Source organism: Felis catus, chromosome D2, assembly GCF_018350175.1.
Source record: "Felis catus isolate Fca126 chromosome D2, F.catus_Fca126_mat1.0, whole genome shotgun sequence".
Classification (NCBI taxonomy): Eukaryota; Metazoa; Chordata; class Mammalia; order Carnivora; family Felidae; genus Felis; species Felis catus.
Window position 1 is genome coordinate 39,711,117 of NC_058378.1, and position 113,908 is coordinate 39,825,024.

Sequence of the window (113,908 nt, forward strand, 5' to 3'; positions counted from 1 at the left end):
CTGGTGCTCTAAACTTTGAGTTTTGCCACCTGGTCAGTAGCAGCAGCACCAACTATCCAGGGAATTTAAACTATATTAAAGTGACCTCCTCACGGGATAAAGTAAGAGGTTTTACATACACCTATTTCATCATTTAACAAACAGCGAGCTGGACCGCTCAGGCACAAGACTGCTGAAGGTTCGAAGAGAAAAAGCCACCGGGAAGGGATGGAAACATGAGGATCAAACAAGGACTTTAGACAACATAGCCTTGTCCTTGTCAGCACACAGGCGTCCTCCTGTTTGCACTTAAAATATTTCAACATCGCTGTCCCTTTGTAAATTTCTTCTGGGTACACTGGTTTCAAACCTGGAGGCAATATGAGCTAATGTTTAATGTGAACTGTAGACCTAGGTTAGCCTAGCAGCTAGAACTATAGCCATTACGTTCTAACTCTGCTTTAAGAGCGAGATGGGGTTTAAGTAGCAAGTACTCAACAGGGCCCTAGAGCTGGCAGTAAGTCAGAGAGCAAAGCCCAACTGCCCTCTGAATTCCAGAATGACTAAAAGCATGGAGTGGAGGGGTATGTCCTACACAGAGAAGTGGTGTGTCCAGAAACATATGAAGGAGGCTTCTGTAGCTTGGACACAAATTCAGAGTGAGGGAAGGATCTGGAAGCACGGAGTTCAGTCCCCATCTTATGTGTGAGTCTCGTATGACATCCCCACAAAATCTAGGCCACCTTATATTCTTTCAGCAGACAGAGGTTAGTTAACAAGCAGCACACAGAACACCGTGGATGAGAGTGTGGGCTTCTGGGCTGGAGTCCTGTGTGACCTCTAACCCACTGTCCACCGTGGGGCAGGCTTCCTAACCTCCCTCATCTGTAAAGCAGGTTAAGTAAGCATCATTGTGAGAAACAGAGGTGGCCATTGCGGTAGGATGAGTATTGAGCACAGAGCTGGTGCACGATAAGACTTCGATAAAATATTCCTTAAGCACCTTCCATGTACGTAATACGTGCTCTTCTTTTTTTTAATTTTAATGTTTATTTATTATTTTGAGAGAGACAGAGACAGAGGGTGAATGGGGGAGGGGCAGAGAGAGAGAGAGACAGAGATACAGAATCCGAAGCAGACTTTAGGCTCTGAATCGTCAGCACACAGCCCAACGTGGGGCTCAAACCCACAAACCGTGAGATCATGACCTGAGCCAAAGTCGGACGCTTAACTGACTGAGCCACCCAGGCGACCCAATATATGACCTTCTTATGGAAAAAGATAAAATGCAAGGCCCGAATAGTGCTGAATCAGTCGAAAGATATCCCTTTTGTACTAAATGTTACCTGATTTTGTACTAAATGTACTAAAAGAAATAGCACTTGAACCGAGAGTTAAAATAGTGGTTTCAATCTGCTCCCTTTAGAGAGAACTGGCAGACCTTGGCCAAGATCTAATACTTAGAAAACTGAATCTATGGGGACTTTGTATCCCTAATTTGACATCATAAACTCAAATTAAAACCTCCCTGGCGCACAGGCTGTCCCGCTCTCTCTTACGCATGAGTTGTCCTAATGTCCCCCCACCCCCACTGATTACCTAAGTCCAATTCAAGGTGTCAAAGGCCCACAGTTGATTTTACCTCTATGCAGCAACCTTCAACTCTGAAGCTTTGCTGACAAGCCTGTGAAGAAACTTGGCTTTGAAAACAAATAACGTTTTGGTCAGATTTACCCCTGATACTAAAATATAAAATACCAAATGAATATAAAATACCAAGCAAACGGCTGTGTTTCCAACGAGCAGTCTGTGTAAGCCACACTGACCAGTTTCATGAAGGGGCTTGGAGGGCACCCGACCCCCAGGTAACTAGTGGAGAGCACCTGGTCTGATAGTGCCTTTGGCCAGCTCCTACACTGTCATGCCTGATGGCTATGCCACAGTGCGGAGCCTGATGCAGGGCTCGATCCCACGAACTGTGCGATCATGACCTGAGCCAAAATCAAGACTCGGACACTTAACCGACTGAACCACCCAAGTGCAAACATTTCTGAACCTTGGTGAGAAGCTCCCTTAAACATCAATGACATAATAACCACATGGGATATTTTCCAAGGACTTACTACTTTTGCCCTCATTAATTTAAACACAAAGTCTTCCCACATACATCATCCGGAACGTGAATAACTTATTTACGAAAGAGAGATAAATAGATTCAGACTGTATATGTTTTTTTTTAATTTTAGGTAATTTCAACACTATATGACTTTGGTTCAGTAAAAAAAAAATCCACATATGCACTCCGTACACAACAGCTCTTCTGAAAAGGAAGAAAGAAATGTAGAAAGGTTTCATGGAGAAAGCAGAACTTGAGCTGGACCCCAAGGCAGCAGGGAGGCAGTAAGGACCTGGGGGCTTTACCAGCCAAGAAGCCACAGTGTGGGTTAGAGCTGGTGCAGCGGGGCATTGCCCCAACTTTACCTGGGGGGGGGTGTGGGGTAACTGGGCAGGGAAGGGGAGGGCCGGGAAAGCCAGGGGCTGGGGTTCAGGGCAGGAAGTAGCCATGCAGAGAGGCAAGAGAACAGGAGTTTCTATCTGACAGGAATGAAAGCTAGATTATAGAGGAAAAGGATTCCAAGATCAGAGAGAAGAGGTAAAACTCCTGCCTGGATCCAGGAGTAAACTAAAGAGGAACAAATGCTCAGATATTCATATAATGTGAATCTTGCTATGCATTGTCATTGTTCAAAACCCTGTTGCTTTTCTAACTGGAATCATCCCTTCCCCCAAACACATACACCCCAGCTTCTGAGACTTGTGATCCTGACAGCTTATTTCAATTTCCGATCGTTTATCATCTGTATCCAATTTCCCACAAAGCTTGCCAACGATTCTTTCTCAGTGGTGTTTTTGGAATTCTCCCCTTCCATGTTCATGTCCACAAACAGTCACCTCTACGCCCATTGTTGACATCTCACATTTGAGTTAGGCACCAGCTGGGCCCACCCTCCCGTACCAACATACCCTTCAGTGGTGGTACCATGCTACACATAGTAGGTGCCTTAAAGCAGCCTGCCAATTGGCACCTAGAAAAAATGAGCAGCCTCGTACACCACCTCACCTCAGTTAAGCTGTGCAAACAAAATATTTACACAAGAAGAGCTAGACGATCTCCCAGAAATACTCCTATGCTAGGATACCACTCAGCTGTCAAAACATTAACCACGATGTCACCTGCAAAAATATGGATGAATTGAAATAATATTCAGTGAAGCAGGGGCCAAAAGAGATATACAATATCCCTTTTAATAAAAAACAAAACAAGGTTTGTAACATTTACTTTTTAGGAATAGGTAAAGGTTCAATAAAGGATTCAAAAAGGAAAAGCAGGAAGTGATATCACTGAAAATGGTGGAGAAGAGAACCCAAAGCTTCCATCCTGCCACAAAGATCAACTAATAATGTGGGGGAAAAAAACTGTTTGAATCAACTTTTGCAAAATTCTGGAATCCAGTCAAGAATTTATAGGAAGCTTGCTAAAGAAAGAGGCTGTCACACTTACTGTGATACTTTGTATTGTCACACTGTAGTTAAGAGAATGCTGTTGTATCTTAAATTTCCCACCTTGTCCCTCACTCCCCAGATTGATGGTATCCATGAAGATGGTAACCCATACCCCCAATGCAGGTTGCTAGTACAAAGGGAGCAAAACAAACCTTATTCTCAAATAACTGAGGTTGTGTTTTCTGTTTGTTTGCCTCTTTACCTGTCTAGCAGCTCCCTAAAGGACTGGTATAAGGGCTGGCTTTTGTTTTGTTCCAACCCAGAACATTCCCAAGCGAGGGGCAGCTTCCCAGCTGTCATCTGCAGAAAGCATTTCAAGGCAAAAGTGTTGGCCACAAGCGACTGAGGCAATGGATAATACATGGACAAGTAATAAAAAGACCAAAAAGCCTGGAAAGAAAGAGGTTGGAAAAGAGATACATGGGGAAAGTACAGGATTTTCTTTTAAGCTACCATGGATACCAGGAAATTAAGAAAGAAGATTAAATTATTAAAACCAGAAATAGAGGTGATGGCATTACTACAGACCTTACAGAAATAAAAAGCATTATACGATGAACAACTGCATGCCAATTAGATAACCTAGATGGAATGAATTTCTAGAAGAACACGAACTACAACTGACTCAAGTGGCAAAAGAAAATCTAAATGTAACTATAACAGGTCAAGAGATTGAATCAGCAATTAAAATACGTTCTAACAAAAAGCTCAGGACCAGATGGCTTCACCAGTTCACTCTCCCAAACACTTAATTAAAGAAGAATTAACACCAGTCTTATCAAACTCTTCCAAAAAATAAGAGGAGACAACATTTCCTAATTCATTCTACTTGGCCAACATTATAATGATACCAAAGTCAGACAAAGATATCAGAAGAAAACTATAGACCCATATCCCTTCTGAATATAGATGAAATAATCCTCCATGAAATGCTGGCAAACAAATTTCAGGAATATATTAAAAGGATTATGCATCATGACCAAAGAGGATTTATCCCAAGAATGCAAGGCTGGTTAAAAAGAAGAAAATCAATGTAATATGCCATAGTGATAAAATGAAGGGGGAAAAACACACCTCTCATTTGATGCAGAAAAAGCATTTGAAAAATCTGATTCTCTTATGTGGTAAAAATATTCAACAAACTTGGGCTAGAAGGAAACTTGCTCAACATGACAAAGGACATTTATGAAAAATGTACAGTTAACATCATACTCGATGGTAAATAATGGAAAGCTTTCCCCCTAAGATCAGGAACAAAACAAGTATGCCTACTTTCGTGACTCTTATTCAATACTGTACTGGAAGTTCTAGCCAGAGCAAATCAGCAAGAAAAGAAAAAAAAAAAAAAGCACTGAAATTAGAAAGGAAGAAGTAAAACTATTTATTTGCAGATAACATCATCTTGTATAAAGAAAATCCTAAGGAATCCACACAAAATAAACTATTGGAGCTTATAAACTAATCCAGCAAAGTTTCAGGGTACATAATTAACACACACAAAAATAAGTTGATGTCCATACACTATCAATGAACAATTTGAGAAGGAAATTAAGAAAATTCCATTTATAAGAGTATCAGAAAGAATAAAATACTTAGGAAAAAATTAACTAAGGAGGTTCAAGACTTGTACACTGGACCCCACAAAACACTGCTGAAATGAATAAAACCAAAGTAAATGAAAAGACATTCCATATTCATGGATTAGAAGACAATATTGTTAAAATTACATATCACTGAAAGTGATCTACAGATTCAGTGCAATCTCTGTGAAGATCTCAGTGGCCTTTTTTCCAAATATGTAGAAGTTTATCCTAAAATTAATATGGAATTATAAAGGATCTCAAATAGCCAGAACAATCTTGAAAAGGAAAAATAAAGTTGGAAGACTCATATTTTCCAACTTCAAAACTTACTACAAAGCTCTGTAGGATACCTGCATAAGCAAAATGTTATCCAAATGGGAAAGCAATTAAACATCCCGAAACCTCTGGGCTTTCTGAGGCTGGTTTCTAAAATAAATATGAAAGTAAAATGTTTTGTGTTAACTGGTGCTGAGAGCTTCTAACTACAACATTCAATTGTATTGGGCTTCTTTTAAAAAGCAACATTTATTGGGTCTAATGCTGGTGTAATCTACGGTAACTGTGGAAAAATTTGGAAAATGGAAGGAAAAAAATACTATGGTCTTTCCATTCATAGATTGGTAAGCATAATTAACATGGTGTATTTTCCTCTTGAAGGAAACAGATTCATATGTTTATATAGGGATAGGCCCCGTGTGTATTATTTAGATAAAAACTTTAAAGTTAATGAAACATTTAGAGTTCCAGTTCCAGGTGGGATAGAATAAGCACAACATATTCCACCTCGACTCTGCCACTGAATACAGCCATAAAACCTGGATGGAATGCATGGAGTAACCATTTGCAGACTGTGAAAAGTAAACAGTCGTAAGCAAATAGGGGGGGTGACCAAAAATGCAAAGTGACACTGAAAAGGCAGTGAGGGTCCCACTGTTTTCCTCCCATATTCTGGATCCAAGGGCATGCCCCCCCAGAAGTGCGCATCTGACCACACAAAGAAAGTTGCAGGAGAGGCTCCCTTTCTCTGACCGCAGGGAGTGGAGGGAAATCCTCTGTATTTCTTTTTCTTTCTTCTATTCTCTTGAGCCCCAGCTCCCAGACAATTCCTTGGTGACAAAATTGGCAGTGGGGGTCTGCAAGCAACTAAAATTCTGAGGGAGGGGGAATTCTCTCATCAGAGGAGCTGTGATTCTCAAGAAAGTGGTGACAATCCCTACCGCTCTTCTCCATGCGTCTCCCGCCACTTGGCCACGGATGCAGGCATGGTCGTGGAAGGGGCGCAGCAGAGGAGAGTAACTGAAACCCAGCCTCTGGACAAAGGACCAAAAAGGGGAGGCCCAGAGTGGGAAAAAGGTGGGAAGCCCACAGAGAGATAGAGCTCAGGAAAAGGATCTCATGACTATAGTTATACCATACTAACGTAAGATGTTAATAATAAGGGAAACTGGGTCCAGGGTATACAGAAACTCTGTGCTATCATTGTAATAATTCTGCAAATTTAAAACCGTTCTACATTTTTTCTTTTATTTGAAAAAAAAAATTTTTAATGTTTATTTTGAAAGAGAGAGTGAGCAGGGGAGGGGCAGAGAGAGAGGGAGACACAGAATCTGAAGCAGGCTCCAGGCTCTGAGCTGTCAACACAGATCCCAACACGAGGCTCGAACCCACGACCCATGAGATCATGACCTTAGTTGAAGTCGGACACTCAACCGGCTGAGCCACCCGGGCACCCCTAAATTTTTTCTTTTAAAAAACGAAATATTTGCCTTGGCTCATTCATTCCTGTATTCATTCATGTAACTCACTGAACTATGGACTGAGCACCTACCATGTCCCAGGCGCTGCTCTAGTCTCTGGAAATACAAACAGCAAACAAAACCCACCAGGCTTCTTGCCATCAAGGAGCTTACAGTGCAGTGGAAAATGAAACAAACAACATTAAGGGGTTGAAGGAGGAAGTCTCTACTTTCAAAGTTAAAAATTATCTTCTCGAATCATTATAGAAGAACAATCTTTGAGAAGTTAAAAACCTGAGCTGAAGACTATACAGTCTGGCAATTCGACAACCAAGGAGCAGGGTATCCCAGGAGGGGCAAAAGGCTTGGCTCTGGAGCCAAATAAGGCCAATCCCCAGCAGGAGACCCGGCTTCCTGGCGGGAGCAAGAATATCTACCCTGAGTCTAGGCTTATGCCACAGAGCCAGGTTACCTGTCGGCTCCCCGGAAGGCAGAGCAGTGCCGGGAGAGAGATGTGACTAGAAAGCACTGTGCCCTGCTGGGTGCTATCTCAGCGGTAGCTGCACAGGTAGGACAGGCTGTGCCCCACTCACACAGGGCTCCACACATCCACCCACCCTCCCATCCTCACATTCCACTCATTCATTCTCTGGACACGAATTAAACACCTACTGTAGGCCGAGAACAGGGAAGGCCCTCTGCAGTGTTGACAAAAACAAATATGCCAGGCGATATGGGGAGAAAATATTCCAGGCAACCGGAAGAACATTTACCGAGGCCCACGAGCTAGCAAGGGCATGAAGCCTTCATGACACTTTAATTTTTTTATAATGTTTATGTATTTTTGAAAGAGAGACAGAGCGCAAGCAGGGGAAGGGTAGAGAGAGAAGGAGACACAGAATCTGAAGCAGGCTCTGGGCTCTGAGCGGATAGCACAGAGCCCGACGCAGGGCTTGAACCCACGAACAGTGAGATCGTGACCTGAGCTGAAGTCAGACACTTAATCGACTGAGCCACCCAGGGGCCTGCTTCATGACACTTTAAGTTGTTAGTGAGGCTGGGGCACGGAGCCTGGGTGGAAGGACGGGAAGAGGGAAGACTGGAGGTGGTGGCTGAGGCCAGATCATGAAGGGCTCGGAGGGTCCTGCAAGGAGTTTAGACTTTTTGCTAATGGCAAAGGGAAGCCAAGGAAGAGTTTCAAAAGCAAATGATGTGCACAGATGGGGCATGTGATCAGATGTAGACTTTTACCGAAACCATTTTGCAAGGTACTGCTGTCGTGTGGAGACCGGACTAGATTAGATCCACCCTGGAGTCCCGGAGTACATGACACAGTCAGAAGGTGGAGGCGGGACCTGAGACCTCACTGGATGTACGGAGAGAGCAGTGGGAGGACTCCCAGGTGACGTCTACGTTTCTGGCCCCGGGTGAATACTCGAGATGCCAGGGTAGAGTAATGACGACAAGGAACACAAACACTGTGTGTTCCCAGGGTGTGTTAGACGCTGAGTCTAACTGAGTGGGTGCCAGCGCCCTCAGGAGAACTCTGGTCCCCCACCCAGCAAATACTAGTGCTGCCTTTTATGTGCACCCCCAGGCCTTCTTCCAAGTAAACGTCTTGCTCAACAGGTCAGGATGGATTCAATGAGCATCCAAGAAGTTTAAAGTAAACATTCCTATTGATATAGAAACATGAAAAGGATCCCATACCCTGATAAATACGGCGATTTCTGTAAGGGTTTCTATACATACGGGATTCTATGTTATATATGCAATATTCTGACGGTTGTCGTGACCAAGTAAACAGCACTTAGTTTACATAAGCAAACACACTCACCAAGGTAAATATCCAACTGAAGTAAAAATGGAACCAACACAGGTGTGTTTCAAATTAGCCAGTAATCTCAGAGGACAAAGCAGGAAGTTGGGTGGGATGGGAGGGCAGCGTGTGATTGGCCAGTTGGTCTCCCAACACAGGCTAACCCCGGTGGCAGGGAAGGCAGGGGTGGATTAGACAAACCCAGTTGTCCTTAGGTGGGAAATCACCACCTGTGAGTACTACGGAATCCTCTACTTGGCTGGTAAGAGCTTTGCTGTACAATGACTTTTAGTATTTTTAAAGTAGAAAGATACTGAATCAAATACATGAGGCAACTCGTAGCCAACAACATGAATGTCAAATATAGCGTATAGGGCTTCAAGGAATCCATCACCCCTCAACTCTAAACTTAGACCATGGTTAGGATGCACTTTGACATTTGTCAGCCCCCCTAAAGACTACATGTATGCACACACTTTCCACTGTGAAATGAAATCATAATGGCCTTAGCCACTCCGTGTGAATCAGTCTTATTTTAAAAACTGAAGGTGGTCTCAATCGACTTTGTTAAATTCACATCAATTCCACATTGTCATCAATTCAACAGCACAGGCAGGAAATCTGGGATTTGGGATTGACAGAGAGCCATGTGACGTCAGTCCACACTTTACTTAGTGGGGTTAAATCACGGACCTGAGGTTTCACAACACAGACAAAGGGTATGGTAGAGACAGAAGTCAGGTTGTCTTTTCCCCAGAATACAATTTCTTCACTAAACAAATCTCTGTCCCAAACAAGTAAACTGGAGGCAGAACATTTTAGAGGCAAAAATCGGAGAGAAAGAAAACTAGAGTCATAAAATAAGCTGGCTTTAGTTTTCTCTTGATATTTTGCCTTCCCTTATTGGCCCTAGAAAAGTATTTTCACACGAATGATGTTAGTGGGGTCTAAATATTTTAAGTGAAATAAGAAACTAAAATAATTATTTAGGTCATTTGGGCCAAACAGACCCTCCCATTCAAAAATCAAATTTAACCAGAAGTGTTTCACGTTTGGAAGTGTCTATAACATTGTCTCATTTGGGGGTTGGAGCCTACATGGGGGCACCTGGGTGGCTCAGTCGGGTGAACGTCTGACTTTGGCTGAGGTCATGATCTCCTGATTCGTTAGTTTGAGGCCCGCATCAGGCTCACTGCTGTCAGTCAGCACAGAGCCCACGTTGGATCCTCTGTCTTCCTCTCTCTGCCTCTCCCCTGCTTGTACCCTCTCTCTATTAAAAAATAAAAAAAGATTTTTAAACATTAAATAAAAACCTATGTAGGGGCTGCCTTCCATCCCTACTCTGTCTCCGATACCAATTTTCCATGTTGATAAACACGTATAGACAATCTCGCCATTTACAAAGCACTCCTCTACAAATGTCATTCAGCTCTCACGATGACTCAGGCAGGGTACTGTCCCCATTTAACAGAGGAGGAAGCTGAGGCCCAGAGAGATTCAATGATTTATTTCGGGTCATAAGTGCTAAGTGACACCACACTCAAACTTGGCTCTCCCAAGGATCCTCTCCTTTTCCCACACTAAGATGCCTATTAAATCTGCTTCAATGTTTTCCTAATTCAAAATAACAAAAATTACCAACAATTGTGGTTACTTATCTGCTGCCAGCCGCTCTAATGCTTCCTGCTACCAGAGCTTAGAAGAAGCTTTTCCTAGCTTCATTTGCAGAAAGCTTGCTATTGAATGCTCCAGAACTATACCCAAAGGGTCCTTAGAGGGTGAGGCAAACACATCCCTAATTCCACTGTTCGGTGCGATCTGCTTCCGCTGGCTCTGGAGCCATGAGGGATTGTCTCCTGCAGCTCTGCGCCCAGTGAATCGTCAGATGCCATAAAGGAGAAAGTGACGCTGCCCACTTTTTTGCCTGTGCTCGGAATCTACAGCGTGAGCCAAAGGCACGGCCAGCACTGTGCCCACCACCCACCCACCCCCACCACCCAGGGGCCAAACAGACCCTCCCATCCTTAGATGGGAGCCACCTTCCTTAGAACTGCTGCACAGCTGCTCTGTCCTCAAACTTCTCCAGCCACCCAAGGGTCTAAACACTTTTCCTCCCCCACCCCCCCCATCCCCTGTCCAGCACATTCTCCACCATACACGGCCAAGTACGAGCCGGGCCCTTGGTATGCAGTGTGGTCCTCTAACTAGCAGCCTCAGCCTCACCTGCCTGCTTGTTAGAAATGCAGAATCTGGGGGGCGCCTGGGTGGCTCAGTCGGTTAAGCGGCCGACTTCGGCTCAGGTCATGATCTCGCGGTCCGTGAGCTCGAGCCCCGCGTCAGGCTCTGTGCTGACCGCTCAGAGCCTGGACCTTGTTTCAGATTCTGTGTCTCCCTCTCTCTCTGACCCTCCCCCGTTCATGCTCTGTCTCTCTCTGTCTCAAAAATAAATAAACGTTAAAAAAAAAATTAAAAAAAAAAGAAATGCAGAATCTGGGGGTCCACCCTAGACCCGGGAATTGGGGGTCCACCCTAGACCTGAGAATTAGAATCTATACTTTAACAAAAGTCCCCAGTAACTTGTGGGAAACTAAAATTTGGAAGCACCACCCTAGGAAAAAGGGCAAAGCCAGTGAACTTCCTCTTGTCTGGTTGCCCACCCCCTCCCCCCGTGCCGTCCGCAGGTACCAGTTCTTTAGGCTCTCAGAAGGTGTTAAGGCCAAGTTCAAACCCTCCAGTACCAGCCCACCTGCTCAGCTATTCCCCTCGTACATCCAATTCAACTAGCTTTATGGCTTATCAAAACAGCTTAGGCTACTTTACACTAAAATACGAGTAACTAATAATACCTACAAAGAGTAGGCTCTGGAGAAATGTTCCTGAGAACACAGTGGTAACCAGAAAATTTTAAAGCCAGAAAAATCTGTGTTTGCATATCAGCTCTCTCAATGATCAGCTTGGAGAATCTACCTTACAAAGGGATTAGAGGTAATGCAAAGCATTTTTTGCATACCACACAGGGCACATGGTAAGTGCTGTCTCTTCCTCTTGAACAAATAAACCATAACGTCACAGTTAACTGAATTCCAAAATAGTGTTGATGCAAATAAACGTCTAGCTGGTGTTGCCCCAGCCGGGGTGAGCACAGGGAGATAACCTGAAACGGGTCAGCATTTCTCGTGACTCATAAAATCGCATCTGCGGACCACCATCAGCCTAGCTACGCTGGAAGTCACTCCCTGTGTACCTTTCCCCCTTTTACTGCTCCTGCACTAACTTAGACTTTGGAGACTTCTGACCAAAAGCTCTTCTTCCTGTGTCCTTGAAGAAAGTGTTAATCATTCAATTAAAAGGCCAAAAATATTAACTGGGGGGAAAAATAGGTTGTGATGTTTAGACTGCAATAGATTCATTTTTGGCACTTAAAAAATCATTCCGGCATTATCGCTGATGTACAAGCAATGAACTAGAATTGTTTTTATTATTCTAACTGATTAATTATGCTTTACCTGATTTTTTAAATGTTTGGTTTTTTAATTTTTTAGAACATTTTTATTTATTTTTGAGAGACAGAGAGAGACAGAGCGTGAGCAGGGGAGGGGCAGAGAGAGGGAGACACAGAATCCAAAGCAGGCTCCAGGCTCTAAACTGTCAGCACAGAGCCCGACCCAGGGCTCGAACCCACAAACCGTGAGATCATAACCGGGCGCTTAACCGACTGAGCCACCCAGGCACCCCAAATGTTGTTTTACTTTTGAGAGAGAGAGACAGACAGAGACAGAGACAGAGACAGAGACAGAGGCATGAGTTGGGGAGGGGCAGAGAGAGGGAGACAGAAACCAAAGCAGGCTCCAGGCTCTGAGCTGTCAGCACAGCAGGGCTCAAACCCACAAACCCCGAGATCATAACCTGGAGCCAAAGTTGGGCTTTTAACCGACTAAGCCACCCAGGCGCCCCCTGGGGTTTTTTTTTTAAGATTTTATTTTTAGCTAATCTCTACACATCTGACGTAGGGCTCCAACACACAATCCTGAGACTGAGTCACACACTCCACTGACTGGACCAGCCAGGGACCCCATGCTTTACCTGATGTTTCAATTGTCAGTTTGATTATTGACTATACTTGAAAGCAATTAATTTGAGAACTCTAAAATACGTGAAATCATTGTTATAAAGATAATCTTTAAATCAGACTGACAACTAATAACGTTTCATGAATTTGTTAAGACAGTTTTAAAAAGCACAAGGTGTAAATGGGAAAAAAAAGGGTACATTTAACTGAAACAAAACTTAACATTTTTGCCCAACCATAAACACCATAAACCAAGTTAAAAGACAACCCACCACCTGGGAGATTTCCCAACACACATAATGGACAAAGAAAGTCAATAAGAAAGGAGACAAGCAAATCGATAGCAAATGTAAGCAAATAATACAAACACACAATTCCCAGAAGAGCAAACCCATTGTCCAAGGCACACAAAAAGATTTGTAACTTCGCTACTAATCAGGGGAAATGCAAATTAACCCTCCAAGAAGCCACCGCATTAGACATCTGTGATGGGCAAAAATATCCAGTGCGACATTACCCACTACTGGAAAGGAAATGGCACACTAGGAACGCCCGTGCCCTGCCAATAGGAGGACCTAGGAAACCCACGTGACCCCTTTGGAAAGCAATCTAGCTTTGTCTAGTGGCTGGAAAGTGGGTGCCGGGCAGAGCACAGGCTGGCCGTGGCTACGTCAGAGCATGTTTTCCAATGTATGATTGCTGGCAGCAGCACTGCTGGGGAGCTGGTTAGAAATGGAATTCTCTGGGAACGCAACCTGGTGCAGCCACTCTGGACAACAGTATGGAGGTTCCTCAAAAAACTAGAAATAGAACTAGCCTACGACCCAGCAATTGCACTACTAGGCATTTATCCAAGGGATACAGGTGTGCTGTTTCGAAGGGACACATGCACCCCCATGTTTATAGCAGCAGCATTATCCACAATAGCCGAAGTATGGAAAGAGCCCAAATTTCCACCAATGGATGAATGGATAAAGAAGATGTGGCATATATCTACACTGGAGTATTACTCGGCAATCAAAAAGAATGAAATCTTGCCATTTACAACTACGTGGATGGAACTGGAGGGTATTATGCTAAGTGAAATTAGTCAGAGAAAGACAAAAATCATATGACTTCGCTCATATGAGGACTTTAAGAGAAAAAAACAGATGAACATAAGGGAAGGGAAAAAATAATATAAAAACAGGGAGGGGGACAAAACAGAAGAGACCCATAAATATGGAGAACAAACTGAGGGTTACTGGAGGGGTTGTGGGAGGAGGGATGGGCTAAATGGGTAAGGGGCACTAAGGAATCTACTCCTGAAATCAGTGTTGCATTATATGCTAACTAATTTGGATGTAAATTTAAAAAATAAAATTAAAAATTAAAATAATAAAATAATAAAAAACAAAACAGGAAGAAAGAAAGAAAGAAAGAAAGAAAGAAAGAAAGAGAAAGAAAGAAAGAAAGAAAGAAAGAAAGAAAGAAAGAAAGAAAGAAAGAAAGAAAGAAAGAAAAAAAGAAAGAAAGAACTGGAATTCTCTAGTCCCAGCCCAAGACTGCCTTCCTTCCTGGGGGTGCATTTTAAGAAGCAAGCCCTCCAGCACATTGCGGCCCATGCCCAAGTTCAGAACCGCTGCCCCAGAGAAACTCACACCTCAGCTCCCACCTGTTTCAACAGGACATTGCTAGAATACTGGGGTCATGGTTCTGGATACATTGTCTACAGAGGTGGTCTGACAGATCTTGGCTTTACTGGGACAGAGTGTCATTGAAAGTTAAGGGACACTGTGAAGGCAATCCAGGTTTCCTCAAATGTACACATTTGCACAAAGAGATGTGTACAAGGATGAACGTATAAAAAATGAAGCATTTAAAACAGTGTCAACAGTGGCCAATAGAAGAGTAGGTACTATGGGACATTATAGAGCAGTTAAAATTAATGAGATCTACATGAATCAGCAGGGGTAAATCTTGAAAATATAATGCTGAATGAGAAAAAACAAGTGGCAGAATGACACCTACAGCAGGACACCACATAACACTAAGTTAAAATCTCACCCAAAAATCTACATTGTCTTTTGAGAAATACACAAACCCTTGTATGAAGACATCAGGGATGTATGTCTGGAAAGTACGCCTGCTGATCTTATTATGATAGTGGTTATCTGTGGGCAAGATACGAGAGGGATGGGATACAGGAGTACAAACAGAACATCAACTGTAAGATTTTTTTTTTAAGCTGTCAAATAGGGTAGAGGGTTAATATTTGTTAAACCTGAGTTGGGGTAAAACATATGGCTTATATTAATGTGTGTGCTCTTGTGCATATTCGAAGTATTTCATCATACTGATTTTAAGATTTGAAGTTCATTATATTTGTGAATACTAGAAAACTTTATCTCTGTACAAAAAGAAATCTTGTAAAGCTCAGCCTCAAGAGGTAGAGCTTTTAAAAACTGAATCTTTGTGACACCTAGTGGCAGCAGAAGGTTACAATCTAATACACGTTTAGAAACAAACTGGATTCAACATACCACAGATACCTGAATTCTTGGTTTAATTAACCTTTCACAAAATTTTTAGAGCTTGTGCTGTTTGTTTTGATTTGTGTTCTTAGTGGACCACATTTGAATATTAAAAAAAAATTTTTTAATCTTTATTTTTGAGAGAGAGCGAGCGAGCGAGCAACAGAGAGAAAGGGAGACACAGAATCCGAAGCAGGCTCCAGACTCTTGAGCTGTCAGCACAGAGCCCAACACGGGGCTCAAACTCACCAACCGCGAGATCATGACCTGAGCCAAAGTCCGACGCTTAACCGACTGAGCCACCCAGGCGCCCCTGAGTATCTTTAATGACACTTTGGAATATGGTATTGTCTTGTATACATTAGTCATGGGGCTCAGACTCTGGTCTCCTAAAAAAACATCAATTATGTCACTTCCGGTGTCTCCCACACAAGCCCCACCCCCCCCCGCCCCCACCCGGCCCTGCCACCCCACTCCCTGGGTCAGTGAGAGCAGCAGAGAGGAGCTCCGAGCTACACACCCAGCTGGCCAGGTGTCCATCCCTACCTCACACCAGTGCCCCCGCCTCATCTCCCCGAGCCCTCAATGGCCCTGTCAAGGTTCCAGATCCAGGTTTTTCCTATGCCCTCCACGTCCATTCAATCAGCTTCCAAGTCCACCTCTGGAATGTGTCAGACCCATCACTCACTTTCTCCCTGTGAGGGACGGGAGGCGGGACCATCAATCGCTCACATTCATGTTCCCCATAAGAACCTAGTTCAGTTCTTGGCGCGTGCGTGGTCAACCCAAGACAAATGTTCATGGAGTAGATTTCCACTGCCACAACCCAGGCTCAGACCCTCACTACCTCAGGCCTAGACTAGGACAACAGCAGCCTAAATACCATCCTTTAAAACCTCTTAAAACTTCTCCCTGTGACAGAGGGCCACATCCTCATCCCTCATTCCCAGTGAAGTTTGCCCACGTGCAGATCTCATTTCCACTTCCGTTGTCAGCAGACACGGTTTAAACTTCTCAGCTTGGGATGTAATGTGCTTCACAACCTGGTCCAGACCTGACGTTCCTCAACCTCCCTCCCCCAGACCCCTGCCCAGACCTACTATTCTTCAAGCTTCCTGAGGGTATTCCCATCTTCACTGCTCTGCTCACATGTTCCTCCTGCCCACCCACCATCAATTCTGCACCTTTGTTCTTGTGTGGGTGTCGTTTGCTCTGAGTCTTTCACTTCCATGCAGCTCTAGGTGGCGTCTCTCCATGTAAAAAGTGAATGGCACTACCTACCAAACTGGCCCTTTGGAGCTTGTGTCCTGATTTATCTGCTTGCTTGCGCCTTTGCCCGCCATCTGGAAGAGTGCATTTCAATGGTACTGACCGCCTCTCACGCTGGTTTGTGTTCTCAGAAACTAGCACAGTCCTCAGAGGGAAGCCAGCTCAGAGGGATCTGTGGAAATGAGAAGAATTAGATAAAGGGTGAATGGCCATTGATTGCAATTGGGATAAGCCCTTACAATCTTTAATCTGGAGGTAGCTGGCACAGGACTCTGAACAATGTGTTATACAATGTGTTATACAACGATCTCTTATATTTTGGCTAAGAAACCGATCACCTGTGGCTGTGGAACATGCGAGAAAAAGGAGCCGGTATCAGCCTCCCTGTATTGGGCTCGAAGAAGCACGGAGGGTCAAGGATGACTCCCACCTTCTAGATTGGGCACTTGGTTAGTAACAAAGCTACCTATCGTGCTGAAGAAATGAGGAAGGGGAAAAGCTACTAAGAAACTAGAGTCAACTCTATTTTAGACAAGGCTATTTTCTAATGCTCTTAGTATCCCACACACATTCAGTTGTTCTGTCAAACCGCATGGGGCAGTAAGGCCAGCTCCAAGGCTCATTAGTGAACAACTCTGAGTAGTTACTTTCTGAAACTTCATTCCTCCACACATTCAAACACAAGCTCATACCCACAGTCCCAAGAACTCCTGATAGAGCCTCCAGCATTAATAAGTGCTCCCTGTTAGTCCTCTCCCCTCTCCACCAATTTCAAGCCTTCCCACCCAGTCACAAGCCCCCTTCTGTCTTGCCCCAGTCCTTCCAGTTGGGATCAAAGCTGGACAATGGGCATTGACCCTGTTCCTAATTTATGGTCAAGTTCTTTGTAAGGGCCACAGCCTTCCTAAACACTGACTGCTTGGCTGGGCCAAACTCTTGCAGACGCCTCCCATGAGTTATGCCCCTTCTTGTCTCCTCGCCTACCTTGAGCACCGCCGCCCCCCATCACCACCTTTCCCTGGCTGGGAATCTGCTTTGAACAATGCCACTTACCTCTTTGCCTAGAGCCAAGTGCTGACACCCAGCTAATGGTGAACATGGTAGCCACACACTCCACTGCTGCTCGCACTTGACTTCAGATCCCGCCGGTCTTGTGACAGTCTGCCAATCCTCAATTCTAGCGTGCTTTACCCATGGATGCTGTTCTACCCTTGAGTTTGTTATGGGGCACTGGGGAATAGGACTGAAGAGCTCTAATGCAGACTCCACTTACCTAGCACAGTACCTGGCAGGTAAGACAGCAGCAGCAACAACTTCACTACCTGTTGAGTGCTTACTAAGGGCTAGGCACCCCTATGAAAACTTCACATGCATTGAGTCACTTCATCTTCAGAGCAATACTAAGAGGCAGGCACTATTACTTATTATCCAGATGCGGAAACTGAGGCAGAGAGTAAGCATCTATTAAGTGCTTTTTTATTTATTTTTTTAATGTTTATTTACTTTTGAGAGGGGCGGAGGGGCAGAGAGAGATTGGGAGACACAGAATCCAAAGCAGGCTCCAGGCTCTGAGCTCTCGGCACAGAGGCCGATACAGGGCTCGAACACACCGACCGCGAGATCATGAGTTGAGCCAAAGTCAGACGCTTAGCTGACTGAGCCACCCAGGCACCCCTATCAAGGGTTTTTGACTGAATGAACTTCCATTGGGCCCAAAGAGTTATCCAACATTAATTCTGTGGTCCATTCCCCTGGCAGATGTTTTATTTATTTATTTATTTTTTAATTTTTTTTTAAGCATTAAACAATAGATACTCATTAAAGGCTAAAATATCAACGTTCAGTTTATCCAAGGGTCATCAGGCCCTAGGATATATTAGGTCAAGACACCCAAAAGGCAATGATACCAAAAGGCAATTATACAATTTACAATGAAAAGAACAACTATTAAGTAGGCTGGTCTTTGTATTGGCTGGGTGACACGTTATTGCCACAGGGAAGAAGCTTTCTAGGGGAAGCAAGTTTAAAATTACAAGGTGTTTGCCCCCCACCCCCCAGCCGAAAGGCTTCTCCTCCATTACCTTTCCTCTTTTTCATTGCCAATTTTTTAAATATAGTCCAGCCTTTATTAAAACTGGGATGCTCTTTAAAATGCACATTTCTGGTTTTTGCTAAAACTAAGAACTTTTGCTAAAACTAGAACTTCTAAGACTGAGACCCAGAAATGTTTATATTTTAATAGCTTCACCACTCCATCCAAATGATTTTAACACGCATTAGAGAATCTTTTTCATAAATCTGTACCCACTTCCTCACTTCATGCTGTTTATTCATTTCTTTCTTCCTTTTTACTTAAATTGAAATCCAAGTTAGTTAATATATAGGGTTATAATGATTTCAGGAATACAATGTAGTGATTCATCACTTACATATAACATCCAGTGCTCATCCCCCAAGTGCCCTCCTCAATGCCCATCATCCATTTAGCCCATCTCTCCACCCAACACCCCACAAGCAACCCCCAGTTTGTTCTCTGTATTTAAGTCTCTTATGGTTTGTCTCCCTCTCTGTTTTTATCTTATTTTTCCTTCCCTTCCCCTATGTTCACCTGCTTTGTTTCTTAATTCCCCATATGAATGAAATCATAGGATATTTATATTTCTCTGACTTATTTTGCTTAGCATTAAATACACTCTAGTTCCATCCATGTTGTTGCAAATGGCAAGATGTCACTCTTTTTGATAGCTGAGTAATATTCCTATATATATATATATACACACACACACCACATCTTTAACCATTCATCAGTTGATGGACATTTGGGCTCTTTCCACAATTTGACTATTGTCGATAGTCCCCAGCACATGTTCGGTTTTTTTTTAATTTTTTTAACATTTATTTATTTTTGAGACAGAGAGAGAGCATGAACAGGGGAGGGTCAGAGAAAGAGGGAGACACAGAACGTGAAACAGGCTCCAGGCTCTGAGCTGTCAGCACAGAGCCCGACGCGGGGCTCGAACCCACGGACCGCGAGATCATGACCTGAGCCAAAGCTGGACGCTTAACCGACTGAGCCACCACCAAAACATGTTTTAAATGCATCCTCACTCATGTACCTGACCAGCCTCTGCCCTTCTCTCCTTCTTTACCAAAAGGATCAGAAGTAGAGAATCCTAGACTGTGTGCGCTGCTCCACTACCCTCAAATGTTCATCCCCTTCACTTAAAATGTCTCTCTCTACATTTTCCCCCTCCTGGGGGGAAAACATAATTTCAGAAGTGCTCTCCTCCCTCTTGTCAGTTTTGACCCACACTTAGTACTCCTGGATCCCTGCTCCAACCCTCCTGAGCCACACCTTCAGTCTCTACTTCTGGGCTCACCAACTTTCCTGTTTCCTATTGCCAGAGTACAAGCAAAGCCTCATTTCCAAGGAGAGCATCCCTGCTCAATCCTGCTACATTCTCCAGTCGCTCTCTCTTCGTCACCAAACTTCTCCAGAAGATCACCTCAGTCTTTTTCCTTTCCTTACCAAAATCCGTGCCCTTAGCCACATGATCTCAATTTCACTTCCACATCCTGAAAGGAAACTGTGAAAAGTCCTGAAAGGCCATCCTGGGTCTTTCCACACATCCCTCCCCGGCGTCAAGTACAGACTTTGGAGGCTGGTGTTCAGACCCTCCCCAGTCAGGTTCCTACCCATCTGTCTTTGGCCCAGTTTCCTTCTCATTTCCATGAATTTCACCCACTGAAAACTTACCTCTCCTTTAAGGTTCCTTTGGAAATGTTCTCGCTTTCATGAAGCTTGCTCCAATCTCATTCCCCTAAATTCTTAGCTTCTATTTGCACCAGGTACTTAGTTCCTATTATATGTGCACACAAGCTGTACTTGACCCAAAAGTGCTGTAGGGCAAAGGTCATGCCCTATTCTTATTCCCCATGGTAAATGGCAGGGCCAGGAGGAGGGCAAGGCAATCAGAGTTCCCCATAGCAAAATTTTAGAGGCGCTCATTCTCAGGTTCATGTTAACTGCAGAGATGGCACTTAGATTTGGTTCTCTAGGGGCCACACTTATGCCACCCTGGTGACTACTTATGACCCTTTGACATAGATTGAAAATAGATGAATCTATAAACTAATGAATCAGTAAGACGACAGTGTAATGATTCCTTATCTTCCTTGTGAATGAAATTGGAGAGAATAAATGTAGAATGCAATCATAATCAGTGAGACGGAAAGGCAAGTCTGCCGGGGAGTTTCTAGGAATATAAATAAAAACACCAGGCGGACTCTCCCCTCTTCTTCCATGAGGTGCTGTCATGGCTGAATATAGCACCTGGAATTATTGACGGCAGCCACACTGGGAAGAGCCCAAGGATGAGACCGGTGGAGACCAGAAAGGCAGAGCCAAGAGAGAGGGTGCCGGAGCCCTGACCCATTGCGTCTGCGGCCTGCCCATTCTCTGGACTTCTCGTGGGAGACGAGATCATTTGATCCATTAAGCCACTTGCATCAAGGGTGTCAGCCTGTTTCCAGGTCAGGGTTTTTGGTCACTTACGTCAGGCAAAATAATACTGAGAAGTGTCATTTCCCAGGAGAGAAGCGTGTGGCAGAACAGGGAGCCAGGCAATTTCTGCACCCTCTTCTCTTCCTTCTTTCAGGAGATGGGTGAATGGGTCTGGGTAAAGGCCCCACGCTCAACCTGGCCTCTCGACCTCTCACTCCTGAAGGTCTCGGGGATCAGGACCAGCCACAGCCCCACCGTGCTTCGGTCCTCCGCGTGAGAAGCAGATCAGGCGGGCTCTTCAGCTGACACAGAACTATTATTCTCCAGCGGCTTCTCTTCAAACTAGCCAGGAGGAACAGGATACTCAGCTTTGGCCTGGTGTCCTGCCCTCTCTGGTGGCCTTTTAGCATCTGTAAAGTTGATTCCTTGATTCCCGCTTGGCCCTTTCGGCCTGGTTCCAAGCAGGTTAAGAGACACAAGCCATTCGATACTTCCCAAACCCCCTAAATTCTTCTCAGAAAGTAACCACACTAAATTTCGCCAAATTAGGCAAGTTGAAGAAGCAAAGGAACAGGGATTTTCATGAGAAAATGTCTGTGGCATCTGAACTCTGGTTTCAGGCGAAGGTGGACCGACAGAGACAGGCCTTGCCCTCGCCTGTGAAACGATGAAAAACCAGCACCGCTTGGTGCGAAACAACAGCTGTTGGGACAGTGAACCTGAGGCAACAGAGGACAAAGACCTCTGAGGAACGGGAAACAGTGTTCCCTGCAACCGCATCAGCGCTCTGCCTTGTGGGTGAAGCCCAGTGGTCTCAGAGCCCAGAGTCCAGGGGTACCTCCAGAGGGTCCCCCTGAGTCTTCAGCTGAGTAATAAATGCATGCGGAGGAAGAAGTGATAAGAAGCCAAGGAAAGAAACTCTCAGATGACTGGAGGGCACACGAGCTCTCTCAAAGAGAGCTGGGAATAAGTTACCTTTCTGTCAACCATACCTCAGTAAAGTGGTCTAAAAATACAGTGAAGATAGTGTCTCTTTCCACAGCCAAAGTGACAGTTCTCATAATTCACTCAACATGGGGCAGTGTCCCTAGAGTGTGTGGCCTTAATGGTGGGACAAAACTTGCCCTAGACTCAATTCTTCTCTGGTCCCACCTAACAAAGCTTCTTGAAAGCAAGACCGGAAAGGATCAAATTATTCCCGAGTACCTTAACGGCATCCAGAAACAAAGCTCACAAATATTTACAGGGATAAAAATATCCAACACCCAAGAAGATAGAATTCACATCTCATCCAAAATTACTTGGCGTAGAAGAAGGTTGAGAGAAAAAAAAGCGTCATCTCCTTTTTCACCCCGTTCTACCTCCTCCCTCTTATGCCCAGATCTGGCTGGGGATGCTTCCAAGAGGGCTACCCTGTGTCCCAGAGCCACAGTGATTCACCCCGCGACTAGCAGACACTCACAGACTCTTGCTGTCAAGCCCCAGCACCAGACTGCCTGGGCTGCGCTGAGCCCAAGGGCCCCCTGAGCCCGCCCTTCCACCCCCAGCCCTCCACGGGGGTGCCCTCACAGGCCCAGGCTGGGGGGCGGGGGGACACGTGCTCTCTCGCTGCCTTAGACACCTGCCTGGCAGACTGAGACAGGTCATCCATGCTGGGGACACAGTGCCTGGTGGCCCAACTGACCTGGAAACCATCTCTCCAGGGTACCTGGGACTTCTTTCTAAAGAATATACAGAACTGATACGACGAGATAACATTTCTTTTTAATGAAACCAGTGCTTTCCCCATTATTTTTCCCCCTTTCTCTCTTCCCATTTAAGCAACTAGGCTGTTCTGTTCTCATTGCCTCAGGAAATATATATGATGACCAAAAGCAGATCTTTTAAATTTTTAATTAATTTATTTTTTATATAATTGTGTTAATGTTTATTTATATTTGAGAGAGAGAGACAGAGTGCAAGGGGGGGCGGGCAGAGAGAGGCTGAAGCAGGCTCCAGGCTCTGAGCTGTCTGCACAGAGTCCGACACTGGGGCTTGAACTCACAAACCATGAGATCATGACCTGAGCCGAAGTCGGATGCTTAACTTACTGAGCCACCAGGGAGCCCCTAAAATTTTATTTAAGAATCCTCTTCCTGGCATTTATGTTTCCATGCCTATACCCTTCCTTAAATAACAGAAAGGATTCAGAATAAAGACTTAGATTTGGAAGAATTTTAAAAAGGAAGCAAAGTTCTCCCTAAAGTTCAAGGTTGGGTGTGAAACTTCCAAGGGGCCAGGAGAGCAGTCAGGGCCCATGGACCACCCAGTGCCCACCCAAGGAAGCCCCCTGCATGGCCTGTGTCCAGCGAGAGCGTCTCTCCAACAGTATCACCAGAATGTCTGCCCACACTGGTTGATCCAGAAGAAATGCTGGGTCTTGGTACCCCAGAACTTGGCATCCTTCCCCATCCAGCCCTATCAGTAAGCGTGGATTAATGGTCCTACAAAGTATCACTGCCGAGCAAACTGGAGAAATCCTCACAGTCCACTTCCAGGGGGGAGCTCAGATCTAAGGCATGTCGAACACTCCCAAGTCCTGCACAGTGGCAGCCCCTTTCACTCTTCACAGACCATAACCTTCACCTCGGGCAATCTTGTTCTCACACACGCGCGCGCGCGCGCACACACACACACACACACACACACACAGTCTTTTCAGCTCATCTCCCATTTGCACCTTCCGGTTGCTTGGGCAAACTCTCTCTCTTGCTCTCTGAGGAATCCTACAAACAACCAGTTGCATCGGAGAATCCAAAACAACCTGTTAAGGCTACCCTTGAAAGCCCATTTATAAAGCTGTCTTTAGAGAAAAAAAAAAAAAAAGCAGACTTCAGGTTTGGAGGAAAAAAATACAGTTGGGAACCTCATGTTTTGAAACTTGAAACAAGCAGAAAAATGTATTGCTCTTGGGTTGGTTGATCTTACAAATCTTGATCAATGTTTAATGCAACCTAAAAGCAGAATAAAAAGTAAATATACTTTAATACAATCAGAATTGTGAAAAGGTACAATCCAAAGAAATCAGAGTTGGGGTCAATTCTATGTGACTATGTAAATGAAGCTTTTCGATAGTTTTCGAACTAGTTCAAGTAAGATCCAAACTCAGCATGATAACAACGGTGTTCTCAAGCACAGTGTTTATCAACCCATCCTTTCTTCTCCTTCTCTTGCTCCCCTCCCCCCTTTCTTACTGTTATCCCTACCATTCTTGTAGGGGTCCTCCTCCTGTGTCCACCCCTTAAATGATGGAATGTGTAATGGATGTGCCTGAGCCCCATCCTACACATTCTGCACGTTCTCCTAGGTACCCGACTCCCTCTCCTAGCTTCACCTAGCTCGTATGCCATGACTGCTATGTTCCTATCTCCTGCCTGGACATCTCTCTTGTCCTCTGAACCTGTACCGCACATCAACTGGTCTTTGGCCACTTACATCTGCGTATCTCAGGGTCACCTGAGACTCAACATGTCCACAACGGAAGCCATCATTTTCACAAAACCTACTTCCTCTTCTTACGTTCCTCACCTCAACAAATGGCTAAGCTCTGAGTCCGGTTGGTTGCCCATGGCAGAAACCTGGGCATCACCTCGACTTTCTTCTGTCCCTTATCCTCCCAGCCAATATCAAATCCACTGGGTTCTCCCCATCTCTGCTGTCTACACCCTGATCCTAGCCCTGGTCATCCTGCATCTGGACAATTATAAAACGGCCTAAGTGGTCTCTCTTTTCCACGCATGCCCACTCAAATCCTCTCTCTCCCCTCTAAAGCCACAGCTCCAGTCCTCACATAAACGCTTTCAGTGAATCCCACTGCACTTGCCATACAGAGCACAGTGTGATGTGGCCATTAGCCACTTCTCCAGCTTGGAGTTGCACCATCTCCAAGCTCCGCACAACCCAACCAGCGTCTGAGCTGGGCCATTCCGTTCTGTGGGAGTGTCTTGCTCTCCCTGTCTGCTGGGCTGAGCTCAGACTAACCCCTTAAGTTTCATTTCCTCAGGAAGACTCATCCAGGCTAGGTCTGTCCTCTTAGGTGCCCTTGGCCCACGCCACGCGCCACCCCACCCCGAGGGCAGGAGCCCCATCTGTTCTGTGCATTTGTCTTCGCTACCTCCCTGCGTGGTCCCAAAACACAGCAGACATTTAATGGAACATCTCTACTAACTGATTAGCACCAAGCCCTTCCAGTTCCCCCTTGTGAATAGGCCACCAATGCCATCTCTCTCTCAATTACTGCATCGGGTGTCCTCACCTCTCTCTCTCCATCCTCCCCTCCATGCTGCTGCCAGAGAGCTTTTCTAAAATGCAGGGCTGGGGCGCCTGGGTGGCGCAGTCGGTTAAGCGTCCGACTTCAGCCAGGTCACGATCTCGCGGTCCGGGAGTTCGAGCCCCGCGTCGGGCTCTGGGCTGATGGCTCAGAGCCTGGAGCCTGTTTCTGATTCTGTGTCTCCCTCTCTCTCTGCCCCTCCCCCGTTCATGCTCTCTCTCTGTCTCAAAAATAAATACACGTTGAAAAAAAAATTTAAAATGCAGGGCTGATAGCATCAGCCTCCATTGTCTTTAGGATAAAATCTACAGCTTCTGGGCACAAATTACCAGGCCTTTCACAGCCTGCTTCCTGTTCCCTCCCCTGCGTGGTCTCTCCTCCTCCCTGCCTCACACCCCCAACTCTCCCCTGTCAGGTCTCTAGCTGTCTTGTACTCTCACATCCTCCCCCTCGCACCCCCAGCAATCAGTCACCAACTTCCTTCAGGAAGCCTTCCCTGACAGGGCTCCTCCGCTGGGCTGGCTGTCCCATTTTGTCAGTGCGCATGGTTAGGTCACTAAATACATCCTCTGCCAGGACAGTCCTGGTCTATACCCACAGGTCTGGCTTAGATTAATAGCTCCCTTGTTCATTCTCAAAGCCTATTGCTCTGGGCAATAAACCACTTGTTCCCTCTAACAATGACTATCAATTGCTTATCCAATCGCCTATTTCCCCCCTAGACAAGGTAAAAAAAAAAAAAGAAAAAAAAAACTGTTTTATTCACAACAACATCAGGCACCATGCCTGGTACCTAGAAAACACTATGTGTTTATTAAACAAGCATGTGTACTTATATACTGTAAAAGCATGCACTTTCATTAGGATATTTATTTCATTCCAGTGTTTGCTCCTGAGAAACAATAAGCTGGCCCCCAACATTTAACTTAAAGATTATGTATTTCACCAAATGATTTTAAATCTATATCTTGAAGAGATTTTGAGATTTTCAAAGCCTAACTCCAAAATATATATACATCACCCTCTGATGGCACACCTGCATATGGCACACCATGACCTCAGCTCCAGCTTCCAGCTACTTTCCCATCAGTGCTGACACATTTGCAAGGAGCCAGACCTGCGCCCAGCCTGCCCCTGGTGGCCAGCAGCACGGGTCCACAAAAGGGCAGAAGGCCGATTGGGAATGTGGTCAGCACTCGGGGAACTGGTTTCTTTCTATGACAGTAAGGGCCCATTTGCCATCCAACCCAGGCCTCACAGGCACTAGGCTTTCCCAGAGTAAAACAAAACAAACAAACAAATCTGTTTTTCACAAAACACTTTCTTAAGGATACTTACATCAGATAGCATTGGCTCATCAAGTTCTTCCACTCTGCTCAGGTTAGGTGCCCCATATCGATCGCTAATTTCAGCTAGCGTTTTGCCTGAGTCTGGTGTTATATCCTACAATCATTAAAATTCATTTCTAATATTAGATGAGTTCAAAACGAATACGTTAATTTTCTTTGATTTTGGTAGGAGATTTCTGAATTACAACATCCAAATTCAGTGTCATTAATTAATGGAATGAACCAACACCTGTTAATGGAGAGAGAATTCTAGAGATAAATGCTAAGACTTACTTAAATTTAAGAAATTTAATTTAATACAGAAAATTAACATGTATCATTGGAAGTAAACATATGGTCAATAAATATCTCATGACATTCTGGTTTTTATTTATTTTTTTTTAATTTTTTTTTCAACATTTATTTATTTTTGGGACAGAGAGAGACAGAGCATGAACGGGGGAGGGGCAGAGAGAGAGGGAGACACAGAATCGGAAACAGGCTCCAGGCTCTGAGCCATCAGCCCAGAGCCTGGCGCGGGGCTCGAACCCACGGACCGCGAGATCGTGACCTGGCTGAAGTCGGACGCTTAACCAACTGCGCCACCCAGGCGCCCCATACATTCAGTTTTTAAAAATGGGTGATGGGCATTGAGGAGGGCACTTGTTGGGATGAGCACTGGGTGTTGTATGTAAGACATAAATCATGGGAATCTACCCCCAAAACCAAGAGCACACTGCACACACTGTATGTTAGCCAATTTGACAATAAATTAGATTTAAAAAAAATAAAAAATACAAACACAAACCAAAAGTCCAATTTTTATCCATTTTGAGATTTTGCTCTAAAGAACACTGTACTTGTGAACTGTTGTTACTAGAACACATACTTGGACTATCAAGTTTGATAATTTCCTTATTAAAAAGTTTAGCTCCTAATGCATCAAAGTTAAGCTTTGCCCCCCAGGACACTCATTCATTTCACGTGACACAGAATGATGTTTCCTTCTCACCTCTGAATGTGAACTATCTTCACTCGTAGGTATGTTTTCTATACTCATTGCCATCTCCTACAATATATAAAAATGAAGAAAAATATTTGAATATACTTTCCATTTTGATTCCATGTTTAATGTTCAAGAAGGTTTATTTTTACATAGTGCTACGATCAGTTTAAGAGCAAACATGTCATCACTTTTAAAAGGGTGACCTGAATACATTTAGTACAAAACTGCAGCTCACAGTCTCATTTAACACTTGACACTAATAGAAAACCATGTTTTATTTATAATTGAACACGACTCTTTAAAAAATGAAATGATCTGAGACATTAAACTGAAAGCCAAATTATTAGTCAGGGTGACCAGTGACAAAACAAAAACTTTCCTTCCATTTGACATCACTGAATCCTCACCAGAGAGAAAGGGGATATACGTCCCCATGTATTTAAAAAAAATTTTTTAACGTTTATTTATTTTTGAGACAGAGAGAGACAGAGCATGGACGGGGGAGGGGAAACAGGCTCCAGGCTCTGAGCTGTCAGCACAGAGCCCGACGCGGGGCTTGAACTCACGGACAGCAAGATCATGACCTGAACCGAAGTCAGCCGCTCAACCGACTGAGCCACCCAGGCGCCCCAACGTCCCCATGTATTTATGTGTGTGTGTGCACATGCATGTATAACCACATGCCCTCCAACATTCAGACTGAGATTACATCAGCATCTGTGTTTTTGTTAACTACCTGTGTTTTCAGACTATGTATAGGGTTTTGAATTTATCTTTTTTGTTTGTGTTTTATCTTAGTATTTTATTTTTTTAAGTAGGCTCCATGCCCAACACGTAGCCCAATGAGGAGCTTGAACTCAGCCCTGAGAGCTGAGATCAAGTGCCTGACACTTAACTGACTAAGCCACCAGGTGCCCCTTAATTTATCTTTTTAAGAATCTCATTTTTGATTTCAATCCATTCTTCCACCTTTCAAAAAAGTGCTCTAAATAATGATGTTCTCATCTAAGCCATGAATAGACACATTCAATGAAACCTACTTCTATTTTTCATTTTAATTGTGGAATAAATCGAGGCTGGTTATAAACATAGAATATAAAATATCCAGTTGAAAGGCATAACTCAGTCCTTCAGAAGTTTGGTCTATGTGACACACACATTTTGGATCCCAGGGAACATTGGCCAAACTAGAGGTCTGACATTATACAGACAGTCAATGGAAACAGACTTTTTTTTTTAATTATTTTTTTAATGTTTTTTATTTATTTTTGAGACAGAGACAGAGCATGAGCAGGGGAGGGGCAGAGAGAGAGGGAGACACAGAATCCCAAGCAGGCTCCAGGCTCTGAGCTGTAAGCACAGAGCCCGACGTGGGGCTGGAACTCACGAACTGTGAGATCATGACCTGAGCTGAAGTCAGACGCCCAACCAACTGAGCCACCCAGGCGCCCCGAAACAGATTTTTTAGCATAAGTCCCTGCGTAATTGAATGAAAGACATGAAACAGCCATATAAAAATATTTTGAAACGTAAAAATATTGTTGATAACACATCTAACACGAGGAAGAAATATGCGACTATCTCAGAGATCAGAACACCCTCAACGTTACAAAGAACTTAACCTTCAACATCAGCTACCATAGTCAAGGACAACTGTGCCTTGACTAACGTGTTGCTAACATCCCCAAGAGAGAACTCTACTGCTCACAAAGCAGTTTCACATATACGGTCTTGGCTGATCCTCATGACAAACCAGTAAGATAGTGCTAGTGATATCTTGTTATTCTTATTTTTCAAAAAAGGCAAAAGGAGACTAACAAGGTTATAAGACTTGTGTCAGTCACACAGCTAATGTGTAGCACGTCTATGAATCCCACATTATAACAGCTGGAAGAAACAGTTTGAGGGTTCTAAGAGGTTTTAAATAAAGCGGGCAGGTATAAAACTTCAAATTACCTTCTCTAATTGTTCCTGAGCTCTGTGTAGTTCTTCTACTCTTTGTCTCTCTTTTTCTTGCATTTCCAACTCCAGCTGGAATGCCAGCTGTTGCTGAATATTCAGAAATAAATAAGTCATGTTAAAGTCAGATCAACTGCCAGGAATTAACTCTAATCACTCTGAAATGTCCCAGGATAATTAAGTTTATACCTACGTAAATTTCAGACGCTTACGAGAATAAATGATCACAGCCGCCTAATACTTTAGCTTTTACAAATATTTCCTGAAGTCTAACATAAAAAAGGAAGCTTCCTTAATTGCTAATTTGCAGAAAAGAACAATCTGCACAAAATCATGTTATTTTCTCTGTTCTTCTTAGAGCAACAAATGAGATTGTCGTACTTTTTTTCAGATAAAATCTCTTCATCCATAGATACGTCTTCAAATAGCCAAACCTTGGTTACAGAAGAGTGGATGAGAAAACCTTAAGTATATTATCTGAAACCACAGATAATCAACAGCGTATTTGGTTCCAACTCAACAGACATGCCACACTAGAATAGGGGTCACCAAACTAAATTCTGTGGGCCACATCTGAACCCAGTCCTGTATTGTCCAGTCCATGAGCTAAGAAAGGTTTTACAGTTTTAAATGGCTGAAAAATACTGAAAGAATAATATTTCGCAATGCATGGAAATTACAGAAAATTCAAGTTTCGGTGCCTATAAACAAAAGTTTTGTTGAAACACTGCCAGGTTCATTTGCTTACTTATTGTCTGTGACTGGTTTTGCAGAACGGCGGCTGGGTAGTTGCAACAGGGACCATAGGTGGCACTCTCATCATTTTGTGCTCTGCTCAGCACACTACAAATCACAGTCATGCCATTTTATCTCAACAGTTCTTGGAGTGGCATGGTATCACCACACCATGACATTTTTTAAAACACTGCACACCCATCATGTCAAAACAAGAAAAGATGTGGATTTGGAATGTTGCTCTTTGAAGATACAGTGGAGAGTGGATTATTTTATTATCAAATTAAATGGCAAAGTATGGTGTTTACGAAGCAGTGATACTTTATTAAAAGAATGCAATACTCAGAATGCAAGCTGGTGCAGCCACTCTGGAAAACAGTATGGAGGTTCCTCAAAAAACTAAAAATAGAACTACCTTACGACCCAGCAATTGCACTACTAGGCATTTATCCAAGGGATACAGGTGTGCTGTTTCAAAGGGACATGTGCACCCCCATGTTTATAGCAGCACTATCAACAATAGCCAAAGTACGGAAGGAGCCCAAATGTCCATCAATGAATGAATGGATAAAGAAGATGTGGTATATCTATAGAATGGAGTACTACTCGGCAATCAAAAAGAATGAAATCTTGCCATCTGCGACTATGTGGATGGAACTGGAGGGTATCATGCTAAGTGAAATTAGTCAGTCAGAGAAAGACAAATATCCTATGACTTTACTCACATGAGGGCTTTAAGAGACAGAACAGATGAACATAAGGGAAGGGAAGCAAAAATAATATAAAAGCAGGGAGGGGACAAAGCATAAGAGACTCACAAATATGGAGAACAAACAGAGGGTTACTGGAAGGTGTGTGGGAGGGGGGATGGGCTAAATGGGTAAGGGGCACTAAGGAATCTACTCCTGAAGTCATTGTTGCACTGTATGCTAACTAATTTGGATGTAAATTTTAAAAAGTAAAATAAAAGGGCACATTTTGTAAAAAAAAAAAAAAAAAAAAAAGAATGCAATACTACCAGACTAAGCACATGTCATCACAATATTCTCAGCCCACATGAAAACAAAGGTCAGAAGTATTAGAAAATTTAAGCAGAATTACTTCATCACAGGATTTCTTCACAAAAAATTAAAAATAGAAATGAGACTGCAATGGAAGCAAGTTCCCAAGTGGTTCCTTTGTTAGCGAAGCAAAGACGCTCACTTACCAATGATGATTTAATGACGTGTTTTGATTTCAGTGTCCTGGGGGCAGGGGGTGGGGGGGGGGGACTTACATTAAGATTTTGGTGAAACAGTTGCTCAAAGAGTTGATGGCTTTGGGAGCAACATCAACAGGCAATTAAAAACAAGGCGAATTATTTTGAGCGATTTTCCTTGGCTCCTGATGGATAGACTAATGTTCCCAACACTGCTCAGGGGTTACTGTTTACTGGAATCAAGGCTGAGGGTTTTTGTTTTGTTTTGTTTTTTGGAGAGAGAGACAGGGGAGAGGGAGAGAGAGAGAATCTTCAGCAGGCTCCATGCTCAGCTCAGAGCCTGACTCGGGCTTGATCCCATGACCCTGGGATCACGACCCGAGCTGGAACCAAGAGTAAGACGCTCAACCGACTGAGCCACCCAGGCGCCCCAGGGCTGAGTCTGAAGTGACTGAAAGATCAGCCTCTATGAACAGTCTTCATGGGACAACTACGGGCAAGAATATTTTCAAAGAAGTCGAGAAACATTAATTCAGTACAACCAGCAGCGAAACCTGCTAAGATGTGTTACAACCAATGGTGAACGGAAAGAGGCTTAGTTGGACACGTTTACCAAGCTTGTGAAAACACAGCATGGAGAGCCTATGAGTCGTGGCCGTATTGCCCACCAGCAGGTGCTCTGCAGGAAGCGTCATGTGCTCTTGAGCCAGTGGGACCAGCAGCACCTTTCCTTCACCCTTACGAGCGTGCCCATCATCAGTTCTGTGAATTTGTGTCAGGAGCGGAAACCGAATAAATCTAGGCTTGCCCTACCACACAGCAGTTCCACGGCTTCACCGTGAAGCGGAAATTTGAATTTTCTATACTGGCCATGTATCATGAAATGAAAACACGGTAACAGTTTAGTGTGAACTTTGGGGCTCAGGACCAAGATTGAAATTTTTCTGAATGAGAAGAATCATGTTCAGTCACTATTATCAAACCGTAAATGGCTTTGGAAATAAGCTTTTGCTACGGACCTAATAATGTTTTTAAATCGATTCAAACTAAACATACAAGGTGAAACAGCACTAACATGTAAAAATTTAGCCCTGCAGGACAGACATTTCAACAACACCTAATGTTTGAATCACCATGTCAAGCTGCCTTATTCACTTCCCATGCAGGCAAAATCTAAAACAAGAAACTAGACCCCCATCCCCACACAAATCTGCAGCAGGTATATTTCCCAATCTCAAACTATAGATCCAGAGTTTTGTTGGGTTTTTTTTTTTTTTGGCCTTGATTTAAGTGCAAATTAAATTTCCATATCCCCAAATCCATTTAACTGTGTGATTGAGAAGCTTTTACCAACCTTCAATTGGAAGTGATTAATCTACAAGGTAATGACATGCCAAAAGGCAAAACAAGATAAAAATCTAACAGAATTCTACAAATGCATTCCAGGAGATACATGTGGTCAAAATTATATGCACATGGACTGATAATCAGTATTTGGCAGGAAGCATCTCTAAGCTATTTTCAAAGATGGAATACTAAAATCTCATTACAGATCAGCATTCACAGATAAATATTTTCAATCAATTTTGATGATAAGGAACATTAACTCTGAACTCCAACTAAGTGAAATATTATCTTTAAAAAATAATTTAAGTCTTCCAAGTAGTAAGCCGGATTCCAAAAAGAAAGTTATATTTTGCAGTCAATTTTATTTATTTTTTTATTTTATTTCATTGACACAACATTTGTGGAAATTTGTTCTCTCTTGCTATGTCTACATAATACTCCATAATACATACATATCCCATTAAGAGCACTTTAAAAATTTTTTTAACATTTATTTATTTTTGAGACAGAAACAGAGCATGAACAGGAGAGGGTCAGAGAGAGAGAGGGAGACACAGAATCTGAAACAGGCTCCAGGCCCTGAGCTGTCAGCACAGAGCCCGACGCAGGGCTCGAACTCACGGACCGCGAGATCATGGCTTGAGCTGAAGTCGGACGCCTAACCGACTGAGCCACCCAGGTGCCCCAAGAGCACTTTAAAGCTATGCTTTTAAAACACATCTTTTAAAAATAATACATTTTGACAAATAAAGAGATAATAAACAGGAGTTAATATTTATTTACGAAAGGTCGTTGAAGGGAATTTCTTGGTAATTTTGTATCGTGCACACTAGGATAAAAGTGATGGGTGAAAAAAAAAAACATTTAAAAAAAAAAAAAAGTGATGGGGTAGGTAGCCGAAGTGCAAGAACACATCATTCAATCCACTTGCAGATATTCGCAGAGGAAGTGAGATAACTAATCTCTCAACAACAATGCAAAATGTACTTGGCAAATACCAACCACATTGGTCATCAGAACCAGTGTAACATTTTCGGGAAAATTTCAAAACCTAATTCCCTTCTTCACACATGAGTAAAACCATTAGAAAAGGTATTCAAAAAATAAAACAAACAGACAGACAGACCAGCTTTTATACCTCCTCAGTAAGCTCTTAAGTAGAAAATGGCAGTAAAAATACTTCCCAGTTCACAAGGGCCCGGGGTTTACTGGAGAGTGCTTAAAAATCAGTAGCACTAATTGTGAGAGCAGGGAAGTGACCAGAGTCCCGAAGCCCAAGCTCACTTGATCCAATGGACTCCGAGCGCCTCTATGTTTCTTTGCATCTCGGTCTCACTCTCTCCCAAGCTCTTCTCTGGTGCTCCCTCCTCCCGACCCACGTGCTTCTTTTCCTCGTGTCATCTATTTCTGCCCACCAAGCTATTTCATTAACTGGTCATAGAATCTTCTGGAGACTATTACTGTTATCTTCCATTCCCCATACAATGCTCAGGGTTTAATGCACAGCGGATCACTTCACGCTGGTCAACAGGATACCGCAAGAGGAGTGTTTGATTTCTAGTACTGCCAACTTGGATCTAAGTAAGACAAAGCGGATGAGTCAAAGAACGTTAAGTGCCTCTACATTTGTGACGTAACTGCCTTGGGGAAGGAGAACTGCTGAGAGGTTCTCCTTATTCTGATAGAAGGGGGCAGACACTGGCTGTAGAACAAGGGCAGCTTCTCGAAAGTTGGGGCAACTACAGCAGACACTCACCCATTTGGATGATCGTTTGACACCCAACTCAATGCTCTGCCACCTCCTGATAGGAATTAGCCAAATGATTAGATAAAAAGAAGATTCGGAAGCAGTAAAGTTTTCAATAGCCATGTCTGTCTAAGGTGCCTAGAATGTTCTACCCAAGTATCAGGTATGAGAGTTTAGGCAGAGAAACTATTTGCCGTGTCTATACTCTCCTTCTTATCCACACACCCAAATCACGGGCTTCTTTCCCTTTCGCAAATGTGTAGCTGTGACTCGAGACTCTAGAGTTAAAGTACTACGTGGTAGAATGGTAAGGATAACCTAAATTTAGTTCAGAGGCTCTTCATAAATTAAATCGGTCCAGAAGCCACTCTGGAACTTTCCCTATCTTGTTTACACTCCAGGACTCATCCCTTAAACCGTTCTCTTACCAACATCTTCAGCTCCCTAATCCCGTTACCCCAAACCTACTCCAGTCAAGGGGTCTGCCCCTTCCACATCTTCACTCAAATATCTGGCCTAAGTGGAGAAAACCCATAATCATAAAACCAAACCAACTGGCAACATTATAAACGCCTGGTCTCTAACTCTAACAGGGTACTCCATGCCACCAAGCAATGCTAAGTTTCCCGGTCAACTGTAACATCCTCCAAAGCCACCATTTCAAACCCTCACCACTCTTCCCACACCTTCCACTTCATCGCCCCATTCTTGGAAGATGATCATGGTCTCTACTTCATAAAGAAGAAAGAGTCATTCAGAAACTGCTTTCAACTTTGTGCCACAAAACCTATACACCCACGTGTACCCAGACTATCCTCTCCCCATTTCTTAACGTCAACCACTCCCTTCCCTTCTGCTCCTAAAAAAAACCCAGCCTCCCTCCTTGAAAATCTCCTTGAAAGCATTACCTTCACTTACCGTCTCCTCTGTTATCCTCCCCCCTCCCCAACACACTGCTCCCATCAAGGTCACCAGTGGCCTTGAATGAGCACTTCACAGTCTTGCTCTCGCTCAACCAGCAATTGACTCCTCGCGTCTCACTGAGACGCTCTCTCCCCTTGGCTTCCATGAGAACACACTCCCTGGGTTTCCTCCTGCCCCAGCTGCTGCTGCTTCTCTAGCAAAGAAGGTGTAGATACAGAAACACAGAAACATGAAGAGAGAAGAAAGCCATTCCTAACTGACTAGCGATGGGGAGTTTTTTGCCATTTGGGTCGCACCACACTGAGGCTGACCCCACTGATTCCAGTCACCCCTGAACCCCCACGCTTGTCTCACCTGCTGAATCAGGAGCTCCTCTGCTTTGAGCCTCTCCATCATTTCCTGCTCTATCAAAGCCAGTTCTCTCTCACGCTCCAGGCTGGCCATTTCCTTCTGTCTCTAGCAGTGTTCAAAAATAATATCAAGTGACTAAGTGGAGATAAAACAATTTGTGAAAACAATCTTGAAAGCATGTTAGTCACCAACAATGGGGAAAGGGTAAGCAAATTTTACTTCACCCGTGTGGAAAATGTGTAACAATTTGGGGAAATGTGTGTTTTACTTGAACAAAGAGCATAAAATTAAAATTATACAGTGGGTATGTTCACGATTATGTAAAAAGAAAAACTACAAACGTATAGAAAATGTATAGAAAAAAGACTAGAAGAAAGAGGTCTTCTCTGGGTATTTGTTTATGTTTTTGATATTGTCCAAGTTGTTCTATAATAAACATGCTATTTTTATAAACAGAAAGAAAGAACACTTGAACTTTTTAAAAAAGCAAATCAGACCAATTATTTGACTCTTCTACTGTTTTTTAATGCTTATTTATTTATTTTGAGAGACAGCACATGCAAGTGTGCATGTGAGCAGGAGCAGGAGAGGGGCAGAGAGAGAGAGGAAGAGAGAGAATCCCAAGCAGGCTCCACGCTGTCAGCTCAGAGCCCACCAGACGCAGGGCTAGATCTCAGGAATCATGAGATCGTGACCTAGTTGGACACTCAACCAACTGGGGCATCCCTCACTCTTCTAATTTTCTACAAGAAGGTCCCCACTTACCAGCTGCTCCATGGTCACATTTTCCTTGTATTTGTAAATCCACAATGCTAAATATTCTATTGGATCCACTGGGCGAATTCTCGCCACTTCTGCAAGACCTTGAGTTAGACACGTCCCAAGGCACTTTTGAAGATATGTCGACTCCATTTCTCACCCCTAACCTCTAAAAGGTAAATGTTTTTGCATTAATGCAGGAAATGTTCAGTAAGGCACAATAAAAGTAGAAAGTAGAGTCTGGCGAGGCCAACAAAGCATTACATCCTGTCACCAGTCGTGGGCGCACCCCCCCCCCCCCCCCCCCCCGTCAGGGATGACACAAAAAAGCTGGCTCCGGGGAAACTTCTCACAGTTTCCAAAAAAGGCTCCACAGATGTCACTACGACTAACACTAAGACGCGCTCTCAAAATCCTGAAGGGCTTTCGAGTCCAGGAGTCAGAGAAGAGCAACAAACAAAACCCCCAACCAGCAAAAGGAAAGAAATAATAAAGATTAAAGCAGAAATAAATGATACAGAAACTAAACAGCAACAACAAAACAACGACAAAAAAAGAAAAAGGGTTACTGTCGTTGGGAGCTGACTATACGCCAAGCAATGCATGTGTCACTTAATCCTCACAACATGGGTAAAAAATCGGTATTATTTATCCCCACTGTGTGGATGAGGAAGCCCAGACACAAGGAGCATAAATCCATATGGTGGAGATGGGATTCATACCCAAATCTTCATTCCAGAGCCACTACCTTCATGACTAAGATGTTCCTCCCAAGCCATGGGGGTCCGTTTTAGAAAACATCACAATACTCCACCTCAAGAGACCACAGAAGTCCATGAATCTCTAAGGACAAAGAATAAAAAGAATTCAACCTTCAAAAGATAGCATAAGAGGCTCCTCATGCTTTGGCCCCAATTTCTTTGCCCGCTCACCTCCAGACATCTCCTCTGCCACCAGCACATCCTGGGCTCTGACTATACTGAACATTCTGCCATGCTGCCAGTCACACCTTGCACACTTCAGTCTCTAGGACTGTTGTGCATAATGATTCCTCGCCATCTCCCAGCCTGGGAAATGTCTCTCCTCACCCGCATGATGTAGGTCATCTCTCATTCCCTGAGCCTTCCCAAGCACCGTAAAGAAATTCTTCCTTCTCCAAGCAACTCACACAGCACCTGTCATACAACCTGAGAATCATCTGTGTACGCGCATGGCCGTCCTCCCTCTAGAAGACAAACTCCTCCAGCTCCTCAAGGAGTGTGTTTTAATCACAGGGCAGACACGCCGGTTTCCCATGGAGGCAAGTGAACGAGTTTCTCCATTCTCCCAATAATGTCCCAGTCTATTCAGTTATGAAGATGGACAGGAATAATCTTAGACCAGATTTAATTTTTTTTGAGAGAGAGACAGAGCATGAGCAGGGGAGGGAGAGAGGGAGACACCGAATTGGAAGCAGGCTCCAGGCTCTGAGCTATAAGTACAGAGCCCGATGCATACAGAACCCACGAACCGTGAGATCATGACCTGAGCCGAAGTCAGAGCATAACCGACTGAGCCACCCAGGTGCCCCAATCTTAGACCAGATTTAAAAGAGAGAAGAGAGAGAGAGAAAGAGAGAGAAGGAACGAAGGAGGAAGGAAGGAAGGAAGGAACAGGGGAAGGAAAGAAATGTAGCAACAACTGCATCTCAGGTGCTTTGAAAAAACTAATCACCCTCAAATTACCCTCACGGCGTCCAGTCTCTTCTGAGAATCTAATGAGATATAATCATTGTTCAACAAATATATACTGTGTGCCTATATGTCAGACATGAGCAATTATAGAGCAGAGAATGCCAGCATGTCTGGTCCTGTCCCTGGACAGATGCACCTAACATTCCGCCTAAAATTTCAGAAACAACAACCTCCTGAGGTTCATCCATAAGCCCCACCTCTTCTCTCTCATTTGATGGTGGTGAGCGTACAAAATGGTATAGTCCCCATGGAGAGGAATTTAGCAATATCTAGAGAATTAAACAGATATTTACCCTTTGAACTATCAGTCTCACTTCTGGGGATCCTATCTTGCAAAAATATGGAGTGATGATATATACACATAGTTATTTTGCACCGTTATTTAGAATAGTCAAACTGCAACTGTATCCAAAACTTCTTCATTAAGGGACTGACGAAATACAGCAACACAATGAATTACTGTGCATATAAAAGACACGAGGAAGGTCTCTAAAATAGGGAGTGACCTCCAGGACACTGGGAGAAAAAAAAAAAGCAAGGTGCAAAAACTGTACATAGTATGTTTTGCATTAACAACAGCAGTGGAGAAAGGAATGTGTATATGCGTACATAAGTGCAGCCATAAAAACTTAAACTCTAAAAACTGGCACAAATGAGCCTAATTCCCTATCGAGCTGGCATGGGTGTCTTAACCATACAGAGAGAATGACAGTATTACAGGTAGTTTGAGACACGGTATCTTCACTGTGCTTCTTCCGTGGGATATACTCTAAGGACAAAAATAACTACATTGACAGGTCAACGTCATCTGAAGTGGAGTAACACAAAACAGGCAACAGATTCCTGAAAATACATGGGAAAGGGACCATGTCCCCAAGGAAGAAACCTCTGGCCTAAGAGCGGCTCCCAATGGAGGGTCAGTCTCGGATCTATGGGCATGGCTTAGCAGAACCCAGGTAACATCTGCTACCTCGCTTGGCATGTTTCCTGTCCACGAAATGACAATACCCATACACAGGTTCTTGCAAGGAATGTTACTTATCATAAACACCAACGGGCGCATCGGCGCAATAGAAGAAAGCTCTTTCGCACAGAAACAGTTACCTCAAGCCCGTAGAAGTTGTCACAAGAAGTACAAAGAAGTCCTTTTGCCCATGCTTAGGAGAAAGCCGGCCGGCCTAGTGAGAAAGGAGGGACCCGGGTAGAGTTTCCAGTCCTCTCCACCCGGCGGCGCAGTGCCGCCAGCGGGGTTGAGGGGGAGGGGAGGGAAAGTAAGAGGCGGAGGAGGAGGCTGTAGCAACGGCGGCCGCCCCCAGGCGCTGCACTAACCTCGCTCTGCTCGGGGAGCCCAGGCGTCGCCTGAGCCCCACACCACTCACAAGGTCCAACGGCCCGAACCACCGCGCGCGCGGGACCCCAGCCAAGCGCCAGCAACAGGTCTGGGCGGCGCCCGCGCACTCAAAGTCGCTAGGCATCTCCCGTCGCTAGGCAACGAGCGCGCGCCTCGGGACGCGAGAAGGCGCGCTGCCGCGGGGAAGGGCCCCCGGCGCGGGGCGCGGGGCGCGCGCGGCAGTGAGCGGGGGCTCCCAGGTTGGGTGAGTCCGGGCGCCAGCGGGCTGGTGGGCGGGGGAGCGAGCTCGCGGCGGAGAGGAGCGTGCGCGAGACTGGGGCGCAGAAGGCGCGCGCGGGGTGTGGCGGGGGCGCCACGCAGATGGGGGAGCGCCGCCGTAGGTGAGCCGAGACTTTGCAACCTGGAGGCTGGGAGGAGCGGGAGGCCGAGAGGAGGAGTGGAGCGGCGGACAGGCCCGCGCTCCCTGGGAGAGACCTGTCCCCCAAGGGCGGGAAACCCCTACAGCCCCCAGCCAGAGGAGACAATCGCGGTAGTTCGACGGCCCCGATGTTTTCACAGCTTCGCACCTTTGCGAGTGCCGGTGACCTCTGCTTGGTTCCTATCAGAACCAGCTCAGGCGCTCCCACCTCCGGGAAGCCTTCCGACCTACGCCATTGCGGAGCCATTGCGGTCTTCCCAGGCCTAGTGGTTTGGGCACAGCGCTCTGCTAGCGTCTCCCAGGTTCTGTTTTAATTTATGTTGGGCAGTGCTGGGCAGGGGAAGCCTCACCAAACGTTGGTTGAAGCAGTAAGTACCAGACTGGGCACTGACAGATGGACGGGAGCTTGGGCTCTTGTCTAAGCTAGCACGCGCCAGGGCCCTCACTGATTAAGTCAAGAAATATTTCCTGAGCACCTACTGTGTGCTTAGCACTGGGAAGAGTGTCAACAAAGACCATCTCTATGCCGACTGAGTTGCAAGGCCGTGAGCAAGGAGGAGTAGTGTAAGCAGACTGTCAGAGGAGCTCTGGGGAAAAGAGCCCCCTCCCCTTTGGTAAGTGTGCCCTGAGTTTGTGGACAGAGGGCTGCGAAAGGCGTCCCTTTGGCCTCTCCCTCCCGAGGCCTCACACGGTGGTTCTGTTTTTCTGGCTCTACTGCCTTTGCAGCAAGGCCTTGTAACTGTCAGGTCTCCTATTTCATTGAGACCATTGTTGAAAAGGTGCAGTGTCCAGCAGATGCTCACTCCAGAAAGGGTTTGCCCCTCCTTTCCTGCGGAGAGACTGGTCCCGGAATGCAGAGTTGGTGATTCTGGCAGCTCTCCAGTGGTGAAAGCAAAGTAGGGCTGTAACAGAATCACCTGGGGATTTTGTTAAAATGCAGACTCTGAATATGGAGGTAGGAGGTGGGACCTGAGAATCTGCCTTTCGACGAGCCTCCAGGTGACGCAGTCCTGCAGATCACGGACCGAACTTTGAGTAAAAGGGGTGTAGAAGACAGCTTATCCAGGTGCATTGGTTCAGGTGGGCCGCACATTAACAGAAGTAGAACACCTCGTACCCCCACCCCCACCTTCCACTGTTATCCCAAACTTAGTAGCTTTAAACACACATTTATTCTCTTAGAGTTTTTGAAGCCAGAATCCAACTTGAGTCTTAAGAGGGCTAAAACCGACCCGTCCGCAGGGCTGGCTCCTTCTGCAGCCCCAGGGGAGAATCCGTTTCCTTGCCTTTCCCAGCTTCACAGGCTACCCACACTCCTTGGCTCCTGAATGACGTCACATTTTTGCCCTCAACTTCTGCCATCACACCTTGTTCCCTGTCTGACCTTAGCGTGTTCCTGTTATAAAGACCCTTGGGATTACAGTGTGCCTATCTGGATAATCCAGTATCGTCTTCCCAAATCAAAATCTTTAACTTCATCACACCCGCAAAGCCCCTTTGCCACAGAAGGTAACCTCTTCCATAGGTTCTGGTATTAAGACTTAGGCACTTTGGGGAGCCATTATTCAGACCTACTACACTGTGTAGTTCCTAAGAAAAAGCGCATTTTCTTACTCATATCTCAATGGCCAAAACCGGGAAATTTAACCTTGATACACTTCTATTATGCAACGACCATATTCCTATCTAGTTTCCCCAACAACATAATTTAAAAGAATTATGAAATTCTTTTTTTTTTTTTTGGTTCAGATTCAATCCAGAATCATGTGTTCGGTGCAGTTGTTAGGTCTGTGTAGGCCTCTTTGCTCTGGAATGGTTCCTCCTCTTTTCTTTGTCTTTCAAGATCTTGACATTTATAAGAGTAAAGGCCAGTTGCAAGACTGTCTCTCAACTTGGCTTTGTTTGTTATTTCCTCAATTAGATTTGAGGTTTGCATTTTGGGCAGGATCCACAGAAATGTATTTTATCCCACTAAGAAGTGCATCACATCAGGAGACACATGATGTCACTTTATCCCTTTATTAGTGGTGTTTACTTAGATCGCTTGATTAAAGTTGTATTGGGCAGGTCTCATCACTGTAAAGTTCTTGTATTTCCTTTTGGAATTAATACACAAATTGTGAGGAGAAACTTTGAGACTATATGAATATTCTGTTTATCAAATATTCACTGAGTTTTAGCACTCACTGATGTTTTGGCTTGATGAAGTTATACTGTGATGGGTACAAAATGTTGATTTTTTTTTAACGTTTATTCATTTTTGAGAGACAGAGTGCAAGTGGAGGAGGGGCAGAGAGAGAGGGAGACACAGAATCCGAAGCAGGCTCTACGCTCTGAGCTGTCAACACAGAGCCCAACTCAGGGTTCGACCTCACAAACCATGAGATCATGACCTGAGGCGAAGTCGGACGCTTAACCGACCGAGCCACCCAGGTGCCCCCAAAATGTTGATTTTTTAAATACTCCATTATTCCTTCTATGTTTATTAGTTGACATTCTACTTTTAGAACTTGCCCTACCTCGGGGCACCTGGGTGGCTCAGTTGGTTAAGCATCCAACTTTGGCTCAGGTCATGTCTCGTGGTTCACGAGTTCAAGCCCTATATCAGGCTCTGTGCTGCCAGCTCAGAGCCTGGAGCCTGCTTCGGGTTCTGTGTCTCCCTCTCTCTGCCCCTCCCCTGCTCGTACTCTGTCTCTCTCTCTCTCAAAAATAAATAAAACATTAAAAAAATAAGATAAAAATATTATTCACTTTATTATTTGCTCTTTGGGACATAAGATATGTAAACTTCAGAAATACAGAGTTGGTCCGAAATAGGCCAGGTGTCAGTCTATCTACTTTTATGTTATAGTCTTCCACTGTAATAGATACTATTTATTAAACACTTCCTGTGTGCCAAGCTAAGTGCTTTACATGTATTTATTATCTCTTTTAATCCCCACAATTATGAGGCACATACGTTTATTATTCTGTTCTACAGATGAGAAAATTGAGGCTCAGAGAGACCGGGTGAATTGTTGAAGATCACACAGCTAATAAATAGCGGCACCAGGACCGGAACTTGGTCTGTCTGTTCCCGAAGCCTGTGTTCAGACTGCTACACTACACTGCCATCCCTAACTTATGATCTGACTCAGCCTACACGGCCCCCAGCTCTTGAAATCTGACTAATAGCAAATACCGGGGCATTAACTCAAGCTCATGCAGTTTCTTGCTTGAGCACTAGACAGCAGAATATTTTATTAAGTGCTGGCAAGGCCCTGACTATGGGTAGCTGTGGCACCTGCCATGTTCCCTTCCTCTCCTCCCCAGGGCTTCTCAGTGGTCCCTTATGAAATAAATAAGTCTGTCTTATCTATGTCACAGATGACTGTAGCTTCCAAGCTCACAATAGCACAGCTTGCTGGGTCCTTAGAGCTGCTCTTGGACCTCCTGCCTGCTCAGTTATTTCCTCCCTACTCAAGGGTAGAGACATGGGGGTAAATGGAGACCTTAGCCTCCCCTAATCACCAATAAAGCAAGCTCCTCTCAGGCCTGATGACCCCCAAGATCTATTATTATCTGACTTAAAGACAGCTGGAGAGCTTTTAAAAAAGTCCATTTGAATATAAGAACGATAGGCAAATATGTATTTATGGGCTCTTTTGGGAGGGGTGGCGTCCCAAAGAATCTCAGAGTTATCCCGAAATGAATCCGAATTGATTAGAACGTGTCTATCTTTAAAATCAGATCAAATTCACAAAGTAGCGTGACTCTGCTTTGATGTTTCCCAGGCCCACAAGGATGGAAACGGACTACCTGAAGAGGTGCTTTGGAACCTGCCTGGGCCAGGCACTGGCAGAGGTGGCGAAGGTTCGGCCCAGTGACCCCATAGAGTACCTGGCTCACTGGCTTTATCATTACAGGAATACCTCTAGAGCAAAAGAAGAGGTGTGTGTGTGCACTGAGTCGTCTTGGGGACGGCTTCTCAGCTTCCTCACGGAAATTTGAAATCCAAAGCAGGATTCCAGAGCTAGCCCAAAAGGTTTCTTAGTTTATTCAACCCAGATATTCTTGAAGTCTGGGGCGTCTGGGGGCTGAAGAAGGAATCCAACTCAGAGGAGTTGTGGAATTGGTAGATTTGGAGGTACCAGCAGGCAAAAGCTAGTTACAGGAGCAAGTTTCAGAGGCCTACAGGACCCGAGTCTGTGGTCTATCCCAGCGAAGGCAGGCCTATTCGTACAGGCTTCCCAGGGACTGACCTGATTCAGCTCTTGTATCACCCCAGGATAGCCCAGAGAAGATCCGGCAGAAGGAAGAATATGATAATAGCCTCAAAGAAACCGAAATGACAGAAATGCTGAAGCAAGAAGAGTGTCAGATTCAACAGAAGTATGATAAGTGTCACCAGGTAGGGAGAAGGAACTCAGCAGTGGGGGTGTATGCATCCCAGTGATGGATATCTGGAAATCTGTAAGTCCTCTAGGCCCCAGTGCAAAGTGCATCACGGCTCCTGTAAGCCTACCTTTCCCTCCTTATTCATATGTTTATGTATAAACCCGTCTTATTGGCAATCCTTGTCAACGAAAAAAGAAAATGTTTAAAGGCAATTCCATTTTAGATTTCAGGAAATACCTTAGATGTTACTGGTTTTAAAAAATCAGATTTAAAAACAAATCTGCTCTCACTTAGAACAAATATGTTTCCTTACAAGATCCTTTGAACCCTTTTCAAGTATTATTCAGCATTCCAGAAACCAAATATGGTTATCAGTATATACTTCAAGTACATTATTGTATTCATTATATACTATTTACTTAAGTGTTTTATTTGCTCTGAACTACTTACTTATGTATCAAACCACAGATGCCTTCTCTGTGATGCTTTAATACTGGTCATAAATTGTTACCTTCTTGTAGCTGGAAACAGCTGTATGTTCATTAGTCTGCCAAGCTTATCTTTTATCTCCCGAGATTTTTGCCATAACCTTCTGAAAAACATCTTGTGCCTGTTTTGCGCTTTCTTCAAAGTGCGTGATATCTGGATAGGAAATTGACTTACTGGGCTCGATATCTGACGTCTTTCCACCTCTCACCGTATCCTGTGTGTTAAAATCTTTAGTGCAGTTTTGCACAATCCACTAGCTTTTGCTGGTTTCCAAAGCCACCTTTGATGAAGAGACATGGGACTATTTAGCTTATATACACTTAGGCTAATATGCTCAGCTCTCCTCATCATTAATAGGTTTATTTTTTTAAGTCTGGATGTTTTAAAGGTAAATCAAGTCAAAAGAAAGGTAGGTTCATACTCCTGTTTGTCAATAGTCCAAAGGAACTCTCACTCAGGAACATTTCATTCTTTTTCCTTTTCTTTTTCTTTTTTTTAAACTTTTTAAAGCTTATTTATTTATTTTGACAGAGAACAGAGCACACGAGTGGGGTAGGAGCAGAGAAAGACAGAGAGAGAGAATCCCCAAGCAGGCTTTGCGTGCAGTCAGCACAGAGCCCGATATGGGGCTCGAAGTCACAAACTGCGAGATCACGATCTGAGCCCAAGTCAAGAGCCGACACTTGACTGACTGAGCCACCCTGATGCCCCGGGGAACATTTCATTCTTTGAGCAGTTGCTGGGAGTTGGTAGTGGGGAGGTTGTGAAGCCGAAGCTGTCATCCCCTTACCGCCCCCCTCATCCTTTTCTAACATCGCGCTTCCCTGTTAATAGAAATATGAATATATAAGGCAGGGGAAGACTTCCAAAACTCCACCCTGGTTTTAGGATGCCTTTATTAAAGAAAACTTTGCTCACATGAATATTTTGAATCATCCCATTGTGTTGCGTGCAGGAGCTATGACACCCTGTAGCAATATTCCTTTGCAAGATTTAGATGAGTAAAAGGTATGCTGTTCTTTTGCCAAGTGTGAGACAAAGGCGATTGTGAGGGAAGATGGGCGGGGGAGCCAGCATGATGCCAGGACTAAGTGCCAAGATTTCAGTTTCAAGGAAGAATGCGTGTGCAAATCGTGATCATGGAAAGTGATGCCCTTTGTTAGAAGGAAGTAGAGAGACCCAACGATGATCGGGAAACGCTTCCCTTGAAGAGCCACATCATCCACAAGCAAGTTGCTCTCAGAGTATGAATTGAAGGAGCTGGGTAGAGAGGGCAAAGAAGTGGAGATACCTCAAATAAGATGAAATTCTAAGTTCTTGTTTCTCACCAACTCAAGGCAAATGGCAGACTATTCCTGGCTACTGGTCATTTTCAGATTTTGAGTCACTAGTACTCTGAAATCTGGTCTCAAATAGGCCCAGGAGGAGTGGAATAAGATTTCAGCAGGCCTGCCGATGGGCTTTTGTGCACGTACTCAAAGCTTTGCTAAACTTACCTTACTATCTTAAAACCATGATCGCTTGCATATACCTTAGAAAGCCTTTGAGTGCCCCAGATTGAATATTCCCAGTCCAGTCGATGCGTCAAAAAGAGGAGTACAGACAGCACTGCGTGTGGTAGAGCTCATAGCCAATTATAGCCATCAAGAAGAGGTGGCAAGAGAAGGTAGTATTTGAGTCAGGCCTAAAGGAAAGCTAGCAAAAGTTGCCCTTGTATTTCTCTTTATTAAGCTGAGGTAGTTTTAAGTAACTAAACCATAATTCTGTTTCTATGTTGGAAAACAATCCCTTTGTATATAGAGATGTGGCTATACAAATGTTTTATAATTACATTTTTATGGAATCAATACATAGATTTGCAGGGCACCTGGGTGGCTCAGTCGGTTGAGCCTGATTCTTGATTTCGGCTCAGGTCATGATCTCAGGGTTTGCGGGATGGAGCCCGGTGTTGGGCTGTGCGCTGCTTGGAATCCTTTTTCCCTCTCTCTCTGCCCCTCCCCTGTTCGTGCCCCTCTCTCTCTCAAAATAAATAAACATTAAAAAAAAAAAAAAAGATTCTTTCTCTCTCTCCGTCTGCTCCTCTCCCCACCCCATGTTTTCTGTCTTTAAAGACAAAAAACAAAAAAAACATAGATTTGCTGTGTAGATGCATAGCACTTTGAAGTTGGAAGGGTCTTTTCGATCTCATGGGACTGCAGTCACATAGATGCCAGACTGATACTGTGTCATAGGTCACTGAGACTAATTTATTTTTTCAGTCTTGACAATATTTGTGATAAGTGTTTTAAGCCCTTTGTCATTTTAAGGTCTCTTTCTATTACATACTTTTTCCCTAGATTATGATATGTATGTCTAGTAATTATTACTTATGTGCTGAACATTGTAGATGATACTTAGTAGGGAGCCTAGATTATGTAGTTTTCCTTTAAATGGTGTTGAGTTTTGTTCTGGCAGGCAGTAAAATTATTGGTGAATCACCCTGATCCTATCTGATTTGTTTTATACTTTGTGAGAGCAGATCTGTTTAATTTTGTTATTAGTCTTGGGCGTGAAAATGGCAGTGTTGTGTTCTTGGCATATTGAGTGTGTTTTAATCTCTGCTAATGAACTCTTTTCCTTTTTTGTTTTGTTTAGCCACTGGTATCTGTAGCTAGCTCCACAATGAAGACTGTATTCATACAAGAGAACACAAAACCCGTTGAGGAGGATGGCTTGAGGCAAGAATCTTGGCCAGGTACTTCCAATATGGTTCCCGGAATGCCTCAATAGATTCCTTCTTGAGAGACATCTGGCCAGGCTGACTGCAGTGTTGAAACTCCACAAGAAATAAATTCCTAGGCTTTTCGGCATAAAATTGCTCCCAGAATGCATCCTGGCTCCAAATCTCCTTAAGTTATCAAAAGGTGGCTGATTCTCAGGATGCTTCTCTCAAAGCTACAAGCTCAGAAAGGGGCCAGCTAGGGCTCTGACTGAAGATGGTAACTGTGTGAATTAAACCAAAATTTGAGGGACTGTGGAGGGGGTGTCTGCAGGGACTCTCCAGCCAAAGTTCTGTTCTGATAGCCATGAAAACCCCTTAATCATGTAAACATTTCAACTAGTGATAGGATAAAATAAACTCATGAGGATTTCAAATAAGTAACCAAAAGACTTTTTTCTCTTGATTTATCTTTTTTTTTTTTTTAGATTAGACAGTAAAAACATCCATTTCATGTGTTCGTGTCTTGACTTATAATTTTTTTTAATGTTTATTTTATTTTTGAGAGAAAGAGAGTACGAGCAGGGTAGGGGCAGAGAGAGAGAGAGACACAGAACCCAAAGCAGGCTCCAGGCTCTGAGCTGTCAGCACAGAGCCCGATGCGGGGCGTGAACTGAGCCGTGAGATCATGACCTGAGCCAAAGTTGGACACTTAACCAACTGCGCCATGCAGGAGCCCCGTGTCTTGACTTTAGATGAATTTTGCAGTCAGGTCCCCGAGTGTTTACACGTGTCCTAGAGCATACCCATGTCACTGACAACAGGTATTTTAAAACAGCTCCAATGACAGTAGAGCTCGGTGTGCCCACTTCCACGATGAGGCTTTTGGGGAAGAAGAGGACAAGCTTCCCATGCTTGCTTGAAAATGGCTTGAGATAACAAGGGGAGACTGGCTTGGGGTTTATAGTGTAGTTAGGGGTGGACCCACGTAGGAGTTCTGCCCTCGGGGAGAGGCTTGCGTGGCTTGAAACTCCCGCTGTGCCAAAGTTGGGAGCACCTGAGTTTATCAGTTTGCCCAGATGTGGGGCACAGTGGGGAAGGGGAAGAGTTGAAACCTAAAAGCTGTCGGCAGTCAGACGCCAAAAAGTGGAGTCAGACTTTATCACAGAGGGCAGACCTGGGAAACTTGGGAGTGGCCTTGACCCACTCAGTCTTTGAGTAAAGCAGGTGGTGAGGTCATTACTTCAAATTTGCACCTGGTGGGTAGACATGCAGCCACACTTTCCAGAGTAGCTGGGAAAAAGCCAGAGGATCCAAAAACCCACACACAGAAGCAAAGAGAGCTTTGTAGAGGACGCAGTGGAATCCTCGGTGGATGGGATGGTATCTGCAGCTCCCCAGCGGGAAGGTGAAGTCCTCTGCCTGGGAGTGGTTGTCCCTTGGACATCACAACCCATGTGAGGTGAGTTGTAACTTTTGTCTGCTTTAAGGGATTCCATACTTTTGCCTTTGACCGTTATTTAGCCCCAGTACGTGATCATGTTCCTGGCCCATGAAAGTGTAATCAATCCCTACTAATCTTTTTTCGCACTGTTTCCAAGTTTGGCTTTTTTTGTTGTTGTCATTTTGTTACCAGAAAGTTGTTACAATGAACTTTCCCATACACATATCTTAGAACATCTCTGCTGATAGATTTATAGATTGCTAAACTGAAAGATACTTGGGGGCGCCTGGGTGGCTCTGTCAGTTAAGCGTCCAACTTTGGCTCAGGTCATGATCTCACGGTTAGTGAATTCGAGCCCCTCATCGGGCTTTGTGCTGACAGAGCCTGGAGCCTGCTTCAGATTCTGTCTCCCTCTCTCTCTCTGCCCCTCCCCCACTTGCGTGCGCGCTCTCTCTCTCTCTCTCTCTCTCTCAAAAATAAATAAATAAACTTAAAAAAATCAATGATGGGGCGCCTGGGTGGCGCAGTCAGTTAAGCGTCCGACTTCAGCCAGGTCACGATCTCGCGGTCCGTGAGTTCGAGCCCCGCATCGGGCTCTGGGCTGATGGCTCAGAGCCTGGAGCCTGTTTCTGATTCTGTGTCTCCCTCTCTCTCTGCCCCTCCCCCGTTCATGCTCTGTCCCTCTGTCCCAAAAATAAATAAACGTTGAAAAAAAAAATCAATGATGCACCACCTCACGTTTGTCAGGATACCTAGAGTTAAAAAATAGTGACAACACTGAATACTAGTGAGGATGAGGAAAACCCAACTCACTCATACTTTGCTCCTGGAAATGTAACGTGGTACAATTACTCTGGAAGACAGTGTAGCAATCTCTAATAGAACTCAACATGCAGTTGCTACATAAGCCAGGATTTGTACTCTTGGACCCTTGTCCCAGAGGAACAAAAACTTACATTCATAGAGAAACCTGTATGTGAATGTTTATAAAAGCTTTATTCACAGTAGACAAAACCTGGAAATAACCCAGATGTTTTTCAATGGGTCAACAGTTAAACTGTAGTCCATCCGTATCTCAGAATACTACTCAGCAATAAAAAGGAATGAACTGGGGCGCCTGGGTGGCTCAGTCGGTTCAGTGTCCGGCTTCGGCTCAAGTCATGATCTCGAGGTTCGTGGGTTGAAGCCCCGCGTCGGGTTCTGTGCTGACGGCTCAGAGCCTGGAGCCTGCTTTGGATTCTGTGCCTCCCTCTCTCTCTGCCCCAACCCGCTCTCATTCTGTCTCTATCAAAAATAAACCTTAAAAAAAAAAAATTAAAAAGGAGTGAACTGGACGAATCTGAAGAGAAATCATGCCGAGTACAAAAGCTTGTAGGAAATTATGTCTAATCCCAAAAGGTAGCAGACTCTATGGTTCATTTATAAATAACCCCACAAAGGTGGAGGCTAGATTAGCAGTTGCCATGGCTTAGGGCAGGGGTTTGGGAGGGATGATGTCGTTATAAAAAACAAGAGGGGTTTTTGTGCTGATGGAGCTGTTTTGTATTTTGATTGCGGTAGTAGATCCGCAAACCTGCACATCTGAAAAAAAAAAATCGCTTGGAATTAAACACACCTACAGGCAAGTACAAGTCACCGGGAGAAATCTTGAATCTGATTGATTGGTTGGTTGTATCAGTGTCAATATCATGGCTCAACAGTTTTGTAAGATGTTACTATTTGGGGAAACTAGGTAAAGAATCCATGGATCTCTATATTATTTCATACAACTGCATGCACATCTGTAAGTATCTCAAAATAAACCGTTTAATTTTTTAATAGTTGATACACTTCTCACCTATGCTCCATTTTCAAATATCCTAAATTATCCCAATAATGTACTTTGGTTTTTATTTATTTTAAAAAGAAAACGTTATCTTTTATGTTGAATTGCAATCAGTTTTGCCTAATTGCCACCTAGAAAGCTAGACTAACATACACTCCCATTTCAAAGTGGCCATTTCTTGGGGCACCTGGGTACTTGGTCGGTTAAGGGGCTGACTTTGTTTGGCTCAGGTCATGATCTCGCAGTTCATGAGTCTGAGGCCCGTGTCGGGCTCTGTGCTGGCAGCTCGGAGCCTGGAGCCTGCTTCAGGTTCTGTGTCCCCCTCTCTCTGCCCCTCCGCTACTCATGCTCTGTCTGTCTTTCTTTCCCCAAAATAAATAAACATTAAAAAAAATTTTTTTCAAAGTGGCCATTTCTTCATACTCTTGCCACACTGAGCTGGTTATTTTAGTTTCATTTTCTGTCCATCTGATATGTGAAAAACAGTAGAGTTCTGTATAGATATTCCAGATACTGACCCCTAATCAGCTACGTGTTTTGCAAATACACATCATTATCCCCATTTTACCAACAAAGAAACGGAAACACAGAGACAGGTAGCCTACCTGAGTCCATGTGGCTAGAAGTGGGAGAGCCAGTGTTCAAACCCCCCCAACGGTTTGGTTCCAGAGTGAGGGCCCGACCTCACTCATCAACACCACCCTCAGAAGAGTAGCCTCAGAGCGGCCCCTCAGTGGCTCAGTCGGTTAAGTGTCTAACTCTCGATCTTGGCTCAGGTCATGATCTCATGGTTCACAGGTTTGAGTCCTGTGTCGGGCTCTGTGCTGACAACATGGATCCTCTTTGGGATTCTCTCTCTCTCTCTTTCTCTGCTGCTTCCTCACTATCTCTCTGTCTCAAAAATAAATAAACATGGCATTAAAAAAAAAAAAGCAGGGGCGCCTAGGTGGTGCAGTCGGTTAAGCGTCCGACTTCAGCCAGGTCACGATCTCGTGGTCCATGAGTTCGAGCCCCGCGTCAGGCTCTGGGCTGATGGCTCGGAGCCTGGAGCCTGTTTCCGATTCTGTGTCTCCCTCTCTCTCTGCCCCTCCCCCGTTCATGCTCTGTCTCTCTCTGTCCCAAAAATAAATAAACGTTGAAAAAAAAATAATTAAAAAAAAAAAAAAAGCAGCCTTGGAAATCAACTGGTTAAGGGAACGGGCTTGCAACCTGACTTATCCCTCTCCCAACAGAGATGGCCCTAGTCCACAGCCCAGGACAAAGTCAAGACGGGTGACCAGAGTCTCACAGGCTTTACCAAAAGCTTGTTTTGCCCAGGGACTGAGTGGCAAAATAAAATGGCCAAGTCCCTTCCCTCTCCCCAGGGCAGTGCCTGGAGGTCACTGCCAATGCTTGTGCTGCCTCTTTCTGATGGACACATTCTCTAGAGGAAGCTCGATGCCTTCACTGGGTGTATGGTCTTTCTCGCCTCTCTCACTAAGGTGACATTATGTATCCCACCTCCGACCAAGCTGGCTTTGCTTTTAGGGAGCAACTGAAGACTAACCTGAAGAGAGGCAGCCGTGCCTTCCTTGCCTCCTAGTTTTTGTGGTTGGCATCTCTCTTCACCTGTCCTGTCGCCCTCTTAGGGCAGCTATGGCCGGCAGCAGCAGTAATTCAGGCAGAGGAGGCGTTCAATGACCACAGTAAGCCCAGTGCACGGAGAGATGGTGGCAGAAATGACACTACGTGAAAGATATGGAGATTGGGAGAAGGGCACGTGCAAAGGCACAGGGGCAGGAGTGAGTACTCACTAGAGCGTCAGCAGGGTTTGTGTGGAGAAACTGCCGGAGGGGCTCAGGGTGCAGGAAAAGGGCTGGATTTGAGAGATGCTGGGGAGGAGGTATCCACAGTGAGTGGGAAGAAGTCTAGAGTGGACCCCAGCTTTTATTTGCTTAGGGAGAAATTAAGAAATTAAGGGGCTGAGTAAATTTGCTCCAAAAGAACGCTTGACTAAAAAAAATTTTTTTATGTTTATTTATTTTTGAGATATGGGGGGGAGGGCACACAAGTGGGGGAAGGGCAGAGAGAGAGAGACAGAGGATCCAAAGTGGGCTCTGTGCTGACAACAGCAAGCCTGACACGGGGCTCGAACTCTCGAACCACGAGATCATGACCTGAGACCAAGTCAGTTGCTTAACTGACTAAACCACCCAAGCACCCCGTAATGTTTGATTTTGAAGTGACTTTGAAATCAGAACCATTCCCAGGGAGCCTGGGTGGCTCAGTTGGTTAAGCATCCGACTTCGGCTCAGGTCATGATCTTAGGGTTTGTGGGTTTGTGCCCCGTGTTGGGCTCTGTGCCTGGACCCTGCTTTGGATTCTGTGTCCCTCTCTCTCTGCTCCTCCCTCACTCACACTCTGCCTCTCTCTTTCAAAAATAAATAAACATTAAAAAAAATTTTTAAGGGGCATCTAGGTGGCTCAGTCGGTTAAGCGTCCGACTTTGGCTCAGGTCATGACTTCGTGGTCCGTGAGTTCAAGCCCCGCGTTGGGCTCTGTGCTGACAGCTCAGAGCCTGGAGCCTGTTTCAGATTCTGTATCTGCTTCTCTCTCTGACCCTTCCCGGTTCATGCTCTGTCTCTCCCTGTCTCAAAAATAAAAATAAAACATTAAAAAAAAAAAGAAAAAAAAAGAAAAAAAATTTTTTTAAATCAGAACCATTTTCAAAGAGTAAAGGTTTAGGATGGAGTACTTCTTCCCCCAAAGGATACGTATTCAGTCAGACTTTCTATACTTGCTTTTTTTTTTTTTAAGTTTAACTTTTTATTTTAATTCTAGTGTAGCTCACATACAGTGTGATAGTGATTCAACAATTCCATACATCACCCTGTGCTCACCATCACAAGTGCCCTCCTTAATCCCCACCTATTTAACCCAAACCTCTGCCCACCTCCCCTCTGGTAACCATCAGTTTGTTCTCTATAGTTAAGAGTCTGTTTCTTGGTTTCTCTCTCTCTCTCTCTCTCTCTCTCTCTCTCTCTCTCTCTCTCTCTTTCTCTCCTATATTTTCCCTTTGCTCATCTGTTTTGTTTCTTAAATTCCATACATGAGGAGATGAATGGATAAAGAAGATGGGGTATAGATATATGCAATAGAATATTATTCAGCTATAAAAAAGAATGAGATCTGGCCACTTGCAACATGGATGGAGCCAGAAGAAAATGTTAAGCAAAAATAGAGAAAGACAAATGCCATATGATCTCACTCAGACTTTCTATACTTTCTAAAGGGAATATGCGAATTTCCACTTACCCCTTAAGTTTATTCCTTCACCTGTGTTTAAAGAAAGAAACATACTTTAAAAAGCATTATCTTGGTTCTCAAGAATACTATCTGACTTATGCTGGATATTTAATATGTGCCAGGCCCTGTGCTAAGGGCTTGATTACATTATCTCATTCAACGCTCTCAGCAACCCCCTCCCTGAGTTGGGCACTTTAATAATCTCCATGTTATGGCTGAGGAAACAACTAAGGCTCAGAGATTAGTGGTTGACTCAAGGTCAGACAGCCAGGAGGTGGCATTCGGGTCTGTCTATCAGGAGCTCACACACTTGACTGCCAGGCTGTGCTGCCTCACACACCTACTGATAAAGGAAGTTTAATCCCCTGTCCGTGGACATTTTGCTCCAAGTCAATTACAGTCTTTTTCTTACCTCGTGGATGAAATGAAACCTTCAAAAAGCTTTCAAACGATCATTGTTATCCAGAAGCATTTAAGCTCACTCATGTATATTTTATTGTCTTGATTATCACCCCAAATTAACCAACGCTCTAAGCGTTTGCAATCCCAAACAGGATACTTCAAAAATCCAGGTTAGATCCTTTAAAGCCACTTATAACCATGAAAGTGATAAGGTCCATAAGTTAAAGCTTTTCCCAGTGATAGAGTAACATCGTCCAGTGAAAACATTCTTTTGAGTAACTCGTACTTAGTGATATCATTCTCATATTTTTCCATAGATTGTAAATATTTTTCAAAAGGTGGAATCATATCCTATGGGGGAAATAAACACCCCTCTTCTCTCTTTGGAAAGAGAATGAGAAGAATGACTTTTGGAGAACAAACACAAAAGCTATGATGTCACAACTAGATATGGTTGGAACATGAAAATGAAAATATAAGTATTAATATAAGTTAATATAGAAGAAGATGCTTGTCAGCAAAGAAACACTGGTGAGTGATTTTCATAAGAGGATTAAAATTTATGATTTGTATGAAGACAGTTTAATACTTGGGCCAACAGCTCCTCAGGGATAGCTTACAGCTGAGTCATATGAGTAGAGGGAAAGTCCTCCAGGTCTTTCTGCTTTCATGTTTGAGTTCTGTTGGTCAAGAAGAAACTTCTGAGGCCTTTCAGCAAAAGGCAAGTCCGAATGTCACCGAAAGAAGAGAATCTCAGTTAGTGTTCCCAGAAAGTAGACCTTTGGATGCCATGGTCAAAAGTCATGCTGGCACCAGATGGGGTTTCTTGAGTCTTCTCTAGAATCATGGTCAAAAGATACCCCCTTCCAAAGAAATGGTTAGAAAAGAAAACAATTCTTTGGTTGCCATTGTCCAAAAAGGCAACTTTCAGGAATAAAACAGGATCCAAAGATATCATTGTCCGGAAATACCACACTTGCAGATAAGTTTAGGCAAAGTGAATTGGAACAATCAAAGAGCATACAGTTCAGAGATAAGGGTTGTTGGCACAAAATTTGCTCCATAAGAGGCACCAGAAAAGGAAAATCCACATATAATGCCAAGAAGGGAGAAATTGATGACAAATCATGGCCCCTAATGGTAAAACCCATGGCTATTTTCAGCCAGACCACAATCGTTCCCCACCCCTCTCTGAAAAAGTCACCGCTGGGGACATATTCCAGAACCATAATGGGCCAGAATAAAATATCTTCAGATCATTTGAAACTACATGGATGCAAATAGCTGAGAAGAGACTTTGCAAGAATTATCACCAGGGGAGATAAATTCTACAGATGAGCCTGACCAAGGGAAAAAACCTTCATGAATAATGACCAAAAGAAAGCAACTTTATGAGAAAAGTTAGCCAGGGAAAAATTCCTCAATATTCATCACTGTCACAATCAGTGCATAAAATCAGTGTTTATGAGACTCCTCAAAAATCAGTTGCTGAATAAAGAGATTCCATGAATAAAATTAGCCACCAAATAAGTAGCCCAGGAGGGACCCTTGGAGGCCTGAGATCCTTGGATAAAGATATTCAAGACAAGCCTCTTCAAAAAGGAGTGTTTAGGTGGGGGGAGGCACCTGGCTGACTCAGTGGGTACAGCATGTGACCCTTGATCTCGGGTAATGAGTTCAAGCCCCATATTGGATGTGGAGCCTACTTAAAATAAAAAAGGAGAGAGAGAGAGAGAGAGAGAGAGAGAGAGAGTGTAGTTCATATTTTTTAAAAAAAGAGATGATTGAGGGCACCTGGGTGGCTCAGTTGGCTGAGTGTCTGACTTCAGCTCAAGTCACGATCCCATGGTTCGTGGATTCGAGCCCCGCATCGGGCTTGCTGCTGTCAGCACAGAGCCCACTTTGAGTCCTCTCTCCCCCTGTCTCTCTTCCTCTCCCCTACTCGCACTCTGTCTCAAAAATAAATAAAACCATTTTTAAAAATTAAAAAAATTTAAAAAGAGATGATTGGGGCACATCCTTCAAGTGACATCAGTGGGCATCTCATCAGAGGGCAAATGTGATTGAGACCCAGTTCCCCCAGCAGCTTCTTCAGGGAGGCAATCATGTAGAAAAGACCGTGACAAAGACATGATCTCTTACAAGTCTATTCAGGAGCAGCTGATTCCAATGAATAGAAATCCAGAAAGAAATCCACTTCCCTCCCCCAAATTCTGGTCTGGAAGAAGCCTTCCCAGTGTCCCATTCAGGACGTAATTACAGAGAAAATGGCATAGGGTTGTCCAGAAAAGAAGATATTCAGAGAGTTCATACAGAAGAATAACACCCAACGATCAAGATGTTCAGAACAAAACCGCAAAAGAGGCTTGCTTGAAAGATGGTTTGTTGAATCACTGAGAAATGATAAAACTAAGCAAATCTGGACATCAGGAGGAATTAAACCAATGTATAAGGGCAAAGTGTCTTGGGATTACTCTTCAGGAGTAACAGGTTTACAGGTTCTGTAGCACAATACATGACATGAATTCAGACACGTTACTATTCACCTCTATATCCCTTTGGAACAAAATATCAAAAGAATTATCATCGTCATGGGTCAAACTACTAAATAAAAAAATCCTAAATAAAGAACGAGTTCTTCAGCAAATGTCACCACAAACATTAGTAGATAAGTCTGGTCAAATAATGCCATCTGGAGATTAAAAGTTTCAAGTATAAGATTAGTCAGGATAAAAATCTTTCAAGTAATTCTTTAGAAGAGGAACAAGTAATGAATATTTTGAGCCAGGACAATTCTCCCCAGCATATGCTGTCAGAAAATCTATGGAGAGGCTCCAACTCAGCAAAGTTCCCTGGAAAACATTAACCAAAGGAAAAAAAATCTTTAGAGAAAGATAGCCAGGATCAAATGTCTTAGGAATAGGGAATAGTTTGAAGTAAGTCTGAGCTGACACTGAGCTCACAATGCTGTCTGCCTGAAACCCTTCAGGAGAAAGTGCTCAGCAAATTGCCTCTCCTACGAAAATTCCATGACGGGTGCTTGGTGGCTTAGTCAGCTCGGCATCCAACTCTTGATTTTGGCTCAGGTCATGATCTTGTGGTTTGTGAGTTTGAGCCCCACATCAGGCTCTTCGCTAACAGTGCAGAGCCTGCTTGGGATACTCTCTCTCTCTCTCTCTCCTTCTCTCTCTCTGCCCCTCCCTGTCTCTCTCAAAATAAATAAATAAACATAAAAAAAAAAAGTTCCATGATCTCAATTAATCTTTTTTCAGGAAAATCAGGTAACCAAGGTAAAGGAAGTCCAGACCACATATTCCCACAGATGTCATCTTGAAGTGCAAACTCTGTAGAGTGTTACCCAAGCTAAAGCTGTAGAGGGAGCTCTTCCTTCAGTTTTCTATGACCCTTTTCTAGAAAGCCATGAAGGCATGAAGAACTTTGGCCACTTCAAGGTTAATCCGCTTACCTTTAGTACTTCAAAAATAGTCTTTTTGAAAGTTCTCACAAGATCTACAACAGCCAAATTATGGAAACGGTCCAAGGGTCCAGCGACTGGTGAATGGATAAAGAAAATGTGGTATATACCCACAGTGGAACATTACTCAGCCATAAAGAAAGAATGAAATCTTGCTGTTTGCTAGGACACGGATGGAGCTAGGGAGTAGAGTGCTATGCGAAATAAGTCAGTCAGAGAAAGACAAATACCATATGATTTCACTCATATGTGGAGTTTAAGAAACAACACAAATGGGCAAAGAGGGGAAAAAAGAGGCAAACCAAGAAACACCCTCACCTATGGAGAACAAACTGATGGTTACCAGAGGAGAGGGGGGGGGGGAGTGAAAGAGGTGATGGGGATTAAGGAGCGCACTGGTCATGATGAGTGCAGGGTGTTGCACGGCCGTGTTGAATCACTATATTGTACATCCAAAACGAATATTATACTATATGTTAACTAACTGGAATTTATTTTTTTTTCAACGTTTTTTATTTATTTTTGGGACAGAGAGAGACAGAGCATGAACGGGGGAGGGGCAGAGAGAGAGGGAGACACAGAATCGGAAACAGGCTCCAGGCTCTGAGCCATCAGCCCAGAGCCTGACGCGGGGCTCGAACTCCCGGACCGCGAGATCGTGACCTGGCTGAAGTCGGACGCTTAACCGACTGCGCCACCCAGGCGCCCCCACTAAGTGGAATTTAAATAAAAACTTTTAAAAAAAGGTTTTCACAAGAGACAACTCCAGACTAAGATCAACCAAGACGATACCTCTCAGCCAACAAAAATGAAAGTCAGCGTCAAAGAACAAGGTCAATCAGGACGCAGTACTGAAAGAATGATTCACAAAGACTTCCCTCTAAAAAGGGATGAAGTTCCCAAAATGTTTCTGCCTTCAGAAACAAGTCGGGAGCTGAGAGGGGATGTTACCAAATTGCCTCTCAGGAGAGGTGGGTGTCGGAGGTAACAGACATCAGTGAGAAGAGATAGAAAAATCCAGCCACACTTCACCAGGAGGTTCCATCACGAGAGCTACGTTCCCTGGAGGCTGTTCATGAAAACTGGACTGCTCGTCATATCCCCCCCACTCTGATTCAAATTGCTTCTCAAAAGTGGTTATTTTATAGGCAGCCATCACTTTTCCACTGTGGTTAAGTGATACTCCTTAGACATGAAGAATGATGGTGAAATCATCTAAGAAACTGTTTCTCCCTAGATTATCAACAAAAAATGTAACAAAATATCAAGTCTAAAGGTGCATCAAATACTTCAGAAACTCCAGAAGAAAAAGTAAATGACTGGGCACCTGCCTGGGTAGCTCAGTGGGTTAAGCTTCCAACTTTGGCTCAGGTTGTGATCTCATGGTTTGTGGGTTTGAGACCCGTGTCGGGCCCTGTGCTGACAGCTCAGAAACGGGAGCCTGCTTCAGATTCCCTGTGTGTGTCTCTCTCTCTGCCCCTCCCCAGCTCATGCTCTCTCTCTCTCTGTCTCTCAAAATTAAATAAAAGGTAAAAAAAAAATTTTTTTAAGGAAAAAGTAATAACTATATGGGTACCTAATAAGGAAATGAGAGGCGTATAGTCCCTTATCTCAATGAAGATTGGAAACAACAACAACAAAAAATAGAGAATTGATAATGAGATTGGTCCATTTCTACTTGATTTCCTCCTCAAGGAATTTTTTTTTTAATGGAAAGAAGCAAAACATAATGATCAAGGGTCAGAATTTGGGGTTCAGCAAGACTTGGGTATAAATCCAAGCCCTGGCATGCATTTACTAGCTATATGGCCATGAACAAGTTACTTAATCTCTCTGTGCCCCAGATGCCTGACTCCCCTGGAATTAGGATGCTTGTAAGCTTTCCCATGTAAAGTCCTTTTGGGGTTTCCATGAGGCAACATACATAAGTGCTCAATAAACAGTACCTATGGGCCACGTTTCTCCAGCTCAATATGGCCTCTAAAAACTACTAATTAAAAGTGATTACCCATATTTTAGTGGCCTCGCTTATTCCACTGATCAGTTCAGACCCTTCCCTAGATTATTTTTGTCATCCCTAGTGATATGTCACGTCAGCACACGTACGTTGCCATGTAGTATCTCTCCTGCTCAGTGAATTTGCTCCCTCTGCTCTCTAAAGAATGGTTTGAAGGAACCTGCCACCAACCCATTCCTCCCTTCCACCTCCATGGCCACCTCCAAGGGCTGAGACTTCACCAGAATCCCAAGGCAGAGCTCTGAGCCTTTGGGAAGTTCTGGTAGCAGTAGAGAAAAGAACTTCTTGCCACTTTATGCCTTCGCCAGTCCCTCTGCTCCTACAAAGGAAGTGAGGCATGAGAAAGAGCTTGTTAACGTATCAAGATGTGTAAAGACGTAGGTACAAAGTTGTACAGCAAAATGTGTTTATAATAATGAAAAACCTAAAGCAATGAGAATGCCCACCAATAGGGGGGATGAGGTAGCATGGTTAAATGCTCATATGGTGTGTGTGTGTGTGTGTGTGTGTGTGTGTGTGTGTGTGTGAGCGTGAGAGAGACAGAGCTGGGGTGGGGGGAGAGAAAGATGTGGGGTTTGAAAAGATGCTATAAAAGGATTGGGTTCTTCTACCTTGTTCCAAACCCATGAAATAAGGCTCAGAATCTACATAACTACAAATAAAGCTTCTCTCTCTTTTAGTATTTCTTGCTCCTGTCTGATTAGTGTCCTTCTAGTACCCAAGTGAAGGGAAAAAGGAGGAAAAGACAGACTAGACGTTGCCAGGCACAAGTTTGACTGCCCATCTCCACCACCAGGGGGCAGTATCAGAGGATGGGGACGGGACAGAGGTGCAGGGGAGGGGCTCCAGGTTTAGGGAACTCTTCCAAGCCCTGCCTGCCCACCTTTCCCCTCTAAGGGTTTTGTTTTAGGTAACTGGCAGAAGGCAATATTGTGTCCCAGGTTCCACTATGCTTAGCGTGCAACTTTTTCCTAAAACAAAGATAGGAACATTTCCTGAATAACTTCACAGAACAAAAGAGAACACATAGAAACATAGACTGACAATTTTAAGAGAGGATCACAAAAAGAGGGCTTTGATTTGGTGTTTAATATCTTGTGGATTTCAAACAGGTAGATAGAAAGAACAAGTCGCATTACCGAATTCATCACGAAAACATTCTGCTATGACTCTAATTCAGCCATTAAAAGCAATCATGTAGAAACATATGTCATGACATAGCAAATGTATTATCTCAGGGCACATGTTTATGTGTCTGTGCAGGGAGAACTATATAGAAAGACGCTCATTTGAGCGATAGGATCGCTGCTGAATTTTTATGTTTTGAGTACTTTTCTGTATCACTTAAACTTCTTTATGAATGCTTTATAAAATTAAAAAGAAATAAAGCAATATTTCCACTGGGAAAATAAAATTTATTTTTTTTAAAAAGTAAAATTTATCCGTATGAATCTAAGCAGTTCAATTTCTTTACTTTTAGAGGTCTGAAATATACATTATTTTTTTTGAATGTTTTTATTTTACTTTTGAGAGAGAGTGAGTGTGTGTGAGAGAGAGACAGAGACAGAGAGAGAGTGAGAGAGAGAGAGCAGGGGGAGAGGCTGGGGGAGGCCAGAGATTTAGAGAATCCCAAACAGGCTCCAAGCGCTGAGCTGTCAGCACAGAACCCGATGTGGGGCTTGAACTCACAAACTGCAAGATCATGACCTAAGCGGAAGTCGGACGCTTAACTGACTGAGCCACCCAGGCATCCCTGAAACATGCATTTATAACCTTAGCCTTCTCCGTGACTGTTTGATGGGATGCTCCATTCTCCAGTCTTTGTGTTGCCACAGGATTCTTCTGCACCAACCTCCAGAATGGGACAGTAATTTTTCTGGCTACTTTCTCTACCAGTCCTTCCTCTGGGTGGAGAACTGGCCTCTCTGGTTATTGAGGTTTTCATGTGCCTGCTCGTTGTGGTGTCATATTTCTCTCCTGGGGAGACTGAATCCATCCAATGTCACACTGTTTGGTGTCCTCCCCCGTGGTCTTGTGAACCTGTCGGTACGTGTCAGAGGCTCAGCAGGCCTTCCTCCTCTCTGTTTCAGCTTCTCAACCTGCAACTTTGGGGAACGTCCGTCTCTATGGACGGAGATTACCCCATTCTTCAGTTTAGCTGGTTACCTATTCCTCTGAACGTAATCGGGAGTGAACCGTTACTCCACTGAAATACAGGGAGGACCCCCCGAAACTGTTCTCTTGTCATAACGCTGCCCTTCAGATTTGAATTATTATAACGGCCTTTGCAATGGCCATTATCCATTGCCCATGGCTACCCTTATGGCCACTAATGTATCCACCATTAACTGAAGCTTCTCTTTCCTACGAGTCATAGTCCTTTCAGAGGTCTCGTTGTCAAGAAGTCAGTCTCTGGTTATTCGACCTGCGAACATCCACCTCTGGCTTCCACTGGCCCCAGTGACACTGAAATGAGTTAATTCACATATAGCACACAGAGTAGTGTGCCTGGCGCATAAGAACTCCTGCATAATATATCAGCTGCTGTTGCCCTTACTGTTGTTGTTGTTGTTATGCTAAACTCAGGTAATTTTAGACCTGTAGTTGTGGGGCGCCTGGGTGGTTGAGCTTCTGACGTTGGCTCAGGTCATGATCTCAGGGTTCCGTGAGTTCGATCTACCCCTCGGGCTCACTGCTGTCCGCACAGAGCCTGCTTCAGATGCACCGTCTCTCTCTCTCTCCCTCTCTCTGCCCCTCCCCTGCTGATGTGAGCTTTCTCTAAAAAATTAATAAACATTACAAAAATAAAATCTAAAGACAAATCATAAATAAATAAATAAATAATAAATGAATAAACCCGTAGTTGTGATATTACGGTCGCTGCCACGCCCTCACCATTCTCCCCTTTGTGCTGACAAAAGCCCCAGCCTGTGTTTCCTCCCACAGCCATGTGGTGTCAGAAGCACTTCACAAACTTTCGTCTGAAAGGTCTTTCAGCGGGGATTCTGATCCGGCCCACGTGTCTGCTTATACAAAGAACCAGGCCTAGATGAACAGATCTTTGATGGATCGCAGACCAGTTTCCTTTCTGTATTTATTTCCATGGAGGTTTCTCTACCACTTAATTTTGTGTAAAATGTCCCTGCTTTAGCCTCTGTATTTCTCATTAAGAAATTATTAAGTAGGTGCCCCTGGATGTCTCAGTCGGTTAAGTGTGTCCGACTTCTGCTCAGGTCACGATCTCACGGTTCGTGGGTTCGAGCCCCACGTGGGGCTCTGTGCTGACAGCTCAGAGCCTGGAACCTGCTTCGGATTCTGTGTCTCCCTTTTCCTTTGCCCTCCCCCACTTGTGCCCTGTCTCTCTCTCTCTCTCTCAAAAATAAATAAACTCTAAAAAAATAAAAAAATAAATTATAAGTAGAGGGGCACCTGGGCGGCTCAGTCAGTTAAGTGTCCGACTTCAGCTCAGGTCATGGTCTCTCAGTTCATGAGTTTGAGCCCCGCATTGGGCTCTGTGCTGACAGCTCAGAGCCTGGAGTCTGCTTCAGTTTTGTGTCTCCCTCTCTCTCTGCTCCTCCCCTGCTCACGCTTTCTCTCTCTCTCTCTTAAGAATAAACAAACATAGGGGCGCCTGGGTGGCGCAGTCGGTTAAGCGTCCGACTTCAGCCAGGTCACGATCTCGCGGTCCGGGAGTTCGAGCCCCGCGTCGGGCTCTGGGCTGATGGCTCAGAGCCTAGAGCCTGTTTCCGATTCTGTGTCTCCCTCTCTCTCTGCCCCTCCCCCGTTCATGCTCTGTCTCTCTCTGTCCCAAAAATAAATAAAAAAAAAACGTTGAAAGAATAAACAAACATTAACAAAATGTTTTTAAGAAATTATGAGTAGACCTTACTATAGAAGGGGCAACTTGTAAATAAGAGTGACTATATATTGAACACCTCCCAGGTGCAGGCACTGTCCTAGGAGGGAAAGCCCTTGCTCTCCTGGAGTTTACAGAGTAAACTGAGGCCAACCACGAAGATGAAGCTGGAGAAGGCACCGAAGCCACTGTGCAGATCGTCTTGTACAGGGCAGTAGCTTATGAAATTAGCAGCCCCAGCCTGGATCTGGACCCATGGCAGCCCCCACACAGGCAGACCACGTCAGGATGCTAGGCCAGGTCGTCTGGCAGAGGCCAGTTATCCTCAGGCTGCGTGGCTGGTTTCAGGCATGAGATGGAAATTTTGCAAAAGCCATGATGTGTCTGCGAGTGTGTTTAATTTGGCCATCCGTGCACCTATCCATGAATTCCAGAGGAATTATAACCCTATCTCTATGTTTTCCTTGCACTATGACCTTAACCAGATCACTTAACCTCTCTAAGATGATAGCAATGCTTGGGGCACCTGGGTGGCTCAGTTGGTTAAGATCTGACCTCGGCTCAGGTCACAGTCTCACGGTTCACGAGTTCAAGCCCCACGCCGGGCTCTGTGCTGACAGCTCAGAGCCTGGAGCCTGCTTCAGATTCTCTGTCTGTCTCTTTCTGCCTCTCCCCTGCTCATGCTCTGTCTCTCTCTCTCTCTCTCTCTCAAAAATAAATAAACATGTTAAAAAAAAAAACCTTTTAAAATAAAGAGGATAGTAATGCCTTCTTTTGTTGTTCCTGAAGTTTATTTATTTTGAGAAAGAGAGAGTAAGCATGCAACCGGGGGCGGGGGGGGGGGGGGAGGACAGAGGGAGAGAGAATCCCAAGCAGGCTCTGAGCTATCAGCGCAAGCCCCCCACCAGGGGACCGATCTGGAAACCGTTGAGACAAAGACCTGAGCCAAAAATCAAGAGTCGAACTCTTAACTGACTGAGCCCCCCAGGCACCCCCGTAAAGCTTTCTTGACAGAGCCGAGGTGAGGATTCCTGAGACCGTGTATGTAAAATGCGGCAGCTGGTCATGAGTGTATGGCGATTGGTAGTTACTGTCGTCACTGTGGTAACAGATAACACAAAACCATCCAATACCAGGCACGAGTCCGCACCATGCTTGGCTCTGCACACATAGAGAAATTGGTCCAACATAATCCTTGTCTCCAGGGAACTTCTAATCCAGTCACGGAGCAAATCATACAGCAAATAATAATTACTCAAAGCTGATTGGAAACACGTATCAGGAGAGGAACCGCAAGTCTTGAGAGAATCCAAAGCAAGAGAAGTTGAAGTTGCCCAGGAGGTAGGAAAGGGAAATTAACCGAGGCTTTTGGATGTAAACACAGGCAGGGATGGAGGGGCAGAGGTCAGGCCCATGTACCCAAGGTGGTGCAGAGGGAAGCCAAGCCCACCACCCAGGGTGCCATTTATTAGATAAATGAGAACACTGCCTGCAGCCCGCTAGAAAGGTCCATGCAACATCCCCCGGATAAGGCTCTTTCTTCTCTAAGGCTTGCCGTAGCTGACAAACTGAGTCACAAAGGTACCTCCCTGGGAAGAGGGGAACTGTGGCGTTTGCTCAGAGAACTTTCCAAAGTGCCTGGAGAAAGATGAAGCACTGATCTCAGGTCCTGGAGCCTCCTGCATTCCACCACCCCTGGGGACACATTCAGCAAGACCCTGTAACACAGGGCAACCCAGTTTCCTTATGGCTAATTATAGCCCAGAGCCACACAAGCCAACCACCAGTACAGGTACTTTCCTGCTGGGAAGGTCAGGGAAGGATTCAAGAAGGGGGTGACATTGACCTGGGCCTTGGTGGGATCCGGGGAAGAAGTTCTAGAAATGAAGAGCAAAGGAAGACAGAGGCAGAGGTTGGAATGCACGGACCGTATCTGGATCTGGTAAATGAGCCAATTCTGCTGGAGCAGAGGAACCCTGTGCCACCGACAAGGGCTCCAGTTCCAGGTGCTTCCAGGGCTGCTGATATTGTGCAGGAGTCTGGGCGAAGGTTTGGAATGCCTTATCTCGTCATAATTTTACACACTAGATACTATCACCTCTGTTCTTCATTAAGACAGTTTCAGGGAGATAAGTGACTACGGTTTCGGAGAGAAAGGCTGTTAAAACTGGAATGCGACCCTGACCCCAATTTCTAGCGAAAGTCATTATGCAATGTTAGCTTTCAGTGAGATATGACTGGAAAAGTACATTAAGGTCAGGTCAGAGATGGCCTCGAATACCTAGCAGAGTATCGTGTTCATTGACGCTAAATCTCTGTGGTGAGACCATTTTGGAGGTCTGGAAGGTTCTGGTGGTCTCCTTAAGCCTGAGTAGGAAGGTGCATGCAGACTCAAGCCAACGAACAACCAGGATGCAAGGCCAGAAAATCTCTGATTTGAGATAGGGTGGTGACTGCTGGGCCTGTGACTCCAGATCCAGGGCACGGGAAAAGGCTTCCCAGGTACTGGGCGTGTTCCCTCTGCTATTCTTTGGCAACACTCTGGGCTGTGTCATCTTCAGGACCCAAAGGGGCACTTGACTGGTTTCCATAGTTATGTATACTTAGGCCCAAGAAAAATGGGCCACTGGGAGGCTGATGATACGAGAAAAGATAGGGTGGTACTGATGAGAATTTAGGGCCTCACAGGCCCTCTCCTCACTACCCTGGGAGCACCCCAGGGCTTTGGGTTCCTCCTTTCCCCAATGGAGGAGGAAGGAAACTCAACAGACCTGCTGGAAAAGCAGGCTGCTAGAGCGCGGGAAGTAGCCAGCTGTGAGTCAGGTCACCTTGAACAAATGGATGAAGAGCTTGGGCAAATGTGTGTGCCATCTGTAAAACAGTAGGACAGACCAGGTGATCCTGAAGAGCCTTCAGAGATTGATTTGTTGTTGTTGTCGTTCCATTTTTTATTGTGGTAAAAAAAAAATTGCAAAACATGTTACCACCTTAACCATCTTGAAGTTTATAGTTCAGTACATCAAGTATACTCACACCATTGTACAACTGATCTCCAGAACTTTTTCATCTTGCAGAAACGAAACTGCATACCCATTAAACAACTCCCCATGTCTGCCCCTCCCCTGCCCCACTGGTAACCACCATTTTACTTTTGGTTTCTAGGAGTTTGACTGCTTTGCATACCTCATATAAGTGGGATCGTACAATATTTGTCTTTCTGTGACTGCCTTATGTCACTTAGCACAGGGTCCCCAAGCTTCATCCGTATGTTGTAGCCTGTGACCGGATTCCCTTCCATTTTAAGACCAAGTAACATTCCCGTGTATGTATGTATACCACATTTTGTTTACCCGGTCACTCTTTGGTGGACATTTGGGTTGCTCCTTCCCCTAAGCTATTGTGAATAATGCTCCTATAAATGTGGGTGTGCAAATATCTTTTCTGAGACCCTGCTTGACTCACAGGTTTAAGATGCAATGAGTTTGGTTGCGTGTTTTATGACTGCTTTATTTAAAAAACAAAACAAACAAACAAACAAAGACAAACCCAAAGAACAAAAACAAAAACCACGGAGCCTCTTGAAGAGTAAACAAATGGAAATTAACACTTCAGATACGCAGAGCGACGTTTATTTTAGGATATTTGGACACTCCAAACTAATATTTTGACATTTGACAAATTCTTAAAGCTGGGCCACTGGAAGGAACGAGAACAGTGCTAAATGTGGGCCTTGCAGAGAGAGTCCTGGCATTCTGTCGCATAATTATATGAACTTCAGTCACAACATTATCCAGGAAACCCTTTCAGCAGATCATGGGTATCTATTAATATAAATCACTTGTTGGATGAGCCATGCATTGACTTGTTGGAAAATATGGAAGATTTTATGCCAGAAAAAACATCCTTCAAATTCAGTCATGTATACCGTACCCCCAGGGAAAAACATTTCGAATCCACACATTTTCCTTTGAAAGAAAAGTTTGCTTCTCTCTCCTGAGCAGCCTGGTTGAAAGGTCTGGCCAAGGATCAGGCTTGCAGGAATGTTCCTAAATATTGGAAGCTGCCCCTCCAGCACCGTGACTCAGTGGGGTGGTGGGTGTTTGTTAGATGATTAATTTTTTAGCAAAGGTGTGCCTGCTGGCAGTGGTGCAGAAGTAACTTCAATCACTAATCACAGAATCCTCTTTAGAGAAAACTGTAATGAAACTCGGCTGATCCACTGAACCTCTCCTTGCGGAGTTCATTTCCATAATCAGCGTATGCTGGTCCAGTGGGGAAGGCAGACAGAGTCGGTGGGCGGGGGGGGAGGGGGGTGGGGTGGGGACTGTGCTAGCAGAAGAAGGAACCAAGCATGGGAGCCCAGAAGAGCGGAACTAACTCCGGCAGACTGTGAGAAGGATCGTGCAGATAATACTTGAGCGGGGCATTGAAGGATGAAGAGAAGTATTGCAGCAGAAAACCACAAGGAAGGGCAGTCTAGGCTGGGGGAACAGCATGGGTGCAAAGATCTCCTCACGTTTGGAAACATGTAAGAATGGAAGTATGGCTGAATAACACACGGCACGTGAGGTTAAGACATGTGAAGTCCTCTTAATGAAGTGTGGGCACTCCGGAACAGGGCCACGGTACCCGCAGGGACCCCTGTCAGGAGCCCTGTGCAGAGCCAGTCCCGTTCCTGGCCCCCCGGGTGCCCAAGCGTCTGACCAGAGAGCAGCCACGGCTTTCTCTGGGGGCCTGAGTGCCTAGGGCCAAGGACAGAGAATAGGTATTGCCTCAAGGGTGACACAGGCACCACTGTGATGGCAATCTGCAGACAGGAGGCACTGAATTACCAGTGCGAGGCAAAAGCTTTGAGCTGATGTTTCCATGGGCGAGGCTGAGGTGAGTGTGGAGGACGCCCACTGCCTTGCTCCTTCAGGCGGTAGCCATGGTCATTCCTGCCACTGACTGGAAGCTCACCAACATCCCTGGGATGCAGAAACAGCATCCAAATAGGTCCCTGGGTGTCCTGACAGTGTGCCAGTGAGAGGATGCTCTTGATACTTTGAGAGAGTAGCAAGAGTCCGTACGGCCAGGTAACTGGAGGCAGGGAGGAGACTTTCATTTTCTGTCAGAAGGACTGACTGGCTAGTGGCGCCATTTTATTGTCCAAAGAGGGTTACCTGTGGTTTGGGACACAATGCCTTTTGTTCGTCCCAAACACAGTTCTTCTGTCTGAGACACATACTATACTGAAGAGGACACTACGAAAAGGGACACAAATCTGGACTGTGTTAGGCAAACCTAGACTCTCTCTGGGATGCTCTTCCCTCTAAACATTTTTATAATGAAACCGAGACTGTCTTGGGAAGCCCCCCAATGAATGGAGCCACCTGTCTCCCTAGATAGGTCGGTCTCTCTGTGCCTGGGATCTCTGAGTGCCTCCCCATCCACAGTGAAAATAGAGATGATTTTAAAAATAATAACTAATAATTAGGGGCGCCTGGGTGGCTCAGTCGGTTGAGCGTCTGACTTCAGCTCAGGTCATGATCTCGTGGTCCGGTCCGTGAGTTCGAGCCCCGCGTCGGGCTCTGTGCTGACAGCTCAGAGCCTGGAGCCTGCTTCAGATTCTGTGTCTCCCTCTCTCTCTGACCCTCCCCCGTTCATGCTTTGTTTCTCTCTGTCTCAAAAGTAAATAAGCGTTAAGAAAAAAAATTTTTTTAATAAAATAAAATAATAACTAATAATTAAATGAGAGGTAGGCCCGGCTGGGCCTTCAATACCCAGCTCAAATATTATCTGCACGATCCTTCTTACAGGGATAGAGGCACGGATAGAAACCCTTCTCTGATGTCAGTGATTCCTTCCTGTTCACCCTAGACAGGGAATTTGAGGACATAGGATCTTGGGAACAGAGAGTGAGGAGTAAAAGTTTTCCATTTCCAGACAACCGAGGGGACCGTACTCACCTACTGGAGCACCACCTTGGGAAGAAGATACAAGCCAGTACGAAAGGCTGGAGAAGCCCGATGCATAGGGATGTTGAAATTTCTAAGACTAACAGAACAGATGGGATTAGAGACACCCAACATGATGGAGGCTCTAAGTTCTCTCAGTCTCTGGATTCCTGCAGGATTTTCATAGAGATTGGACCCTATGCACTAAAGCACCGAGAGCGGCTTTAAGAGTCTAAAGTCAAGTGTACTGTCAGTGGAGGAAACCACAGACAACTCACAATACCAAATATTGGGGAGGGTGTGAAGCAGACGGAACTCTTACATGTTTCTGGCGGGAATGAGAATCGTAGAGCCACTTTGGAACACGGTTTGAGAGTGTCTTATAAAGTCGAGCGTACATTTAGCATTTGACCATTCCTACATATCAATCTAAGAGAAATGACAGCGTACGTCCAAGCAAAGGTTGTACACAAATGTTCACAACAGCTTTATTCACAACTGCCAAAAACCCTTGAAACAACCCAAATACATCCATCAACTGGTGAAGAGATAAATAAATGTTGGCCTATCTGTGCAACGGAATACTTCTTAGTGACAAAAAAGAACAACGTACTGAGGCACACTGCAACATAGCTGAATCTCAGAAACATTTTTCTAAGTGAAAGAACCCACATGCAAAATACTACATACTGCCTGATTCCATTTATATGAGATTCTACAAAAAGCAAAACTGAAGTGTAGAAAGCGGATAAGTGGATCTGGGGAAGGGGATTGGCTACCAAGGGACATAAGAGAACTATAGGGGGAGATAGAAATGTTCTTTATGTTGACTGAGGTGCTTGCTGATGGTACATGACTGTATATGTTTGTCACAGCTCTTCAAATTGAACACTTAAAACTCGGTTTACCTCCACTATACCTTGATAAAAATTTGTATTTTACTAGAGCTGAAAATAATTTTTGAATTCAAGAAAAAAAAAGTGATAAGAAAACTGATACCAGGATTGAGAAACAGGATGTAACTATACAAGGCAGAGTTTTCAGAAAATTATTAGGGAAAACTTTAAATAAGCATATCTTAAAATTTAGTTGGGGCACCTGGGTGGCTCAGTCAGTTAAATGTCTGCCTTCGACTCAGGTCATGATCTCGTGGTTTGTGGGTTTGAGCCCCGCCCGCATCGGGCTCTGTGCTGACAGCTCGGAGCCTGGAGCCTGCTTCAGATCCTGTGTCTCCCTCTCTCATGCCCTTCCCTCATGCTCTGTCTCTCAAAAATGAATAAACATTTTAAAAATTAAAAAAAAAAAACTTAGTTGATGGGGTGCCTGGGTGACTCAGTCGGTTGAACGTCCGACTCCTGATTTTGGCTCAGGTCATGATCTCAAGGGTTTGTGAGTTCGAGCCCCATGTGGGCTCTGTGCTGACATGGTGGAGACTGCTTGAGATTCTCCCTCTTTCTCTGCCCCTCCCCTGCTCTCACTCTTTCTCGTTCTCTCTCTCTCTCTCTCTCTCTCTCTCTCAACATAAATAAACTTAAAAAACACTTAGTTGAAATGAGGAATGTTTCAGAAAAATATAATTTTTTTTATTTTTTTTATTTAAAAAAATTTTTTTTAACGTTTATTTATTTTTGAGACAGAGAGAGACAGAGCATGAACGGGGGAGGGGCAGAGAGAGAGGGAGACACAGAATCGGAAACAGGCTCCAGGCTCTGAGCCATCAGCCCAGAGCCCGATGCGGGGCTCGAACTCACGGACCGCGAGATCGTGACCTGGCTGAAGTCGGACGCTTAACCGACTGCGCCACCCAGGCGCCCCGAAAAATATAATTTAATAAACAGAATCAATAGAAAAGTTCTTGACTGCCAGCATAACCCAGATGCCCCCAAACCTATCAAGGACGGTGAGTTTGAGAGAGCACAATCCACAAGTGACCTTGACTTCTGACACCAACTGCAAGTTCAGAGCCCCTGAGACCACACTTGGGTTTGGCAATTCACTAGAGGAACTCACAGAACTCTTTGGAAGCTTTTACGTTCATGGTTATAGTCTTTAACCGGGAAAGGATACACAGTAAAATTAGCCTAAGAAAGAGATTCAGAGGGCAGAGTTTAAGAAAGTATCAGACTCGGACCTTCCAGATGCCCACTGTGGAGTCATGAACAGTGTTACTGGGTGATGGGTGACAATATACGCAGAGTATTGGCAACGGAAGCAGCTCCCCCCCCCCCCCCCCCCCCGCCGCGTTGGTGTTCAGACTCTTTGTTGGGACTCAATCATGTGAACTTGATTGGCTGCCCATGCGACAAATCTCGGTCTCCCTACCCTAAATCCCCTTGTTACTATCTGGTTCTACCAATTTTTAAATTCCAGCAAAAAAGGGGAGAAGGAAATTCATACCAGGATTGAGAAATTGGCTATAACTATAGATAAAGCAGAGTTTTTAGACAAAACCATATTAATTTGAATTACAGTGACTTTATGGTATATTTTGATATTTGGTAAGGCAAATTTTGCCTCATTGTTCTTTCTATCTTTCATAACTGCTCTCAGACACTTATGTTTCCTTACAAAATTTGAATTCTGTATTAGCAAAGTTGCATTCAGTTACAAATGCACATTGTTTATGCCCCATGAGTTGAATTTAATTGCTGTATAAAAATCTTCTAAAAGATTACATTATGATTTGGCACTGAAATGAAAAAGTTATTGTGAATGCAGAAATTCATATGAACAGCAGTAGAACATAAATTCGATATTAGTAAAGGAAATTTGTCATCAGAGAAACGACTTCATTTCCGATTTTCTTGCAAAGCAACAATGAAGAGGTTTATAAAACTAAGAAAGAAAGCTGTCCCCACCCCCACCCACACACACACAAGTAAAAATCTATTATGTTTTGCTACCAAGATACATGCAAAAGGATTGTAATGCAATGGAAAATTTGCCAAATCTTTTGAAATAGATACATTCCAAAGCAATGAGAGGTGGTGTCATCAATTCATGTGTTTTGAAAGACTATCATTAAGATGTCAAACATCTATTAATCAAAACTTCTTGCCGACTTTGAGCAGAAGACAATAGTGGAGCACTCTTTTAGAAACGTCCCATCACCAGTGTTCCTAACAGCCAAATGATAATATTGTGGGACAAACGCAAACATCAGTGATTCTGAGTCCAAAAATGATAGAGAAGAGTAAGACTTTGTATATAATGCTGTCTTAGGAACACCTTAATACCTTTATTTCACTTCTATTTTCCCTGTTAAGTGTGCCCACAATCATTTACGAGACCCAGACTTAGACCAATCAGAGTGCAGGAGTACCCTGGCCACAGTGATTGGCCAACCAGAGTGAGGCTCTGGGCTTTGTTCACTCCTGGGTCTAACCGCCCTCTCTCCATACTGGATCTTGTGGGCATCCTATGACCACAAGAGGAACCAGCCTTAACATGAAGCCAACACATGGATAACAAAGCAGAGAAGCAAAAGAACCTGGATCATTGGTGTCATTATGGAACCCAAGATCACCTCAAGTCAGTTTGAGTTGGATTTTCTTTTTTTTTTTTTAATGTTTATTTACTTTTGAGGTGGGGGAGACAGAGAGAGAGAGCCGGGTAGGGGCAGAGAGAGAGGGAGACACAGAACGTGAAGCAAGCTCCAGGCTCCAAGCTGTCAGCACAGAGCCCAACATGGGGCTCGAACTCATGAACTATGAGATCATGACCTGAGCCAAAATCAGATGCTTAACCAATTGAGCCACCCAGGCACCCCTGAGTTTTCTGTTTCTTGCAAACTAAAGTTGCCTAGCCAAATGAAGTCTCATTAAATGTCAAAGGATGGACCGAATGATGATGTGTGAGGCAGTCTTACTTCCCCAACCTGGGAATGGAATGATTCCACCATTCAGCCCCTAGTCAGTCACCAATTCACCTGTTAAGCCATTGGTTATGTCTCTTGAGGACTTCATGTAGAAGATCCTAAAGGCTTTGCTGTGCAGCACACCGGGGAAGTAGGGCATCTTTAGATACTTTTTCGAAATGAGGAAGAGTGGAATTCAGGGATATTGGCAAGTAAAAAGATATTTGTAGCTGATACGTGCACATTTACGTGGTTCGTACATTTCCAGATCTTGATCAGACTTTCACGTCTTCACAGAATGGGAATTTAGGCCTGAGAAAGTCAATGAAGTCAAGCACCCATTTTTGCTTTATTTTCACTTTAATGCTACCTGCTTCGCAAACTGTTCTCACTGAGCCCAGACACACTGCAGGACCAATCAACTTTAAAAATTGTGTTATACCGCAAGCATGGATCACTGCTGAGAGAACAGATGAAGCTAGCTGAATGTAGAAGTAGTTGTGATGCTGTAAGAATCCCAAGTCTTTATCCACATCTGCCTCCTGCTAGCAATGTTTTCTGCCTGGCCTATGAGATCAGGAAGGAGAAAACACTTTCCTAGCCCCTGTCAAGAGGATAACATACAGAAGTTACAGAAGTTATCACAAAGCTCCTAGTCAACCTTAATTTCTACCTCCTTCAATTCAAAATCTAGGTTATTTCATGGTCTTTACAAAGCTAGAGTTACTTTTCTCCTTAAAACTTGGCAGATTCATGTTTTTGTTTTTAATCCTTGAGCTTTATAAGTTTTTCTTTCCTGTGCCTACTTGCCCATAGCTTATTCTTCTGGTCTGATGACTGCTTTTTAATGAGTTCAGCCTGTGCTTTCTTGGACAAATTGGGAGTGTGAGGAGTGTGTTAATTAGCTATCAGATCTAGCCCGACTTTTGAAGTTCAGAGCTTTGGAATGTTACAGAAGTGTAAATACAATCATGGTTTTTTGCATTTGGTAACTATATCTCAGCTGAGAACTCAGGGAGCCTCCCACCTCAGGATTCTGTGACCCCTGACCCCTGAATGGTTCTGTCATTAATGGCCAGTCTCTGGGGACCCATACCCAAAGGAAATGGCTTCCTGTTTTGTTTAGGTGGCCCTTCTTTCTTGCAGCCTTCCTGTTAATCAAACATCCAATTTCAGGATGGAGAAAATGAGCCTCCTTCTCCTCCCCTCCCCATAGGGTAAGGAGGAATGAGGCAGGAGTGAGAAAGTTCCTCTGGGGGTGGGGGGTGGGGGGTGGGGGGTAAACTGCCTTCTTATGACTCTACCCATATTGTAACAAATTATACCAAGTATTTCTGGGCCTTCAAATCAGATCAAATACCTGCCTACTCCTGCAAGAAGCCTGCATGATCACGCAAACTGATCCTTCTCACCCCCAATCTAGAAACATCCTCTTTTTCAAAATGCTTCCCAGGCATGTCTTGGTGCTGGCCCTGGGCCAGACTCTGGGTCCCATGGTTGAGTAAAAGAACTCACAGTCTGGTTAAGGAGAGACCTCTTGAATAGACTCTATAGGCCCATAAGTTTACAAAGAACCTGGAGACTGAGTGGGAGGTCAGGGAGGTAAATCAGGAAAGCCTTTGGACTTTGTACCCCGATAGATGGTTCCCAGGTGACCTGGGGTAGTTACTGCAGGCAGATGGCCACCTGACAGGTGGGCGTGGCAGCCCTGCTTTGCGGCTCCATTGCACACTGCCCTGTGACCCATCACCCCTTTGTCCCGGTGATATTTTAAGTGTATTGTGAGTCAGTTCTTCCTGTCTCTAAAAAGGTGTTCTCCCAACCACACTTTCATAAAACAGCGTGGACACAATATATGAGTAAAAGAATGAGTGAATGAATGGATGAGTAAGTGTGGGCCCAACTAGACCATGTGACTCAGACTCCGTGAGGAGCCGGGCAACATCCCAGGAGCCAGTGCGCAGGCCACACTCCACCCCTCGCTATCCTCTGTCCAATGGCTGGGATTGTGAGGTGAAAGAGAATGTGTGCCCCGCGGGGTCAGAGGCTAGCAGTGCTGAATTTGTCCTAAAGCGTGAAGGGACACGCATTGTAAATCGTAGAGATTGCTCAACCCTATACCAAAAGGGAAACAAAAAGTTCATTTAAAAAACTGCTCAAAAAACTCGCTGAGCTGAAAGGTGTCCTCGGTCCTCGGCTACAGAGCAGGTGCTTTCAGATCCAACTAAGGCAGTCCAGAGCCTCCCTTTGCTCCAGGCAGTGCCCCTAACGAGTCGGGCGTCAAGGGTCACCACTCGCGAAGAATTGAACTAGGCTAGCGCGGTGACAAAGGACCGAGAAGGAGCGGCCTGAAAGCCGCACAGGGTCAAAGGTGAGCTCCGCTCGGGGGGAGGGGGGGGGAGGGGGCAGCGCCAGAGCCTGAAGAGATGGGACCACAGCATTGCCGGGGCTCCGCCCACAGGGGGCGGGGCTCCGTAGGAGAGGCGGAGCCCGTGCTCCTCCCAGAAGAGCAGGGCTGGTCACGTGGGAGAGGGAGGCGGCGCAGGCGCCGAGGAGCGCAGGCGCGGGGGCCAACGCTCGGACGCCTGGGCGGGGGAGGGCTTGGCCCGCCAGCCTCCAGGCGTCGGGCCTGGGAGCAGGTGGGCGGGGGAATGTGGTGCGAGCTGCACTCGCGCACGTGACATCCGCAGGGGCAGGCCCCGCCACGGCGCAGGTGAGGAAACTGAGGCAGGGCCGGGGAAGCGAGGCTCGGTCGGCGGCGCGCGGGTGGATCAGACACCGGCTGTATTAGGCCTGCCCCTCGGGCGGCCCCAGAGTCCGCGGGAAGCTCCCGCCGAGCCGGCCGAGCGCGGCCGCACCTGCCGGGCCGAGGCAGCCCCCACCCCCTCCCGCTCCCGCGACGGATGCTATTCCCGCCCGGCCCGGTTTGCAGCGGTCAGCGGAAAAAACCGCGTGTTGGAGGTCCGAAGACCCGGGGCCAGGACTGGCTCCAATCTGACTGGCAGACTCCCCCACCCCCTTCCCAGCCCCTGGCTTGGAGTAAGGCTGATGACACAGACGTGCCTGAATTGTTGGGACAGAGACCTGAAAAAAAGGACTCTGCCCTGGCGCTCTTGCCCCGCGGGGGGCGGACCTGGGGGCTGTCCGGGGGATAGGGGGCTGAACAGCTGCAGGTGAGCGACCCTGGCTCTGCCCTTGCCTTCGGGTGTGTGCTTTCATAGGGTCGCGTGTTTTATGGGGCCACGGTTTTCTTCGGAATCTCAGAGACACCTGCTCTCTCCTTCCCCTAAAGGTTACACACTCCTGACAGAGTTGGAAAGAGTCCAAAGTGTACATTTAAGATCCCTATGCTGAAGTCTAGGAATGAAAAGACCAACAAGGCACCGATCTGACAGTCTCGAGATTGTTGCAGGGGTGGGGAGGTGAAGGAGATGGAGAAAAGATGGTTAAGGTCCAGCCTGACAAGGGCTCTGGGGAGGGACCACCCCCCGGGAGTCCAGAAGCTGGATTGGGGTTCAGACCCAGCAGACTCTGGGCCTTTTTTCCTTATGAATGATGTTCCTGCAGCTCAATTACCTAGACTTCAGTTTTGTTTATTTTAATCTATTTTCCTTTGAGCTTGGCAGATGATTTAAAAAAAGAAAAGAAAAGAATCGCTTAGGATTTATTTTGGAAAGCATTGTCCAGGAGCCAGCTTGGATGCTAGTTTGCATGCTTCTGCTCCAGCCCAGTCCTGGAGCCCGAGAATGGGGATGTAGAGTGCAAACCCTGACTCCTTGGAACATACCCAGTCATCGGAAGCCCTCCATTTCGTTCATGTACAAACAACATTTTTGGGGCGATGATTGACTAATCTAGAAATGAGTAAGAGTTATACATCATATGTACGTCACTCTTTGTAAGATAGCTTACAAAGCGCCATCCGGACATTTAATCTTTGGATTCTTACAACCCTATAGAAGGTAATTCGGGAATCATTCCCGTTTTATTGTTGCGAAAACAATGCCTTGTTCAGGTTCTCCAACCTGTAGGAATTTGATTTAGATTTCAGTTCCTCTTGGTGTGGCTCTTCCCATATCCCCTGCCTGTTTAAGGGTATGCCCTTTCATTGAGATCTTATGCATTGTTCCCTAGGGGTACAGAAGACATTTCTGATGATTCTTATCAGCTTGTGTCCCTTAATTGGTTCTCAGAAAATTTGGTTAGGACTAGAATTCTGGATCTTGAAACTGCAAGCTGAGTTCTTGTCTCATTGTGAAATGTTGAGCTGAGACGCTCCAGGTCTCGCTCTGCTGAGGCCTGTGTGGCAATAACTGTCCAGAGGCTGAGGGACCCAGTCTCATCTCTGATTTCAGTGGCCTCTGGCACAGGACAGTAACACATGGACAGTGCCCTTTGCCTTCTCTGGTGCTGTTAGTGCAGACAGGCTGCAGGAGGGGCACAGCACTGTAGAGTGGGCAGTTAGGCCAAAGGGGCCTGAGACACACCAGGTTTCCCTCCAGACCTAGAACTTTGCCCCGGAGGCAGGTCTGTACTGACACAGCTGGGGGAGCACAGCTGGAGAAGTCCTTCAGTGTTTTGTGTTCTTCAAATGATCTGCCCTCAGACCCAAGTGAATCTGAGCCTTGCAAAGAAGAGAAAGATAATACCTTAAATTCTGCGGTACTTTATTGTGTAGGTGTGTGTGTGTGTGTGTGTGTGTGTTTTCTTCCTGCTAACTCTTTAAAAGTTCCCTTGTTTTTAGGAAAGAGATGCTGAGGGACAAGGTGACCTCTCAAAGAATGAAAACCCAGGACTTTTGTCCAAAAGCCCAGGGTCTTTTGTGGTATCGTCCTTGCCCTCCCAGCCACCCCTATATGACTTGATAGAGCTGGTGTCCTGAGCCCAGTTAGGAGGCCTTGCAAGCAAGGGGCAGAATGGCCACACGTTTGGGGGCACCTCTGTAGCTTCAGTCACTGATTAGAGGATTTGTCTTTGTCTCAAAGTTTCCCAGTAACTGATTTTATCCTCTTCTTCTGCTTTCAGCATCTATTCAGAACTTCCTGACTCTGGCACCTGCGAGGACGCCTGGGCCACAGCTGGGCAGACAGTCACCCCGAGGAGCCCAGTGGGAAGTTGGAGACTGAGGCAGGTAGGCGAGAGCTCACTGCAGGTGGCTAGGTCCGTGGTCCATGATGACAAGGGTGGGTGGGAGCGCATCCCCTACTGCTCATGGGGCCCTGCGGTACCCATGTCACCAGGCTGCTAAACTGGTATTTTCAAGCCTGTGCCTGTATCATCCAGAATTGAGAGGACCTTGTTACTGTGGGGAGGAGAGGTGCACGGTGGCCACTCAGCTGAGAATGAGCCGTGTGACCCTTACAGAAACATTTGGCTTTGGATTATAAGCTGCTTGCAAAGCACTGGGCCTGGGAAAGATAGGTATGCTCTCTAGCCACAGATTTCCCGGGCCCTGTTCAGTTGCCATTTGGCTTTCAGCCTTCTTCAGGCCAGCAAGCAGATTCAGGAACCTTACCGCTCCCCTGCCTTCCTGAACCCTGACCCCCCTCCCCACCCTCCACTGTTCCAGCTTTGCAGGGGTGTCCAATGGAGGATAAATAATCATGGATTGGGAGTTGGAAGACCCAGACCCAGCACAGCCACTGACTAGCCCTCCCCCATGTGACCTCGGACTAGCTAGCCCCTTCTCTGGGCCTTAGTTTCTTCATTTGCTTAGTGAAGGAGGGGCTGAACCAGAGCTCTAAGGGAAGGAGAGGGGACGGGAGAGCAAAGAAGGAAGATGAAGCATCCTTTCCAGCCTCGTTCACTGAGGGCTGGAGGCCAAGAGACCCATGTGCACTCTTAGTTTCCTTTGTCTTCCTCAGCAGCCCTTTCTTCCTTCTGGCCTATCTCAGACGAGCTCATTCTGGGGAGGAAGGATTCCCTGGGTGGGGCTGGGCTGGGCAGGTGTACCCTCTCCATATAGAATATGTTGTCTCTACTTGTTTCAGGCATGAATTATCCCACCCAATGCTGATACTTTGTTTTATGAAGACTTTATCAGTTCCTGCCCAGAGGCGGCTCCTTGAACAGGCAGGAATTAGGCCTGGGGAAGCAGAGAGTGAGAATGTGCACGCCCAGCAGGAGAGCGGTAGCAGCAGGTGCCTCCATGGCTTTCTGGACATCAGAGCTCTGGAGTTGCAACTGTGCGGTTACTTTCACGTCTTCGGACATCCGAACTGGGGCAACCTCATAGATTTGCTAGTTCCTTCCTCTGTCTGTACACAGAGTCTTTATAGCTTACGTCAGATCGCCTTGCCGTTGAGCGGCCAACCTAAGATCACCTAAACCCCAGGCTTGAGTGTTTTATTTAAGGTCAAGCCAGCCCTGTCCAAAATTACTTTCTGGTACGGAGCTGAAATTGGGTGACTCCAAATCAGTTCCAACGTGGAGTTTAAAAAATAGCGTTCAGATAATTTCGTTAGACATTGAATACCTACTGATTACCAGGAATTGTGTTAAGTGTCGGGGATGTGGGAGTGAATGAGACAACAGCCCTGCCCTCAGATTGCTCCAGCATATTGTGTAAACAGACATGCCAATAGCTAAAATACACTAAGTCCGTTCGCTTGTGCAGTGTGCAAAGGTCTGTATGTGTCTCCACGAGCATGCATGCTATATAGTCAGAGGTGAGGGAACAGTTGATTGTTGGGGCATTCAGGAAGACGCTTTGGGACAGAGTGTTGTTTGTGCTGGGCCTTTACATAGTTGGCACAGGGCGGGGGAGGGTCATTCTGGGCAAAGGAAACAACACGAGCCACAGTTTGGAGGCCTAACAAGACATGTTATCGTTCTTGCACAGGGAGTGGTCAGCATGGTGGACCGCAGCTAAGCTGTGAAGGGTCCCGTCAGCTGTGCCGAGGAGTTGTGAGAGCCCAGAAGCAAGGCAGGGATGCGAGCAGGTCAAGGTGTTTTACAGTCACTCTGGTTGCAGCATGGAGAGGAAGCGGTAGGGGACCTAGCTCAAGCCAAGCCTGTTCTGTGCTGTGGTTACTGAGGGAGGCCAGCACAGGGTAACAGGGTCCTGAGCACAGAGAGGCTGAGGAGAGGATGAGCGTCAGACACGTTGCACAGGCCAGATTAGATGCGGGTGACAAGGGAGAATGAGTGTGGCTCTCAGCTTCTGGCTTGAGCAGTCAGCTGGGTGCCTGTCATTCACTGAGCTAGGGAACTCCAGAAGAAAAACGGACTGTAATGGATGTCAGTTTTGGATGTGGTATAACAGAGATGACCTACGGAACCCCCAAGTGCAAACTTTAAGTTGGGAACAGTAATAGGAACCTGGAAGTCAATACCAAGGGGCGGGGGTGAAGCGCTGGGAGTAGGTGAGGTTGCCCGGGAACAGGTGGGGGTGAGAGGAGTCACCTACGCAGAGGAACAAGAAGGGAAGTCTAGGAGGCCTAGAGGACAGATAGCTAGTGAGGCGCCTCAGTGGTGCCGGCTGACCGCCTGGGTGTAGGGTGAAGAACGGGGCGAGTGGAAAAGGGGACGTCTCCCTTGGATTTCAGTTAGTGTGAGGCATGGGCCGCGTTGAGGGCTTCACCTCCTTAGTCTGCACCGGATAGTAGGGAGGGTCTGCTGGCACTTGATAAATGTTACCGTCTGCATGACTGCAAGTGACTCAAAGTTTGTTCAGCTATTTGAAGGGCTGGGGGCCTTGGCAGCTCTCCATGATGTTTTCTGGAGATTGAGTATTAACAGCTGAAGGAGCCCCAGGGTTTCTGGGTGGCCTGGTCCTGCCTGTCGTGTGAATGAGCCAGCTTGGGGCCATAGGCGGGACTCCAGAGCCCCGCCTCCGGCCCTCCCCTGCAGCCTGATTCCCGCCTGCTCCTGCTGGGTCAGCCTCTTTGTCGGCAGGAGCCTGGAGTGTGCAAGCTGCAGATGGTGAGTGCCCCGCTCCCAGGTTTGCACTACGGAGGCTGGGGAGAAGGGGCCATGGGCAGGGAGTGGCTTGTGGAGTCCTGGGCTGCAGGGAAGAAACACTCTAGAAGCTGAAATGGGGGAGCAGGGGATAGAGTTCTGATACAGACCCAAGATATGTGCAGACTCCAAAGTGAGCTGTTTTTGATAGACCCACATGATGGCACTGGAGTGCTTTAAGGAGCCTCAGCACCCACCTTGGCAAACCACCCCCCACCTCATTTTGGAATAAGGAAAATGGGGCCGAGGGAGGGATCGCCCCAGTTTGGCCTCAGGAGCCCAGCTGGGTCTTGTCCCCTGACCGCCTTGCTCTTTCCCTCACCAGAGCTGCTGCTCTGGGCTGCCACAGCTGTTGTTTGTCTGTGGGCTTATCACTCTTCACCTTCTTCTTTGGGAGAGGACTGGACGAGATAAGTCCCGCAGTGGGAGAGGAGTACTGAAGCCGGGGCAGGTGGGGGCTGGGGCAGGTTGGGGCTGGCTTCTGTAAACAACCTTGCTATTACCTCTTAGGGAAACTGACCTTTCCCTTAATGGATGGGGGTAGGATGGGGAGGACAGAGAAGGGACATCTGTCATGTGGGAAATTTCCTTTAATGGTTTGGCTGCATTTGAGGACTGAAACAAAAAAGTCCCATCTTTTTTAATGCTCTTTAAGACAAAGGGGATCCTGCCCCTTGACCCTCAGAAACCCACAAATGAATGTGTGGGGAGGCAGCGTACGCAGCTCGAGAGACCCAGCGGTCTGGGTCCAGGTCCCAGTACTGCTGCCTGCCGGCTCTGTGACACTGCAGAGTGTCCTGAGCTTCTCTGAATTCAGTGTTGTCAGCCATAAAACAGGGTAATGTCTGCATCATAAGACTGTTGAGTGAGTGGAATTAGGCCATGAGTGTCAAGTGACACTAAATAAAGGCTGGTTTACGGGCTTTCCCATCTCTCGCACTGGCCTTAGAGGCCCATGTGAAAATGCTTTGTTCTGTTTGGAGAGTAAGGTCCCCCGCCCCCTCCCCTCTTTTTGTCGTGGGAATCGCTGTGGTTCAGGATTCCCAGTCAGTCTCGCTCAGCAGAGAGTTGGAGTGCTACCTGCTCCAAGACGTGCCGGGATGGGGATTGCTTTGTAGCTCAGGGGGCTTGGCCGAGGGGCTGGGCCTGCACATTCTCTAGGTGTTTCCAGGAGCCAATTTTCACCCCTTCCTCCAGCACAACCCCACCCCCACCGCCCACCCCCCCTCGCAGAAGAGCCTGTTGCCAGAGGCCCACTGGGGGCGGATGTTCGTTGAGAGGCCCGACTCCCCTCTGGAGTTACTGCTGCTCTCACATCTTAGTGCTGGAAGGCCTGAGAGTGAGGTCCATGCTCCTCAAAGGGACGGTTCTCTGCTCAGACTTCCTGGGTAGGGGCCTGAGGTGGGGGTGGGGTGGTAAACCATACTCCTGGGGGTTTTGAATCCCACATCTTGTATTCCAGCTCTTGAACTGGAGGTAGGGGGTTCGGGGGCCTTTGGTTCATGGAAGTTTGCCTTCTTGGTGTGCCTTGAGCACTGATAGCCACCGCTAGCCTGCCTGGTCTCTCCCAGGCTTATTCAGCCCAGACACGGGGCCCAGCCTTTCCATCCTGCACCCCCCCCCCGCCCCCCCCATCCTACGCCAGCTCCAAAGCCACTTCCTTCTGGGTGCTTCTCTGGCTTCCCAGATCGGATGGAGCTGGCTTTCATTCCCCATCGCTTCATGTTCACACCTTGCCCAAGCTGCCTCACCTTGCCGCTTGAATTTCTGTTATCTGCGTGCTAGGCCTGTGTGTCCTCGAGGACTGGGTATCTTTTAGTTGTGTGTCCTCCCAAATTGCCATTTATCAAACAGGTCGGTGCTGAATAAATGTTTGGAAATAGATGTTGAGTCTCCTTGAGTCCTGTTCCCTTGCAGTCGCAAGCAAACAGGCTGACTGGCTGTGGGTGGGAAGATGGAGCCCGTTGGCCTCTAAGAGCAGCAGGGGTGTGTTGGGGGGAGGTAGAGCTGAATGTAAGGATCTCTGGACTTCCTGCAGTGCACTGAAGTGTTTCAAGAGTTGAAGCGAGTCCCTTGTAGGGGGGATGTAAGCTGGTGGTTGTGAACTGTTCAGAACTGGTATCAGATCTGTGATCAGAAACCATGCCATATGCTCCTGAGTCATCCACATATGTCAGAAATCCAGGGATGTTTGGGACGCACGTAAAGGTGCAGAAATTGTTCCAGGCTCTGGGGAGTCTCCTGTTTACAGCAGGCAGGCGAGAGCTGTGGTTGTTCCGTGAATTCCCCCAATTGTTCTGCGAATTATAATCGAGTAATGTGTAACTTTGCTTCATAAAAGAATTGGAAGCCGGCCTGTGGAAGGTTCTTTCCTGCTTGGCCCAAGAACTTGGGTTTTCCATAAGTCGCTGTCGTCATCATTCGGTTCCGTTGAGTTCATCCGAGCGCACAATTATGAAGAGCCCGCTGTGTACCAAGCAGGCACCGTGCTGGGCATGGCATTTCAGACACAAGCTGAGGGACAGAGTCAAAGGTACATAGGTCCATATCTTGGGTGGAGCACATCGGAAGTGTCACAGAGGCGAGGTGAGGGGGACCGAGCATCTCTTGCGGGTGGCAGCCAGGGTAGGCAGAGCATCCAGGAAGCCTTCTTGAGGAGGCGTCCAAGTCCTGAGGGGCAGAACAGATGAGGGAGGACATTCCAGGCAGAGGCATGGACTTGTGCTCACCGGTGAGCCCCTCTGTCCCCCACAGTGAGCTGAGAGACCAGAGGGCGCAGCTCTCCCAAGCCAGCCTGCCCTTGTCACTGTTCTTTATTCCATGGCTTCCTGCCAACCAAGTGCAAAACCATGAATTCTTTGCTCTGAGACAGTGCTCCTCAAACTTTCGTGTGCATGTGAACACTGCCTGGTCTGATGAAAATGCGCTTGATGACTCCTTAGTTCTGAACTAAGGGGTGAGCTCTGCATTGCAGTGTGACGCCAGTGCTTCCAGCCAGGGGGCCACAGTGAGTGGTGAAGTGGGAAGAAACTCCTCTCTCTGGGCTCCTGTCCCTCGTGAGAGAGGTGCCTCAGCAGCCCCCCTCCCCCAGCACACACACCAGCCTCCCCTTCTTTTTCCCCTTCCAAATTCCTCTTTCGGAAATGCTGTTTTCATTTGGTCATTCCTCCTCGCCACCCTCCACCCCCACCCCCTGCCTGGAAGTTCCCTTTTGTTTTTTAACTCAAATCTGAACTTTTCACATTGGCCTAACACAAGCCTGGCCTACCCTGTCTTCCCAGTCATCACCACCAAGTGACTCCCAACCCCACCTCATGGCAGTGGACCCCTCAGAGCCTGCCCCTGGGCGGTGGCATGTGGATTTCTGGGACTCCGCTCAGTCCTTTGGAGAAATCTCCTCCCCAGCCAAGCACTGTAGGGGAGACGCAAGTCTTTGGTTAGATGGGCCGCACGGACACCACCGGTCTATACCCGGTGATCTCGGCACACATCATGGGGGCACTTTGGGAGGAAGGCCCCAGTATAAGACCCTGGGTTGGCAGGAGGACCATGAGAACACGTGTTTTAAGCAGTTGTCAGGAGAAGGGAGGCCAGCTGGGGTACCTGCTACCCAAGGGGTGGGCTGCTTCCAGGGGCTCCCACACAGAAGCACAGGGCTCCCCAACCGGAGGAAGCCGTAGGGAGGCGCCCGGGACTGAGCTGGGAACAAGGCTGGGTTCTACGGGACCCGAGTGGAACTCCCATTTCAGTCGCAGAGCCCCGTGCCCCACGCAGACATCTTTTGGCAGCCCCTCTGAAGCAGACGCCCGGCGCCATGCCCTTTCTTACACGACGCCCGCTCTCTCGGTCCACTCCCCTTCCTTCAGCAGACATCCGTGTAGCTCTGTTCACAGGGTGGAGAACGTCAGGCTGGACACTGGTGTTCAGTAGTGGCCCTCTCCGTTGAACTGTGTCGTTTCATAGCTGGTAGATATTCAGGGGATATTTACTTTGCTGCCAACTACGGTTTTATGTATTCTTTTTTGATTTCTGTTTTATTTTCACCGTGAGCCTGTTTTATCTGTTTAATGGAGGAAATATAAAGCTGTTTGCCGTTGAGAGAAATGCACTGAGATCGCCTGCCTACCAGGAGTGAGGCCCTGCTGGGCACTGTCTGGCTGGAGGAATAGTATGGTCTCTGTTTCTGAGGGAGTCACAAACCAAAGGGGGAGAAGGATAAGATAACAAAACAGTGTGATTGGTGTACTGAGTATCCTTTGATCAAGGAAGAGAAGGCTGCCCCTCCCCAGGGAGATAGGAGCCCAGATTCCCAGACTGTGAGGGAAAAGCAGGCACCGACACAGAGGGGAATGAGGAAGGAGGCTGCCGCCAGGGGACCCAGCACGGACACACCACACAGTCGGGAGGCTGCAGCCTTGGGCCTGGGAGAAGCAACAGCCAGAGAGGCATCTTAGAGGGCTGTCCTATCTCTGTTCTCGTGCCTGACCCACCAGCCAGCTCCCTGCGGCAGGGACCTCCGTGTGTCCCTTGTATCCCCCAAGCTCTTGCGCCAGCAGGTGCCCCGCAGCCCTGGTCTGGTCCCGACTCTGACACGGCCGCACCCCTCTCCCTGCTTCAGGCCTCCTGGTTGGCTGCCCGAGGGAGGCTTGTCCGGAAAGCAGGTTCCAGCTCTCTCTCGACGTGAGAGCAGTAACATCTCCTTCCTCTCAATCTCCAGAAATGTCTTTCCTCCAGGATCCGAGCTTCTTCACCATGGGGATGTGGTCCATTGGCGCCGGGGCCCTGGGGGCGGCTGCCTTGGCACTGTTCCTGGCCAACACGGACGTGTTTCTGCCCAAGTCCCGGAGAGCGACGCTGGAGTATCTGGAGGACATAGACCTGAAAACGCTGGAGAAGGGTGAGCCCTGACCCCACTGGCCTCAGTACTTTTCCAAGGTGCTGGGATGCAGGCTTCCTCATTTTTTTCTCGTAAAAGGGCCCTGGCTCTCTCTCACTTTTTTTTTTTTTTTTTAATTGAAAAGGCACTATAACAACATTAGGAAAAATCTAAAGCATTCTAAAGCATTTTAAAATTTACCGATAATTCCATTGCCCCCACACAGTAATCATTTTTACTTTTGCACATCCCTTCCCCTGTGTGCACAGTATGCCGTTGTGATCTTGTTGGACATGATATTTTACATTTTAGCTTTTTCTTATCAAGAGTGTTTTTTGCTTTCTCTTGTAGTCTCTTGGAGCTCCACAAAAAAAGGAGTTCCTGGGTCAAACACATTTGAAAAACACTGTGTATGCAGTTCCTTGTTCTGATGCTCAGCACAGGACTTGCTTATTGAAATGCGGCGTCTGGACTGTCACTGATACGGGCACGGTCAGCCCTCACCTGCGGTGCAGACGTACATGGAGGGGTGGGAAGTACATGGAGGGGTGGGAAGCACAAGGTCGCACCTTTAGAAGGGACCCACCCATCCCCCTCTCCTTGGGAAGCCCCCGTGGAGTGCTCGGTGGACGGCTGAGAGCCATGGCTCCTGTGCCGCCTCATCGTGTGCTCGTGGCACTGGATGGGGAGCCCAGCAAGATTTCGGTGATGCCGACGGTGTGGGTGCAGTTGGCCTGAGTTTGGTGAAATTTGGGTCTCACGGAGCGGGTGGTCTCCATGTTGGCCCTTCACAGGGAGGCCATCGTCAACCCGCTCAGCAAGTGAGGAAGATAGTCGCGGGGGGGATCGACTCGGAGGAGGGCTGAGAAGCCCTGCAGAGGGACACCCGTTTGCTGCGTTCAACTCGAGGCTTCCCAGTCTCACTTGACTGCAGACCCACCCCGCTCCTTTTCCTCACATAACATCCCAGAGGCACGTGGTTTCCTCTGAGGTTTCTCGGAGCCCCTGCAACAGGGGCTCCTGCTCGCTGAGCCCTCACTAACACTGTCAGCAGACACCACGGTGGGCACTTTTCTACCCACCTTCTGATGCCCCCTGCAGCCTCCGTGGAGCCGCTAGGTGTCCACACTTATGAGGAGACGGGTTTCGGGAGGAGCTGGTGCGTGCCTGAGGCCACACGGCCAGGTGCGGGCCCTGTCTGACCACGGACCAGCCAGAGCCGCAGAACCATACTGCCCTGGGGCATTTCCTCGTTGGTCATCTTCTGCCCTGTCCTGTGAATAATACTGCAGTTAACATATTTAGGTCAAACAGTTTTTTCGTTAAAAAAAAAAAAATTTTTTTCTTGTAGAAATTTCTGTTGACTTAATCCCTTTGAATACTTTTTTTTTTTTTTTTTTTTTTTTTAAAAAGGTAGGGTTTTTTCGATCAAAGTGCAAGATTTCTTTCAGGTTTTGGTCATGTGTCTGTCCTAAAGGATCATGACAGCATCTACCGATACCAGCAAAGGAATTTGCCGGTTTTCCAGAAATGTTCCTGTCTGGAATGTTCAAGTGTACAAACAGATTTTTACGAGGGAGGGCCCTTTCGGGGGTATAGTAGGACCCTTACACTGTATTAATTTTCCTCTGAAGGGTGAGTATTTCCTCCGTTTTCTGTTTGGTATTTCCAAGTCATCTGTTGGGCTGGTACCATTTATGAGCTGGCCTCCGGTTGGGGCCGGGCTGGGAGGAGATGGTGCTGAAGCGCCTTTTCTTCTCCTCAGAACCAAGGACTTTCAAAGCAAAGGAGCTCTGGGAAAAGAACGGAGCGGTGATTATGGCTGTACGCAGGCCAGGCTGCTTCCTCTGTCGAGAGGTGAGTACACAGAGGCCCTGTGCAGAGAAAAGCACCCTAGCCAGCGGGACCAGCACATTCCCAGACAGGACCAAGGGCCAGTAGGCCCACTCTGACCTTCGATCAGCACTGTTATTTGCTGTGGGTACTTCTTTTGACTTATTCCCTGTTTGTGTTCATTTGAAAATTCACCATATCTTGGGGTTGGCAAACACACTTGAGTCTCTTTTGCCTCTCTCAAGCCTTTATGGACAATCTGTGTCCGGGGCCATCTTCTCATTTAATCAGGGATGGGGACCGGGTCCGGTTGTGTGTTCCCAGTGCTCAGCACAGGACTTGCTTATTGAAATGCGGCGTCTGGACTGTCACTGGTACGGGCACGGTCAGCCCTCACCTGCAGTGGGAAGCCCAAGGTCGCACTTTTAGAAGGGACCCACCCATCCCCCTCTCCTTGGGAAGCCCACGTGGAGTGCTCAGTGGACAGCTGAGAGCCATGGCTCCTGTGCCGCCTCATCGTGTGCTCGTGGCACTGGATGGGGAGCCCAGCAGGATTTCGGTGATGCCGACGGTGTGGGTGCGGTTGGCCTGAGTTTGGTGAAATTTGGGTCTCACGGAGTGGGTGGTCTCCAGGTTGGGCCTTCACAGGGAGGCCATCGTCAACCCGCTCAGCAAGTGAGGAAGCTTGATGTGGGGAGGTAGGGCCCAGCTTTGTCACTTCACAGGTAGGTAAACCAAGGGCCAGAGTGCTTTGGTGACCTGTCCTGGTCACACAGTGATAGAAGACCCAGGTTCTGAGGCCGGCCCTGCCTGGGGGAGAACTGGGAATGAGACAGCATCGCTTCTCACGTGGTGGCCGTGGCCCTGTCCACATCGCCATCCTCCATCCAGGTGTTCTCCCCGAGCCTGAGGCTTTCCTTTCAGCCTTGCGATCTCTGTCCTGCTCGTGTGGCTGGACTGACAGAGAATCTCCTCCCATTCGGGGCACTTCAGTGTGTCCTCTAGGTATCCCTGGAAAATACAGCTTGTTTCCCAGAGGAAGAAAGCGAGGGACAGAGGTTGTGACAAAGTCACGCTGCTGCGCAAGGCGTATCCATTTCCTGTTGCTGCTGTAACAAATTATCACAGACTTGGTGGCTTTAAACAACACAAATCTATTAGCTCGCCGTTCTAGAGGTCAGAATTCTGAAATTGGTCTCCTTGGGCCAAAATGAAGGTGTCAGCAGGGCTGCATTCCTTCTGGAGGCTCTAGGGGAGAAGTCATTTCCTTTCCTTTTCCAGCTTCTAGTGGCCATCTACATTCCTTGGCTCCCGGCCCCTTCCTCCGTTTTATAGCCAGTGATGACTCAACCAGGCTTTCTCGCATTGCGACACCGTGACACTGACCTCTGCTTTCCTCTAACACGTTTGAAGGACTGGTTGGGGCCACCCAGAAAACACAAGATCGTCTCCTTTAAGATCAGCTGGTTAGCAACCGTCTGCTGCCCTAACCCCCCCTGGCCATGTCACAAAACAGATTTACAGCTTCCTGAGATTAGGATGTGGACATCCTGAGAGGGTATTATTCCTCCTACCATGGGAAGTGAAACCCAAAGTCAGGGCTTTTGGTTCAAAATCTGTGACGCCTTCAGATACCAACATGGAGACCTGTTGTGGCTTGATTTCCCAAGGCAAGTTAAACCCAAAAGATGCCAAGAGCCAGTGCCCTCCCTAATTAGCACCTGCTTGCCTGTGCCCCAGTCTCCGCCTGGCAGAGCACTTTGTGGAAAACATGTGGTGGGTGGCAGCCTGGGTTCTTTTGAGTGGCCCAGAGCGGAGGTGTGGAAGGTGTGTGACTGAGTTTCCACATCCTGGCTCCATGCAGTGACACGCCGGAGTAAAGGGCCCAGGAAGAAGGAGTAAACCCTTGCGTTTCACACACAGGTGGTCTTTGACCACAGCAGACCTGTAGTCCTCTCTACTGTAGGGCAAGGTTTGCAGAAAATACTCACTGAAGCTCTTGATAAATCATGGTGAATTCTGCTTCATTAGCTATCTTTGTGTGTGTGTGTGTGTGTGTGTGTGTGTGTGTGTTCTAGAAAACAAAAGATTAAAGGTAGTTGCCACCATACGGCACCACATTTGTATTGGAGGCAAGTGGGCTGCTAGTTCTTTAATTCTGACACCAAATGGGAAGGATTTGTTGTTAACAGTGAAGATTTTCCATGATGCACGTGGTTTCCTTTCTTCATCCAGCATGTAATTCGTGAGAATCAGGATGTCTGTACTTACCAGTTCAGCTGTGTTCTCCCCACTATCCGCCTTCCCTGTCGGATCTTTCCACCTGGTTCCTAGTACCTTCCGCGTCTTCAGCCATGTGCTGGGCACGGAGGGCTACAAGAAACGGAAGATGTAGTTTCTAACTATGAGACACAGTGAGGAACTTAAGTGACAGTGCCCAACTTGGTGGGGTATACACAGACTCAGTTCTGAAGAAGTCCGCAAGCAGGAGAGATTGGGTACCCACGGAGAGCTGGGGCTCTAGTCCAGGCTCCACTAGCCAGGGAGAACTTTCAGTGCAGGGATGGCTTTCTGGGGGTGGTGATTGGAGCAGGAGAAAAAGGAAGGGTGTTGCAATCAGGGGAGCCCGTTGAGCGACGGTATGGAGACAGCTGTTCCCCCGGATGGAGGGGAGTTTCTGTCAGGCCCCTGCGCTAGTTTGGTCTAGTGCAGGGGAGGGGCTGGGAGATGAGGTGGGGGAGAAGCATCATTGCTGCTACAAGCGGAGGACCGTGTCTGGGTGCAATCTCTTAGCTATCGGCTGCTCCCCAGGCCATGGTTAGGACGCCTGTAACAGGAGGCTTGCCTCTCCTTCCCACCGTGGAGAAAACCAGAAGCTTGGGCTGAGGAGGGGACCTAACACCCTACAACGGAGGCCTCGTGCCCAGCCGGGACAGGCTTACGCTGGGCTACGCAGGCCGCAATTGTTTGGGGCATTGTTGCTTTTGTTCTTCTGCATTCAGTGCCAGCCACGCTCTGGGCCTGTAGGGAAGCGGGTGTCGGTTGGCTGCAGAGCCACCCGAATTTGTGCCCCTGACGTTCCCTGTCTTCTGCAGGAGGCTGCTGACCTGTCCTCCCTGAAGCCCAAGTTGGACGAGCTGGGAGTCCCCCTGTACGCAGTGGTGAAGGAGCAGATCAGGACTGAAGTGAAGGACTTCCAGCCTTACTTCAAAGGAGAAATCTTCCTGGACGAAAAGGTCCGTGTGCTGTGGGTCTGTGGACACGGACTGGTGGGGCTTGTGCTCGGGTGTGGGGAGTTCATCGGCCCAGGGTATGTCTGGCCTGGAGCTGGAGACTGGCCTCCCTTCCGGCCGCCCTGAACTCAGAGAGGCTCGCCCAGCCCTCTGGGCAGAGCATGATGGGACACTTGACGGGTGTCCTCTCGGGTGTTACTTGAGCCCTTCCTGAATTGTGACCTGGGCATGGAAGCCTAGGAGATCGCCGCAGCCCTGCTGGGCTCTCGCACCGTGCAGGTGAGGGCCGGCACGAGCCCCTTAATTCACTGCAGCCGTGTTTCCCCCCTCTCTCCTCTCACCCATGCAGGATGTCGGACTGTTCCCACCCTATGGACACAAGAGCCCTCCACATGTCTAGCAAGGGGTCAGAGTCAGAGCGGCCTCGAGTTTGTCGAGCGTGGGTCCACCCCACAGCTGGAAGCTGGCCCTGGCAGGGTTGTCTCTCCTTGGGCAGCCGGGCAGGAGCCGCGTGTGTGTTAGGGTCGGGGAGGGGACGTGAAGCAGCAGACTTTGCGCCTTTGAGAACGTCCTGTCGGGAAGCTTTTCTCCTGGGGGGCGGCAGGCATACGGGCTGCTCACAGGGGCTCTGTCTTTCTCGCTCTTGCAGAAAAAGTTCTACGGTCCCCAAAAGCGGAAGATGGTGTTCATGGGATTTGTCCGTCTGGGTGTCTGGTACAACTTCTTCCGGGCCTGGAATGGAGGCTTCTCTGGAAACCTGGAAGGCGAAGGCTTCATCCTTGGGGGAGTTTTTGTGGTGGGGCCAGGAAAGCAGGTAAATTCCTCGTGTTCACGTGTGGATCTGTGGGTGTCTGTGTCTGTGGGAACCAGACCCTGATGGGGGTGGTGACTTCCTGTACTTGGAATCTTGTGGTTTTCCGTCCAGAAAACCGGGGAGCATGGGAGGGGAGAGGGAGGGGAATTAGCATTTGTCACCCATCTGTTCTTGAGTCACCTCACCCTCGAATCTCCTCACTCATCACAGTGATTTCCTGAGATGGTCCGGAACTTTCGCAGGCAAGTAACTTGGCCTGAGAGGGGCAGGTGAGCACCCGCAGGAGCACAGCTCATCAGCACTGCCAGGGCCTGCACCCGGCTTTTCTGATGTCAAGTTCTATCGTCTGCACTTGAACAGAAGCAGAGTTTTTATTCTGTCAAGAATGTATTAGCTTGCAGTTTTCCCAGGCCATCGGGGATGGACAGTAGAGAAAAGTAAGAGAAGAGAAGGAATAGAAACCGGCCTAATTAGGGGGAGTAGCAAAATGTGGGAGGCGACAGCACTTTTCCCTGTGGGGCGCCGCCCCGGAGACGTAACAGGCTTCTCTGCAGACAGGCTGCCTGGGCCCTGGCTCCGAGGATCCAGAGGCAGCACGGGGACCCTGTGCACCCAGGAGGCAGGTGGTTGGGTGCTCCGCAGAGACTACGGGCAGCCTCGAGCTCTGGTGACCCCCTGTGCTGGGAGGCAGTGCCAGCTGGTGCCTGCCAGATGCAGAGCAGGGGTGGGGTGAGGTGAGTGCAGCTTCAGGGCCCTGACTGGTGGCCCGACCTCAAGTCCTGTCTGTGCCAACTTTGGGCATGACATTAACACTTGGCCTCATCTGTAAAAAGATGGCATTGTCTGCATTGGTGAATCTCACTACTAACATTAATAATTGCGTACCCTTCAGGGCACCCGGGTGGCTCAGTTGGTTTAGCCTCCAGCTCTTGGTTTCGGCTCAGGTCATGATCTCACAGTTTGAGAGTTTGAGCCCCACGTCAGGGTCTCCCCTGATGGTGTAGAGCCTGCTTGAGAGTCTCTCTCTCCCTCTTTGTCTCTCTGTGCCTCTCAAATAAATAAATAAACTTAAAGAAAAATAAGAAATAATTTCTGGGCACCTGGGTGGCTCAGTCAGTCGAACTTCCGACTTTGACTCAGGTCATGACCTCACAGTTGGTGAGTTTGAGCCCTGCATCGGGCTCTGAGTCTGGAGCCTGCTTCAGATTCTGTGTCTCCCTCTCTCTGTCCCTCTCCCAGTTGCACGTGCTCCCCCCCCAAATAAACATTAAAAAAATGTTTTTTTAATAATTTATTACTTGTCTCAATATGGGAGGAATAAAAGCTAGTGGGAATAGAAATCCTTAATTTTTAAGCTTTACTTCTAATCTCTTTCTTTTAAACCTTGGTAACTGCTATTGCTTGTCTGTATTAGAATCTAGCATGGGTTGATGTCTGATTTAACATGAACCTATTTGCTTCCTTTCTGGTAAATATATTAAAGTGTCTTAGTGATCATGGCTGCCAGCAAGTGCCTCCTAGTTCTGGGTCCTCGTGTACATGATCTCATATCTTCCTCACAAGCAATCTGGGATGTTAGGTATTTTTATTCCCATCTACACGTAAGGAAGTGAAATATGAATGATCTGAAATAACTCAGCCGAGAGCTACACAGCTGCTTAGTGGTACAATGGAAATGGAACTCGGGAACTCAGATACGTCCTGCTCCAGAGACCCCACTGGTCCCCTGCCCATAGCCTCTCTTCAGAGGTGGCTCCAAAGACCCCTTCCGGATGCCCTTGCACTCAGGCCACTTGCGGAGAGGCTCGGTCGCTCAGCTTCTTCCAGCTCTGGCGCTCTGGGATTCTTTCCTCCTCCTTGCCTCTACCTTCCCTCAGCCTGCAGGGCAGGGCTTAGGTCACCTGGAAGCCTTCTCTTGCCTGGCAGTGACTCATCTGGTGCTCACAGGCTCCCCAAGCCTGGCCGGCACATTCCCTGTGTTGCTAGGTGTGTTGTTTGACTTTGTTGGTGCTTCCCGAGGCCCTGCCTTCTTCCTTCCTGGTGGAAGGTGGCCTGGGCGGGCGGAGCTTCAGGACTTGCCTCCGTGTTTCTTTCTTCTTCCTTCTTTTTCTTTTTTGTTCGAGTAGGCTTCACGCCCAGCACGGAGCCCGATGCGGGGCTTGAACTCACGACCCTGAGATCAAGACCTGAGCTGAGATCAAGAGTCAGACACTTAACTGACTGAGCCACCCGGGCGCCCCTACCTCTGTGTTTCTTGAGGGCAGAGTTTTTGCGGTCCCACTGAGCCAGCAGCCACTCAGTGGGGATTTCCTTTGGAATAATAATCTTTAAAGCACACTTACTTTAAAGAAGTAATGTGTTTTCAACATAGCAAATTTGAAAACCCCACAGAAAGTGAGGAGAGCCATTCTGTCAGCTCAGCCACCATGCACAACCCATTAGAACAGCACAGAGCTGAGCTGAGAGGCCTTTTATTCTGTTTAGTTTAGAAAATGGTGTCTTACTAAACGAGGTACTCTTTTTTTCATTTAATGGTGTATCATGAACATTTTCCACGTCATCACATATTCTTCCTCAGTATTTGTAGTGTCTGCATATATCGCTTTATTAAACATGTAAATAGAGCTTCCCGATCTGTTTCCCTGTGGTCACCACAGGGTGGTGGGACTTTCTGTTTTTTGAAAAAGTCTGTACCAGGGCGCCTGGGTGGCTCAGTCGGTTGAGCATCCGACTTCAGCCCAGGTCACGATCTCATGGTTTGTGAGTTTGAGCCTCACGTCGGGCTCTGTGCTGACAGCTCAGAGCCTGGAGCCTGCTTCAGATTCTGTGTCTCCCTCTCTCTCTGCCCCTCTCCCCCTCATGCTCTCTTTCTCTCAAAAATAACTAAATGTTAAAAAAAAATTTTTAATAAAATAAAAAAGTCTGTATGAATAATGGTGCAGCAAACATATTTGTTTGTTTATTTATTTATTGTTTTGGTTGAGTTCCCTGATGTCATGGGTCAAAGAACTTGTTAACAAGGATTCCTCGATACTGATCTCAAACACGCTGTTTTATGTTTTTTACCACTTCACGGTACCTTGGTATACTCTGTCTCAGAGCATTTTGCTTCACAGTATCAGGAGCGGCCTCTGGTTTCTTAGGAAAACTGAAAAGAGGGTCTGTCTCCCTTTTCAGATGCTCATTCAACCCCTGCCAAAGCCTGACCTCAGAGCTCCACCTCCACACCTTGAGGCTTTTTGTTTCTCTGGAAGCTCATCCTGTGGAAACTCTCTTTTCCCGGCATGTTCGTTTACTTCACTTCTATCCGTAGAGCCTTCCCTGGTCACCCCACTCTGCTTAATCACTCCCGACTCCCTCCTTCACTCCTGACTGTGCTGCTTGTACAGTCCAGCCGTTGTGAGGTAGCCTTCCCTGGTCTGTCTTCGCCCCCAAAATGGAACCCTTCAAGAACGGAGCCAGGCCTGATTTGGATCTCTAGTCCCTGCCGCCCAGGCTGCCGCTCATTGTCTGTGTCATGAACGAGTGACTCACAGTGAGGACTGACGTTTCCTCTTGTTTCTTTTCAGGGCCTCCTTCTTGAGCACCGAGAAAAAGAATTCGGAGACAAAGTAAACCTGGCTTCTGTTCTGGAAGCTGCTAGGAAGATCCAACCACAGACTTCGGCCTCAGAGACAAAGTGATTGTATGCAATTGCCCAGCTCAGGGATAACTAGGGGCACTCACCTGTGTCATGGGATGTGTTATGGCTCTACTCACGTCCCTAGAGAGGTAGAAACCCACTCATGCCATGTTCTCAGTAGAGATCATTAATGTATTTTACTATTGTGCTCCGTTTAGGCCCAATAAGGCAAAACAGCCCCCAGACAGGATTGATAAAAATCCAAGAAACCAGTGAGAGTTACTTCAGCTGAAACCTGGAAAATACGAGGCTCACTGTTGACTGCTGCCCCTCCTTACAAATGTGCCTGGCATGTGAGTGCTGTTATTTACAGGGGTTTTCATTTTCATGTCTTCAAAATTCTAAGAAAAGTTGATTGACTGAAAGATTCAGGATATAAAGGCTTCGGGCTTGTGAGTTCTCCATTAATGACCTGTTATACGCCATTAAAGTAATACTCATATAAAGGAATTGAAGTGCTCTGGGTGGCTTGATAAAAGTAAATTATAAAGTGAAATCTATGTTTTTCATTGTCTTCCGTTCTAACCTCAGAGGTTTGTGTTTCTAGAAGAAATGATCATCTCTGGCTCTAATAAAATTACCTATCAGAAATTGCCTGTAATACAAGTCTTTCTGATAAACCTAACAATAAAATTATTCACTGTCATGATGGCTGAATTTAAATTATTGGTGCCATGTGGAACATGGAACGTGAAAAATCAGCATTCTCCATGTATATGGGGGTAAAGGTGGTGGGGGGGGAGCTCCTCTAGTTCTGGTGCTCTTAAGAGGTTTGCAGACCACCAGAGAAATTCATTCTGTCCTTCGTGTTAGTGATTTTGCTGTCCTTCGGGGAATGACTTTGGTATTTAAAATTGGTAGCTGCTTTCCTACTGATAGTCTTTCAGCCTGATTTGGTGAATGAAGAGGAGAAGGGCCAGAGAGGATGAAATCTGATTTATTTTATTTTATTTTATTTTTAACGTTTGTATTTATTTTTGAGACGGAGAGAGACAGAGCATGAGCGGGGGAGGGGCAGAGAGAGAGGGAGACACAGACTCCGAAACAGGCTCCAGGCTCCGAGCTGTCAGCACAGAGCCCGGTGTGGGGCTCGAACTCACGGAGTGTGAGATCATGACCTGAGCTGAAGTTGGACACTCAACCGACTGAGCCACCCAGGCGCCCCGAAATATAATTTAATTCATTACTTTGTTACGTAAGTATGAGGTCAGCAAAAGCCCGGAGGGGGGCTCTGCCCTGGGTGGCTGCTCAAGGCACCAAGTCTGCCCTGGAGTAGGAAGGTGGGGATGGGAATCCGGAGAAGAAGGGACCAGGGAGCAGACCGGCCAGAAGGGGGGGAGTCAGTGTTTACCCAGGAGAGCAAGAACGGAGACAGGGTCGGAGATGCGGCTGGGAAGTAGGAGGCATCAGCAGTGAGTGCAGAGTAGGTAGTGGGTTCGAGACTGAGGCCGTGCCTGGGTCCGACTTCACGCAGCAGCGGCAGCACGGTGTGCACACCGTGGCCTGCGAAGGGCTGGGCTCCTGCAGACTTCGAGATAACACCTTCAGTACTTGACCGGGGTCCGCATAGTGACTCAGCCCCCAGAAGCCGTGCTCCTGGGACCCCAGCCACAGACTGTCACTCAGACGAGAATTCCCCGGTGTCTAGAAAACACAGGATTCTGACACAGTTCTCTTGCAACTAAAGAAGAGTAGAACCCGCAAGGACACGGCGGGGATGGGCGCACGAGGACAAACCTTACTCCTTCACCCAACTGTTCGCTGCCGGGTGTTCCTGTACAGTGTGCTCTTCTCTCGAACCGGCGCGGCTTTATGACTGAGCCACGAAGTCGGCTCCCGTTCTGCTTGACCTTGGTGACTGAGCAGAGCTCTGACCTTTGGCCCCCTCACTAGTGCAGTGGGCATCATGTCTCCTGCCTGCCATTCAGGGCTGTTCCTAGAAGTCATTGAGGGGATGATGTGTGCAAAACGATGCTTCTCCAACTCTAATAATGTACACGGAGATCACCTAAGAGTCTTGTTAGAATGAAGACAAAGAAAAGCTGGATGCTAGTTAAAGGCAGGAAAGACGGGTTTATTCAGCGACCACTGCAGTAGGGGAGAGGCCTCCATGTAGGACTGAGCTCCACTGGGCTCTGTGCAGAGGTGGAGCAGAGACTGGAATTTTATTTTATTTTATTATTAAAAAAAATTTTTTTTAACGTTTATTTTTGAGAGAGAGCACAAGCAAGGGAGGGGCAAAGAGAGAGGGAGACACGGAATCTGAAGGAGGCTCTGGGCTCTGAGCTGTCAGTGCAGAGCCTGACGTGGGGCTTGAACTCACAATCCACGAGATCGTGACCTGAGCCTCAGTCAGATGCTTAACCAACTGAGCCACCCAGGCACCCCAAGACTGGAATTTTAAAGGGGGATGTAGTGGGGGGGGGCGAGGCAGGAAACAAACAATGGCTTGAGCAGAGTCAGAGAAGTGGAAAGCTACTGAAAGTGGGTGGTGGGGATTGGTCAATGTGATTAGGCTATCTGTGTCTGCTGACTGGCTAGCTTATCGTCAAGTTAGACTTCTGCTCTCCCACAGAGACTGGGAGACGGAGCCTTATCTGTGTTGATGGTTATGTTTCAAAGAGATGACGCTCGGGTCCTTGAAACAGACACTCCTGGGTTTCAGGAGATGCACAGACATCTCAAAGCGACAGAGAAAGGATTTACAGTTGTAAATTTTTTTAAGTGAAGGTTTTAAGAAAAGGGAGGGCAGAGGGCTATGGTCAGGTGTTTGGCTGAAACAAATGGTATATTCTTTTGTCAGCCTTCAACATTTCTAGGCAGGGACTCAAGGGAGGGCTGGGTTGTCCCAGTCTTCTGCTGCTAGAAACTACGCTAGTGTTTGTTCAAGTCTCCTAGTGGGGGAGGTGGGTGGACAAAATCGTTTGTGCTCTAAGTTTTACAGTTCTCAAGACTGGGCTGAGGCTGGAGTTCCTGTATTTCTTTCTTTTTCTTTTAAAGTTTATTTTGAGAGAGAGGGACAGAGCGAGCACATGAGCGCACAAGTGGGGGAGGGTCAGAGACAAGGAGAGACAGAATCCAGAGCAGGCACAGCAACATCGGTGCAGAGCCTGATGTGGGGCTTGAACTCACTAACCATGAGATCATGACCTGAGCTGAGATCGAGAATTGGACGCTTAACCGAGTGCGCCACCCAGGTGCCCCTGGAGTTTCTGCATTTCTAACAAGCTCCTGATGGTTTTGGTGTTCTCTGAGTCCATGGCTCACACTCTGAGAAGCAAGAATCTAAAAATCCCTACAAATCAAAGGTTATTAATATCTCAGGGCTTTGGGCTTTGAAGCTTCAGCAGCCTTTGGCAAGCGTTAATTAGCAAGTTCCCTTTCCATTATTTGAAAAGGAATCGACAGTCCATAATCAAACTACCCAAGAGAATCCAAGAAACTACCCAAGAGAATCCAAATCTACCCAGCTAGAAAGCTGATAGTTCTCAATATGGATACACAGTAAAGCCACTTGGGGAGGTTTAAAAAAAGTCTGATGCCTGTTCACACCCCCCAGGTCCATTACATCAGAATCTCTGTGCTAGGACCCAGGCAACAATATTTCTTTTTGTTTTTTTTTTAATGTTTATTTTTGAAGGAGGGGGACAGAGCGTGAGCAAGGGAGGGGCAGAGAGAGAATGGGAGACAGAATCCAAAGTAGGCTCCGGGCACCGGGCTCTGGGCCCCGGGCTGTCAGCATAGAGCCCGATGCGGGGCTCGTACTCACAAGCTGTGAGATCATGACCTGAGCCGAAGTCTGATGCCCAACCGACTGAGCCACCCAGGCGCCCCCAGGCAACAATATTTCTTAAAGGTACAGGATGATTCTGTGGTAGGGTCCCCTCCCTAAGGAAAGGAAAATAAAAACTCACGGCAACCTGGCTATAAGTGACAACATCCCTCACGATCTTGTAACATGAGACCACTTAATCAGACTACATGTTTGTGTGTTACCATATATGGGAGACAAAGTCGAAAATATATATATATTAAAAAAAAACTACGCCACGTGGTGTTTGGGGCTCAGTTCTTTGGGGCTCAGTTCTTTGGGTACGAACCCAACTGAGTGGTGCCAGCAGGAATAAAGTTGCTTCCTGGAAAGAAAAGGCTCCGTGTCACGACTCTCTGTGTGAGAATCCGGCTACAATTCCAAATGGTAGTCAAGGTTGAGAACCACCCTCAAAGAGCTCAGTGTCAAGTTTGAAAGACCAGCACTCGGGGCGCCTGGGTGGCGCAGTTGGTTAAGCGTCCGACTTCAGCCAGGTCACGATCTCGCGGTCCGTGAGTTCGAGCCCCGCATCAGGCTCTGGGCTGATGGCTCGGAGCCTGGAGCCTGTTTCCGATTCTGTGTCTCCCTCTCTCTCTGCCCCTCCCCCGTTCATGCTCTGTCTCTCTCTGTCCCAAAAATAAATAAAAACGTTGAAAAAAAAATTTAAAAAAAAAAAAAAAAAGAAAGACCAGCACTCACACCTTTAGGAGAACTTCCCAGAACTAGGCTGCTCTTGATAATCTCTGATAAGTTTGGAAAGTAGACTTCAGGTGGCAAGTATCAGGGACTCTTTGGTCGTGGATGTGGGAGGTTCTGGCTCCCCCCACACACAAGGTGGAAATTTGGATAAAGAGGTCATTTCAGGGAGGATCAAGTCTCTGAACCAAGATGTAACCAGAGGAAAGGTGAATATAGTAGGTGTGGGAGGACAGGGAGGCGTCTGATCTGTTTTGCTCACCTGATTCAATGTCTTCTTGCCCAATACACTGATTTCTCAAAAGCACTGCTCTTTTTACATGGATGACTATTTTAAAATTAAACTATTTCACTGGGGGTTGAGGGGCACGTGGAAAGCAGTGCCTGTTTTCCCAGAACCAGGCATAACTGGGGTGATGGACAGCTCGGGGGGGGGGCTGGTAGGGAAGGTGAGCTGCAAGGAAAAGGCTGTAGGGGGTTGTGTGTGTAGTGCGTAGATTGAATCAGAAAGTCCAGACTGAACAGCACTCCTCAGCCCTGGCTACCTTCCCTCCATTTTCATTTGCTTATGTCCCATGGGGCAAGCAGGCAGGTATATATTTGTGAGTTTATGTTTGGGAAGGGAAGGGAAGGATAAGTTGTCTTGTTCTGTGTGATTTTTTTTTTTTAATGTTTATTTTTGAGACAGAGTGGAAGCAGGGGAGAGGTAGAGAGAGAGAAGGAGACACAGAATCCGAAGCAGGCTCCAGGGTCTAAGCCATCAGCACAGAGCCCGATGCAGGGTTCAAACTTATGAACTGTGAGATCATGACATGAGCTGAAGTCGGATGTTTAACTGACTGAACCACCCAGGCACCCCTGTCTTGTTCTGGTTTGATCCCTCAAATCCTTTTCTAGGTTTAAATGAGAAGGGTCTCTTTTGAGGTTAGTCTGTATTTAAAGCAATGACCATAAAGGGTGATCGTGGGAGGGATCCTTGGATTTGTGTGTGCGGGGGGGGGGGGGGGGGTGGAATCCTTTCAAGGTCATGCTTTGTCCCTGGTATACCTGGGTTATGTAATGATGGTCCAGGGCAACCCAACAAATTCCTTGAAAGTATGAGTCAGTTCTTCTCATAATTCAGTATAAGCGCAAGGAGTGGTGGGGTGGGTGCAGTACTGGGGACAGCTGGCCAGAAGGGCCTCTTTCATAAAGTGACATCTGGGCAGACACCTGGGAGAAGTAAGAAAGTAGGCCTTGTTAACCTTTAAAATAAGTTTTTATCAGCAAAAATGGATTTATTCGGGAATAGTAGAGACTTGCAACTCATGACACACAAGCGGTGGCAAAGCCATAGGCAAGCCCAACAAACAAGAGAAAGGAATGTTATTTTATGGAGAAGAAGGAGGAAGTTAGGAGGGGTTGTTCTGAAGTAAAGTCCCTTGGAGAAAAGCAAGGGCTCAGAGTGACCATGTTTCTCATTGGCTGAGTTGCAAGAAGTAGTCAATTTCTTGTAGGAGATGCAGTATACATCTTTTCCTGTTGGGGACTGAAATTGATGATTCTTTCCTCTTGTGGATTCTGTTGTGAGTCTGTAATTGACCATTTTTCCTGTAATTGATGTTGAGCGGTCCGCCCCTCCTTCTAGCCTGCTAACTCTACTTAGTGAGGTTTCCTTTTATTAATTTTCACAGTCTTATGAATATTGGAGGAAGGACATTCCAGGCAGAGGAAACAGCAACTACATACAAAGGCCCAGCAGCGGGGATGGGATTGTTATGTTCAAGGGACAATAAGAAAGCAGGTGTGGCTAGAGCAACACGAGTAAGTGCGGAGAGGTAGGCGGAGAGATGATAGAAATGCACGCCACGTCGTTTTAGCAGGTCACGATGAGAATTGGTGAATTCTACCAAGAGAGATGGGAATCCATTGGAGGGTTTTGAGAAGCGGAGTAACACGATCTGATTTATATTGTCCTGACTGCTTTGAGACAATAGGTTGCAGAAGACCCAAGGTTCCACCGGGGAGACTGGGATGCTATTCACAAAAATCCAGGCGAGATAATGGTGGGTAGAGCCAGGTGGTAGCCGTAGAGGGGTGAGAAATTGCCACACATCAGATATATTTGAAGGCAGAGCTAAGAGGATGTCGGGAACAACTGGATGTGGGATGGAAGAGACAGTCAAAGATGACTCCACGATGTGGGGCCTGAACAACTAACTGCATGTGAATTTTGCAGTAGAGGGGACAGAAAATGATGGGGTAGAGGAAAGGCTTTCATGTGCTACAACAGTTACAGTGAATGAACCAGAAGTATAAATCAACTCGGGATGCATCAAAACAACGCTAGGGTGAAAACCAGGCTTCCAAATGGTACATTCAAAAGGATGCAATTTTCATAAATTTTTAAGACATGTTCAACAGTATTGTTTTGAGCTCCATACATATGTAGTAAAGTGTGAAAACACACATGGAATGATTAAAGAGTGTGCAGTCAGGGTTGAACACCATCTGGTTGATTTACCCTTTAAAAAATCCTATTGCTCGGGACCAATCCTCGGCCAGTTAAACCAGAATCTCTGGGGATGGACCCAGGGCATCTTTTTTTTTTTTTTAAGCTCCCTGGGGATTCCGCTGTGGTGGTAAGGTGGAAAACCACTGCCTTAAACTGAGCAACAATTGTGAAATATGAGAAGCACAAGGAATTTCTTTTTTTTATGCCTAAGCCTTGGACAGAGTATCTGTTTTATTTATTTAATTTTATTTAATTTTATTTATTTTATTTTATTTTATTTTATTTTATTTTATTTTATTTTATTTTATTTTATTTTATTTTAAAGTTTAGGGGTGGCTGGGTGGCTCAGTCGGTTGAGCGTCTGACTTCAGCTCAGGTCATGACCTCACAGTTTGTGAGTTCGAGCCGTGCGTTGGGCTGTGTGCTGACAGCTGGGAGCCTGGGGCCTGCTTTGGATTCTGTGTCGTGTCTCCCTCTCTTTCTGCCTCTTCACCACTCACACACTCTCTCTCTCTCTCTCTCTTTCTCTCTCTCTCTCTCCAAAATAAACATTAAGAAAAAATTTTTAAAAAAATGTAACCAAAGCTTTGATGAGAAACGTTTCTCGTTATGGAAGTACTCACCCAGGGCTGGTCCAGCCCTAATTAGAATGGGAGTGGGAGAGACCAAGTCCCTGGAAAGGCCTCTCTGGATGTGTCTGTAGGACAGCTGTCTGCAGAGCTTTGCCCCAGCACACGATGCTTCTACCCACACTCTTCATCCAGCAAGGTGTCCTGGTTCTGCTTCCTACTCCAAATGCTCCTTAGCACAGATCAAATCAGTTAAATTCTTGGTCCTACCCCTCACTTTATAGGAGGAAACCAGAGTTCTTGGGAGATTGTAATACAAGGCTCAACACTGGTCAGGGGCAGCTTTCTTACAGAAAAGAGCTCTAAGTAAGCCTCCAGAGCTGGACCACTACTTTGCCACGAAACCTTGGGCGGGTCTCTTCCTTCTGTGGGCCTGTTTGTCCAACTGTACCATGTAGGGACTATTCTCTACTTGGTAGCTACAGGCCCTATAGCTCCATCATCAGGACCAAACCCACTGCCCAGATCTCTGTATTGTTATTCCATCCTCCATCGGATCAATGAATTGCACATTCCAGGAAAGCAGAGAAACGTTGGTCTCATTCACTCTGGTTTCCTCAGCAGCTAGGACAATGCCTGGCACTCAAAAATAATAGACCTTGGGGCACCTGGGTGGCTCAGTGGGTTGAACATCTGACTTCGGCTCAGGTCACGAACTCATGGTTCATGAGTTCGAGCCCCACGTCAGGCTCTGTGCTGACATCTCAGAGCCTGCTTCGGCTTCTGTGTCTCCCTCTCTCTCTCTGTTCTTCCCCATTTCACACTCTGTCTCTCTCTCTCAAAAATAAATATTTTTTTAAAAATTAAAAAAAAATAATAGACCTTGGGTGGCATGACAACTGTAAGCAAAGTTAAAAGACCAACAAACTGGGGCGCCTGGGTGGCTCAGTCAGTTAAGCGTCCAACTTCGGCTCAGGTCATGATCTCGCGGTTCGTGAGTTCAAGCCCCGCGTCAGGCTCTGGGCTGATGGCTCAGACCCTGGAGCCTGTTTCAGATTCTGTGTCTCCCTCTCTCTCTGACCCTCCCCCATTCATTCTCTGTCTCTCTCTGTCTCAAAGATAAATAAATGTTAAAAAAAAAAAATTAAAAAAAAAAAAGACCAACAAACTACTGGGGAGCCTAACCCGATGCAGTTTTATCAGAGCCTAACTGACACAGGAGAAGAGAAATACAGTAGTCCCCCTTATCTGTGGTTTTGCTTTCTGCAGTTTCATTTACCAATGGTCAACCACAATCCAGGAGCGGATGATCCTCCTGAAATGTCATCAGATAGTCAAGAGAAAACCTCACGCTACGTCACTGACCTCACTTCATCCCATCATAGGTATTTTATCATCCTACGTCATCACAAGCAGAAGGGTGAGTACAGTGCAGTAAGATATTTTGAAAGAAAGAGACCACATTCATAGCATTTTTATTACAGTATGGTGTTATAATCATCCTATTTTGTTATTAGTCATTATTGTTCATCTCTTACAGTGCCTAATTTATAAATTAGACTTTATCGTAAGTATGTATGTGTTGGAAAAAAACACAGTATATATAGAGTTCAGTATTACCCATGGTTTCAGGTATCCACCAGGGGTCTTGGAACATATCTCCTGCCAAAAAGGAGGGACTACCTTACCTAACTCCAGCAGGCTCTAAGTTTCCATGTGGGAGAAGGGAAATGCCTCACTGCGACCCACTGTCGCCATCCTGTGCCACCTACGGGGGTCGGGGAGGGTTGGGATGTGCTAAGAAGCACTTGAGAAGTCCACAGTCCAGAGGCACAGGCTCAATAAAAGAATCATACTTAATCATAGGACTATAGAACACTGTCCCCTGCCAACACACACACATTACTGAATTTTACTACCACCATATTACTAAAGGACTGTTACAGCAATTCCTTTTACCCAGTACATCATGTCCAGCCATCAGGAAAAAATGACAAGGTCTGCTAAATGGGAAAAGTCCAAGTTTGAAGAGACAAAATGAGCATCAGAATCAGACTCGGATATGGTAGGGATGTTGGAATTATCAGATTGGGAATTTAAAACGACGACGATTAAGATGCTAAGGACCCTAATGGGTAAAGTAGACTGCATGCAAGAACAGACAGACAATGGAAGCAGAGAAATAGAAACTCTAGGAAAGTATAAAAAAGGAAAACTGGAGAGAAAAAACATTGTAATAGAAATGGAGACTGCTTCTGATGAGCTCACTGGGAGACTGGACACAGCCGGGGAAAGAACCTCTGAGCGTGAAGATTCCTCAGGAGAAACTTTCCAAACTGAAAAGCAAAGAAAAGAGACTGAAAATAGTGGAACAGAAGATCCACGAACTGTGTGACCACAAAAAAATGAGGTATAACATAGGCATAATGCGAATACAAGGAGAAGAAAGAAACAAGCTAAATATTTGAAACTCTAATGACTGAGAATTTCCCCCAGATTAATGTCAGGCACCAAACCACAGAACTAGGAAACCCAGGGAACACCATGCAGGATAAATGGAAAACAAAAACAAACAAAAACCACACACAACAAAACAACAACAATAAAAACCCTACACCTGGGTATATCATATTAAAATTGCAGAAAGGGAAAAGTAAAGAAAAAAATCTTGGTACATCACAGGAAAAATACCTTACCTATCAAAGACCAAAGATAAGAATTACACCTGACTTCTCCTCAGAAACCATGCAACAAGAGAGTGGAGTATAGTTTTTCAAGTGTTGGGGGGGAGGAAACCACCACCAGCATAAAATTCTGGATCCTGTGAATTAGCCTTCAAAAATGAAGGAGAAACTAAGATTTTCTAAGACAAACATAAATTGAGGGACTTTTCGCAAGTATATCTGCTCTAGAGAGAAGGAAAATGATATAGATCAGAAACCCAGATTTATATGAAGAAAGGAAGAACATCAAAGGAATAAGTGAAGTTAAAATAAAAACATTTTTCCTATTCTTTTTTTTTTTCAGCGTTTATTTATTTTTGGGACAGAGAGAGACAGAGCATGAACGGGGGAGGGGCAGATAGAGAGGGAGACACAGAATCGGAAACAGGCTCCAGGCTCTGAGCCATCAGCCCAGAGCCCGACGCGGGGCTCGAACTCACGGACCGTGAGATCGTGACCTGGCTGAAGTCGGACGCTTAACCGACTGCGCCACCCAGGCACCCCTATTTTTCTTATTCTTAATTGGTCTAATAGATAGGTTTGTTAAAAAAAAAATGGTAACATTACATTCAGTTATATATGCTCATGTATAAGTAAAATGAATGACCCCAATGATGTAGTAGATGGGAGGGAAGAATTAGGATTATTTTGTTATTATAAGGAACTCACGCTGCTCATGAAGTAGTAAAGAATTATTTGAAACTGGACTTGTATTAGTTGCAAATGTATACTTCAAACTCTAAGACAATCATTAAAAAAAGTAAAAAAGGAAGGGTAACTCATCTACTAAGAAAGAGAAAATGGAATCATAAAATGCTCAGTTAAAACCACAAAAGACAAAAACAAGTGGAAGACAAAAATAGGAACAATAACAAAAAATACAACAAATATAATAGATATTAATCCAACCATATCAATAGCCACTTTAAATACAGTAGTCAAAATACGCCAAGAAAAGATATTGTCACAGGGGCGCCTGGGTGGTTCGGTTGGTTGGGCGTCCAACTTTGGCTCAGGTCATGATCTCACAGTTTGTGGGTTTGAGCTCCACGTTGGGCTCTGCTGACAGCTCAGAGCCTGGAACCTGCTTCTGATTCTGTGTCTCCCTCTCTCTCTGCCCCTCCCCAGCTCACTCTCTGTCTCTGTCTCTCTCAAAAATAAATAAACATTAAAAATTATGTTAATAAACATAACAATAAAAACATTAACAATAAAAATATTAACAATAAAAAACATTAACATAACATAACAATAAAAACATAACAAAAACATTAACAATAAAAAATGTTAATAAACATTAACAATTAAACAGATATTGTCACAGTGGATTAAAAGGCAAGACCCAACCATATGTTATCTACAAGACACCCACTTTATATATAAAGACATGTATACATTAAAAGTAAATAGGTGAAGAAAGCTATACCAGGCTAACATGAATCCAAAGAAAACAAAAGTAGCTGTGTTACTTTCAGACAGAGCCAACCTCAGAGCAAGGAAAGTTATCAGAGATCCATCAACTGGATACAATGGACATCTATAGACTGCTTCATCCAACAGCAGCAAATACGCATTCCCCCCCAGCTCACACAGAGCAGTCACCAAGACAAACAGCCAAGGGCATAAAACACAACTTCACAAATTTAAGAGAATAGAAATTATACAATGTCTGCCCTCAGACCATAGTGGAATTAAACTAGAAATCAACAACACAAAGCTGGAAATCCCACAATGCTTGGAGATTAAACAGTGCTTTTCTAATTAACATATGGGTCAACGAAGAAGTCTCAAGAGAAATATGAAAATATTTTTAGTTAAGTGAAAGTGAAAACAAAACTGAGCAAAATTAGTGGGATGCAGTGAAAGCAGTGATTAGAGGAAATTTCTAGCATTGAATGCATATATTAGAAAAGAAGAAAGATCTAAAATCAATAATCTAAGCTTCTATTTTAGGAAACTAGAAAAAGAAGAACAAATTAAATCCAAAGTAAGCAGAAGAAAAGAAATGAAAATTAGAGTGTAAATCAGGAAATTGAAAACAGACAATGAATAGAGAAAATCAACTAAACCAACAAGGTGAATCACTAAAGCTGGTAAGCTTCTAGTCAGGCTAACTAAGAAGAAAAGAGAGAGGACACAAATTAGTAACATCAGAAATGAAAGACTGGACATCAATACTGGCCCCTCAGACGTGAAGAGGATAATAAGGGAATACTGTGAACAACTCTGTACCTGCAAATGTGATAACCTACACAAAATGAACAATTTCCATAAGAGACACACGAGAAAAAAATAGACCATTTGAATAGGCCTATGTCTATTACAGAAACTGATTTGATAGTTAATAGTCTTCTAAAACACACAAGGTTCAGATGGGTTCACTGGTGATTTTTACCAAACATTTAAAGAAGAAATATACCAACTCTAAAATCTCTTTCAGAAGATAGAAACAGAGTGAATACTTCCTAACTCGTTCTATGAGGCCAGTATTATCCTAATACCAAAACCAGATAAATACAGTACAAGAAAAGGATAGATGAATACCTCTCATGAACATAAATGCAAAAATGCTTAAAAATGAGCAAATTCAGTCCAACAATGTATACAAAGAAGTATACACCACAGACAAGTGGGATTTATCCTGGGTATATAAGGTGGTTCAACATTCAAAAATCAGTTCATGTAATCCATCACAACAGGTTAAAGAAAAAAAGTTACATAATCATATCAATAGAGAAAAGGCACTCGACAAAATCCAAAACCCACTCATGATAAAAACCCTCAGTAAATAGTCATAGAAGGGAACTTCCTCAATTTGACAGGAAAAAAAAATCTATTAAAAAAAACCTCCCAAATAGATCAGCATGTCATATGTTCTCCATTCTGTTATACTTGTCTATATGCCTGTTGTTCATGTCAGTACTATCCTATTTTGATCACTATATCTTTGTAATATAGCTTGAAATCAAGAAGTGTGATGCCTCCAGCTTTGTTCTTTTTCCTTAGGATTGCTTTGGCTATTCAGGGTCTTTTGTGGTTTCATACACATTTTAGGATAGTTTTATCTATATCTGTGAAAAATATCATTGGAGTTTTGGTAGGGATTTCAATGAACCTGTAGATCGCTTTGGGTAGCATGGACATTTTCACAATATTTATTCTCCCAATATAAGAACATGGGATACCTTTCCATTTATTTGTGTCTTCAATCTTTCATCAGTGTCTTATAGTTTTCAGTGTACAGGTCTTTTGCCTCCTTGGTTAAATTTATTCTTAAATATTTTATTGTTTTTTGATGCCACTATAAATGGGATTGCTTTCTTTTTTCTATTATCATCCCTTTATGTCTGAAAAGTTTATAATAATGGCTCTTATTTTATTCATGATTCTAATAATCTGAGTGTTTTTTTTCCCTTTTCTGCATGATATTGTATCTGCGGTGTTACTAAATTCATTTATTAGTCCTTGTAGTTTTTGGTGGAGTCTTTATGTTTTTTTATATCACGTCATCTGCAAAGATAATTTTACTTCTTCCTTTCTGATTTGGATGTGTTTTATTTCTTTTTCTTACCTAATTGCTATGGCTAGGGCTTCCAGTACTATGCTGAATAGAAATGGTCAGGGGTGCCTGGGTGGCTCAGTCGGTTAAGCCTCCGACTTCAGCTCAGGTCACGATCTCACGGTCCGTGAGTTCGAGCCCCGCGTCGGGCTCTGGGCTGATGGCTCAGAGCCTGGAGCCTGCTTCCGATTCTGTGTCTCCCTCTCTCTCTGCCCCTCCCCCGTTCATGCTCTGTCTCTCTCTGTCTCAAAAATAAATAAACGTTAAAAAAAAAATTAAAAAAAAAAAAAAGAAAGAAATGGTGAGAGTGGCATCCTTGTCTTCTTGTTCCTGATTTTAGAGGAAAGGCCTTTAACTTTACACCATTGAGTATGACGTTAGCTGTAAGCTTGTCATATACGGCCTTTATTACGTTGAGGAACAGTCCTTCTAAACCTAATTTGTTGAGAGTTTTTATCATGAAGGAATGTTGAATTTTGTCAAATGCTAAACATACTTCTTTCCAATAAGATATAATCTGGAAGGGGGCGCCTGGCTGGCTCATTCAGAGGAACATGGCAAATCTCGACCTTGGGGTCATGAGTTCGAGCCCCATGTTGGGTACAGAGATTACTTAAATACATAAAACTTAAAAAAAAAAAAGATATAACCTGAGAGAGGTGCACATCACTTTTGCTTACATCCCATTGGCCAGGTCTTAGGGCCACACATAACTACAAGGGTGGCTGGGAAATGTAGCCTTTCTCATGGATGGCTTTATACCCTGTTAAACATTGGTGATTCTATCTCTAAAAAAAGAAAACGTGGGGCGCCTGGGTGGCTCAGTCGGTTAAGCGTCCGACTTCGGCTCAGGTCACGATCTCACGGTCCGTGAGTTCGAGCCCCGCGTCGGGCTCTGGGCTGATGGCTCAGAGCCTGGAGCCTGCTTCTGATTCTGTGTCTCCCTCTCTCTCTGCCCCTCCCCCGTTCATGCTCTGTCTCTCTCTGTCTCAAAAATAAATAAAAACATTAAAAAAAATTTAAAAATAAAAAATAAAAAAAAACGTAATGGATTTGAGGGTTCAACTAGCAGTGTCTGCCGTAACATATTGACAGGAAAAGACTTGAAAAACTGGTAAGAGTATTTCTCTAGGAACAGGGTACTGGTGGCTGGGGATACAGATGGCAGGAAAGTATCCCCTTTAAACGCTGATTTGTTCCATGTAAATGCATGTAAACATTTTAAACCAAGTACTCAAAACATCACTACCCTATGTCCTTGGTAAATCTCAACAGCTGGCTCAGTGACCAGAAGTTCTTGCACCCTCACCCTCACCCACTCAGAGAGGGTTCTAGATGTGGTGTGAAACTCGGGCCACATCAAACTGTACAGAATTCGTATGGTTTGAGGAGCAGGGGAAGCCCATTGGTTTGCATGGGCAGAGGCCTGGGGAGGAATGCAAATTCAGATAAACACGTGTGAGAGCTGCTCTTTTGGAACCAGCAGACCCAGTTGGCATCAAGCCTTCCTTGTGATGGTGCTAGGCTTGCTTGGGGGAGACAAGGCCAATTCTGCTGCCAAGCTCTTCCCCAGAGCTGCTCTTACACAGAAGGAGAAGGAGACAAGCACCCTTTGAACTGGAGGGGTTGGGGAGCTGGGCCCAGAGACACAGCCAGCTTCTAGGGTAGGCGGGGCCACTTGCCCTTTGAAGCAAGGAGCTTTTGAACCTCTGCCAGGCACAGGTCTCAGCTGCCTTTATCTGGCTTTCATCTCCCCCTCAGCCTTCATGACTCAAGAGAACATTGGAGCAAACTTCAGGCTTGCATGGGGTGAGGGCTGCAGGGGCGGTCAACCCCTCGACCAAGTGCGTGGGGCCACCCCCTCCCACTGGCCCCAGCTGGACCAGGTGGCATAGCACAGGACAGACACCCTCCCATCCCCTGGTGCACAGACAGTGCAGGTCTGGCTCCCTTGGCTGGGTCCCAGCACCCCCTGGGGCGTTCTTTAATGCCCAAGGGGCTCTGTGCACAAAGAGAAACATGTCTAACTCTACACCTGTCTAATGTGCAATGTAGGGAAATTGCAACAGCGTTTCTCTAAATGCTCACATGTAGGCTCAGCTCCGGGATGCTGTGGGTTTGGTTCCATACTACTGCAGTAAAGCTAACATCACAACAAAGCAAGTCAAAAGAATTTTTTGGTTTCCCAGATAAAAGTTACGTTTACACTATAGTCTATTACTTAAGTCTATTAGGGGTGTAATAACATTACGTCTACAAAAAACAACGTATGTACTTTAATCAAAAAATACTTTATGGCGTGCCTGGGTGGCTCAGTCAGTTAAGCTTCTGACTCTTCGTTTCGGTTCGGGTCATGATCTCACGGCTTTGTGGGTTCGAGCCCCACGTTGGGCTCTGCACTGGCAGGGTGGAGTCTGCTTGGGATTCTCTCTCTCTGTCCCTCTTCGACTTGCACTGTCTCTCTCTCTCTCTCTCTCTCTCTCTCTCAAAATAAATAAATACACATAAAAACAAAGAATGCATGGAATTGAAAAGATCCTCATTTTATTGAGAATTAAAACAATTATTTTAAAAAATACTTTATTATCATTTGAGCTTCCAACTAGTTGTAATCTTGCTGGTTGAGGGCCGCCTCTGTGTTAATGACTCAGCTGATTAGGGTGGTGGTTGCTGAAGCCTGGGGCGATGGCGATTTCTTTTTTTTTTTTTTTTTTTTTTGCCCCAATCTTTTTTTTTTTTTAAAGTTTATTTATATTTGAGAGAGAGAGAGAGAGAGAGAGAGAGAGAGAGAGAGAGAGAGAGAGAGTAGGGGAGGAGCAGAGAGAGCCAGAGACAGAATCCGAAGCAGGCTCCAGACTATGAACTCTCAGGACAGAGCCCGATGCAGCGCTCAAACTCACCAACTGTGAGATCATGACCTGAGCCGAAGTCAGTCCCTTAACTGACTGAGCCACCCAGGTGCCCCTGTGGCGATTTCTTAAAATAAGACAACAATGCAATTTGTTGCTTCGACAAACCCTTCCTTTCATTTGAACAGGTAGGAGCCACTGTAGGGTTATTAATTGGCCTAATTTCAGTATTGTTGTGTCTCAGGGAACAGGGAGACCTGAGGAGAGGGAGAGAGACGGGGGGACGTCCAGTCAGTGGAGCAGTTAGAAGCCACACAACATGTATCAACTGATTTCGTGGTCGTGTATGGGCTTGCTTCGTGTATGGGCTTGCTTCGTGGCGCCCCACACAATTACATTGGGATGTCGAAGATCGCTGATCACAGATCCATATAACAAATAGGATAATAATGGAAAAGTCTGAAATACTGTGAGAATTACCAAATGTAACACAGAGACCCGAGGGCACAAAGGCTGTCGGAAAATGGCAGTGACAGACTTGCTCGGTGCAGGGCCGATGCAAACCTTCAGTCTGTAAAAAGTGCGACATCTACAAAACATCACAGAGCAAAGCCCGAGCCGAGGTATGCCTGTATTCTCCCTACAATTAATACGCTGAATTTTTATCACTTCAACAAGATAGATTTCCCCGAACACTTAAACATTGCATGTAATCAATTATATACCCTTCCTAATTCTAACGATTCAGAGTCTCATAAATGTTTCAACTGCCTTTAAATATCAACGAGTAAGGATACAGCAGTCACAAAAGCCGGATCTGCATACTCATACTAAGACTGGTTACAAAATGCTAATGCACGGATCTAAATTTGTTTTACTTTATTATCTGTAGTCAGCACTCCCAGCAGCAGACGGAGTAGACATCCTGTGTGTCACCCATCACTGCCCT

General features: G+C 45.9%; 4 protein-coding genes across 17 annotated transcripts in view; 2 read left to right on the forward strand and 2 right to left on the reverse strand.

Annotated features, from left to right (window-relative positions):
- MAT1A (methionine adenosyltransferase 1A) overlaps positions 1–1,090 on the reverse strand; it is a 19,975-nt gene extending 18,885 nt beyond the window's left edge. Inside the window, exon 1 of the mRNA XM_045040214.1 lies at positions 1–1,090. This exon is cut by the window's left edge and continues 985 nt beyond it. The gene's annotated coding sequence lies outside the window, so the exon portion shown is untranslated.
- Positions 1,091–16,544: 15,454 nt separating this feature from the next.
- On the reverse strand, positions 16,545–39,908 carry DYDC1 (DPY30 domain containing 1). 8 transcript variants are annotated; one of them, XM_019813392.3, is made up of 9 exons: positions 39,762–39,893; positions 39,537–39,610; positions 37,448–37,542; positions 36,706–36,868; positions 35,944–36,045; positions 29,636–29,728; positions 27,686–27,742; positions 26,684–26,788; positions 16,545–16,704 (listed from the first exon to the last, which is right to left on the reverse strand). In XM_019813392.3, the coding sequence occupies exons 4-9, from the start codon at positions 36,850–36,852 to the stop codon at positions 16,660–16,662; spliced, it is 549 nt and encodes a 182-aa protein (XP_019668951.1). In that variant the 5' UTR covers positions 36,853–36,868; positions 37,448–37,542; positions 39,537–39,610; positions 39,762–39,893; the 3' UTR covers positions 16,545–16,659. The 8 variants fall into 8 exon arrangements, with proteins under 8 accessions (XP_019668951.1, XP_019668954.1, XP_019668952.1 ...); XM_019813395.3 differs by lacking the exon at positions 39,537–39,610 and having other exon boundaries at positions 39,762–39,900; XM_019813393.3 differs by lacking the exon at positions 37,448–37,542.
- A 2,948-nt stretch (positions 39,909–42,856) lies between these two features.
- DYDC2 (DPY30 domain containing 2) lies at positions 42,857–48,209 on the forward strand. Its single transcript, XM_045040219.1, is given in 4 exon segments — positions 42,857–43,265; positions 43,975–44,131; positions 44,469–44,591; positions 47,702–48,209. Coding segments are annotated over 3 exon segments (528 nt in total). The 5' UTR covers positions 42,857–43,265; positions 43,975–43,984; the 3' UTR covers positions 47,960–48,209.
- Positions 48,210–49,085: 876 nt separating this feature from the next.
- PRXL2A (peroxiredoxin like 2A) lies at positions 49,086–96,904 on the forward strand. 7 transcript variants are annotated; one of them, XR_006587054.1, is made up of 8 exons: positions 49,086–49,227; positions 78,887–78,992; positions 86,555–86,717; positions 88,462–88,553; positions 91,625–91,765; positions 92,412–92,576; positions 93,131–93,310; positions 96,146–96,904. XR_006587054.1 is itself a non-coding variant. In XM_003994119.6 (6 exons), exons 2-6 carry the CDS (start codon positions 86,540–86,542, stop codon positions 96,257–96,259), a joined length of 690 nt encoding a protein of 229 aa, XP_003994168.1. In that variant the 5' UTR covers positions 81,633–81,784; positions 86,538–86,539; the 3' UTR covers positions 96,260–96,904. The 7 variants fall into 7 exon arrangements, 1 of the variants encoding a protein (XP_003994168.1); XR_006587051.1 differs by having other exon boundaries at positions 49,087–49,227; positions 86,538–86,717; XR_006587050.1 differs by lacking the exon at positions 49,086–49,227 and adding an exon at positions 76,418–76,574 and having other exon boundaries at positions 86,538–86,717.
- The last annotated feature ends 17,004 nt before the right edge of the window (positions 96,905–113,908 follow it).

What these genes read in the sequence shown, in the direction of transcription:
- DYDC1 (XM_019813396.3), bottom strand. Translation starts at nt 36,852, where the DNA reads ATGGAGTCGACATATCTTCAAAAGTGCCTTGGGACGTGTCTAACTCAA. An exon ending in CTCAGGAACAATTAGAGAAG is followed by an intron (nt 27,743 to 29,635) that starts GTAATTTGAAGT and finishes TATATATTGTAG; the next exon opens with GAGATGGCAATGAGTATAGA. An exon ending in AAGATAGTTCACATTCAGAG is followed by an intron (nt 26,789 to 27,685) that starts GTGAGAAGGAAA and finishes TAATGATTGTAG; the next exon opens with GATATAACACCAGACTCAGG.
- PRXL2A (XM_003994119.6), top strand. Translation starts at nt 86,540, where the DNA reads ATGTCTTTCCTCCAGGATCCGAGCTTCTTCACCATGGGGATGTGGTCC. An exon ending in AAATCTTCCTGGACGAAAAG is followed by an intron (nt 91,766 to 92,411) that starts GTCCGTGTGCTG and finishes TCGCTCTTGCAG; the next exon opens with AAAAAGTTCTACGGTCCCCA. An exon ending in TGGTGGGGCCAGGAAAGCAG is followed by an intron (nt 92,577 to 96,145) that starts GTAAATTCCTCG and finishes GTTTCTTTTCAG; the next exon opens with GGCCTCCTTCTTGAGCACCG.